Here is a 113,506-nt window from a genome sequence, read left to right as displayed (position 1 = left end):
CAGAATCTACGGAACAATGCTTTTTCTTTCTGCGTCTTGAAGTTGTAAAAATTAAAAATCTGCAGTCCAATATTGTTTTTTTAACGTTTTTTTTTTTTACCATAACGTTTCACAATTACTCCATCGATATAACACGTACAGAAACACACAATAGGAACCAATGAGCACTGCAGAGGCCTCAAATCTCAATTACAAATACAATACTCAACTAATTCAGTAATTATGACATGGATGGTTGAACGAGAAAAGTTACGACTTAAACGGTCCGCGTTATAGGTGGTCAGATTGAGCAAACGATCATTTCAATAGTCGACTAGTCAAATAAAGGTCGGCAGATAGAAAAGTTTTATTTAAAATAGGGGCACCCGACTTATTTGTTTTTGCAAATGAGTAAATCTGCTCGGAAAACAAAACCGTGCGGATATTACCGACATGTCGAAGGATTTGTGAGCGACAAGTGCTTTTGGTTTTGCCGCGTGACAATCGGGTATTTAATAGCGCAGCCATCTTTGTTTTAAAAGGAGGTATTTACGTTAGAGTCCGTATAATCCAGGTTACGACTATCAAAAAACAAATCTTCACGGTCGACCGGTCGTGATTAGTCTTTTGATCGTTGCAGACGCAGCGGAGAAGATGCGGAGAGGGTCGGACGGAGATAGTTTTACGTAAAATTTCTGAACCAGTGAGTGTACTTTTTTTTAGTAGTTTGCTTTTTAATGTTTGCATTTATTTAGACGGGCAACGGTGAAGTCGCCCTTGTGTCCTTGGGCAAGACACTTCACCATAATTTCCTAATCCAGTCAGTCGTTTGCGAAAGGAACGTCATCTGACATAAAATAAACCTGTCAAATCACAGTGTGACTTTTCATTATTATTATTATTATTTTACAATGGATTAAGGGAATATGAAAAGTTCTAAAATAAAAGATAAAGTAATACAAGGGTATAGAAAAGTGTTCAGCCAGTGCACGTAAAAAAAAAAAAAAACCTTGTCTAAATTATTGTTATTTAATTACTTATTTAGAAATTTGAAATCTTTGCAGTGCTGTTTTTGCCAGTTTAAATAAAGGCAAAAATAACATGAATATTTCCGAACACGACACACAAACAAAAATTATTTATGCATTTTGTTGCAAACATAATTCTGTTTTGTCAATACCATCTGAGTTTACAGTACCGGTGGCGAGAGATGCTCCGAAATGAAGAATTAAAATCATACTGAAAATGTCGTTTGACGCGCCTTTTTTTTTTTTTTTGCGACAAAATGGAAACAATAAGAGCCGTCTTCATGCAAAAACCCGTATCGGCGACTTCCTGTTGAAGTCGGGGAAATTGAGGAGTAGCCTTCTCTCAATCGTGAAATTTGGGTCCAAATCAACATAGCTTTTTTGTTTTCTTTTTTTCGTTAGATTAAACGTATGCACCGCAGATTGAACAGCACATTTTTTAAACTAGAAATAAAAAATTTAAAACTAGAAAATACAATAATGCAAAACAAGTTCCCGGCCTTAGAAAGATTCTTCATGTACAGAGGACCTCATTAGCCTTGTTAGCCTTAGCTGGTCTCGAGCTTGGCCATCTCCTGGACGTAGATGCCGATGCTCTCGCTGTCGAAAAGGACGAAGTAAACGGTTTTGATGGTGGAAGACATCGTAGCCACAAAGTAACTGGAGATGGCCTTCAGGATGAGCTGCGCCGCCGTCTGCTTTGGGAAACCGTTCCTGGACATAAACACGGAGGAATTCAACGTAAATAAATAAACCATCATTAAAGGCACACTGCGGAACACGCCAGAACCCCCTGCTATGATGTCTTAATTCTTCCAGATCCAACAGAGTAATGATGCCCCGTTTTCCCACCTTCACGCTGGCCTCTGTGCAAGTCATTTCATTTGAATTGCGAAACATTGTGATCATTTGTGTTGGCATTATAGTCTAATCCTAACACCCTTGTTTCCAAACCTTAACAATGTGCTAATTATGACAGGAAGGTCGTGAAACTCAAAACGTTCCAACACGGAAACAGAGCTGACCCAGAAGTGTTCTCTGGAAGTCCTTTAGGGATGTTTTTGTGATTGAAATGAGGCAGAGGTCAAGAGGCTCTTCATTACATGTGTCCTCGGACTGTTTTCATTTCAGAACTATGGACATGGGCCTCAAAACTCCTGCAATGGACACAATAAATGGATAGTTCTGGAACACACTTCTGGCTGCAGTGAAAAAGGGCCAAAGAGGAAACTACCACAGTTTTGGACTGGGACAAGGACTGGGCCAATGTAATTGTAATTGTCAATAGTTTGATTGCTCTATGTGTCTCGTTATGTTCCTCGAGAAACACTGCGGTCACATTTTTACCTTTCTAAATCCAAGCTTAAATTTAATGCTAAAAGAATCGATTTTGTTGAAAACATTCAGTGTGAAACCATTTGTTGCTGTGATTTAGATTGATTTCAAAATCAAGTAAAAAAGCTTTAGTTACTACAGTTATCTGAGGGCGATATTTGGGCTTATCGCAGTAACAACATCCAAAGGACATTATGGATATGCATCAGGAAAGTAAAATGTAAATGTCTTGAGGTTCAAGTGTGAATGGGCCGTAAAAAATAACTACAAAAGGACCGAAATATCGCCCTTGTTTGGGAGACTACACTGGACGTCACTTTTTACCATCATTACTTAATAGTACGAGTATGCAGATTTTAACCATCTCCCGGCCAACAATTCTATCGTTACCAATTTTTCGCACATCGTCCACTTCTAGGTTCAAACGGACTGGAACATTCGCCGAAATACCATCGTTTTAAAGATGACAGTACCGCAACCTCGTCGATATAGTCTTTTATAGACAATAAACCGAGCATCGTCCTCGACCCCGACGACGCGAGCCCCGTTTCCCCCGCACGGCGGTTTCAAAGTGCTCACCGCCCGCTGCCGATGGAGGGGAACGCCACGGACTTGAGCTTCTTCTCGTCGGCCAACGCCAAACAGTTCCGGACGGTCTTGTCCAGGAGCTCCTCACACTTGTCCGAGCCCCACCCAGGACTGTGGCAGTGGATCACGTACTTGGCGGGGAGACCGAAGCCGGAGGTCAGCAGCGCTACAGGCGGAGGACGGAGAGAGGGACGAGGCGGAGAGAGGAAGAAGAAGAAGAAGAAGAAGAAGAAGAAGAAGAAGAAGAAGAAGAAGAAGAAGAAGAAGAAGAAGAAGAAGAAGAGGTGAGCGATTTCAGTGGTGCCAACACAAGATGAACAGGGGTCCTTTGTCATGTAAAGTCCTTCACTTTAGTATTTATTTATTTTAGACCGACTTTGAGAAAACCTCGACAGAGAATTAGACAGGAAGTACTGACGCAAACACCCAGCTAGCCACATGCTCAGAAATATATTATTATCAAGCTGAGCAAAATAATATGTTTGTTTGCCGTAACCCGACCGACCCAGTATGAAACTAGCCGATTGGGGGAAAAAAATCTGGATTTTGAAAAAACGTCAAAATCTTTTATTTTTCAATTATTTCGCTGTCTTTCCCTAACCGCCTTGTCGAATATTCTTACCACGCTGGAAAACCTATCTTACATCCCAAAGGATTGATCATTTTCGGTACTACACGTGCTAATGTAACCAAACAGAACGCGCAGATCAGGAACTATTTTGCCTTTTACCAGTTGGTTTGCACCTGTCGGTGCCACTGAACTGACCATAGTTCATATCACTCTCTATCTCGGTGTGACTTTATTTAAATTTGACTTCGTCATCACAACGAACATGGCGGGAACAACCCGGCTCGCCTTCGCTACCAAAATAAAGGATAACAGCATGCAAAAGGTCGATTGAAATATCTTAAAATCGTGAGATTTAGTCTCCCGATCGGGTTGATAGAGACGTTTTCCATCATGGACTGTTGAAGCCTGACCCCTGGACTGTTGAAGCCTGACCCCTGGACTGTTGAAGCCTGACCCCTGGACTGTTGAAGCCTGACCCCTGGAGGTCACTCCGAGTAAAAAAATGGCAACATTTTGATTTTTTTTTTGCCTTCAAAGTAAAAAAAATAAGAATTTGCCTACCGTCCAACCCACTTGAAAAATGTTGGCTCGGGTTACAGCAAACAGACAATTTATTTGGGGCAGCCTCATCATTATTAGTATTTTAGTTCTAGTTGACAAATTGGCATTGATTATAAAAGAAAAAACATAACACACAGCACTCAAAAGTATGTGAAGATTTTGGACTCTTTGACATTGACAATCACTAATGAAAAACACTCCGCAACAATCTATGTCACTATGAAATGTCCTTTTGAGTTTTAACCCATAATAAGTCGCCATTTGTTCTGTCAGAAGTAGAATCGACTTGAGCAAAGATCTAACGGACAGACATTCATTTGAAGAAAATCCCTCCAGTTTTACAAACTTGGACTGAAAGATTACAGCGACGTGGGCTCAAACATTACTTTCCCAAATCTCCAAAATGTCCAGAGAGAAACCGTGGATCAAATATCTGCTTTTGTTGGAGTTCAAACGTGGGATTTACCCTGCATCAAACTAGAGTCCGCAGCTTGAGAAATTCAGCCAGAGAGTTCGTAAAGCTGTGAAGTTTGAGCTCCGACAGAGAAGTGAGAGAAAAGACTTAAAGACGCATCTATTTCCAGATGTTTTACGGGGAAAAGCAGATGTTGGAACAGAAGAGGTGCAAAGTGGTCATTAAGAGCCCTACACGTTATGCTCTGGTACCGTTTAAAGTTCCGGAATAGAACAACCATTTTGAAGACATATTGTGCACTATTTGAATTGTCTTGAGCCTTTGAACTTGCTCTTGAGTATCTTTGCTTTGCACTTAACTTTAAACCACTTAGCACTCCATCTACTGGCAGCAGAGGGAATTACACCGGTGAAATATACAAAACCTAGCTTTCTCCCGTGTAATACCGTATTTTCAGCAATATAGAGCGCACTGGATTATAAAGCGCACTGTCAATGAATGGTCTATTTTTTTATATATGAGGCGCATTAAAAGAAACAAAACGTGTAGCACACAAAATCGCTTCGAGGTCAGTCAGCGCGACCAGAATTAATCCATATACAAGGATTATAAGACTTGAGTGTTGGACGCTTACTAAACAGGATTCGTCTATTTAAATTTAACTCTGGTCCGAATCGAGCTTAAGGCTGGAGATATGTGCTAAAATAAAAAAACAAGACTGTGGCGAACAAAGTAGCATAAAAAGCCCCATAAAACATAACCCTTTAGAAACCATGGAAGCAGCACTTACCCCCGGCCACCTCCAGGGGGCCGTTCTTCTTCTTGAGCTCCAGCACTGCTTCAGCGAACTCTTTGCCTCCCTTTTTCTCCAAAGCGGTTCCTACAAAATAAATTCACTTATAAATATCTTGAAATTAATTTGAAACATTCACAGCAAAACGACGCCAAGCAAAAAGACAGAAAAGACAAAAGAAAGACGTGCAGTAAATCAGGCCCAACACTGAATTTATCAAATCAACACCCAAGCGTTGTTGGTCCCTGGTCCTGTCCCCTGGTCCCGTCCTTGGTCCAGTCCCTAGTCCAGTCCTTGGTCCAGTCGATGGTCCTGTCCCTAGTCCCGTCCATGGTCCTGTCCCTGGTCCAGTTCCCGGTTTAGTCCCTGGTCCCGTCCCTGTTTTTTTATTCAGATTTTCATTCTGGTCTAGTCCTAGTTTTGATATTGCTTGGATCTGGTTTATGTCCAAATTTAGTGCTAGTTTAGTCTCATTTCAGACCTGGCTTAGTCAAAGGACAGTTTCTGAAATACTGAGGTCTATTAAACCCATATTAGTCCAGGATTAGACCATTTTTAGTCCAAGTTTAGCTCCAACATGAGCAGCAATGGACTTAAACAGTTACTTTTAATTTACAAAAAACACAATTTCTTTATGAACGGATGAAATTTGAGGCCTTGGAGTCACGTTAACCAAATCCTCTGTGATCTGCAGCTGCAACGAGGACACGGCTGAGAACATGTCCCTGGTGGGTTTAGTGCCCGGTGGGTTTAGTCCCTTGTTGGTTTAGTTTCTGGTTGGTTTAGTCCTCGGTTGGTTTAGTCCCTTGTAGGTTTAGTTTCTGATTGGTTTAGTCCTTGGTTGGTTTAGTCCCTTGTAGGTTTAGTTTCTGGTTGGTTTAGTCCTCGGTTGGTTTAGTTTCTGGTTGGTTTAGTTTCTGGTTGGTTTAGTCCCTTGTTGGTTTAGTCCTCGGTTGGTTTAGTCCCTGGTATTTGATAAACTCTGGTTTAGTCCCATTTTAGTCATGCAAGTTTAGACCTGGTTTAGTCAAGTTTAAACATTGCAACAAATCAAACTTACCCACATCCAAACAGATTATAGATTAGTTATCAGAAATGCCAAATGTAATGGATTTATAAATATGATCAGATTTATGCCCAGATTGTTCGTCTCGACCCAAATCTGAACAAAGGAGCGGTGGATAAACGGCTCGTGCCAATGTTTGTGTTTGTGCCTAAGTGTAAAGGACAGTGCTGTTTGTTACGGTGAAATGTCACTATCGCCACCATGAAGAGGCGGGGCTTATCACTATGAGGAGGCGGGGCTTATGGCTATGAACAGGTGGGGCCTGTTGCTATGAAGAGGCGGGACCTATCGCTATGAAGAGGCGGGGCTTATCACTATGACGAGGCGGGACCTATCGCTATGAAGAGGCGGGACCTATCGCTATGAAAAGGCGGGGCTTATCACTATGAAGAGGCGGGACCTATCGCTATGAAGAGGCGGGATCTATCGCTATGAAGAGGCGGGACTTATTGCTATGAAAAGGCGGGACCTATCGCTATGAAGAGGCGGGGCTTATCACTATGAAAAGGCGGGACCTATTGCTATGAAGAGGCGGGGCTTATGGCTATGAAGAGGTGGGGCTTATGGCTATGAAGAGGCGGGGCTTATTGCTATGAAGAGGCGGGACCTATCGCTATGAAGAGGCAGGGGTCATCGCTATGAAGAGGCAGGGGTCATCGCTATGAAGAGGCGGGGCTTATGGCTATGAAGAGGCGGGACTCGTCGCTATGAAGAGGTGGGGCTTATCGCTATGAAGAGGCGGGCTTATGGCTATGAAAAATAGGGGCTCGTCGATATGAAGAGGTGAGACCTATCGCTATGAAGAGGCGGGGCTCATCACTATGAAGAGGCGGGACCCATTGCTATGAAGAGGCGGGGCCTATCGCTATGAAGAGGCGGGGCCTATCGCTATGAAGAGGCGGGGCTTATCACTATGAAGAGGTTCATCAGTTCTGCTGTTTTGAACAGAAAGTCAGTTGGCCTGTTTTTATTATTAAGCCGTTTTGGATCAATATTGTGTTTTACAATGTAAAATGTAAAATGATGATCTTAAGTAACTTAACTTAACTAACTTAAGTTAGTTTTAGTTCCACGTTTAGATGTTTGGACGTGATGACTAAATGCATGTGGTTCAAAGCCAAGTGGAGCGAACGATCTGGGACATGGTTGTAGTGTATTCTCTAGTCTCGCTGCGTCTCCTGGTCGTTTACCTACTTCTCCTCCCGAGTACAGGGAGGAGTTTGTGGGGTGCACCACCGCGTCACTGTCCACACAGGAAATGTCCGCTTTCACAACTTGTAACTATGACGACAACAACACGGAGGACACATGAAGGACAACGTGAAGTACAGATCTGGCATTGGAAACGTTCAGGAGGAGGATGAGCACAAAACAAGAGGACGTAAACTGGCTTGAATCACAGACGTGATCATTAGTTCAGACTTTACACATGATTGTGTTTTTTGGGGGAAATGTTTTAAAGGTTATTCAGGACTGATTCCAATGTTCAACTCACTTCATGCTTAAATGATAAGTGAGGATTCAGGTCACAGTATAATCTGCAAAAAACTAACAATTGTGATTTTGTCATGATTAAGATTGTTATCATTGTGACACTCGTTCATTCACCTTCTATTGTTACAAATACATTTACTATCAAATAAATGTTGAAATGTGGTGACTGAAGGCTTCTAGATTGAGAATATTCACAAATAAGTGTATTATTGACAAAAGTCAGCAATTGTTTATTCTTTTTTTGACATTTTGATTTAATAGTGTCTCTGTCTTTGTTATAAAGACATCTTTCCGGATGCGTTTTAGAGTCTGTAGAGTCTAGATAATAATTATGATTGTGTGAAATTGTGACTGGAGCATAAAACAAATCAGAAAAGGGCAGAAATATCAGTTTATACTTTTGTTTGGGCGATTTTGTTTTTAGTTTTACTTGATATTATAATGTTTCATATCCCGGAACAATTGGGATATTATCATTTTTCCACACATTTCCACCTCCACCACAGAAAGCGTCTTTAAGTGTTATTACTTGCAATTTGTCACTCGACTGACATTTATTTAGCTTGAAATCAGTCGGAAAAACCCTAAAACAAGTTCAAATGAATAACCTACGTATATACAAAAATACTATGAGTCAGTCAAACCGATCAGAACAAGCCACATCTTTGACACTCAAGTCAGTTTAACTCGTTTGTTTTTGCAGAGAAGTGACAAAAAGGGTTTAGCAGGACTTTGGCACAATTACACAGGTAATAAAACCAAACCAACAAGTTAATGAAATAAAAAGAATAAAGTGAAGATATTTGGCTTTGATTTGGAGAATTTTGCTTGAATTTTCTGTGAAATTGTGCCGTGCTGATTAAAAACCCTTTTCTTTCTTTGGTACAAATGAAACGACAAAGATAAAGTTCAACATCCAGAGCAACAGTCTTTCAGTGGAGTTTTGCCAGATGTGGTTGGTTGTATTTATGCCAGTGTGACGTAAAAACAGCTAATTTATTTGTGACGTGCGATTGTACCTAAAACCAGACGCTTGAATATTACTGCAATAATATCAAAACTAGACTCATTTGAACGAATATCGATACTGAAACGACACAAACGGGACAGAATGTGACGCTTCCTCTTCAGAGTCGATTCTGTTTAGTTTTAGTTTTATCAGAACGAATAAAAGACCTCAGAGTAACAGAAAATAGTATTATATTAATATAATGTAATATATTCATACATCAATATTGACTAATAAAATAACTGATATTGCCAGAAATTAAGTAAATCACAACAAAATAATTAATCATCCGACAGAAATGTACTAAAATATACCAGAAACTTAAAAAGAGGTTGCACTGGACTGAACTCGAACCTGAAGGGCTTGTCCAGAATCCTCGAGTGTCTAAAAGATCTGAATTAAAAAGATTTGGCTGAACGCGTGAAGGCCATTTTAAAGGAGTTTGACTGTTCTTTGATACAACCTAAAAATAAAAATAAAGACGTCTTAGTTTCTTCATTTAGCAAGTGTTTTTTCAAGTTTCCCCTACAAAATTATCTAGGGTTTCTAAGGCTTTGTTCACACTTAGACACAGCCTCAAAACTGGGACTCAACCCGGACCGAACCGAGACTAAACTGGGCAAAAACCAGGGCTAAAAACGAGGCACGTCAAGTTTAACGGGCTAATCGCTAATCATGAATATTTCTGTCACAATTACGATCAAGAGAAGAAGAATCGTGAGAGTTTTAGAAGAGAAAATCAAGTCATTTACAGTCTATCTACACAGTCTTTAACACGTAAAAACCTAAATGTAAAGTGCCTTTTATCAGGCCATTTATGTCGCATTTACTTTCCTTCATCATTCAGAAAGTTTGATTTCATGAAGCTGGTCACAAACTAGAGGACGCAAAAATTAATACGTAATTTGCCTCTTCACAGCGTCGATTATTGTAAATAATTATATGTGATGTTTCTTCTCACGCTAACACATTTCTTTGTATTATGACATCGTGAACACTCGCTGTGGCCACGTTTGAGCTCAAATCTACAACTTAAACAGAAGTAAAACATGTTTAAATGAGCCTCACTTTGGGTCGCCGGCTCCTACGACTAAAACGGCATCTCCAGGTTCAGCTGTGATCGCTATGACGTTTAAGATTTATTTTTTGTTGGTGCCGTGACACTCGAGGACTCGTCTCAAACCCTTCGGTTCGCGTGTGTCGATTCTCACCCAGATCGTCCTTGAGTTCGAGCTCGGCGTTGGTGGGGTTAATCACGCCCTCCACGTCAAAGCCAGCCAGGTTACTGACCTCACTGTGGATGAGGTTCAGCTGCAGCGCAAAGTGGCACCAGCAGGGGGAGTGCCAGCAGGGAGGAGCAGCAGGGGGAGTGCCAGCAGAGGGAGCACCAGCAGGGGGAGTGCCAGCAGGGGGGGAGCAGCAGGGGGAGTGCCAGCAGAGGGAGCACCAGCAGGGGGAGTGCCAGCAGGGGGGGAGCAACAGCAGCGGGGAGCACCAGCAGGGGGAGCAGCAGCAGCACAAGCAGAGGGGGCGTCAGCAGGGGGGAGCACCAGCAGGGGGGGTGCAACAGCAGGGGGAGTACCAACAGGGGGAGTACCAGCAGGGGGAGCACCAGCAGGGGGAGTGCCAGCAGGGGGGGAGCAGCAGGGGGAGTGCCAGCAGGGGGGAGCAGCAGAGGGAGTGCCAGCAGGGGAAGCACCAGCAGGGGGAGCAGCAGGGGGAGCACCAGCAGGGGGGTAGCAACAGCAGTGGGGAGCACCAGCAGGGGGAGCAGCAGCAGCACAAGCAGAGGGGGCGTCAGCAGGGGGGAGCACCAGCAGGGGGGGTGCAACAGCAGGGGGAGTACCAACAGGGGGAGTACCAGCAGGGGGAGCACCAGCAGGGAGAGCACCAGCAGGGGGAGCAGCAGGGGGAGCAGCACCAGCAGGGGGAGCACCAGCAGGGGGAGCACCAGCAGCACCAGCAGGGGGAGCAGCACCAGCAGGGGGAGCAGCACCAGCAGCACCAGCAGGAGGAGCACCAGCAGCACCAGCAGGGGGAGCAGCACCAGCAGGGTGAGCAGCATTAGCAGCACCAGCAGGGGGAGCACCAGCAGGAGGAGCACCAGCAGGGGGCGGACCAGCAGGGGGAGGAGACATGTGCCGGGGAAAGCAAACAGAAGAAAGAGGAGAAGCAAGCGCCAAATTAAAACACAATCACACCAAAGCCCGAAGGACACCAGGACTTAAGAACTGATTTATGAACAAGAACATTTGACTAATTTATGAACAAGAAAAAACTTACTATATTTATAGAAGTCACTTTTAAATCATGCAAAAGTCCAGGTATCGTTTTGGCTTAGTCAAACTAAGAAGGAGCCCATTAGTAAAGCTTTGATCAGGCTGAGCAAAATGATATGTCTGTTTGCCGTAACCCGACCGACCCGGTATAAAACTAGCCGACTGAAAAAAAAATATCAGCATTTTGTCAAAATGACGCCAAATTATTTTATTTTTCTAATATTTTGCAGACTCGCTGACAGTTCTTTCCAAAAGCGCTGTGTTGAATAATTTTATAGCGCTGGTAAACTTATCTTTTATCCTAAGGGACAAATAACGCATTGCGCGACGCATATGCGTCTTCATTATTGATCCGACATATGCTTCTGTATTAAACAGACCATGCAGGAGGGAATCTATATTGTCTTTTATTTGTTGGTTTGCCTCTGTCAGCGCCACTGGTGTTGCCACCCCTCATATCGTTCTGCATCATGTTAAAATTGACGTGCGCTTTGCATTCTGGGACATAAACACGCCCAGCAGCATCATCACAACAAACATGGCGGCGCCCGTGTCCCCCTCATGATTCCCCCCGCTCGCCTTCGCTACCAAAATAAAGGATAACGGCGTAGAAAAGGTCGATTTAAATATCTTAAAATCGTGAGATTTAGTCTCCCGATCGGGTTCATAGAGACGTTTTCCGTCATTGACTGTTGAAGCCTGACCCCTGGACTGTTGAAGCCTGACCCCTGGACTGTTGAAGCCTGACCCCTGGACTGTTGAAGCCTGACCCCTGGATTGTTGAAGCCTGACCCCTGGACTGTTGAAGCCTGACCCCTGGACTGTTGAAGCCTGCCCCCTGGACTGTTGAAGCCTGCCCCCTGGAGGTCACTCCGAGTCAAAAAATGGCAAAATTTTTATCTTTTTTTTTTTTCCTACCGACTGACCCACTTGAAAAATGTTGGGTCGGGTTACAGCAAACAGACAATTTATTTGGGGCAGCCTTATTGACAATTAAACACTTTCATTACATTCTCATTAGATCACAGATAAATCAAAAGTACCAGAATGTGAAGTGTTCATTTCAGGAAACAGAAAAAGAGCTCAGAGCTCATGGAACAGAAACGATGAATAAACTGCAGCGTTTAGATGAATGGCCTGGTCCTGATACAAACTAACCATCACATTCATTTTAATGAGGGAGCAAAATTTAAAAAATAATAATTTTGTCGTTTGTAGACAGCACAGACTCGTGGTTGTTTGTCGTTTATACGTTTTTTTACATTTGTCAACGAGTAAAAACTATCACTAACAAACTCCCAGCTCCATTTTCAGACGTTCACAGATTAAAATAGCTGTATCATAGTCAAATCAGCCTTTTACCTCAGTACAGATGTATTCTAGATGCATATATCTAGATGAAAATAAGACATCAGAGTGCATAATTATAGTATAATACATAATAATATATATATAATACATTATACATAATTAGAGTATTTTATTCTCAGAGAAGCTGGAAGTGCGCCGTTAGCTTGCTAATGTTTGTTAGCATGCTAATGTTTGTTAAATGCGCGATACACGTTTAGGTAAATGCGCAATACGTGTTCAGGTAAATGCGTGATACTTTAGGTGAAAGCGAGCGTAAAGCAAAAGTAAAAATGCAGAAATGCTTAGTCGTCCCGTTTTATTGAATTTGTGCTTTTGCTCGAGGTTTTGAAGCAGAATCATCGCGTTTGAATTGAATGGAGTAATAATTTAAATCACGGTTATACATTTGATTAACAAAATTCAGGATGAGCAAAGTTTTCATTAACTCACTGTCAAAAACTGTAATTTCTACAGTGAATACTTCAAAACTAACTTAAATAACTAAAATATGGCTGAGCTACTTTTACCTGTATTGGAGAAATGTTCAACTTTACTCATTACTTTTACTTGTACGAGCAGTGAAAAGCAGTACTTGGACCACCTCTGTTATAATGAAACCAATTGAGTGAGAAGACTTTCAATGTGATCCTTGTCACTTCTTGCATCAGTCTTGAGTCATTCATTGCGTCTTCCAAATGAATCCTTTTTCTGACATTTTTTCTTTATTTTTTTCTCAAATCAAGAGTTTTCAGACATTTTGTCGTCTTTTTTCCCCTCAAATCGAGCGTTAATCTCGTATCTTTCTGAAGGATACATTTAAAAGTAGGATAAAAGTAAAGGGATGTAACAATACTTCACACGCCGCTGTATTTAGGGATGGGCGATATATTGGTTCCGGGATGGGTAAAGGCCGATTTTGAACGACAAAAACGGTTGATAATTGGCACCGATATTTATTTATTTAGTACGGACTAGTGAGTAAAAATTGGAATTGCAAAATGTATTTATGTATGTGTGTATGCATGTATTTATTATTTATTTAAGTGAGAAGTTAACTTGTGAACTTTACTTCAACTTAAAATTGTTTTGTGGTCCTTGCTGTGAATTTTGAAATCTAAAATATTGGTTTTCGACAACAACAGCAAGGTAAATATCGGATATCGGTATCGGCCCAGCCCCATCTGTATTTACACCGGCGTAGATTAGATTTACAGCTGCGCACCATGTAACTTTTCTGCTCGTCTCCATGGAGGTGTTATCGCTTTGCCTGGAATGTTCCGCAGTGTGCCATGAAATGTATCGCCGAAATAATGTTTGTAGAGAAGGAGCGACATATCGTTCTGCTTTTATTTATATTTTTACAAAAGTTCATGGTTCATTGGTGATCTAAAGTCAAATCTTAAAGTTTTGCTCCAGTACAGATATGTTGTAAAAGCACTATTTGGGTGAAAATGAGTCCACAGCCACTTTCTCTCATTATCCTCAGAGAAGCAGGAAGTGCGCAGTTAGCATGCTAATGTTTGCTAGCTTTACCGTCAGAGCAAGCCATTCCGGATGCCGGGAATGCCTAAGGAAAATGAGCGATGCATGTGGAGCTGCTGTACAGAGTTTAAAATGAGCGTTTTTTCACATTTTTAGTACAGTAAAAATCAGAGTCAGCGCCTTTAACTTAGGATTGATCTGTGGCTGTTGATTTTAAAATCCAAATATCCGTATTAATAAATAACGGTTATTGGCCAGAGCAAGAGGACCAATAAAAACACACTCAATACACAATTGATGCCAGAAAAGTTACATAGTGCTCCTGTAATTATACTGTAATGTGATTATCATAACCAAAATCATACTTCATACTATATAACGTTACATCCCTACAAACGATAAAAGCCCTGTTCACATTCTCTTTCCTCATTTCCGGTGCAAATCCCGCCCACTGAGGAGGCCATTTATCTATTGGCTGTCCCCCCTCTGTGGACGACTGACTGCCAAGGAGTCGAGGAAAGAGAATTGGGTCGCAGCCGCGGTTGGGGCATGGTCTGACCTTTTGACCCAGGAAGAGGCTCTTGGTGGACAGGACGGTGAAGCTGTCCCCGATGGCACCCTCCGTGGTGCTGTCCGCTGAGGCCGCCTTGCTCACTTCTCCCGTCTGTTTCTGCAAAGAAAAAATCGAGAAAGTTTGTCATTCGAAAAGAGGCGAGCTTCGAATGGATGGGTTCAGCAGAGTTCAGATTTTGAAGCGGAGAATATTAAAGCTCAGCAAAGACGAAAACATTTATTCAAAAGTCTCCCTCGTCTACGTTCAAGGACTTTCTATTAGGAAAGTGACATTTCTCTCTCGCATTTACTACAGGTAGTTTATAGCTCAATAATCCTTAGTTTATTTTGTGTGAGTGAGCTTGCCTCATCTGTAACCTGTTTCCATGGGGATTGATAATGCCATATTGTGGGGCATTCCAAGCAAGGGAATAACCTCTCTCTTTGTTCAAAGCACCTTGGGCCGCCCGAGCTTCTTGCCGCTCAGTTTCCTGCTCGCTGGCTTCTTCTTGGGCTTCTTCTCTGGAGCGGGCGACACCGGAGCCTCCAGTTTGCCCTTGGCTCCTCTCTTTTTGGCCAGAAGCTCCGGGTGGATGTTGGGCAGGACTCCTCCAGCGGCGATCGTCACGCCTTTGAGGAGCTGCAAACAGAACACGATGCACACTTTCAGTTTCCAAACATGAAATGCCAAAGCAAAAGATATTCAAGAGCGAGTTTAAAGGCAAATGACGTTACGAATAACGCATCATCTGTGTCGTTTAACACTTGGATGAGTCAGACCTGGTTGAGTTCCTCGTCGTTGGCGATGGCCAGGAGGATGTGGCGAGGTGTGACGCGGCCTTTCTTATTGTCCCGGGCTGCGTTTCCCGCCAGCTCCAGGATCTCAGCTGAAACAAAGTCAATAATAACATCATAAAAACTGTTGCTACAGGACCCTGTTCTCCAAAACCGTCCACATGAATCCTGAGCAGTGGTTTCTCTCACCGGTGAGGTACTCCAGCACCGCGGCCAGGTACACGGGCGCTCCCACCCCGATGCGGTACTTGGGGAGGCCTCTCTTGATGTAGCGCAGCATTCTCCCCACAGGGAATATGACGCCCGCTTTGGTGGAGCGCGACGTTTTGGTCGTCTTCTTCTTTCCGCCTCGACTCGACATGGCGCCGGTCTGCTACCAACTCAGGACCTGCAGGGGCACACAAAACTGACATTAAAGACTGTTGTTACTATTGTAGACGGTTTGTTACTATTGTAGACTGTTTGAGACTGTTTGTTACTACTGTAGACTGTTGTTACTATTGTAGACTGTTGTTACTATTGTAGACTGTTGTTAATATTGTAGACTGTTGTTACTATTGTAGACTGTTGTTACTACTGTAGACTATTGTTACTATTGTAGACTGATTGTTGCTATTGTAGACTGTTGTTACTACTGTAGACTATTGTTACTATTGTAGACTGTTGTTACTATTGTAGACTGTTTGTTACTACTGTAGACTGTTGTTACTATTGTAGACTGTTTGTTACTATTGTAGACTGTTGTTACTATGGTAGACTGTTGTAAATATTATGTACTGTTTGTTACTATTATAGACTGTTTGTTACTATTGTAGACTGTTTGTTACTATTGTAGACTGTTTGTTACTATTGTAGACTGTTGTTACTATTGTAGACTGTTTGTTACTATTGTAGACTGTTATTAATATTGTAGACTGTTTGTTATTATTGTAGACTGTTGTTACTATGGTAGACTGTTGTTAATATTATGTACTGTTTGTTACTATTATAGACTGTTTGTTACTATTGTAGACTGTTGTTACTATTGTAGACTGTTGTTACTATTGTAGACTGGTTGTTACTACTGTAGACTGTTGTTACTATTGTAGACTGTTACTATTGTAGACTGTTTGTTACTATTGTAGACTGTTGTTACTATGGTAGACTGTTGTAAATATTATGTACTGTTTGTTACTATTATAGACTGTTTGTTACTATTGTAGACTGTTTGTTACTATTGTAGACTGTTGTTACTATTGTAGACTGTTTGTTACTATTGTAGACTGTTGTTAATATTGTAGACTGTTGTTACTATTGTAGACTGTTGTTACTACTGTAGACTGATTGTTGCTATTGGAGACTGATTGTTGCTATTGTAGACTGTTGTTACTATGGTAGACTGTTGTTACTACTGTAGACTGTTGTTACTATTGTAGACTGTTGTTACTATTGTAGACTGTTGCTGCTATTGTAGACTGTTTGTTACTACTGTAGACTGTTGTTACTATTGTAGACTGTTGTTACTATTGTAGACTGTTGTTACTATGGTAGACTGTTGTTACTACTGTAGACTGTTTGTTACTATTATAGACTGTTTGTTACTATTGTAGACTGTTTATTACTATTGTAGACTGTTGTTACTATTGTAGACTGTTGTTACTATTGTAGACTGTTGTTACTATTGTACACTGTTGTTACTACTGTAGACTGTTTACTATTGTAGACTGTTGTTACTACTGTAGACTATTGTTACTATTGTAGGCTGATTGTTGCTATTGTAGACTGTTGTTACTATTGCAGACTGTTGTTACTACTGTAGACTGTGTGTTACTACTGTAGACTGTTGTTACTACTGTAGACTGTTGTTACTATTGTAGACTGTTGTTACTATTGTAGACTGTTGTTACTATTGTAGACTGTTGTTACTACTGTAGACTATTGTTACTATTGTAGACTGATTGTTGCTATTGTAGACTGTTGTTACTACTGTAGATTATTGTTACTATTGTAGACTGTTGTTGCTATTGTAGACTGTTTGTTACTACTGTGGACTGTTGTTACTATTGTAGACTGTTGTTACTATTGTAGACTGTTTGTTACTACTGTAGACTGTTGTTACTATTATAGAGTGTTGTTACTATTGTAGACTGTTTGTTACTATTGTAGACTGTTGTTACTATTGTAGACTGTTGTTACTATTGTAGACTGTTGTTAATATTCTAGACTGTTGTTACTATTTTAGACTGTTGTTACTATTGTAGACTGTTTGTTACTATTGTAGACTGTTGTTACTATTGTAGACTGTTGTTACTACTGTAGACTGTTTGTTACTATTGTAGACTGTTGTTACTACTGTGGACTATTGTTACTATTGTAGACTATTTGTTGCTATTCTAGACTGTTGTTACTACTGTAGACTATTGTTACTATTGTAGACTGTTGTTGCTATTGTAGACTGTTTGTTACTACTGTAGACTGTTGTTACTATTGTAGACTGTTGTTACTATTGTAGACTATTTGCTACTATTGTAGACTGTTACTATTGTAGACTGTTTGTTACTATTGTAGACTGTTGTTACTATGGTAGACTGTTGTTAATATTATATACTGTTTGTTACTATTATAGACTGTTTGTTACTATTGTAGACTGTTTGTTACTATTATAGACTGTTGTTACTATTGTAGACTGTTTGTTACTATTGTAGACTGCTGTTACTATTGTAGACTGTTGTTGCTATTGTAGACTGTTTGTTACTACTGTAGACTGTTGTTACTATTGTAGACTGTTGTCACTATTGTAGACTGGTTTTACTATTGTAGACTGTTTGTTACTATTGTAGACTGTTTGTTACTATTGTAGACTGTTTGTTACTACTGTAGACTGTTTGTTACTACTGTAGACTGTTGTTACGATTGTAGACTGTTTGTTACTATTTTAGACTGTTTGTTACTACTGTAGACTGTTGTTACTATTGTAGACTGTTGTCACTATTGTAGACTGTTGTTACTATTGTAGACTGTTTGTTACTATTGTAGACTGTTTGTTACTATTGTAGACTGTTTGTTACTACTGTAGACTGTTTGTTACTACTGTAGACTGTTGTTACGATTGTAGACTGTTTGTTACTATTTTAGACTGTTTGTTACTATTGTAGACTGTTGTTACTATTGTAGACTGTTGTTACTACTGTAGACTGTTTGTTACTATTGTAGACTGCTGTTACTATTGTAGACTGTTTGTTACTATTGTAGACTGTTTGTTACTATTGTAGACTGTTGTTACTACTGTAGACTGTTGTTACTATTGTAGACTGTTTGTTACTATTGTAGACTGTCATTACTATTGTAGACTGTTTGTTACTATTGTAGACTGTTTGTTACTATTGTAGACTGTCATTATTACTGTAGACTGTTGTTACTATTGTAGACTGTTTGTTACTATCACAGACTGTTGTTACTATTGTAGACTGTCGTTACTATTGTAGACTGTTGTTACTACTGCAGACTGTTTGTTACTATTGGATACATTTGTTACTAGTACTTGATTTGAGTACTCTGATTTGAGTACTCTGATTTGAGTACTCCGATTTGAGTACTCTAATTTGCACACCAGGAGAAAGGGTCAAACGTCTCCAACATGTTTGCTGTGTTTTCCTGTCAATCAAACACAGACAGCCGAGCTCTAATATTGACATAAGCTAACGTTTGCGCAATATATTGATTCATAAAATAGACTATAATAAACGACTTTATGCCACTGACACAAAGAAAAAAGCCAAAGAATTTAAAATGTACATTATCTTTGATCTATCTATGATTTGTTGTAAAATCAACTTATTTGACTCTGTAAGCTCAGTTCTTATTGTACTGCATAAAAATAACAAAACATTCCTCAAAAGTGTAAAGCAAATGTACACGAGAGATACTGAAGCCCCTAAAATACTGTTTGAGTCGTTGTTTATAGTGAATAACTCAAGTGTTTGTTGAAAAAGTTATATATTATAAAGTGGTGGAACCATAGCGTAAAATGACGGTACTTCAGTAAAATGTTGTGTGTCTGTTTAAGTGTTACAGAATAAGTAAGAAGTATCCACTGTCAAATTGACTAGAGAATCTGCACTTTGTAGTAGAATGTAATTTTCAAATGGATGAAATTCACAAATTCACTGGAAAAATGAGGAAGTAGATCAAAACTGCTGCTGTTGACCAAAAAATCTGTTAGAATGTTGAGAAATGCTGTTTATGCCGATGAAATCACACTGATTTTGAGAACTTTTTTTACATTTTTAAATTGCACTGAAATGAAACACTTAAAATGAAAACTCTTTACATATTTGGTGGCTTTATTTGCTTATTGTCAAATTGTTTTATTTTTGGTTTAAAACATCACAACATGAAAGCCAAATGATTTTAATAGGTCTATAATAAAAGTCATGCAATTTAAACAATATGTAAATTATACAAATTACACACTTAAAAAAACAATCACTCAAACTGTGTTGATATTGACCATTTGCTGAATAAAAAAATTGTTTTCAGATTTCCTTTAGTCGAGCTGATGTAAAATTAATTTATAAATTTAGCCTCATGACACGCTACAATGGGCGCCAAAAAACGCACACGTTTCAAAATAACATCGCGTGAAAAGCGTGAGAACCACCGCAAAAAGAGAAATGATTACAATTGAACAACAATCCAATTAGCGGCGCGTTGCTGGGAATCAATTAGCGCCACAATGGATCTGGCCCTTCCACCTTCTCCATAGCAACAGCACATTTTACGGTATCCACAGTTGACCTTATCGTGCGCGAGGATTACGCACAGTTATGCCGTTTCGCCGCTAAACGTTAACGCGCATATTTGGGGTCAAAAACAGGCGCCGGCATCAGGCGCGTGTCTCCTGCGCGCTCAGGTGCGTGTGGCTTTTTAAAAAAAAATATTTAAAAATCGGTTTAAATTCTTGCAGCTGTGACAGTGACAACCATTTGTGCGCGTCCGCGGCGCGGCCACCGCGCGGCAACGCGTCGACAGCGGCGTGAAAACACAATGTTTCCCAATTGCGTTCGTCAGTCGACGCGGAGACGTTTCTGGCGTTGAGGTCAGCGGGTTTTTCCCGTGGAAATAACCCGTGCAAGGCGGAGAGGCTGCTCCCGCTCCTCCCTCTGTGCCGCTCGCTTTCCGCCTGACGCTCTCCGTGATCGGCCTTCGCGTTCACGGCGGTGGAAAAAAAGGAAAAACCCACGAAATGGCAACGCGCGGAAAACAAGCCGCACACGTAACCGACCGAACCTCTCCACGTTCGGTCCAGACACGGCGGGATTACTCACCAAACGGGGAGGAAATGCGTCTCGTCGCGTCTCCGGTAACAGCCTGGGCAGTGTCCTCCTCCTGCTCGACTCCCACAATCCACAGCGAGCCCGAGCCAGTGCTGCCGCCCGCGGAGTGAGCGCGGCGGAGAGCGGAAAACCTGCGCGCGGCTGCTCAATATCTCAATCCGCGGCGGAAGGAGAGCCGATCCTTAATAACCCTATATATAACCCTCTATACCTTATAACCCTATACCTTATAACCATATACCTTATAACCCTATACCTTATAACTCTATACATTATAACCATATACCTTATAACCATATACCTTATAACCCTATACATTATAATTCAATACATTATAACTCTATACCTTATAACCCTATACTGTATAACCCTATACCTTATAACCCTATACCTTATAACCCTATACATTATAACTCTATACATTATAACCCTATACCTTATAACCCTATACATTATGACTCTATACCTTATAACCCTATACCTTATAACTCTATACATTATGACTCTATACATTATAACCCTATACCTTATAACCCTATACATTATGACTCTATACCTTATAACCATATACATTATAACCCTATACCTTATAACCCTATATATTATGACTCTATACCTTATAACCCTATACCTTATAACTCTATACATTATAACTCTATACATTATAACCATATACCTTATAACCCTATACCTTATAATTCTATACATTATAACTCTATACCTTATAACCCTATACATTATAACCCTATACCTTATAACTCTATACATTATAACTCTATACATTATAACTATATACATTATAACCCTATACCTTATAACTCTATACATTATGACTCTATACCTTATAACCCTATACATTATAACTCTATACATTATAACTCTATACATTATAACCCTATACCTTATAACCCTATACCTTATAACCCTATACCTTATAACCCTATACATTATAACTCTATACATTATGACTCTATACCTTATAACCCTATACCTTATAACCCTATACATTATAACTCTATACATTATAACTCTATACATTATAACCCTATACCTTATAACCCTATACATTATGACTCTATACCTTATAACCCTATACCTTATAACTCTATACATTATGACTCTATACCTTATAACCCTATACCTTATAACCCTATACATTATGACTCTATACCTTATAACCATATACATTATAACCCTATACCTTATAACCCTATACATTATGACTCTATACCTTATAACCCTATACCTTATAACTCTATACATTATAACTCTATACATTATAACCATATACCTTATAACCCTATACCTTATAATTCTATACATTATAACTCTATACCTTATAACCCTATACATTATAACCCTATACCTTATAACTCTATACATTATAACTCTATACATTATAACTATATACATTATAACCCTATACCTTATAACTCTATACATTATGACTCTATACCTTATAACCCTATACCTTATAACCCTATACATTATAACTCTATACATTATAACTCTATACATTATAACCCTATACCTTATAACCCTATACCTTATAACCCTATACCTTATAACCCTATACATTATGACTCTATACATTATAACCCTATACATTATAACTCTATACATTATAACCCTATACATTATAACTCTATACATTATAACCCTATACCTTATAACCCTATACATTATGACTCTATACCTTATAAGCCTATACCTTATAACTCTATACATTATAACTCTATACATTATAACCCTATACCTTATAATTCTATACATTATAACCCTATACCTTATAATTCTATACATTATAACTCTATACCTTATAACCCTATACCGTATAACCCTACACCTTATAACCATATACCTTATAATTCTATACCTTATAACCCTTTACATTATGACTCTATACTGTATAACCCTTGCCGAGGCCACAGACGCGTGATACTTACTGGGCAAACGCTCCGCGGAGGAACATCGAGTAGAAACATGGGATTTATGGCTCAGTTTGAGTTCAGTGGTGGAATGTTGATGAAACAGAAGAGCAACGATGTGTGCGAGAAACTGCGCCACCTGGTTTGTGCTGCGCACGTCACCGGAAGAGCGAGTACATGTGTTTTTAGTGGATAATAAAGCCTAATAATACTTTGTTTCTTTTTAAAATTTGATAAACAAGCAAATAGAACAAAACACAAATAGAACAAAACACAAATAGAACAAAACACAAATAGAACAAAACACAAATAGAACAAAACACAAATAGAACAAACACAAATAGAACAAAACACAAATAGAACAAAACACAAAACGACCAGAGAGTACAAATCAAAAGAAAAACACAAGTAGACCGCAGCTAAACATAAATACAAAGAAAATAACGGCACATTTGAATTAAAATAAAAGTGCTATTTGGTCCAAAGTTGTTAAACTTGGTCCTTTTCCAAATTTATGTCTGAATGTCATTTTTTTCCCATTTGCCTGATGTCTGTCCTCACTCGTTGGTGATGTTTGTGTCATCCATTTGTTCGTTATGAGCTTTTCTCCAGCCTCCAGAAGTACATTTCAAAGGTATCCACTGATTGTGTCCATGGCAGGAGCTTTGAGGCCCAGATACATAGTTCTGAAGTTGAGAAAGCCTAATAATTCATGTAAAAATAGATGCATTTGTTTCATTAAAGTCTGTTTTTGTTGATTTGATTAGCTTTTTTTGTAAATTGTCCAATCGACCCAAACAATAAATACATTAAAGGTGGAATGGACGATTTTGGCATAAATCTGAGTCTTATTTCCTTGTGGCGTGGACTGTCGATTAGTCCTGCAACGTATCAATCATAAAACGCAGCTACCGCTCACCTGCAGCCGTGTGCGGCTCGTCCCCACGTTTCCGCGTGTCTAAGCGCATTGATCTATCACAATGTAGTTCCCTCAGTGTACGGGACAAAATGAAGACGGAGAAAGACTGTTCGAGCTGAAGAAGACGGAAATCTACAGGAGACAAGCTATGCGATGTGATCCGTCGCGCTAATAAACAAACGCACGTGTGTGTTGTAAAAAAAAAATCTTCCATAACGCCTTTAAAACAAGCGCAGAAATGTATGACATTTTAACTTTACAAAGGAATTCTTAATCTTTCACCAGAGTTTGGCGCTGCAGACTCCAGTTCGGATTTTAAGAGTTGTTAAAACATGTAAATTGTCAAAAGTTGTTCCATTGTGTCATTAAGTTTTGGTAAAAAGAAATAAAATGACCAAAAAAAAGACCAAACTGTTGAATATTTCACCTCAAAAAAATAATACATTAAAAAAAGGTTATTCTCCTACTTTATTTAGTGAGACGTTTTGGAAGTTCATAAATAAGGATTGATTTGGAAAATAATTTAAATATGATTGATAATTAAAAGGTGTATTCAATCCAAGCCATGCCACATTTTCCATATACTTATTTTATTAATAAATGTTTAATTTTACGCATGCTTACTTTTACATATTTGGCTCGAGCCATTCCATGGAATGGAATGCGACGAGTCTTTGTTCTTGCCAGGTTTCTGATTATTTTTATTCTTATCATTCTTATTCTTCTTTCATGGTCATTTTGCCACAACTCTGGCATTTTTGACCCCCTGAACATTGATGAATGTCACACATGGGGTCATAGGTCAGGTCACACATGAGTCATAGGTCACACATGAGTCATAGGTCACACATGGGGACATAGGTCACACACGGGGACATCACACATGGGGTCATAGGTCACACATGGGGTCATAGGTCACACATGGGTCATAGGTCACACATGGGGACATAGGTCACACACGGGGACATCACACATGGGGACATAGGTCACACATGGGGTCATAGGTCACACATGGGGATATAGGTCACACATGAGGACATCACACATGGGGACATAGGTCACACATGGGGACATAGGTCACACATGGGGACATCACACATGGGGTCATAGGTCACACATGGGGACATAGGTCATACATGGGGACATAGGTCACACATGGGGTCATAGGTCACACATGGGGACATAGGTCACACATGGGGACATAGGTCACACATGGGGACATAGGTCACACATGGGGACATCAAACATGGGGACATAGGTCACACATGGGGACATAGGTCACACATGGGGACATAGACACGATCAGCTCGGCCCGAACTCCAATAAAATGCGATAAAATTGTTAGAACGCCCGTCGCAACAGTGCCGACTAGTTCAAAAAAGAAAAAACATGAAACGCTTCATCTTTGGCCTAGGCAGATGAGACTTGGGACAGTGATAGAGCTACCTTTGACCTCTGACCTTTGTAAAACGAGTAAAACACACCTGGCAGCATCGCTCTATGATAAACAGGAAGTCAGCCATGTCGAATCATCATGTCGCCACGATTGACTTTTTTCTCAAAATCGTACTAGGTTTTTTGTCCGATCGAGCTCAAAACAACACTTTTTGCATCTAAAGACATTGAAATAAAAAAATTATACATAAAAAAAATTATATTCTTTACGGTCTCCGCGTAACACGCCCTCAAAAAAGGCTTAAATTTCCTGTTTTTACAAGGACAAGTCACGCCTATTGGAAATGATCTACGGAGCTCATATTTCACTCACTAATGCGTTTTTATGATCTTGATTGGAACTAATTAATACCATGTAACAAATTTACTCTATAGCGTCCCCTACCCATTGTGTGAAAAACTCAACATTGTCTGATTTGATTGAAACTCATGGGTTATATTTTCCTCTTCCTCTTTTATTTTGATGGGACATTTCCTCTCTTAGCATTACCATTAGCATTAGCATTAGAATTATCTTTCTTTAGACTTTATTCCTTAGACTTTATTCTTTTGACTTTATTCTTTCTGCCACAACTCGGGTATTTTTGACCCCCTGAACATCGATGAAAAGTCACGGGTCACCGAGGCTCTCTCTCTTTCTCCCTGCTCAGGTCTGCGTTCAGCAAGATCTTGCAATTTGTCAGAACAAACTAATATTTGAAACGCAGACTACGCAATCAGCAACGGTGAATTACTGAGCGTCGTTTGGTATGCCACAAAACACAGCAGAAAACATGGACGGGCGGGAAGGCGGTCGTGCGGGGAAGGCGGTCGTGCGGGAAGGCGGTCGTGCGGGAAGGCGGTCGTGCGGGAAGGCGGTCGTGCGGGAAGGCGGTCGCGCGGGAGGCAAGAGCCATCATTGCCGCTGCCGTGGCTTTAATTTGCTATTATTATCCTTAATTTCTGTTTGTTTTACTGCACTTTAATGCAACTTTTATTCATAACAATGGCCATAAACCTCAATTCATTTTTTTTTCTCTGATAATTCTTCCTGATAACTGTATCTTACATTTTAATCTTTAGGGAAATATGGCTTGCTGCCCTTTTCTAAAACTGTTGTTAAAATAAAAAGGAACAAATGCTAAACTCAGAGGGACATGCCCAGTCTTGTGCCAGCTCCAAATCAATACAGTTTGCACAAGGAAACATTATGTAAACATTACGGCTCTGGCCATGAAACTGCAGTAATAATCTACATGTTTTAGCTTTAAATCATTTTTTTCTCTCTCTTTTTTTTACATTAGACTGACATTTTCAACACAAAATACTTTCTTTATTAAACGTTCTGGTCTGATAAAGCTCAAGGTTAAATATCGTTCTGTAAAAGGGATTTTTTTTTGCTCAAATGAGTATCTAGTTTTGATACTAGTTTGAGTATCGATTCGTTTCTGACTTTCTATACTTTTTGACATGACGACGCACCATTTTACAAGTATTAAAACGTCTCATACACGACAAATCTGACCACTTTATGATTTCTAGAGTTATCAGATTATTGAAACGTTGCATAAACAAAGGTCCCATGTGGTTTCTTTTTGTCTGTTCACACCCGCGCAACGGCTTTGACCAGGAAAAAAAGAAAAGAAAAATGAACGTGCAAGAGACAAAAAATAAAATAGAAAATGTGAACGATGGAAAGAGTTAATACAGCATTTTCTCTAAATATCTATGAGTTTTTTGTTGTCATTCTTTGTTGTTTGGTGATTAAATTCTCAGATGTGATTATTGATCTGATCATTAGTGTTCTGATTTGCACAGTAAATTCTTTGATGGACAAAATAACAAACTGTGTAGTGCCTGTGAATGGAACTGCAGCTCATATTTACTGTGCACAAACACTCAGCAGACAGGTGCAGTGACGCCTCCTGTCCAGCAGAAGTCAGGCCAGAGCCAAAGAGACTGTGCATGAAGACAATAATACATCCACGATGAAGACAGTTGATCGTCTGTTGTCATCATCGTTCTGAAATAAATGACAGTTTTTGTAACTGAAATTTCCCCATGTGGGACAATAAAGGATTATCTTACGTAAAGGACGACAGACTCCGGGGGAACTGTGACCTTAACGAGGAGTGTCAAACCTCTGAGGAAATCTACCTTCAGAGCTTCAGGAATGATGTTTATTTCCACATGATTGGGATTCTGGTCAAGTTCAACCCCATTCTAGAAAGTCCAACGAGCTCCTCACTTTGAGTTGCCAGATCCCGCGGCAAAATAAAATAAAATAGATAAAATAAATACATACAATACATAGAATAGCTAAAATAGCTAAAATAGCTAAAATAAATAAAATAAGTACAATAAGTACAATAAGTACAATAAGTACAATAGATAAAATAAATACAATAAATACAATTTAATACAATTTATAAAATGAAATTTAAAAGCTTGATGTGTTACAGATCTTACTTACTTATATGGCATTGCTTCTGTAAATAAATATGTTTTCTGTGCACAGGCCTTCTCCAGATGTGAGCCAGAACCTTTAAAAAAAGTAGAGAAGTAGTAAAAGTAGTATTAAACGTAAAGTAAGTAAACAGAACATACTTGACTACAGAGCAACAATTTGTGTAAAATCCAATTAAAATATGATATATAATTTGACTTAATGTTTCTGGACAGAAAACACTTTAACTAAAGCACAGATTATTTTAGTTCCAAAGAAAAAGACTCAAAAACAACTCCATCTGAAGGTCGAGTGTGGAGCAGGTAAGCTGAGGGCCAAACCTAATTTTGTCCTGCATTTAAAATGAATGCAAAAATATATGTCATTCATCGACGTGTTTTCTGGGGAATTGACTTGATTTGGTCTTTTTGGTGAAGAAGTTTAACACTTTTGTCACGATAGTCTCACAAAACTAGTTGTTGTTGTTGTTGTTGTTTTATGGCGGTTGACATCCGAGTGTTGCATTACCGCCAGACTTTATTCCTTAGACTTTGTCGTAGTCCTAAAAGTTCTTCTTCCAGTGCCTTGACTAGTTCCTGTGAAGAGCGTTAAGTCACGAGTTCAAGTCCAAGTCCCAAGTCCATTTTATGAAGTCAGTCAGAATTCACAAACTATAACTTGAAAAGCAACAAAAACAACGGATAATAATGGTGAAATACTGTATGAACTATGATAAAAATGAGGAATGCGTAATGTCAAAAGTAAGAAAAAGTCACAAAAACAGCGAGTCAAGTCTCTGGTCAAAACGTCTACTTCAGTAATATTATTGTGATTTTTTTTCTTTTTATCAGTCTTCTTGGAGCTTTTGCTGACACCACAAAGCATTTTTTTCTTTCCAAAATTTAGTTCCACCGGATCACGAGGCAACTCTTTGGTTATTAACTGTGAACGTCATGAGCTGCGAGATAAGAGCGGCTGCAGGTTATCAGGATGATATAAAGAGGCATTATGGACACGAAACATGTAGAAAAACATGCCATTTTTACAGCCTGTTACGTGGTCAGCTTGTTTGCACGTGGCGTAGTCGCAGCTCTGAGCAATTTATTCTCCAACCCTAAACTAGGAATTGAAGTAAAAAGTTGCGATTAAAATTATTACTCAAGTGGATCTACTGAATACTCAGAGACAGTTTGAGCAAAAGACGTGTTTAAAATCTGTTGGCAGAGTCATAACGGAAATAAATTTTATACGAAGAAGGTTTAGGAAGAGCAAATGTTGGAATTTTTTTTGTTTTTTGTTCTTTTGTCACTTGTAGATTGAAAGTAGGAATCTTCAATCTAGAAAATACTCAAATAGTTGTAAAATTCCAACTTCTTAACCTGTAAGTGTAAACTAGAGGTGGGAAATATGTCAAAAAGTATACAATAATGTGTTGTTTTGAAGATATGCAACCTCTTGTTATTGAGCATATTGTTCATCCATATATATTGTTCTTCGTCAAACATGCATTATTTATCATTAATCCTGCTCAGCTTGTTCTGGTCAGCCGGGGACAGGAACCAATGCAAATGCTCTATTTTTTATGCAATGTTGTGTATTGATGTCTAAGCTAGAGGGAGTCTCTCTTAAGACACTCAACTCTACTTTGGCTTTCATGACACACATAGCATGGCAATTAATCTAATGCTTATATTTGGCAAATTCTACATCCATAAAAGTACATTTTTATCGTCAGTATCCCTTTTTCCTCTGTTCTCATTAAACAAATTTAATCATATTTGATCACCATTTCCAAAAGTTTAAACCAAAAAGCCATTTCTACTGTGTCTTTAAATGTTTATTGTCTGTTATAAATGTTTTGTAATAAAGAATTTTCACAATAAAAAAATAAAAAATACCCTCAACTCTACTTCCTGTCATTTGCAGCTTTCAATTTTGCAAAACAAATCGCGGCTCGACTGATAAACGTTCCCCACGCGCCAGAATAAGTCATAATTATAATAACACGAGGCCCGGACACGTTGTGCTTTTTGAAACGCGCGGAGAGTTTCACCCTTCACCTGGAAAACAGCGGGACAAGGAAAAAACAACACAAAAAACTAACAGCGGGCAGCGGGCTCCGTACTTCCGGGTCAGCTGACGGCGCCGCGGCCAATCAGGAGTCCGCCCCGGGTGTAAATAAACGGTGGCTTTAAATCCGCAAGCGCAGTGTTTCTACAACAACGACGAGAAAGATGACGGCGGACACGCAAGCGCGGGGTGAGCCACGCGCGCTTTATCACACTTTGGAACATGTTTGAGAAGATGAGGCGTAATGGCGAAGCGGCGCCGGGTTTGAGTAGTTCATTCGTACTTTTTGGCGTCTGGCTCGTGCGTAAAAAGAGCACAACACGTCGTTTTGTCTGCGCGGCTTCCGAAAATGACCCACGTTTTGTTCAAATGCGGTTATTGCGCAACCTGTGCACGCACGTCACAGTAATACGCAAATGTAGACGAATAGTTACGTTTTTTATTATTTTTGTTTAATGTGAAATTGTAAAAAAACCACCCAAAAAAACGAACCAAATCTGTCAGGGGATTAACTATAATGATATACTGTGAGGTTATTTTGCTGCAAACTGTGATTTCGCATAACACATTATTATTATTATTATTATTATTATTATTATTACTATTATTATTTATTTTATTAATATATTCTAAAACTAAGTGTTTTTTATTTTATTTTTGATTAGACATACGCTCAAAAATAGTATTTTTATTCATTGTTTTGTATTGTTTTGCTCGGTATTCGTGCACAAACGCATGCATTAAAACACCTTCTGCTGGTGCTGCTGCTGTTGTTGTTGTTGTTGTTGTGTTGTTTTTCCGGTTTTGCCGTGTTGCATAAGAACCGCTCCGTCAGTCACGCTCCGTTGTGTGGTTTGGCCTAATTAGTTGTGTTTAACGTGAGTTTTTTTTGTGCACCTTTTTGTCGTGGTTTGTTGTGGAGCCGGAAGTTGTGCACTGACTCTTAATGTGAGCTGTAAAGAATAAACACTAATCCAGTCTGCTCTTGTCAGCGCGTCATCGAGCCTTACAAAAATAACAAAAGTGTTCACTATTGCCGTCAAATAACTGCACCTTCTTTATTTTTAACTGTCCTTTTGTCAGTCCTGAACTGTGACTGCGGTGTCATGATGATGATGATGATGATGAAGATGTTTGTTATTTTGCGTTTTATTAAACACTTGAATACCAGCCGCCATAAAAGACCATAGAATAAGGAGAAGAAGAGGAAGAATGCTACAAAGTCTGGCATTTAACTTGCATTTATTAAATGACAGATGTTTATTTGAAACATCTTTAATCCATGCTGATCCATGAAGACATTTCTGTTATAAAGATACGCATGTTACGTAACATATTAGTTTCCCCGTCGCAGCAGGTCACAGTTCAAACATTTCAAAAGGTCAAACCAAAAACACATAAATGCTGACATTAAATCCATGTGGGAAAGCTCTGAGTGCAGCTTTGGAGAAGGCTCAAGAAAAGCTTCAGAACAAGTCCTGGTCCAGTCTTGGTCTGGTTTGGCCCTGGTTCAAGTCCTGGTTTGGGCCCTGGTTTGGACCTGGTTTGGACCTAGTTTGGACCTGGTTTAGCCCTGGTTTAGCCCTGGTTTGGGCCCTGGTTTGGACCTGGTTTAGCCCTGGTTTAGCCCTGGTTTGGACCTGGTTTAGCCCTGGTTTGGGCCCTGGTTTGGACCTGGTTTGGACCTAGTTTGGACCTGGTTTAGCCCTGGTTTAGCCCTGGTTTAGCCCTGGTTTGGGCCCTGGTTTGGACCTGGTTTAGCCCTGGTTTAGCCCTGGTTTGGCCCTGGTTTAGCCCTGGTTTGGACCTGGTTTAGCTGTGATTTAGCTGTGATTTCTGCCACACTTAACTCTTCTTTAATTATTTTTTTGACACTGATCAAAATGCGGTTTCAAACTAATTATACAAAAAAACAATTGTATTTTTTCCATCCACATGTTTATATTTGTGCAATTTTTAAATTACATTTTTTTTTAAAACCTTTTTTTGAATTTTGTTTTTCAGAAATGAGGGAAACGGTCGGGATTCGGGTGAGTCTCAGTTTCAATCAACATCTTTTCTACAGTCTATTCTGCCCTTAAAGATATTTCATTATTTAATTGTGTGTATAAATGTTTGTATTTAAATTTAAAAGGCAGTACATCGCCGCTTTAAACTAGCACTTATAAACTAACACAAACACAGGGTTTTGATGGATTTTGCAGATGGTTTGTTGATTCTAAAGAGTTCTATCCAATATATTGAAACATTTAAACCGGTTTCCAGAGTTATATATGTGCGTATGAAAACATTACACCATAAAAAACATGTCGCAAAATGTTTTCTCTTCAAAAATAGGGCTGCGCAACGTGGGAAAAGTGTCCAACTGCATTTATTCGGTCAAGTTTGCATTTTTATAGGCGCATACGGGTGAATCGAGGACAAAGACTGTAACATGAACACGTCAGCACAGATCTAAACTACTGTTTTTACGCGGAGTAAAAGGGGATATTTTGCTTATATTCTGAGGAAATTAGGGCACTTCAAAAATCTAACGGATTCCGATTGGATTAATTTTGCAGCTCCGTTAAATAAACCACGGAAGAATTATGAAACGTGAGATCCTGGTTTATATTTCATTTTCATGCATCGTTCATTTGACGTTTGGTGCATTTCTGTGGCGTGTTTGGACTCTCTTCGAGCCTCTCCCAAACACAGCAGAAGCCGTTTTATTGTTCTTTATAAACCTGTTCTTCAGATCATTATGACGGCGACGGCTCAAAGTTAACGACCTCTTGAACCTCTTTAAGGTTCAAGAGGTTCAAGAGGTTCAAGAGGTTCAAGAGGTTCAAGAGGACCTATATAGAGAATCTATAACTTGAAACATCCCAAATAGTTGCAATTTTGTCGTGTGTGTGTGTGTGCTTCTAAACAAAGACTTAACATATAAACTGTATTATGTCTATAGCTTTTTTTACATTGAGAGTCGATAAAGCCGTCGTTGTTGTTTATAAAAGGTCTTCTCGCGTGTCTGTAAAGTCCAGATTGACGCTCCCGATCGTCACAGTACGACCGCTTTTTACAGTCGACGGTCACGATTGGTCGATCAGTCATGGCAGAGTTCATGTTTTGTGGAGGAAACGATGGTACGACGAAAAAATGAATAAAAATGGCCTTTGTTGCGCCCGTTCATACTTTTGTCTTCATCACGTCTCTAGCACTTTTCGTGTTGTTGTTTAACTTCTTCTTCTTCCCGCAGCAGCAGGACGGCCCCGGAGGACTCTGGGACTCGGTGAAGAAAGCTGCGTTTGTTATCGGCTCCGGGATCCTGTTACTTGCCGCGTTTGGAAATTCTCTCACATGGTACGGGGAAAAAAACAAGACTTTGCAGTTACTTTTTAAGGGACTAGAACGGGGGTCAAACCTGGACTAGAACGGGGTCGGACCGGGACTAGCTCACAGGATTGGTCGACCGTAACCTCCTTTAGTCTGCCGTGTTTTGCTTGACCCTTTCTGCACAAGTCGCTCACAACTTAAGCCAAACTTGTTTTTCTGCGACGCCAACAACATTTCACAAAGAACATGGCCCGTGAGTCAGTCGGGCGCACATTTACAGTTTACTGTTACTCTTGAGTGATTACTTGTGAGTAATTACTTGGACATAACAGTTCTTACTTGAACCTTTTTGGCTGCTCGATCCACTTCTGCTTTTGGATCTTTAGTTCAGGCCTTTTCAACTTGAATCCTTTGTGTTTGGCCTTTTTTTGTTGTTGTTGTATTTTCTGTTTAATTTGTATGTTGTTATTGTCATTGTGTGTATCACTAAAAAGCAAAACGATTAAAAAAACTTGAGTCCTGCGTCAGGTCAGGTCCGGGTCCACGACAGGTCCACGTCAGGTCCACGACAGGTCCACGACAGGCCCACGACAGGTCCACGACAGGCCCACGTCAGGTCCGCGTCAGGTCCGCGACAGGTCCGCGACAGGCCCACGTCAGGTCCGCGTCAGGTCCATGTCAGGTCCGCGACAGGTCCACGTCAGGTCCACGTCAGGTTCATGTCAGGTCCACGACAGGTCCGCGTCAGGTCCATGTCAGGTCCATGTCAGGTCCGCATCAGGTCCGCGTCAGGTCCAGGTCAGGTCCACGACAGGTCCACGACAGGTCCACGACAGGCCCACGACAGGCCCACGACAGGCCCACGTCAGGTCCGCGACAGGTCCACGACAGGCCCACGTCAGGTCCACGACAGGTCCGCGTCAGGTCCATGTCAGGTCCGCGACAGGTCCACGTCAGGTTCACGTCAGGTCCAGGTCCACGTCAGGTCCGCATCAGGTCCGCGTCAGGTCCAGGTCCACGTCAGGTCCGCGTCAGGTCCGCGTCAGGTCCGCGTCAGGTCCACGACAGGTCCACGACAGGCCCACGACAGGCCCACGTCAGGTCCGCGTCAGGTCCGCGACAGGTCCACGTCAGGTTCACGTCAGGTCCGCGTCAGGTCCATGTCAGGTCCGCGACAGGTCCACGTCAGGTTCACGTCAGGTCCGCATCAGGTCCGCGTCAGGTCCAGGTCAGGTCAGGTCCAGGTCAAGTCTACGTCAGGTCCTGGTCAGGTCCACGTCAGGTCCACGTCAGGTCCACGTCAGGTCCACGCAGGGGCGATTCTAGGAAGTGTGGGGGCCCTAGGCAGAAATTCTTAGGGGGCCCTACCGTACCTACCTTACTGTGCCGGACTGAAAATGTTGTTTACATTTTGACAGAGCGCTGCGTGTAGCGGTAGACTACTGTTCCCAGAATGCTTTGCATACATGTTGTTGAGACTTCCGGTTCCGGAGTACCGTAAATCTAGACTTGCGGTGGCCCCCTAGTGGCCTGGGGCCCCAGGCAATTACCTGGTATGCCTAATGGGATGCAGCGCCTCTGGGTCCGGGTCAGGTCCGGGTCAGGTCCACGTCAGGTCCTGTTTAGGTCCCCGGTCCTCCGGGCTGGTCCTGGTTCTAGTCGCTCTGGTTCTTTAGTCTATGTTCTCTCCTTTACACGATGTTCCCAGTTGGCGCTCACATCCTCCATAACTCTGGATTGAATGTTTTGTCCAGGCACCTTCAGAGGTTCTGGGGCGCGTCCGGAGACTTTTGGCAGAAACACTGGAGCTCTCTCTGCAGCACGTATGAGGGACACGACCAGGCGCTGTTCTACTTAGGTAAGGACTGACGCTTAACGCTTTAGTGAATCAAGAAATGTGTGAAAATGATTGTATTTTGTAACCGGATTATGCTGGTAGTGAGGTAACAAAGATAACATTGCATAAAAATAACAATGTAGAAAAAGCTTCAGTTGTATCATCTGGACACTGAGGTTTTGACTCTCATCCAAGAGTCATTCTCAATCTGTGGATCTAATCTGAGAACTCAGAGTAAAGATATATATACTGATAGCGTCTTTGGGTCACTGAAAAGCGCTATATAAATAAAAGTTATTATTATTATTATTATTATTATAATAGCCGGCCCTGTTTATCGATTAGGGGAAGATTAAAACAGTCAAACTAACTGTAATGTGTCATAGTGAATGAAGCTAAATGCTACTCTATGTTTAAATGAGGAAGCACATAGTTAACGGAGAAAAAAAAGTCAATTCTCCCTCTGAGCGTCAAAAACAGTCTGAGATATTCAGCTCTGTTTTTAAGTCTAGAAACCATCGCCGGACGCGTTCTGAGAATTTCTGCCGCCAAATCACGACTATTATAGGCCAATAACAATACAAATAACGCAGAACATTTGTCCTTTTTTAGCATGTTGGCAGTATTGATTTGCTTTTTAACCTGGTTCCACTGTCGTCTCCTGTCAGGGACCATGCTGGTGCCCACAGTGGTGTTCTGGTCGACCAACGCTCTGTTGATGTTCGTGGACCTCACGGCCAAACCCTCGTTCATCACAAAGTACCGGATCCAGCAAGACAAGAACAACCCGGTAACTGCTCCCCGAATGCCACACCATTTATCCTTTTGTAGAGTCCAAAATAACAACCGCAGTCGCTTCGCAGAATTGTTGATTTAACAAACGGACAGTTCCAAAGTCAAGTTAATCGGGTTTAATCACAATCAACGCAATAATGATGAGCTGACGTGGATTAATCACACTTTTAGATTACATAGATTGAAATATCACATTTATAAAGTGTGCAATGAGATTACTCAAGCGTTTGAAGTTTGAAGGTGGAAAAGTGCTAATATACCGTAAAAGTCTGACTATAAGCCGCTACTTTACTTTATACAACTATGCGGCTAATTCATAGATTTTTTACGGGTGCTCTAACTGGCTCCATGGGGCGCTCTAACGGGCTCTAGGGGGCGCTCTAACGGGCTCTAGGGGGCGCTCTAACGGGCTCTAGGGGGCGCTCTAACGGGCTCCAGGGGGCGCTCTAACGGGCTCCAGGGGGCGCTCTAACGGGACGCTCTCCCTCTCGCTCACTCGCTACGTACAAGCGCATGAGCAGAGCCAGACGTGGAGGACGAGGGAAAATGGGCTCCTGTGTTCTCTGTATGTTACGCTTCAAAATGCCGCGTTATTTTTATTTTTTATTACAGTCCCACTCGTATTCACAGAGAAATTAGTCTAACGAGGAACTGACCTCATACTAAATGCAAAGTTGCGTGGTGTGCCCTCTTTCTGTGTAAATGTCTATGTAAATATGTAAGTGGCCTGAGGCTGCTTCAGGAGCGCTCTGGAGTCTGACTTTTGCGCTAAATTGTGACCATTTTACCATCTCATTTCAAACGTGTGATTAATCTGATTCTTTAAATTGATTGACCGTTTTATTAAGACCTTCTTGAGTCACAGATAAACTTCATTAACCTTCTGTGTCTCTCACCTTTCCTCTGTCTCTCTCTCACGGACTTTATCAAAAACTGTGATAAGGTTTTGACTCGACGCGGCAAGTTCACCTTTTTATGAGTTTCTCCTGAATTTCCCTCAAGTCCACGTGATGTTACAACTTATTCTCCACAAAGAGCCATTGAAATAAATCTGATGTTTCAACATTTTCCTTTTTGAAATGACAAATTGTTGTGTCATTGTTTTTGACAGAAACGTTTGCTTCTTTAATCATTATTTCTGTGCTAAAGGGAAATAATGCAGTTTCAAAAGTACTTCAAATCTGAATGTTAGTGTTATATTTGACCCTCTTTTGATTATTATTATGTCATTATGTTGCTGCTTGTTTCAAGCCAGGACAGTGCCATTATTGCTCTAATTTTAACCGTTATTGTAATTAAATTATCGTGATTTTACACAAATTATTGGCTCTATTTCTGAAGGACATTTTATTCAAATAATGGAGTCAATGGAACCCAGTGAAAACTGCTCGAATCAAGACGTTTGGTTTTGATCTAATCCCGGTTTAGTTTTGATCTAGTCCTGGTTTAGTTTTGATCTAGTCCTGGTTTAGTCTTGATCTAGTCCTGGTTTAGTCTTGATCTAGTCCTGGTTTAGTTTTGATCTAGTCCTGGTTTAGTTTTGATCTAGTCCCGGCTTAGTTTTGATCTAGTCCCGGCTTAGTCTTGATCTAGTCCCGGCTTAGTCTTGATCTAGTCCCGGCTTAGTCTTGATCTAGTCCCGGCTTAGTCTTGATCTAGTCCCGGCTTAGTCTTGATCTAGTCCCAGTTTAGTTTTGATCTAGTCCCAGTTTAGTTTTGTTCTAGTCCCGGTTTAGTTTTGATCCAGTCCTGATTTAGTCCCGGTTTAGTTCTGGTCTAAAATAACACAATAAATGGTCTAAAAACTAAACTAGACAAAGTCCTGGTCTAGTCCTTATTCAGGCCACGTTCACATTCAAACTTGGACTAAAACGGGACCAAAACAAGTCTGAATCAGAATAAAACTTGAAAAAAATTGTGAGCGCAGCCTTAGTCCCAGTGTTTATGTTTTGTGTGAAAGTGTGATTTATTCTTTTGTTTTTACGTCCAGTGTTATTTCTGAGCCGTCCATGTGTCCCCACGTCCCCGCGTCCTAAGTCCAGTTTGCTCCTGATAGTGTCTCGCTCTTGGACATTGATCAGATCGACTTTGGCCCCGTGCTGATTAGAGACTCTCAATTATCGACCCAAGATAAAAAACAGACACACAGGAAACCGCCGCTGCAATCACCTTCATTGACGAGAGAACGTAATAATTGTTTGTAGAATTGAAATGAAAAGTTGCAGCGTGAACTTCTGAACAAAAATGAAAAATGTATCAGCACTTTTGACTTTGATGTGGGTCATTTATAAAAAAAATATCTTTCTTTCTCAACACATTTTGGTGTTTTTAGAGCTCAAATGATCTACGTTTCAACTTTGAAGCTGGCAGACAGCTATCGTTTTAAGCCTCTTTTGAACCCCTTTTGAATTCTTTGCACCTCACTGAGTTATTTTAAATGTTTACAACTTTTATAGTTACTTACAATACAATATTTCAATAAGATGTAAAAGCTAAAACACTAATACAAATTGTTTAAAGTTGGTTTAATGGGTTCTGTGCACAGATTCTTATTATTAATTATTGATCATTTGAAGTGAAGACCACCTGACTCTTTTTATTTATAGATTACTTCAGATTGTTATTGGCTCGAGCCGTTCCATGGAATGGAATGTGACGAGTCTTTGTTCTTGCCAGGTTTCTTCTTCTTCTTTCATGGTCATTTTGCCACAACTCGGGCATTTTTGACCCCCTGAACATTGATGAATGTCACGCATGGGGTCATAGGTCACGCATGGGGTCATAGGTCACGCATGGGGTCATAGGTCACGCATGGGGTCATAGGTCACGCATGGGGTCATAGGTCACGCATGGGGTCATAGGTCACACATGGGGACATAGGTCACGCATGGGGTCATAGGTCACACATGGGGACATAGGTCACGCATGGGGACATAGGTCACGCATGGGGACATAGGTCACGCATGGGGTCATAGGTCACGCATGGGGACATAGGTCACGCATGGGGTCATAGGTCACGCATGGGGACATAGGTCACGCATGGGGACATAGGTCACACGCGATCGGCTCGGCCCGAACTCCAATAAAATGGAGGTTGTGAGAACGCCCGTCCCAACAGCGCCAACTAGAGCAAAAAAGAAAAAACATGAAACGCTTCATCTTTGGCCTAGGCACATGAGACTTGGGACAATGATAGAGCTACCTTTGACCTCTGACCTTTTGAGGAGTAAAACACCTGGCAGCGTGTTGAATCAAAGTGGCACCGTCACGTTTGATTTTTTTTTTCTTCTCAAAATCGTACTTGTCCTAGGTTTTTTTTGTCCGATTTTGAGCTCAAAACACCTTTTGCATCTAAAGACATTGAAATTTAATAAATATCCAAAAGAATGTTGATATTCTTTACGGTCTCCGCGTAACACGCCCTCAAAAAAGGCTTAAATTTCAGTGTTTACAAGGACAAGTCACGCCTAATGGAAATGATCTACGGAGCTCATATTTCACTCACTAATGCGTTTTTATGATCTTGAGTGGAACTAATTAATACCATGTAACAAATTTACTCTATAGCGTCCCCTACCCATTGTGTGAAAAACTCAACATTGTCTGATTTGATTGAAACTCATGGATTATATTCTCCTCGAGACGCCATGAAAAAAGTGCATTACAGATATTGTGTATTTCACTATTGGCCAGCAGAGGTGCAATGAATGCCTTCACTTCCTCTTCCGCTTTTATTTTGATGGGACGTTTCCTCTCCTGCCGTGGTCTTAGCATTAGCGTTAGCATCAGCGTTAGCGGTGGGTCTCTGTTGCTAGGTGACGGGGGTACAGGGAGGAGGAGGTTTAAAGATTAAAGTCTTTATTCTTTAAGACTTTATCCGTTAAAAGACTTAATTCTTTAAAGAATAAAGTATTTTTAAAGAACAAAGTCTTTTAAAAGAATAAAGTCTAAGAATGCAGTATCGGGGCGAGAGCCATCATCGCTGCTACCGCGGCTTTAATTTAAGGCCGTGGCTGCAGAGCCGCGGCGCGGTCAAATGGCCCAGCAGTTTCAGGAGCCATGTTACTGTCATATAGCCTCATGGCCAAACCCTAACCCTTAGTCCTGAACACTCGCAATACTGACCTAACCATGTGCAATTCTGTCATGTGCAATTACTGTGAAATTCATGTGCAATCTATGTGCTGTCGTGACACATATTCATGTGCAATTACTGTCGTGATCACATGCAATGGTATTTATTTATTTGTCTATGGGAGTTTTTATTTATTTATAGGAGATCTTCTACTGAAAGTGTTTTTCAGACTTCCTATAAGTGATCTGTTCTTCTGTATCTACCTCTGTATCTACCTGCGTTGCACCAATGAAATTTCCCCATGTGGGACAATAAAGGAATATCTTATCTTATCTTAACCCTGACCATAACCCTGACCTAACCTTAACCTTAACCCGGCGCGGTCTAAAACAACGCGGTCAAATAGTGCAGCCGTTTCAGGAGCCGCGACACAAAATACCATGGCAGTTTTGGCCGCGCGCCGCGGCTCTGTAGACACTCCCTTACTTTAAATTAGTTTTGTTTTCATTATGTCTCAGTTAGCATTAGCATTAGCACTGACTTTAACATGTCGTCAGTGACATTCACTGTGTGATCTTGATTTATTCATTTTAGAGTGACTTGGCAAAAAACCCTTTTAGAGATAAATTTAGACAGGACGCTATGCTTTGCTACGCTACGCTAACACGGAGTTCAAGTCATCCAAATCCGACTTGTAAATTAAACAGCCTCACATCACAGCCTTCTTGGACATGTGGCCATTTCAGACATCCGACAGTTCAAATAAAAATGGTTCTTGTGCTATTTTTACCTTTTTTTATTTAGTTCCTCTTACTGTCTCTGCGTCTGTGAACCTGTTGCTGCCGGTGAGCCCCTGCAGTTTGAAATGTTCTGTGATGCTAACGGCGCTAACGTCAACAAAGGCAAAACTTCACTCTTAGACAATGTAATAACACTACGAGTTCGTTAACTAATCCGCTTTGTGGCTTATTTGAGCGCGTTCCTAGTTTGTGTTTCTTGTTTTGAGTCGTTACTGTACATAAAACGTCTCCCCAAGGTGCGAGCCACGACCTCTGAGGACAAATGAAGCGCGGCGTAACTCTGAGCTAGCCAGGTGCTAATGCAAACCAATGTCGTTTGAAAAACGTTTGACCTTTTTTTTCAAAGATTAAAGTCCAATTTTCCCGTCCTCATCTCTCTTTGCTGTGGTGCTTTTGCCCAGGTGGACCCGGCCAAGCTGCGTCAGGCGGTGAAGACCGTCATGTTCAACCACGTGTTCATCTCGGGGCCCATGGTGGTGGTGTCGTACCACCTGCTGTCCTACAGGGGGCAGCCGTGTGGCCCCGAGCTGCCCACGTTCCACTGGGCCCTGCTGGAGCTCACCGCCTTCGCCGTCATCGAGGAGCTGTTCTTCTACTACTCGCACAGGTACAATTAAAGGGCCTTAACAACCAGGAAGTTGGACTAAACAACAACAAAACAACACAAGCCCTTTGAGTGACATTTATATTAAAGCATTATAAATCAGAACTCTCCAGTGATAGTTATATTGTTTTGAGACGATTCCTCTGATCTAGTCAACTATTGTACTTGCAGGAAAAATACTTTAAACATGCATTTAGTTACAGAATACTGAATACTTTCATTAAAATGTACGATAAGGGCTGCAATTTCTATTTCAAGTTTGAAGCCAAAGTTTCATTATAAAATACCAGGAAAGTGATCACACTTGTACAAAGTGTACTAAACAGGACTAAACCCAGATCCAAACATGGACAAAGTGTACTAAACCAGGACTAAACCCAGATCCAAACATGGACAAAGTGTACTAAACCAGGACTAAACGGGCGGCAGTAGCTCAGTGGTAGAGTGCTCGTCTTCTGATCCAAAGGTCGGCGGTTCGACTCCCCGCTCAGTCAGAGCGGTCAGATCCACTGGCCCGCAGGTTGGCGGTGCGATCGCAGCTGCCTCATGTGAATACTGCCGTTGTGTCCTTGGGCAAGACACTTAACCCAACTTGCCCCCCAGTGTCTGCGTATATCTGGGGTGTGACGGTAGAAAAGCGCTATATAAATGTGACCATTTACCATTTAAACCCAGATCCAAACATGGACAAAGTGTACTGACTAAACCCAGACTGGGACAACATAAGTACAAGTGTGGACGTAACTGTTGTACCGACTGTTGTACCGACTGTTGTACCGACTGCTGTACCGACTGCTGTACCGACTGTTGCTTGTGTCCTTAGACTGTTCCATCATCCGAGTCTGTACAAGACGTACCACAAAAAGCATCACGAGTGGACGGCTCCGATCGGCATCGTCTGCATCTACGCTCACCCCCTCGAACACATGGTCAGTACGGGACCAGAAGGCTAATCCAGTAGTAAATAAGTTAACTATTTTGGGGAAACTACTTTCTGTGATCTGAGTAACAGAATGTGAAATGTATTTTCAAACTGTGATGTCATCAATACGTGACATGCCATTGAAAATGCCCGCGCTCGGCCCGCCCCGCTGTACTGCAGCCAGACCATCCAAAGAGTTTGGCCTGTAAAATTACAGATTACCTAAAAATAAAATGGAAGAAATGTCATTTAGACGTCACGGTGATCAACGTGTACTTTAATCTGCTGTCGCAGCAAAGCATCATGGGAAAGGCCCAGAGCGAGCTCACCCAGTGGAGTCTTATGTGACATATAGTGGTGTTGAGTGCGTCTGGATGTGTGGCGTGGACTCTAATCGCCGGCGCTCTGTGTCAGATCTCCAACATGTTTCCTGTGGCGATCGGCCCCGTGCTCCTGGGCTCTCACGTCAGCACCACATGTCTGTGGTACTGCCTCGCCCTGATCAGCACCACCGTGTCACACTGCGGCTACCACCTGCCCTTCCTGCCTTCGCCCGAGTTCCACGACTTCCACCACCTCAGGTACGTGTCGCCGTGGCAACAACAACAAATAGAATGAAAAGTACAGTGGTGGAGTTGGAGTTATCTGGGGACTTTTGTAGAACACAAACTTGACAATGACCAACACAAACACTCATTCGTAATGTTTTGAATATACATAATAAAGGGAACACGTGACCACGGCAAGAAAAAGAAATAATAACACTAAATGACATCAAATTAAGCATAAATGTCCAACGTTTTTCAACTTTGTCCACGTTCAAATTGAGTCATTTTCCCCCCATTTTTTGTAATGTTTATTATAACATCGTCCAGTTTTTGATTGTTGGTTCAGTTTGTGTGACGCAGCTCCAAGAAGGTTCCAGAGGTATCCATTTATTGAACAGGAGTTTTGAGGCCCAAATCCATAGTTCTTGAAGCACATTTCTCCAACTGTTAAGATAAGATAAGATATTCCTTTATTGTCCCACATGGGGAAATTTCATTGGTGCAACGCAGGTAGATACAGAGGTAATTGGAGAATAACAAACTGATTCTTCGTCCGTCAGAATAAAATGACTCTTTCCCATTATTTTTTTTATATATTTGGTAGAATTAGATTATTAACGCATTTATATAATTGAGATATTATTGCCCTGCCTCAATTAATATTTTAGTCAGAGGTTTTATAATTGTGATTACTTAGTTGAATTTCTTATCCTTATCTGTAAAAACCTATAAAAGTCTTGTTTCAACTCAAAGGATTCTTTCAACTCATCAAAACTTTCCATTTTTTCTTTCACAATCTGGTTAAAAAGGGTTGAATCTTTTGCTGCTCGGTGCCGTTTTGGAATGTGCAAAAAATGAGGAAATGTTGACACTTATGATTTTATTTTGTAGAATAAAGTGTCTCTTTTTATGGAAACCTTTCAGTGTAAAACAAAGACCGTTTGTTTTAGAGTTAAACTGGGCTCGTCAAAGCAGTTGTCTGTATTTCCACTGCACACGCTCTGGAAACAATAACGATGTTTGGATTTGAAACTACCATTGTAGATTTAGTGATATTGTGATGACTCTGGTCACAATGTAATAAGCAAGTCTAATCTGCATTTTCATGGTTTAAATGTCCGGGTCAGTGTTATATTGACGGTGTTGATCGAGCTCTTCTTTTGCTCGTCCGGCGCAGGTTTAACCAGTGCTTTGGCGTGCTCGGGATCCTGGACCGTCTCCACGGCACCGACTCAAAGTTCAGACAGACCAAACAGTACGAGCGACATTCGCTGCTGACCAGCCTCACGCCGCTCACCGAGAGCATCCCCGACTCGCCCAAGAAGAGCCACTGAAGCCCCGCCCAACGCAGAAGAGGCGGAGCCAAAGTCCTGTGTTCATATTGGAAAAATGCACAATCCCTGATCGTTTATCAGTGACGAGGTTTATCCAACCACATCTGCAATAACATAACGAGGTCATCAATGCTTAAAGTAGTATTTATCTCACTTTCAGTGATTGTCTGGTCTATTGGCAATTTTATTTTAAGACATTCTTTACGTTTTACTTAAAATATAAAAAAAAGACAAGCATTTTGTAACTTAAACAGTTTGTGTACAATAACAAAGCAAACTTGTTCTTTTGGCAAATCTTATTTTAAGAAACTCAAAACACAGTGAAATCAAGATAAATGCTACTTAATTCTATTACTTTTTAACATCTCTTACTCTTAACAGTCGTGTTTTTATGGGATAGTTTTACAACTTGTACATTTAAACGCATTTTTAAAAATCCCTAAACTTAACTAAGCAATTTTAAACGATTTTGGGAAATAGTAGTTAAATAATAAAATTATTATAATAGGAGTTAAGTGCCATTTAAAATTAGTCAAAGGTTTACAATTTACTCTTTTTCAGGCTGTGTTTTTGATTATCTCCTTCCTCCTTGAACAAATCCTCTCAACTACTTCTAATATGTAGAAAAGTATCACACAGGAATGTTTGATCTCTTACTGAACTTGAACCTTCAGCCATTTCAAACCTAAAAATACTTTTCAGTTCAGTCCAATGATGTTGCACCACAAAACCGTTAAAAAAAATTAACTTGAAATAAATTTTAAGCTAATGTCTACAAACAACAAGTAAAGAACCATTAAACATTTTAGCACTTTTAAAAACTGTTCAATCTGGTAAGGTTTTATTTTTTTACATTCTATTAAGTTTCATTCTTAAAGCCAGACATTCAGGTGAATAACTGAGCGCAGCTAGCTAAGCTAACGTTTATTAAACTTTAAAATCTTAAACAACCAATTGCATTTTAAATCAAATGTTTGTTTTTATGTGGTTATTTTAGTTTGTTTTTGATGTTTTACTTTTCCACCCTTTTGCTTCAACAGTAGCGTTAGCATTAGCATTGAGACATCTCTTTTTAGTGAAGTATTTTGTAAAGTCTTTCACAACTCACTGTTCATCTTGGAGTATTTATTCATCTTAGACCTCCCATAGAGCTAGAAATAGACAGGAAATACTGATGCTAACACTGAGCTAGCGACATGCTGTTGTGCAAAGACCACTGGTGATAAATGAGCACAAGTTTTCAAGGACTGATTCTTACATTTGTCAGTAATTTACAGCATGATGTAGTTTTCTTTTAATTCACCTGCTGTCTCGCCTCAAGTGCACTTAATACATTTTATCTTACTACTATAATTAGTGGTAGTGTCTAATCAACACTGACCAGTTGTGACACTTAATTTTTTTAAGCTGTGATTTACCAGTAAAGACAAAAGAATGTACAACATAACTTAACACAACCGGGTTCTTAAACCTTTAACCTCATTCCATCAGCTTCAGTGAAGAACTGAGACAAACGGAATCGATTATGAAATCAATATTCCTGTTTCTTACAGTGGAAACTGAACTTTGCACTTCTGATTATTCAAAGCACTTGAAACAGAAAGCCTCTTTTGACAATTGTATTTTGATAATGATTTAATTGTTCTAAGTAAATGTAGTGTTTGAGATTATATGTTTGGATCTTTAAGTAAAATGAGTATTTAAAGCTTCTTGTTGCTTGTGTGATTTTGTCATCTCAATATCGACATCTGGTGGTGAAACTACAAACTTTTGCACAAAAACACATTCTGCAGCACATTTTAGTCATGAGTCATTCACTAATATTAGGACTGTAAAGGACTTTGTAAATACATTGTGTAATGTATTGTGTCCCTCCTGCAGTCCATACCGGTTCTTCCAGTTCTCACATGTTCAATAAAACACTCGCCTCGGACCTGGCTCAGCTAAACTTATACACAATACAAGTATATTACATTATGAACCAAATAAAGGTTGAAATATGGCGACTGGAGGATTCTACAGATTCTGAAATTAAAGGTGGAATGGACGAATTTTTTATATTTCCTCGTGGCGTGGATAAATCATTTGTCCTGCCACGTATCAATCATAAAACTCACCTGCAGCCGCGTCAGGCTCGTCCCCACGTTTCCGCGTGCCTAAGCGCATGGATCTATCATAATATAGTTCCCTCAGTGTACGGGGCAAAATGAAGATGGAGAAAGACAGTTCGAGCTGACGCAGAAGTGGACAGAAATCTACGGGAGACGAGCGATGCGCTCTGTTGCGCTAATAAACAAACGCATGTGTGTGTTGTATCAGTCCACACGGGGGACCTGCAACCAGAACCAGCAGTAGAACATGAATACAATAAGTAGCTCTAAGGACATCAGAGGGGATTCCACTTCCCGCTCCTTTTCAACTTTCGTCATTCTCCAACATTTCCTCAGACACTCGAGCGATGGCAAAACTATGTTTACCGTGACGACCATGTGACCAAAGAAACGGTCACTTTAAGATGGTCACGTGCCTCGACGGCGACACAAAAACGGTCTATGAACAGAAAACAAAACAAGAACCTCCCACACCGGCCAAATGAATAGTCCAGACACAAGCAGATGAGGTTTTTTTGTCCGTTTTGTGTTTTTTTTCTTTATTAAAGGAAAAGGCATAATTACTACAAATTACAAAGAACACTAATAGCGAATCACAGCCTAAAAAGCAGATATTATGAATCTTAAATGTTATGATACATCTCATTCAAGTATTTTACATTTTTCCATTATATATATTTTTTTTTTTGTTCCTTTTTAAAACACAGCTTTTTCCCGCGCGGCGAGATGCTCGGCTCGTTGCGCGGGAAAAAGCTGTGTTTTAAAAAGCTGTGTTTCATCCACATGTTTTAATGGTTTACAGACACTTTTGATATTTTATGGCTTCGTGAAATTGTCGTCCTGGAAGTCTTTTTCCGGGTCCGGAGACCGTTTTCTTTTCTTCCTTTTGCGACGTCGAGCACCATTTGAAATTCTACGGGGGTCACATGTTTGTTTTCAATTGTCAAAATGAATCAAAAAAAACAACTTTAGCAAACGAGCTAGCCGCTAACGTGTCAATAACCCCCAATAACTAACAATTTGTATACAACTCATTTTTTTGTCGGTTTTTAGTCAAATTCAGCTTTGCATTTCCACATAAACACGTAAGTACAGTTTATTCATCCATGTCAACAAATATTATTTAGCCCGAATTTGGCTTTTAAATTTGCGTAGCCTTCAGTTTTTAAGCCTTTTCTAGTGATTTATAGAGACTTATAAATGCCATTCTGGAGAGATTTCATGTGACGCATTTAGACTTCATGAAAAAATAAACTAATGTTGGAAAAAAGCCTCCAAATCCATTTACTTGTAACGAGCAACATTTAGACCCGTTTTCAACATCATCCGGAAACTCATTTGATTCAATAGCTCCAAAACTTGTCAACACTTTAAATTCAGGGGGAAAAAAACGCACAACGCTTTTTAATTGTACGTCAAATCTTTTACGAATTTAATTTTGGGAGGAAGAAAAAGAGCTGGGAACGGACCGATCGAGCGCGTTCAGACTTCGGCCGTTAAAAAGGTGCAATGCGTAACTTTCCCGGTGTTGGGTTTTTATTGACGAGGCGAAATCGGCGCGACGACGACGACACCGTCTTCTCGAATCCATGGCAACGTTTAATTTACCGACTTCAACTTTCCCTTTTGCCGACGCCGAAAACATTTGAACGGAAAGCAAGAAGAAACACCGCAAATACTTGAAAATTAAAAAGCATTAAAATATAACCACGAGACCATTTTCCTCTTTAAAAAAAAAAGTAAAGTCCACGTGTCTAAGGCAATTATATATAATCTGATTTATTAACAATAAAACAAGTCGTCCTCGTCGGGGATTAGGATTCACATTCGAGGAAGCTCGTCGCTCGCCGCCGCAAACGCATCGTCCTCGCTTCAAGTTACTCCAGATGAATGGTCGCCGCGGTGACGACGGAGGGGGGGCATTCGTTTCACTTCTGTAACGTTACCGGGAAAGGAAGCACTTGTCGGGAAAACTCGTCCCGACCTCGACGTTCGCTTCGTTTTGGCGCGTGGCGCAGGTGGTTGTTGTTGACGATGCATTTTTGAAGGTGAGGGCGTGTAACAGGCTGTTTTTGGAAGACTGTGTAACGGCAACAAAACGAAGGAAGGACGAAGTTTGATGCGTGAATTTGGCAGACTGGTTTGGGATTTGGTGACGGGCGATATCGGATGCTGTACGATCAAACCAAGAGGGAAGCGGCACATTTTGAAGCAGTGAAACCATTAAAATAAGGCAACTTTCAATAATAGTGTCCATGGTGAGGTCTGTACTCCACTCGTTTGGTTCATAGTTTTTTTTTTCGCCCCCAAAATGTCCAGCTCTTTAAGTATTTGCAGCCATGTTTTGGGGGTAAAAGATCTGCAGATGAAATCGCGTCAGCCGCTAAAAGGTTTCAACCCACTTTGGTCCGATGTGGAGGAGCGTCACGGCCACCAGAGGGCACCAGCGAGGCCTGCAGTTCGTTACTCAGTTGAAGTTCCAACCCCCAAAAAGTTCCTCCAATCAAAAATAAGATTCACTTTGACATCGACGAGACATTAGAGGGGCCCAGAAGTGGAACAAAAAATTAAATATTTAAGAGGAAAATCCAAGAGCTCACATGTTCTTACGCCGACACGTGATTGGTTAGAAACCAAAAAAATAAAAATTAGATGTTTGCCTCATCAAGACAAGGGAAAAAAAGAAAGAAATGAAAGTAAAAGAAATCGGCGCCGTTGCGATGAATCAGTTTTCCACGGGGTTCTGAGTAACTCCTCGCTGCTCCTTGTGGTGAACCAGCGAACTGCAGATGTTTTTCAAAGATATTTTTTGCGTCCGTTTGAACCCGGGGAGCTACTTGGGTTCAGCGGCATCCTCCTTGGCTGCGGTGGGGGAAGACGCGGCGGGGCTCAGGTTGGCGCTGGCGCGGCTCTGGGGTCGGCTGCCGGAGGTCTGAGACGGGTGTCGGCGCCGGGCGTCGCCGCTCGAGGAGTGTCGTCTGCGGCCGCCGTCCTCCATCGGGGGCTGAGGGAGAAGAGGGGGAGGTTATGGCGCGGGACGACATCGCAGCGCTCTCCATACCGTAATATTGACATTTTACCATACGTGCGACTATCGACTTATTGCACATGATATTCTGCACTATTTTACTGCAAACATAATATGAAATACACTCATTTTAAATCATCAGAACAGAGAAAATGACAAATGTGCTGCACAAAAAGTTTCCTTTCCCTAAATAAGTGACAAAATTGCAGCGGCGTCACCAAATAATTGAATCACATACGACAGAATACTCTAACTGCATCAGAGGTGGGTAGAGTATACTCAAGAGTACTTTAAAATAATATTACTCAGGTGAAAGTACAAAGCAATGGTACGAGAAGAGTAAATGTAGTGACTAAATGTAACATCTGATTTATAAATGAAAGTTTAACACAAACAGGACAAAATAGTATTATATATAGCAACGTGTACTCAACCATGTAATAACATATTAGTACATAGTAATGTGCAGTACTGTCAAATAAAGTGTATAAAGCATAGCTGATGACTGGAGAGTCCCCACCTGCTCGTCTCCATGGAGACGTTACATAATTGCATGGAAAGTTCCACAATATGGTCAAATCTGGACTATAAGCTGCTGCTTCTGTCTCAACTCTGCGGCCAATACAATGATGAGGCTAATTTGTTGATTTTGACGAGCCAGCGGCCTCTATGGGCCTCTAGGGGCCTGTAGGGGCCTCTAGGACCAAGCAGAGAAAAGTTGCACAAAGCCCGTTCTAAAACAAAGGGTTTCCGTCTTTTTGCTTGTCACTCACGTCGATCCTGAAGTCCTCCAGGCGCTTGAACTTGCTCAGACACTGCTGCAGCTTCGAGTCGATCTCCAGACTTTTGGCTTGTTTCGAGTATTTCAAAAAGGCCCAGAACTTCTCCAGTCCGTAAAGCTGACCTGAAAAACACAAACTATACGGTTACAGCAAAACCAACCGCCGCAGGATATTTCCTCCTTAGGCCGCAGTTATTTTATTACTTGGTTTACGGATTTTTAAATGAAATATATTGAACAGGCGGGCGAAATATAAATATAATTTCAAAAAAAAAATTCTTCCTTGTTTTCCCAAAAGGCACCGCGGGAGGAGAGGGGGGGACGCGACGCGCAGGAGCGTGTAACAGTAGATTTAGTGTGTTTTGCATCGGTAGATCGTGTTTCTTTCAGCATCAGACACAAGAATGTCCTTTCCACCCAGACGTTTAGTTCCAATCGCCTTCCGTTGCTGAGCCACGTCCTTGCACACGACCAGCAGCGAGCCATCTCTAAGGACACTCGCACTCTTGATCACTCCCACAGCTACAGTTAGGCTCTTTGACAATGCCACTGAATTCCACTCCTTAAAGGATGCACTATCCTGTGCAAGCTTTATGATCACCTTACAGTCTCTGCTCTCACTCCGGATATCAATAGCATCAGCCTCATCCTGCTGCTCATTCCCAGAACCCTCGGACGAGCTAAGGGACTTTTTACGTTTCCGGGCACGTGCAGCCAGAAAAGGCTGCTCCTCCACGCCGTCCAGAACATCTTCGACCAGCGATCCACTCTCCTCCGCCATCTCCCGTCTCTCTAGACCGGAGACCTCAGACTCTGTCGTAGTATGTAATCCTTCTATTGCTTTGGTGTTACAAAGCCCATGAGGTCATGATATGACTTTGTGACTAGAATAGTTGTTGTGTCAGAGACCAACCGGCTTTATTCCAGGGAGACTCTTCTTCATCTTCCTCTCCTTCTTTGACGTTCGGTGCTTTGGAAGTACAAAGCCCATGAGGTCACGGGACGTCTTTGTCGTTTTATCCTTTAGAAGTCCTTCTTCCATACAGGCCTAAGTCTGAGCTCAAAGAACAACCTTGCTCAACACCCGGTCTGGAGAGACGGGAGATGGCGGAGGAGAGTGGATCGGTGGTCGAAGACGTTCTGGACGGCGTGGAGGAGCAGCCTTTTCTGCCTGCACGTGCCCGGAAACGTAAAAAGTCCCTTAGCTCGTCCGAGGGTTCTGGGAATGAGCAGCAGGATGAGGCTGAAGCTATTGATGTCCGGGGTGAGAGCAGAGACTGTAAGGTGATCATAAAGCTTGCACAGGATAGTGCATCCTTTAAGGAGTGGAATTCAGTGGCATTGTCAAAGAGCCTAACTGTAGCTGTGGGAGTGATCAAGAGTGCGAGTGTCCTTAGAGATGGCTCGCTGCTGGTCGTGTGCAAGGACGCGGCTCAGCAACGGAAGGCGATTGGAACTAAACGTCTGGGTGGAAAGGACATTCTTGTGTCTAATGCTGAAAGAAACACGGTCAGAGGAGTTATCGTAGGTGTCCCTACGGCGACGTCTGTGGATGAAGTTAAGGAGAATTTGACGGGAGTTACGGTGGAGGACGCTAGGCGTTTGAAGGTGACCCGGTCTGGGGTAAGATGTGACAGCTTGTCGGTAATGGTAACACTTGAAGGGAGGTGCCTGCCTAGTAAGGTGTTCATTGGGTACATGTGCTATAGCGTCAGGCCATATGTTCCGCCGCCCCTGCGTTGCTTTAAGTGCCAGCGCTTTGGGCATATTGCAGCGGTCTGTAGAGGGAGGCAAAGATGTGGTAAATGTGCAGGAGATCACGAGTATGGGAAGTGTGACGTGGGAGCAAAACTGAAGTGCTGTAACTGTGGGGAAGAACATAGCTCTGCCTACGGCGGATGCAGATTTAGCAAAAGAGCTGCTGAGGTGCAGAAAATAAAGGTCTCTCAAGGTATATCCTATGCAGATGCAGTCAAGAAAGTTTCAAGTAACGAGTTTAGAGTAAATACAGAGAGAGGAGCCAGCGCTGCTCCCTGCCAGGGCGAAATGAGAGAGGCCAGCGTGGCTCCCAAGAAGTGTGAAGGTTTCAAGAGTGGAGGTCCCAAGTGTGCAGGTTCCAGAATTAATGAGAATACCCTGGTTGTGGATAGAGAGGATTTTGTACTCTTTATGGTGGATGTTGTAAACTGTGCTGCTCAGACTCAAAGCAGAACTGAAAGGATCAGGATCATTGCTAAAGCTGCAGGGAGATTCCTTGGAACAAAGGAGCTTGATTGGGCAGATATAGAAAACAGGCTAAAGGCGCTAAATTGGGAGTCGGAGTGATGGGGGTCTGCTTGTGGGGAGTCAGAGTGATCAGAGTGACGAGATGGGGGTGGGGGTGGTCTCCTGTCCTCGTCCAGTCTCGTAGACGCACGGCTACCAAGCGGCGACATCAGTGGACATATTAAAGCCTGTAGAATGAAGCCTAAAGAATAAAGCTGTACGGTGGAAGCACCGAACGTCAAAGAAGGAGAGGAAGATGAAGAAGAGTCTCCCTGGAATAAAGCCGGTCACAAAGACATATCATGACCTCATGGGCTTTGTAACACCAAAGCAATGGAAGGAGTACTTTTACGGACTACGACAGAGTCTGAGGACTACGACAAAGTCTGAGGAATAAAGTCTGGCGGTAATGCAACACTTGGATGCCAACCGCCATAAAACAACAACAACAACAACAACATCACTTTGGCGTTTCTAGGCCCATGAAGTCAAAGCGCGTTAGAACATCCTCTTGCTCCTCATCCTCGGCTCAGTCTCCAACACCCCCCACCTCTATAAACGTTTACCCAGCCCTGTGCTACATAAGTAAGCAACCACAGCCTGACACAAACCCTGTGACTGGATCGCCAGAACGTTCCGCAGATTGAACTCCCGCCCATTATTCCGAAACCACAAGGCCAACCCGGCCCTTTCTCTATCATAAGCTGTTGTTGTTGTTGTTGTTTTATGGCGGTTGGCATCCAATTGTTGCATTACCGCCAGACTTTATTCCTCAGACTTTTCGTAGTCCTCAGACTCTGTCGCAGTCCGCAAAAGTACTCCTTCCATTGCTTTGGTGCCACAAAGCCCACGAGGTCATGATATGTCTTTGTGACTAGAATAGTTGTTTTGTCAGAGACCAACCGGCTTTATTCCAGGGAGACTCTTCTTCATCCTCCTCTCCCTCTTTGACGTTCGGTGCTTTGGAAGTACAAAGCCCATGAGGTCATGGGACGTCTTTGTAGCTGTTGTTGTTGTTGTTGTTTTATGGCGGTTGGCATCCGAGTGTTGCATTACCGCCAGACTTTATTCCTCAGACTTTTCGTAGTCTTTGTAGCCTTTGCTCTCCACTGACATGTCCATTGTAATGTGAGCCTCTGTCAGGGTGTGAAATTTGACTTACGCAAATGCATTCCACGCCCAGCAACGTCATCACAACAAACATGGCGGCGCCCGTGTCCCCCGCATGTTCCCCCCGCTCGCCTTCGCTACCAAAATAAAGGATAGCGGCGTACAAAAGGTCGATTGAAATGTCTTAAAATTGTGAGATTTAGTCTCATGATTGTGTTGATAGAGAAATTTCCGTCATTGACTGTTGAAGCCTGACCCCTGGTGGTCACTCCGACTAAAAAATTGGCAAAATTTAGATCTTTTTTTTTTTTTTTGCCTTCAAAGTAAAAAAATAAGAATTTGCCTACCGTCCGAGCCACTTAAAAAATGTTGACTCGGGTTACAGCAAACAGACAATTTATTTGGGGCAGCCTAAGTATATTATAATTATAAGTCACACCTTTTTTCATAGTTTTGGCCCGGGTGTGACTTATGTGAGATATTATTTGTTATTTTCATACTGGCAACCACAAGAGGGCGCTCTAAGCGACGCAGAAGAAGAATCTGCACTTCCTCTACCTCTGGAGTTTGTGGAGTTGTTTAGAAGTGACACAGAGGAAGAAGAATTCAATGGATTTAGTGATTTGGGGTAATACTGATGTTTTGGTAAACTTGTTAGCATGTTCTTTATGCTATAGTTATCTGAATAACTCTTAATATGTTACGTTAACATACCAGACACTTACCACAGTTCTGTCTGTGCGTCATGTAGCTGAAGGTGTTAGCGTTAGCATACGTACACCTATTCACCATGATCTCTCATCTGTTACTATTTGAAACTGCATTTCAAGATGAAATGTCTGTTCTTGGTCTTGGATTTTATAAAATAAATTACCCCAAAAAGGCTAATTAAAATGTTTTTTCTTCTCTATTATGCATGTGTTGCGACATATAATCTGGAAAATACGATACATTAGATTCATACATTATTCAAATTTTAAAGTTCGGAAGTCAATGTGTCAGTGGCATAAAGCATAAAGTTTACAGAGACACTTTCTGCAGTGATGCGTCGCACATCGTTATGGCGACAGGCCCGATTTAAACAAGGCTCATGCTGAACACGTTTCTCACCGGTTTCGTAATCTTTCATCGTCTCTTCCTGGAAGTCCTTGAAGATGTCGGGTCTGAATTTCTTCTCCAGACCGTAACTGTAGTACCTGAAGAGGCATTCCAGTCCATACCTGAAACGGGACAAAAAGAACGTGTTAGTCGGTTCTGTTGGTAAAAGGTTAAAAACGGGTCGAGTTTCAGCTTCTGGCGCCGGTTTGAGCAAAGGCTTTGAGAGAAGACTGAAATATGAACTTGATAAACAGGCAGATGAACTCAAACGGTCGATCGGTGGAAACAAAAAGGACAGAAGAGGCTCTTGACCCGCTCGACCTCCACATTTACAAAAGACAGTGGTTGGTTTTGTCTTTGAAAGAGAGAGAAGAGTCTAGCGGCTAATTTAGAGCTTTGTGGACACGGAACAGAGAAATGTGCTCTAACTACAGCTCGACTCCGGTTTAGACTTCACGCTTTGCATTAAAGACGAGCAAAAACGAACATTTTGATCAGAACGAGAGGAAACGTAATTATAGTTTTACACCTGTCGAGCAGGTATTTGTGGAGAAAAGTTAAAAAAATCGGTAGAAAATGACAGGAAGTGACATCACACCAGGGACACTCTTTCCAGTCAAAGTATATGCGGAATTTACACAAAGAAACAACTTTTTTACTTACATTAATTCAACAAAATAAAGACGCTCGTATATATTTTAATTTGATGAGTTTTGGCCCAGTGTTTGCTGGGTAATTTCCTACCGTGATGTCATAAATTACAAACAGGAAGTGAAATTATATCCCTAAAAAATGTGCTATTCTGTGATGACATATTTATAATTCTAAATATATTCATCTTAAAGGCGTAATGGACGATTTTTCGCCGCGGAAACGTGCTGCTCTCGGGGGACGAGCCGAACGCGGCTGCAGGTGAGCGGTAGGTGCGTTTTATGATTGATACGTGGCAGGACTAATCGGCAGTCCACGCCACGAGGAAATAAGACTCAGATGTATGCCAAAAAAAAAAAATCGTCCATTCAACCTTTAACTGCATTTTAGTTCAACGAGCCGTCCGACCTGTAGGGGGCGCTTTAACAGCATGCAATCAGCCAACATCCACTCAACTGATGAACATTTGTTTCAAGGAAAATTAACGATTGAAAACCCGGTGAGTACGAGGGAAACAAACATTGCTCAGCACTTTTATGCACGTTTAGAAATGAGTTTGGACTGAATATATAGTGTGTCATTGGCAAAGACACATTTATATCTATTCTGTGTTTTAAATATATTTTAACATTTGTCAGAATTACTACGTCTGCCGTGACAAAAGATCAATAAAGTGCCATCTCACCTTATGAAATGAAACAAAACCGGCTGAAAAGAGCGTCCTTTACCTCTCGACAGGAGCTTTTACCTGTATCCCTCCCGACAGGAGCTTTTACCTGTATCCCTCCCGACAGGAGCTTTTACCTGTATCCCTCCCGACAGGAGCTTTTACCTGTATCCCTCCCGACAGGAGCTTTTACCTGTATCCCTCCCGACAGGAGCTTTTACCTGTATCCCTCCCGACAGGAGCTTTTACCTGTATCCCTCCCGACAGGAGCTTTTACCTTTATCCCTCCCGACAGGAGCTTTTACCTGTATCCCTCCCGACAGGAGCTTTTACCTTTATCCCTCCCGACAGGAGCTTTTACCTGTATCCCTCCCGACAGGAGCTTTTACCTGTATCCCTCCCAACAGGAGCTTTTACCTTTATCCCTCCCGACAGGAGCTTTTACCTGTATCCCTCCCGACAGGAGCTTTTACCTGTATCCCTCCCGACAGGAGCTTTTACCTTTATCCCTCCCGACAGGAGCTTTTACCTGTATCCCTCTTTGCCGTCCTCCACCACCAGCTGTCGGAACTCCTCGTACATCTTTCGGTTGAAGTGATCTCTCAAGAAAAACGACCAGAAACGGAAAAGCGTGTTCATCTCCTGCGACTGGCCGATCCCCAGCCTCTTCCTCTCTGTGATCAAACAAAACACATCATCATCATCATCATCATCATCATCATCATCATCATCATCATCATCATCATCATCATCATCATCATCATCATCATCATCATCATCATCATCATCATCATCAAATATTGTCTGGAGCATTTGACAAAGGATTTAAATTGTCCCTGGTTTGGTTATAATTTTGCCCTGGTCCCGTCCCCTGGTCCCGTCCCCTGGTCCCGTCCCCTGGTCCCGTCCCCTGGTCCCGTCCCCTGGTCCCGTCCCCTGGTCCCGTCCCCTGGTCCCGTCCCCTGGTCCCGTCCCCTGGTCCCGTCTCTGGCGCGATAGATGGCCTGCAGTACCGTTGAGGCAGCGTCGGCGATACTTGTGGTAGACGTGTTGCGTGAAGCCGTTCTCCTTGAGCAGTTCGTGCGACGGGTGCTGGAACTTGGGCAGGGACTGGGGCGTGGCTCCGATGGTGCCCTGGACCGGCGTGGCCTCGGACGGACTGGCGTTGGAGCTGACGGAGGCCGTTCTGGAGCGGTGCTCTCGGGAGTCCATGACCCAGCCCACGTGGCACTCCAGAGGCGGGTTGGAGCTGTGCCTGGTCTTCCTCTTCCTCGGCGTCTGAGAGAAGACCAGAGGAGAACGATGAGAATGCACAACATCACCATGACATCACCATGGCATTATCCAAACAGCCGGTCTACTTCACATCTTCACCTCATTAAACATCTCCAAGTCCCTGTGATGTGAGACATGTATTTTCAGGACATTTTAAGTGTTCGTCGTTGCCCCCTGTCGTCTCTGAGCGGAAAAGCAGCCTTGCAACATTTGCCAACATCGCCCTGACGACAACTCTCCTGAGAAACCCTGACTCTTTTATATAGTAAATGTTTTTGCATAAGATTATATCGTTTTATCATACTGTCTTAAAGGTCTGTTCTCTGACGTCTGATGTCGCAAGGCTGGTTTTCCCCTGAAAGACAGCAGGGGGCGACGACGAACACTTCAAACACCCGTAAATGACATATTAAACCATCAAAGGGACTTACAAAGAAGGTCAAAATATTACCTAGTTATGCTTTAATAGTATATGACTCAAATAGTCTCATCAGGAACTTAAATATTTCATATCATTCATCCATGTGGCAAGTTTGTGGTGCCAATCCATGACAAACGATGATAATAAAGTGTAAAGTTTGTACATTTTCTGCCTGGAAACTTGCGATCCGCACCCGAAACCAAACCGTACCTTGGCGTCCACGGGCCGGCTCTCCTTCACGACGGGGTAGAAGCGCGGCGTCATGGTGGGGTCTTTCCGGTGCGGCGTGCGGGGCGTGCGCGGCGTCCTGTTGCTGCGGTGACCGGGCGACTCGGGGACGGTGGTGGGTAGAGAGCGGGCGATCGAGGAGGGGTCAGGGGCGCCGAAGAGTTTGTTGGCCAGAGCGTCTGTGGGGACTGCAAAGAGAGAGCGAGGGTCGCCACGGAAGATTAGTGTCGTCACGGAAATAAAAAACTCGTCCCCAGAGCATATTACTATGGAAACGTATCACAATAAGCTATAATATGGCAATTTGACTGGCAAACAAACCCTAAACCTTTTGCCCGGTTAACTGGCACGTTTCATTTGCCTACTTTGATACTCCGATACCGATACCAGTGCAATACAGGGATTTGGCAGTACATTATTATATTGAAGCAAAGGCCATTAGTAAATGAGTTAAGTAACAAAACAACAAAATGAAGCATATGTGGTCTTACTCTGCTGCGGCTTCGGGGGTCCGGGGGGCACTTCCTGGTTGGGGTCGACGGGAGGTTCAGGGGTCAAACAGTCGAACTCCTCGCGGCTGATCAGGTGCACCTTCTTGAAGTTCTCCACCTCTTGCTGCAAAAGAGACACAAACATGAAGAAACAAATATATAAAAATAGAAAAAAGTTGAAATAAAATAAATAAAATAAATAAATTAAATTAAAAAAATAAAATATTTATTTCATAACATTTAAGCAGTCCCAGTGTTTGGCCTTCAGATTTTACAAACTGCTGCTGACGTGATTTTACCAGGAAAATGGAGGAAATATCGACGTGAAAATTTTTGGAATCACTGCTCAAGACTCGCATAATAAAATATTTGGCCTTTAAAGAGCCGCCAGATCCAAAACACGTAATTCCACGACTAAATTACAGCTAAATAAAGGTTTAAAAATGACTAAAGTGTAATGTAAGTAATTTTGTCCAAGAAAAACCCCAAATGATAACATGAATGTGGAGGAAACTCACTCTGTGTTTAAAGTTAGTTGGAAAAAATGTGATTTGACTGTAGCGCCTCGCCTTTTTTTCCTCTCTCAACATTGGCTTTCATGTGGAAACAAAACATTGTCCTATCTGCTCCCAAATATGTTTTATTATCTAATTTATTAAGTCAAAATTTGTTTGGGCAAATTTGATTTTTATAGGCCAGTTTTCAGTCAGATCTAGTTTAAGTAAAAGCCAAGTAATAAATCCCAAAAATATCCTCAGTCCATTTTTTTGTAACTATTAAGTCAGTAAAATTAACCATGATATTTAAACCTGGCTCTGTCCATTTTTCAGATTTAAACGCCCCAAATATGTGCAATTTTGGCTGTTTTTACACAAAAGCCTCATCTATTTTGGAAGGGTTTTCTTACATTAAGTGATTAAACTACACAAGTTTAAAAATGACAGCTTTAAATTCACTTTTTTTTTCCTATTCAGCAGCAGCGTCTCACCTTAAGAAAACACTAGAACTGCAGAGAGAAGCGCGTACACGTCCCACACTTTGAGAAACACTGTATCAGACCAAACAAAACACGATGAAAATGACTAAATAAAGAACCTGAGAATTAGCACGAAAAAACACAGCCAATTTTACAAGTTCGGTCAAAAATATTCTGGGGTAAAAAAAAAAAAAAGAAGCTTTAAACATGTACGATCAAACAAAGTGAAAATATCATCAACTCACTGCTGACAAACCTTCTCTTGAGAAGTCTCGAGAATGAAATACAGCAACAAAACATAGCGGCCAGAAAAGCCCGTTTAAATCTCATCTTTTCGAAAACAAACCCCAAGTTTTCCAGCTCCCAAAGTCCAGCGGCCTCGAAAACTAAACCAACCAGACGACGTCAAAACAGTCCGACCGTGTCCAAATGTCAGCTACAAACCGTGTGCGTGTCCATCTTGGGGAGGTAACGAGCCGCTTGCATAAAGACGGGTTTGTTTGTTTTTAACGGGCCGTTTCGACGATTGCCCGTGAGCGCGTGAAGAGTCCACAAAAAGAGCAGGACAATGACACAATGAAGCGGAAAACAACAAACGCCAAACAAAAGGAACTTCTCTGACCTCCGCACGAGCGTTCTGTGCCGTTCACGAGTTACGCTGGGCTTTGACAGAAGAAAACTGCCACTTGGCTCCAGAAAACGTGCTGAAAATGTTCCGCAAGCGACGGCTTTCAGGCGATCAGAGGCGGTCGATGACGTTAAACGACTAAATAAACTATTTTTTCATCGTCGTAATGGTTATCTGGACTGAAACACACGCAAAAAGATCTTTTAAACAAAGACGGCAGCGTTATTAAATCAAAAAGGGAAAATAAATCAACTTTACTTGTAAATATTCTCCATCTAGAAGCCTTAAGTCGCCATAGTCCAACCTTTATTTGGCTGATATTGTATTATAGTTTAGGGCTGTCACTGACAATTATTTTGGTATTGAACTAGTGAAACGATTATTCTATTTATGATATTGTACATATTGTGACTTTAAATACATCAACCAAATAAAAGGTTGAAATGTGTCAACTGAAGACTTCTAGATAGAGAATATTCACAAATAAATTGTATCATTCACGATTTTATTTATGAAAAAGCTCTTTCTAGAGTCTGTATAGTCCAGATTACTATCAAAATACGACGTCGGCCATGTTCTTTTATGGGTTCAACTTTCGGCTAATTTTCTCTGAAATGACAAAAACATCTCCCAGATCAGACTGAAGCGTCCCTGAACCATTTGGAGCTCAAACAAACGTCTGGACTCTTTGTGATCCCGTGTCACGAGAACACATTTTAAAGCACGACGAATCGCTAAAGACTGATAATACCGAAACGTCTCTATACCACCTCTATATACAGCTTCAGCACAACAAAACCCACAAGTCCGTTTAGACTCACTGAAGTTACTTATTTAGGCTCAAATCTTGTACTAAAAGGAAAACCATGAAAATTTATACACACAATAGATATTCTCTCCAAAAATATAGTTCCAGCTTCCATGTCTTGAACGATAATTTAAATGAAGTATTAAGACAGTTCTACTCATTTACTGGGCTGAAACGGTGGCGTTGTGAAAGTACCTTGATGGTGGCGTACTCGGGCTCGTACGTGTCGTCCCACAGGTCTTGCTCGTAGTAGAACAGCCCGTCGTTAATGACCTTGACCAGCTCGTTGGTGAGCTTGGCGCGCGAGGTGTGGCTGCCGGTGCGGTCGCCGCCCGGGTGCTTGCGGAGGTACGGCGGCGTCTGCGTCACAATCAGGATCTTGTTCACGTCCTGGTCGTCGATCTCGCCGTCCGTCTCCTCGTCGGACCAGTCGGTGAAGGTGTTCCGGCGGCCGTCCATCTGGGCCATCTCCTCGTCGAACATGAAGTCCAGCTCTTCCGGCTCGTCCGGCTCCGCGCCCGCCTGAGAAGAAGAACCGCGGAAGGGTGAGGGTCAGGACGCTCGTATCTGACCCGAAGTGAACGGACACGACCATAAGATGAACAGAAATTTCACAATTACAAATGTTCACTCCGAAAACAATGAGTCAACAGTGTATTTTGTCTGTAAATGAGCAGGTTAAACTCCCAAATCTTGAACTAACTCACTCCAAACCTTCTCCTTTCCGCTGTGATTGATGCGCATCTTTTTTTTTAACGTCAGATGAAATAATTAGTCGACGATTGAACTGTTTTCGTTTTAAGTTTAAGCGGCCTTACGAGACTCTTAAATTGACAGTTTCTATAAAGACGAGCCGCTTTGGGAAGGACGGGGTCGACGCTCAGGACCCGAGCGCTCCGCGGCAGTTTGGAGGAAAACATCTGTTCTGAGCTCAGTTATGATGATTAAAGTCTTTATTCTGTAAATGTTCATGAAAGCGATTTTATCTGTTCTATAAAAAGACAAAAATAAGGGCTGCAAAAGGTTGAATTGCAGCTAATCGATCATTTTAGAGTAATTAACTAATTAATGTCCATATGAATGTTTTTCTAGGTATGATTTAGTTTTATTCCAGGGAAGAAATTTAAAAATATGTTTAAAATGACAATTTACAGTTTTAAACGATCACTCAGCAAAATCAAAAGGTGTTATATGGTATTAATGTGTGTTAAATCATAACTGTTGTGTCATTTGTGTGGATTTTGGCTCTTGTTTACAGTCTGGTTGCTAGGTAACAGCAGTGGAATTACCTCATGTTTGCTGCTCATGTCAAACCAGGAAGTGCAATTATAAACTTTACAAACTGGGGACAAACGGGACAAAATGTTTAGTAAAATTTGAAATATAATTGTGTTCACTGCTTTTTAGTGAAACATGCAGTTTAACCTGACTAAGTAATCAAATGATCGTTAACTGGTCCAAACAGACTCTAAACCTGCCATGAGCCGAGAGAAGGTTTTATGACTTAGACAAAGCGGGAATCTCACAGAAATGACTCAAGGAAATGTGTAAAATGTAGCGTTTTTCATAAAAACACCCATTTGTCTGTAAATATTCTCCTGAACTAACTCTGGTTAAACAGAGTACAAATGTAGTGTTCCCGGCCTTTCCAATCCAAACACACCATTATCAGATGTCACTTCATTAATCCCAGAGGAAATTCGTTAGTCGCTACCCTTTTTTGTCATATGGTCAAGTTTTTGTTTGTTTTTTTGTGCAAATTTCCCAGAGTTTGATTCACAAATGAACCGTTTTATCATCGTTTCACGTTTTGCCGAGATCAGAGCGAGATCAGATCGTCCTCACCGTTTATCAGAGAAGAGACATGAAGAACTCATCACTTCTGCAGCAAATGCGACGGACTAAACTAAAATGAAATTGCTGCGAAACTTACAATTAAGTGAACAATAAAACAATTTGATTTGTCAAAACTCTGTGGCAGAATTATGGGGAAATTACAACATTTGTTTGTGTGTCTCATTTTCGAACGTGCAGCTTTTGTTTCGCTCAATTTAGCTTTTTACAGTAAAGTGGAAAGCTAAACCAGCTTGTTTGCTAATGGCAGGGGGAGCTAAAGGACACTTCCACTGCTGTGCAACAATTTCCTCAAACATTTTATTTATAGCGAGATGCTGCCGAAAAAAATCTTGAATTTAAAAGATAGAAATTTTAACGCCTCCTCTAGTTTACTTGTAAGTTTTTCAACATGTCATGTTTTCATACAAAATAAGCCTTAGTTGGGACATTTAAATCTGAAAAATGGTTTGGTATCTGACACAAAAAAATTAACTTTGGATTCCTTATTTAGTTTTTGACTGAAAATTGGCCAAACAATTTAAATTTAGCAAATTGTTTTAAGACTTTAAACTTGAATAAATCGCCCTTCAAAATAGAAAGCAACAAATCCTTCTGGAGAATCAGTCAAAATCTTGTCAAGTCCCAGTTAATAAAGTTTGGTGCTTCTTTAAGGTGTGACCTTTATGTCTCTGTGGGAGAAGAATGTGATTTAAGAACTCAAACTTTGATGTTACAATGTCCCAGAGAAGAGGATTATATGAAATAGTAAAAACGACGCAGGAACGGATAGGACATTGTGTCGTTTCCACACGAACGCTGATAATGTTGAGCGAAAACGAGAAGATGATCATTTCAACTGTGCGTGTGTCTGTGATAAATGTGAACGTAACTGCTCCGTTCCCATTGTTCATCTGGTTTTCTACAACTGTTTAGGGCTGAACGAGTTTAAAAAAATATCCGTTCAAAGTTGACATTTTAACATTCGAGAGGAAACTGAATTATGACCTGCTAAACTGACAAAAGAATCATCCACAACAATAAAGAGGTCTGAACTATATAGGCTGTTTTACATCAGACTGCCATTTGTTTACTTGATTTTCTTCTTTTACATGTCGGGTACTAACTAGATATTGACATTGACTTTTACATTTGTTTTCAGACCGTAACTGCTCTTTCACATTTGACTTTTGTTTTGAGCTTTCACATGAGAAAACGTGTAATGTTCAAGACCCGTTTATCCTCTATGGCGGGACCTGAACCACAGGCCTTTCAGTCGGAAGGCGCCGCGCCTTACCTTGGCGGGTGGTGCCGTGGGGGTGGGCGACGATTCCATAGGGGGCAGCGGAGAGCGTGCTTCCTCTTTGTCCTTCTGCTGAAACGAATGGGTCTGAATCAGGGAGAAACGAGACAAACCAGGAAGGATACATCAAATTAACATATAAAAACGGAAAATGTGAAAAGGACGTTTAATCAATGAACGAGACCAAACAAATGAGAGAAAGTGAGGGGAAGAGAAAGGTAGTGGCGTGTCCGAAAAGTGTAATCCAAACTGATTCTAGTAAAGAAAATGGGTATTAAATAGACTGCACCGTTTGTGATTAAACCTATTCAAAACAACCTGAACAAGAGACGGAAATGTCAAGTGTAATCTCCCAAAACAAGAGAATAAAGTGATATTTCCGACACTCTTGTGGTTAATTTTATGGTTGTGCAATACTTGAACCATAAACAATACATTTCCAGACGCCTTTAATGTAGTAAAAGAAATGTGCTGCGATCAGAGGTGTTTAAGTCGTCCTCATGGTTTTAATCAGAGAAGAGACATGAAGAACTCATCACTTCTACAGCATCCAGGCTCAAACTGAACTAAAGTCAGGCTCAAACTGAACTAAAGTCAGGCTCAAACTGAACTAAAGTCAGGCTCAATTTAAACTTTATCCAGGTGCACTTTAAGTGAGTAATCAAATAATCATTAATTGGGTTGTACAGATGCCATGAGCTGAAAAAAAGACGTTTTGACTGAAATTGAGCCTCATGTATGTCATCCTCTCATTCCTCATTTCACCCCATCCTCTCCCATCTAATAAAGCCTACAAGCCACACACACAAAAAAAAAAAAAAAGTAAAAGAAAATGACCATCCGACCTCCTCTACTGTTTAAGTGTGAAAGACAGTCGTAGCAGTGACACTAGTGACAGAACTAACCTTGGGTCTTGCTGGAGACGGCCGAGGCCTCTTCTTGACCTCGATCCAGGATTCAGAGTCCAGGTCTGGGAGACTCGCAGACAGACCCTTGGGCATGGTCTTCAGGTTGGAAAGTTCCTGGTCCGGTTTAGTCTTCAGCACTGGCGTCGAGGCTCGCGGAGAATCTGAAACGAAGCACCAACCACAGTCACGAGGAGTCACACTATAGGATCTGTGCAGAGCTACAGCTTTTAAATGTTCATGCCTCGACAGTAGAATTAGCGTCAACATTCAGACACAAACGAGTCACTTTAATACGCCAACTTTTGTCCCCTTTCCGGTGGAGCAGCAAGTGGATAACAAGGGAAACGTCTTGCAGCAAAAATATAACATTGAGTAGGTTGATTTGTGTAAAATGTTGATGCGACCAACAACTCAGCACTGCCGCTTTGTGTCTGTGTAGAACTTATTTTTCACTGACATCGACAGTGGATTTATGAGTGAAAGTACAGTGGATGAGGCACTGAGGGCAACGTCTGGAATAATGTGGATCAACTCAGGCGTTCGGTGAAGTATTCTGTGTGTTGTTCAAATATGGTCAATAATATGAGGCGCTGCATGTCAGTCTGTGGAAAAATAAAACCCTTTTGCTGCGATCAGAGGTGTTTAGTCGTCCTCATTGTTTTAATCAGAGAAGAGACATGAAGAGCTCATCACTTCTACAGCAGGTCATTGTCAAGGCTCAAACTCAAACCAGAAGATTCGATCGTCTGACATGAGGCCTAACCATTTTCAAACTGTGAAAGTAGGATGTGGGTGTTTGAATATAAAAGGCACACAAATATTACAAAGTGTTCTAAAAAAAAACGGAATTATACTTCATCACCATAAAACTATTATTATAAAGGCTGATTGTTTTCCTGTTTGATGTCGTGTTTTGCTCGTCGTGGCGTCACCTGAGAGGTCGTCGCCCGGGGTGCGTGGGATGAACTCGGGGCAGTCAATGAGTTGAGAGAAGTCGGTGGCGTGAGCGTTGTTCGGCAGATTCAGACCTGGCAGCGGCCATTTCTCAGGGTCCTCTTTCCTCCGAATCTTCATGTCGATGATCTCCACCTCCTGGCTGTCCTTCAAAGCCTGCCACGGAAACAGTGTTGAGTTATTAAACAGTTAAATCATTTAATCTTAAAGTATTCTGAGGTTTCGGATGGTGGATGATCCGCCTGTGGTTTGGAGCAAAGTTCAGATTTTGAAGGAAGGAATTTAAAAAAAATTAAGTTCCTATTCACCGACTAAAGCCAAAGTCTCATTCATTACTTATTATTTTCAGTACCTTTGGCGATAGAGCTCCCCCTGGAGCTCTATGGTGAAACTACACCGTAAGAGAATGGACGCAAAAGCTTTTTTTCACTTTCTGTATCGAAATAAGACAGTATAACAAAAAGCATTTAACAAGAGTTTCTCAGGAGAGTCGTATTTAGGTCTATGTCGGCCAATGTTACAAGGCTGGTTTTCCGCCCAGAGACAGCAGGGGGCAACGACGCACACTTCAAACGGCCCGAAAATACATATTAAACCATCACAGGGACTTCCAAAAGGTTAAAAAGTGACTTAGTTCTGCTTTAAAGACATTTTAAAGTAATAGGGATGTCACAATATCAAACTTTAGGAGTTGTGGAAGAAAAATCAAGGCATTTGCCTAGATATTTTTGCCAAAGAAGAACAAAGTAGTAGAAAAGAACAAACACTGAAGTCTGTTAATGTTGGACAAACATGAACGATCCCGGAGATTTTCCTCTAAAGATTAGAGAGCGTGTATGCTTATAAATTGGTTCAAATATTAATTATGCAGTGGGAGAATAAATATACACAACCAAGTAATGAACAGGTGGCAACTTCTGAACAAAGTAATAAAACAATATAAACTGCACTCAACACACGAGCGACGGACATCAGTGTTTGTCCCGGAGATTTATCTTAATAAACTGAGCACACACTGGTGGCAGCCTTTATCCGACATTATTTGATTCTTATTTAATAACGTAATCTTGAAGTTAAATGATATTTAGTGTAAATGGTTGCTTTTTTTTTGCCGAGATCAGAGTTGTAAAGTCGTCTTCAGTTTGATTCAGAGAAGAGACATGAAAACCTCATCACTTCTACAGCGCAATAAAATTAAAAAAAACAAACTCCAACACTAATGGATTCTGTGTCCATTTCATTTAAGTAACAGTTTTAATTGTATGGTTTTGAACAGAATTTGAATATTAAAGGCGTTTTGGACGAATTTTCAGCAATTTGAGAACTCAGGCGGAAGTGCGCATGAGCACTCCACCGTGCGGACTGATACAACACACACGTGCGTTTGTTTATTAGCGCGACGGATCCCATCGCATCTCTCGTCTCCCGTAGATTTCCGTCTCTTTGTCAGCTCGAACTGTCTTTCTCCGTCCTAATTTTGTCCCGTACACCGAGGGAACTATATTATGATAGATCAATGCGCTTAGACACGCGGAAACGTGCTGCTCTCCTGGGGACGAGCCGCACGCGGCTGCAGGTGAGAAGTAGTTTTATGATTGATACGTGACAGGACTAATCGGCAGTCCACGCCGCGAGGAAATAAGACTCAGATTTGGGCCAAAAAACTACGCCTTTAAAATACAACAGTGTTCAACGAGAATAGATTATTGCTGAACTTGCATTAAAACCCATACGTTGCCTCAACTTTACACCTTTGAGGGAAAAGCACACGCGTGTTCTCGCAAATGTTCCCTGACCTCCAGAATGAGCCTGACGTCGGTGGTCAGCGCCTGAACCCGGTGGAAGCTGGCGATGAGGCTGATGGGCAGAAAACCCTCCTCGTCCATCTTCCGCCGCAGAAAGAAGTCCCTCTCAAGGTTATCCAGGCTGAAGTAGTACTCGCTGCAAAAACAAAGAGTAAAAACGTTCAAAACATCTCAAGACGAGTGTTTAATTCAGATATGGTTGTTTTAGAAAGTTTTACTGTAATCATCCTGGTTTAGATCAGAGCTTTAAATTCTTCAACGTTTCAATCAGAGAAGAGACATGTAGAGCTCATCACTTCAACAGCAAATTGTCCAACTTAAGAAATATTTGAATTACGGACTACAAGTCGCACCTTTTTTCATAGTTTTGGCCGGGGTGCAATTTATTCTTATATACTTATACTTGGGAGCAACTTATGTGATATTATTTGTTATTTTCATACTTGCAACAGCATTTCATACTCCAGTGCGACTTCTATACGTTTTTTTCTTCTCTATTATACATTTTTTGGCTGGTGCGACTTATACTCCGGTGCAATTTATAGTCCGGAAAATACGGTACTTTTCTGACTGTGCAATTGCAGGTGGTTTTGGGTTTTAACAAACTACAACAACATCTAACTGATATGTTTTTGTAAGTGTAAATTAAACCAACATTTGATTTGAAAATGGTCTCATCGACCCGACACCACGTGCTAGACACAAACTCTTGAGATTTATGTCCAGACGAAGGATTTGAGCGCTTCTCAAACGGCCCAAAGCAGCGACTCACATCTGCCTCTTGATGTAGTCCTTGAGCAGGTCCTGGTCCGCCGAGTACAGGTCGCTGCTGCTCATGTTGTCGTAGTAATAGGTGACGGCGTTCCCAAACTTCTGCGCGTACGGCCCGTCTTTCACGTCGTAGGACTTGTAGCCGTAGTGGTACTCGTAGTGACCTGAAAACGAGGCAAACCACGTGCTTGAGAGTGTGTACTTTGCTTTGCGCTGTGCAGAGGTTCAGACTATCATTCTCAGGGGTTGTGCGGTTTGAGAAAAATTATGCAAAAATGTTTGTACAGATCTGAACTACAGGTTAGCAGTGTTTAAGCAGAATAAGACAAGAAGAAATGTTGGCGTTTGTGGCACTACAAAAAGTGCAGCCTTTGAGATTTGCAAATTGTGTCAACCGAAATTGCAATTTTGATGAATTGTGCACGATATTGTAAATGATAATACGGCAGTTAAGTACCTCAGCGTTGATATTATTGTGATAATAGCTTTTATTTGTAGTGCACTTTACATTTGAACTCAAAGTGCTACAGAATAAAAACATATGGAAAGATGCTGGTCCCTAGAAGCATTTGTAGAAAGTACGTCTGGGAGACTGAGACCACAGACTGAGCCTCAAAAGCCTCTGGCAGTGTCGAGGCTTTTTTTTAGACAGAATAAGGAAGAAAAAAATCTGACTTTTTCAACCTTTACTCTCAGATGGAGACCCTTGTTGGCAATGTCAATTATTACATCAGCCAATATTGTGTTATCTGTACGTTTGTGATGGCGAAACCCTTATTTGCAGATTTGGAGCGTTGTGAGTTCTAGGGTCTAAACCAGGGGTACCCACACATTTTCAGCTCATTTTCAACTACTTTTATATTCGACAAAGCCCGAAGATCTACCAATAGATCTAAATAATTGTATAATTTAGTATTATTTTTATAGTTAGTATTAAGGTTTTTATTTTTGTTTAACCATAATTCAGCAATAGAAACACAATGTAGGGTTTCATTATTCGCCTAATATTGTTTATCATATACAAATGTGCAATATAAAAAGGAGAGAGAAAATCTGCTATTTAACTAGACCATTTAATACAGCTGAGTATTTTGAAAATAAAATATACTGACCACAACTACGCTAAATGATAGAAGGTTGAGCTTAACCAGAACTTCATCTCTCCTCCTTCCTCTGCATTACACGGCGCGCTTCGGAGCTTTCCGGCGCGCTTCGGAACTTTCCGTAGCTTTCCGGCGCTTTTCAGCACTTTCCGGCACGTTTCGACGCGATGGATCTCACAGCCTCTGTATTGGGCGTCCCTGGTCTAAGTCACTGAGCAATTTGGTTGTTCAACAAATGTCAACTCTTCTTCTGGATATTTTTTGGGATATCACGTCGCAGGACCTGAAAGCTGAAGTCTGGCCTCACCTCTGCCGGCCCCCCTGCCTCGACCCCGGCCCCGGCCCCTGCCCCGGCCCCGGAAGCCGCCTCTGAACGGGGCCCCTTCGCTCTTCACGCTCGACACCTCGTCGTGGTCGTCTCTCCACTCGCGCTCGTACTTCTGCGAGTGCCAGTCTGACAGGGGAACAAGCACAAGGTCAGGAGAAACACAAACACCAACACACGCCATGTTCAAACATGCACCGTGCCACTTTTCAGTTACTGTACGAAAACACTGGTATTACTGTACCAAAACACCAAGATTTCAATAATTTAGGTAAAATAATTTCCTCTGCAAACAACTAAATATCTAGCTTTATTCTGCTACAAACATGTTCTGAAATGCATGGGATTCTTTGACTAGTTTAAAATGTGAACTTTGAACAGAACGCTTCAGTTAAGGCCTTAGTTATTTTATTACTTGGTTTACGGATCCGCTGCACTTAGATTATTGATTTCTACAATATAAATAAAATATATTATAAAAAATGTTTTACAAAGTACCACCGAAAACGCAAAATAGCATTAAATTAAATGTAAAAAGCGGTATTAAGTAAAAAGATAAGAGCGCGTGAAGCAATTTCTCGATTTCTAAATGACCTCCGCAGTCATTTATTTTGGAAAGCATTGTTGTCGGAGCGGCGCCGTCCCTGTAATAAAATAACTGCGGCCTAAAGTGCCTCTGACAGGTTTTTTACGATTTTGTAATTTTGACTTAATTTGGTGTATTTATACCTGTTGTACATACAAATTATAGTTTTATACCAATCGAGCAGGTATTTGTGGAGAAAAGTTAGAAAAATATGTAGAAAGTGACAGGAAGTGACATGACACCAGGGACACTCATTCCAGTCAAAGTTTATGCAGAATTTACATAAAGAAACAACTTTTTTGACTCTCTAAACATTAATTCAACAAAATAAAGTCGCTCTCATATATTTTATTTGTCAGATAAAAACAATTGCGATATTAGATGAGTTTTGGCCCAGTGTTTGCTGGGCAATTTCCTCGTGTGAGTCGTCCGACATGTAGGTGGCACTTTAAAGCATAAATCGCAAAAATCTAATCGCTGCACATCCAAAAACGCTGCACATCAGCATTATTTCCAACTCGTTAATCCTGTGACCTCGGACCTGTGACTGAACGAAGATAGTTTTAAGTCACACTGTGGAACATTCCAAGCAAACAAAGTCAAAATGATCAATTAAACTAAAAACCTTGACATCCCTCCTACAGAGAGCTGCAGATCACAATGGAGGATTTCAGTTTTGATCTATCTTTACGGCTCAACAAATAATGAATTGCCCAGAGTCTCAGAGGTCGATGCAAATGAGGATTTTCAGAAAATAAAGATAGATTAAAAGCTCTTCAAAGTAGTCATTCTACGAAAGCAGATTGAGCTTTCAGTTCGCGACAAATACCTTTAGTAGTACAAACGTCTGTAGAGTTTGTCCCTTTTCTAAACTGAACTTAATTTCCTCTCGGGGTAAATGTGTGGCGAGTGTCTCTTTAAAAGCAGAAGTGTGCGCTCGCTCTGACACGCCCACTTCCTGCTGCTGCTGTTTAATCATAAATTATTAAACGTGCGCAGTTAATGACATTTTGATCAGACGGCGACCGTTTCAAATTGTTCCCGTCACCGAAAGCGCGCGGTGTCGAGCAGAGTTCAGACTTTGGAGGAAGAAGAATCAGATGTTTGTGTTTTTGAATGGCCGTCCGTATTGGAGGCGGGCCACGTACGGAAATTTAAACACTATTCTGAAAGTTGTTTTGAACATGTGTCAAATCTAATCGAGTTTATCGTTCAGTGTCAAAAATGCTGCAAAAAGAGGGGATTTAAAATGAAAAAAGTCCTGTTTATCAAATAAAAAAATGTGTGTAAAGTGATATTTCTGCACTTTTTTGTATTGATCTTATTGATGTTTCACTTTAATTTTGTCTCATATCTAAACCTCAACTAATACATTTAAAGACATGTTTTAACACATATTTCGTCTTACGGCTCGGAACGTTTTAAAAAGTAGATTTCTGTTCAATATTGTACTTCTGTCCTCTCGTAAAATGTTAAAGCTCCGGAGCTGATGGACTAAAACAACGACACCACATGTTTGTAGAGTCCAAATGACAACATGTGCTTTCAGAGGCTGGACATTCGATTAGCTCAATAACATCAGCGCTTGCAGTTTGATCATTGCTGCGAAACCTGAACCGCGACATTTACAGAAGCATGTGAAGCACATTTCTGCTTCTTCACGCAGTTCTTCGTCGAAACTCTTCTCGTAGCTTCGACGCACGGGCTAAAAAACAGTCCAAATCGTTCATGCGCGATATCACAGCTTAGCCTTGCGATGATTGTTTATTATTATTATTATTATTATTCACAAATACTGAGACTGTGACCGAACGACGGCGAAATCTTTAATTTTCTGTCATTCCCGTGGTCTGACATGTCACCGTTCCCCAAGTTTGTGAGCGCATTTCACAAAATCAAACTTTCCGAACGACAGAATAACGTTAAATGTGACAAAAACAGGCAGATAAAAACAGTTATTACACTTAGGTCTATTTTTCGGACGATAAATTGAACAAAAAATGCTTAATTTTGCTGGTAAATGATCATTTTAAGGTTCTCGCGAATATATTGTGACCTGAATAATGGCGTAAAAAGCTCACCTCGCAGGTCGTTGCGGGCAGTAGGGGGCACTCTCGGGCTCTCGTTGGGGCGGCTGTTGTTCCGCGACGCCGATCGTTCTCTGGGTCCTTCCGACTTCACCTCGATCATCAGAGGAACCCACTTCTGCTTGTTTCCTGTCCGCGACGGAACAACAACAAGAGGTCAGGTCCGTGTGTGCAAACAGTGGTTTATGGGTCTCCGCAATTACTGGACTCATTTTAATTACATTTATAATTTATTTATAGTCTTTTTTTGCATGCGTACCCTTTCAAAACCAAAAATTGAATAACTAAATAAAATGCCAATAAAACTATCAATAGAAATAACAAAATCCTGGCATTGTGGATAACAAGTAAACAGTCTGTATTTTGTTCCACATCTGAATATTAGGGAGTCGTTTAAACCGAAATGTATTCTGCACCATCAGGTATTATTGTTGCAGTGTTTAAGAATTATATTTATCATGAATTTTGTCGTTGTGAACAAAAAATCGCGAGATCTTAAATGGGTGAATACTTGATCTGATGTTCAATAAAACGTGTGAAATAATCTCAACAACAGTCTTATAAACAAACAAAAGGAAGTGCTGTTCCTTTTCTTCTTCTAATGGACAGTGGCGAGTTACGTATACTTCTGTTGCTGTAGAAAGCATAAATATAATCTCTCCACAATCCAGCACTGAGAGAAATGTAGCCTGGATTAACTGTTTTCTACAATTAAGAGGGAAACACTTTATTTCTAAAACCATGACAATCTGGTTTGGACAAAATTAAGCCTTGCTGCAGTACCACTATCCCCCAGCAGATGGCAGCAGCTACACTGTAGTTGGAACAAAGAAGAATACTCTTTTTTTTCTCTCCCTTTTCCTCCTCTTTGAACGAACACGTGACGTGGCTTTGAGTTTGTGCTGACGGACCAGAGCGAAGGGAGGAAACAGGAAGTGTCGTACGCCGTAACAGTGACGCGACGTTTTGGAATTCTAGTGGCGCAGCGAAAATCTTTAAGAAGCATGCATACACGAGGGCAAAAAGGACGAGGTTTTTTCCTGGTCCGGCTGTGTAAAAGCACATAAACATTAAGTGTCTGTGCATGCCTGTGAATGTTGCACTTTCTCTGTTCTTTTATAGCCTGAATATTATTGCATTCTAATTGTTTCCTGTATAAATAAACAACATTAATTGCCTGGGGTTGGGCCGGGCTACATTGAGCAGTGCAATGCGTTATAATTTCAGTAGAATTTTGATTTGACTTTTTCACTTGAACCAGAGTCATGAGCGTTTTAGCGATTTTCTGATTGCAAAAAAAAAAAAAAAAAAAACGTAAATAGCAGAAAAAACTAATTTTTGATGTACATTCTCTTCAATATGACCCACGCCTGGAGGAATAGATGTTGTTTTGAAGCCAGGCCAAATGTTAAAATAAGCTATGAGATTTTTAAATATTAAGAAGGGTTTTGTAGTCAAGTGTATGAGGTGATATTTCTTCACTTTTTTACAGCCATTTCACATTTGTCGGTTAATTAAACCTCAACCCACACGTTTTAAGACACGTTTTAACACATTTTTGGTGGATTGACTTGAATATCGTCCATTATCGGGATACACACAATAAAAATAGAGATGCTAATTTTTGAAGAGGCCTAAAAGGTGTGATTTGGTAAAATATTTGTCAGAATTTGTACTCGTCAGGTGATTAATTGAGTCAGTCGACAATTTGTGAGTGAAATTTGTGAGTCTTTTAAATACACCGTTTTCTGTGTGGACAGTTGTTTTTGCATGAACCCCCGTGCAGTTTGGGTCGGATACACACAGAGACGCTTTTGTCAAGCCGTCTTTTATTTAAAGTCGAGCCCTCGTACCTTTCTTCTTGGGCCCGTTGCGCTGGCCGTCCTCGTCCTGGTTCTTTTCTTCCCCAGAGTCGTCGGATTTGGCCTTGAGGTTCTCTTTGCTCTCCTCGATGCTCTCGCGCTTCTCCTTCAGCTCCTTCTTCCCCGTCGAGCGCTTCGGAGGCTGCGAGCACACAAGTGGCGAGACAAGAAGCATTATGAAACGCATTTTCAAAAAACACGACTTGTGACAACCGCTTCAAAACGGTTCTTAGAAGTTGAAAGAGCCCAGACAAAATGCATTAGACCGGTTTGTTTTCCACCAATTTTTTAAGTTTTTGCTGAAAATAATCAGTTTTTTTAAGTCCTGATGTTTAAAGTGCGTATGATGGCTATGATTTTCTATTTTCTACTTTATTTGGTATAAATATTAATGTTTACAGCAATTAAAAGTTATTAAAAGTTGAATGGTTCCTTTTCCTTTATATCTAAAGGAAATAACAGCAACACTCGTCCCATCCAAAGTGTGTGCACCATTCACACAAAATAAACTACTTTTTTGAACCTCTAAACGTTAAATATGGCGACTGAAGACTTCTACGTCCAGAATATTTACGAACAACATGCGTCATTGATGAAAATCAGACACCATTTGTATGTTTTAGACATTTTTATTTAATAACGCTGCCGTCTTTCATTACAAAAAGCTCTTTTCGCGTGCGTTTTGAAGTCCGTTTGGTCCAAATTACAATAATCAAACCTCGCGACTATGTTTATTTTTGTTTATAGTCGACTTGTCACAATGAATCCCTGCATTCAATTAAAACAAAAGTAAACTTCGGTGCCCGGCGAGTCACTTTTCTCCAGATTGCTGTAGCCGTAACTATGACGACAGCAAAGTGGTTTTGTTTTGTTTTGAGCAGAATACTAAAGTGTGGGGTTTAAGGGCTGGTCGCTGCTTTTGGGACGGCCCCGCGTTATCTCCTCGCACAGACCTGACACTTCCCCGTCGCAAACACAACTCGGGCCAGAACCCAGAACTCTGAGCGCAAAACAAACCTTGCAAACGCACAAAAGCAGCGCTGCGATTCCATTTATGGGTAAATAGTAGGATCACGCCGGTCGACTAGTCAAATAATGACTGAACGTGACTTTTAAAATAAATGTTTCACCAAATAGAGGGTGAAATGTGGTGACAGAAGGCTTCTAGATAGATTTTTATTAATAAAGTGTGTTATTGAACTAAATCTGAGTTTAGTACATTTTTGACATTTTAAGCTAAAAAAGTCTGCGTCTTTGTTATAAAAATGAAAGAAAGAAAAAAACGCATTTTTTTTTGCGTTTTAGAGTTTAACGGTCCAGATAATGATTACGATGAGCAAAATGTGACTGAGAATATAATTTTATTACACCTTATAGGCAATTAGTCCCAATTTGCAGATTTAAAACGCTGCAGCCACGCTGCAATTACAACTTTGTATCTGTTGTAAATAAAAATGATAGATACACGATGGGAGTAAAACTATTTGTACAGAAAAGTTGAAAAATCTGTGGGAAAAACAACAGGAAGTAACATCTCACCTGGGATGCTCATTAAAGCCAACATTTATGCATTATTTACACACAAAAAAACTACCGCAGTTTTCGGGCATTAAGCTGCAACTTTTCCCCCACGATTTGAACCCTGCGCTCATTAACGGCCACCAGGAGGCGCTCTAGCAGGAAGCGCAAGCGTTTGACACTGTAGAAGACGACAACAGTGGTCACTGCCCTGGGGACACGTCCTGTTCTCTGTATTTTAAGCTTCAAAACGCTCCGTGTTTATTACAATCAGACTCATATTCACGGAGAAATGAGTCTAATGAGGAAATTAATCTAGACTGGGTGAAACGCAAAGACACACGGCGTGGACATGTGATGTACGGGTCTGCAGTTTAGAACCTGCTGCATTGAAATGTGACCTTCTTGGCCCGACCTGACTCATGGGTCAAAAGACAGCCCTGCATCACTGCCATGGACCATATTTCTGTGTAAATATCTATCGTTACATCGTAACATTGACTTGTTAAGCACGAGCTCAGGAGCAGATGAACCAGATGTGAAGACACAGACAGCCCAGTCGAGGCAAATGAAGAAATATAAATCCCTTGAACGTTACTGCGATGACGTGAATGCAAAATGAGTTATGGAGGGTTTTGAAATGTTGAGATGAAAGAGAATCTGCTGTTTACTCTGGATAGTGCTGCCACGATGCTAACATTTAAAACTTGATACTAGCTAATGCGCTCGAGCCTTGCCTCCAATGTAACTTTTGACACAATATAGACCAATATATTAAACCGATATTTGCCCTTTTTAGCCTTTTGGCTATCGCCGAAACAATATCAACAATTTTAGTGTAGTATTTAACTTTTTTCCTAATTATGAAAACTTAATTTTCTCTTATTCAAACTGTGTAAAATATCATAATTCCTCTGTTCTAAGCAGTTTTTGAATCAAACTTTCTGAATGATAACGTTAAAAACCTAATAACACACTTAAACGGCCAGATAAACACCTTTTACATTCAGGTTTACTTTTTAAGAGTATAGATTGAACTGAAATTCAATCTATAAAATGGCCATGATTATATCGTTTTAGCCCGCACGACTACAACACGACTTGAATGATCTGTATCATCCATCTTTATGTTAAAATCCCCCATGTTTGTGTTGATATGATCCATGTTCCATCGTAAGCCCCCTCAGAGTAATTCATTAGTGACATTAGTCTCTCACAGTTTTTTGCCTCAGGTTTGGACTTACAGCAGCTCTCCACGAGTCTCTGACCTGCCTGACAGAGGACGGGCTCGACACTGCCTCCATCTGAACAAAGGGGGGAACAGCAGTTTAGACACAGCACAAATGAGATGGACACACACACACACAAACACCGGACATGACGCACACAACGGCGTGGGGAAATGTGACGACGACAATGACGGGGGATTAGAATTCTGTTTTAATAGTTGGATTTGGTTCACGAGTATTAAAGCGCCCCCTGCAGGTCGGACGACTCGTTGAGCTAAAAAGCAGTTCAATATAGTTTGAATTTAGCCAAAAATCATTAAATTGTTATCACAGAATAGCACATTTTTTAAGGTTTAATATTTCACTTCCTATTTGTAAATCGATTACATCACACTAGAAAATTGCCCAGCAAACACTGGGCCAAAACTCAAATTTCACTTTCTTTTTATTTGACGGATAAAAATATATGAGAGCAACTTTATTTTGTTGAATTCATGTTAACAGCTGGGTAAAATGGTTTCTTTGTGTAAATTCTGCTTTGACTGGAATGAGTGTCCCTGCTGTGATGTCACTTCCTGTCGTTTTCTTCAGACTTTTCAATGTTTTCTCCACAAATACCTGCTTGATAGGTGTAAAACTATAATTTATATGTACACCAAATAAAGTTATAATTAGAAAGTCGTAAAAAACTGTCATAGGCCCTTTAACTTTTGAGAGAACTGCTACACTAACAGGAATCAGTGGTCGACTGCATTAATAATTAGTCGCATTTTGATCATCGTAATCATTATCTGGACTATTCGGAGTCAAAAACGTATACGAAAAGAGCTTTTATAAAACAAAGACAGTGTAAGTGTACTTTATCTAGAAGCCTTCAGTCTAGGTGCATCAATTAGACGACTAAAAGGGAACGTGGAATCAGCAAAACTGCTCAAAACTATCTTTCTGATTTGACCATATAGTAAATCGCATATTTGTGAGTAAAAAGGCAAAATAGATAAACAATTCAAACGGATGACTCACTCCATAATGAGGTCTATATAAGTCCTTTACAATCCGAAAAAGGGATGGTTCCTAAAGTGGGTATCGCGGGGTGATTTCAAGCTTTAACTTTAAAATTACACTGTATTAAATGTATTTTGAATTGAAAACAGAATGTTTAAGTGAAACTGGGACAGAAAACACAATAAACAACAAATAAGGCGAATTGTATATATTTCACCAAATTTAATTTACTTTAAGGGTCCCGAATCGGTTGCAGTTTTATTTTGGGGGCGCCGGCCTGAAAAGTTTGGAAACTCCTGGTCTAGGACAACATTGACCGATTAATCGACTTCACAACTAAAGGCTCGGACCCCGACATCAGCATATTGCAACATTTATTTGGTTAAAAAAATGTAAGAAGTCTCCATGTACAACAGAAATAATGACTAGTCGACTTCTAAAATAACCATTAGTTTAAGTTCAAGAATCCCACGCACTTCAGAGCGCGTTTGTCGAGGTCTAAACTACAGCGTTGGCCGGGGTTTGAGAATGAAGTCGACTCCGTGAAGGTGGGATTTGTGTGGGTGCGCTTGTCCTATTATTCAGTAACATCTATTCATTCTGTCTACTATTTCAGCCTGGCCCACATTACTCCCTCATCGTTGGCTATTTTTAGTTTGAAATGTTGCATAATACGACTCCTCTATTAATAAAGGCAGCGCTGACACGTGAAGTCTAAATATTTAAGCTTTAAAATTACTCATTGACATTTCTAAGCTTGGATGTAAAAACGTGAAGGTTAATGTCTTGTAAATACTAATAACTATTTGTCCACCAGTTACTACATTTCATTCACGGCGATATCCACGTTTGTTGAATTGTTTAAAGGACACATATTATGCGTTAGTCGTCTAATTGTTGTCCTTTAAACACGTCAGTACCTGTGAATCTAGTGAACTTCAAACAACAAATAAAATCTACAAAAAGCACACGAGACTTCATATCTGTCAGGCATTTCCCATGTAAGGAATTGAATTAGAGGTCCATCTACTGGCAGCAGAGGCAATTACAACCTGACATGCTAATGCAGCCCCGCCGTTGTAACGTTCAAGTCCAGAGATGATTTATGAACTCAAAAACAACGCATTGGATCTCTCACCTATGATGTCACAAAACTGGAAACTTTGTATCTGTGTTTTCTGAGGCTCAGACATGTGAATGAACCTAAATACAACACAGTGCTTTTGATGAGGGATCCGTGTTATATCGTGTTTAAATGCTCAGAAAAATCAAAACACAAAAAAAAAAGAACCAAACTAAAATAAACTGGGACTAGAGTTGGGCCACATATCGAAACGTATACATAACGGGTTTAAAGAGATTGAAAATAAGATTCCAATAGTATAAAATATCCCTTTTGTGGGTGATTTCCTCATTGAAAACAGGTTTATCTAAACTTTGACTTTCAGCGCTACCATCCTCGCTCATTGCTACGTGACAGTCCGTGGCTCTTCTGTATAAATAGCTCCAGGATCCAGGGGAGCGTTTATCTAAGGGGATCCCTAAAAGGACATCCCTGGCCCCTGCTCCTGTTGCCCCCCTGAACCTGGAGCCTGCGGACTATTCCCGTCCTCATGACACTTCAGCCTGTCGAGGTAAGCGGAGTCAAGGCAGCCGGTTCACCTTTAAAATTAATGCCATGTTCAAGATCAATCAAAACATTTACGACGACGGAACAATATTAAAAATGACATTAACGAGAGCAAGAAACATCTGGTGTAATCTGTAAAAGTAATATTTCTGGTATTTAAGGGCCGTCTCCAATGATCAGTTTGGTAGTAAACTAGTCAAATGATTGCTCCGTGTCTCACTCTTGACTCAATCTGGGAAACATTGAAAAAAAAAAATAATATATACACACTTAAGTGATAGGTGGAAGCGTAACATCAGCGGAAGCAGCAGAAACATCTAAAATCGTGTTAAACGCAGTGTTCAGAAAAGCATGCCACGTCGGCGGCGCCATGTTTCTTTGGGTTCGGTTGTTTTGACTTATGCCCTCAACCACAATGCTGCTCAGCAATTGGTTCCAGTCCCGCCTGAGGGTCCCAAATGCTGATGCTAATGCTAAACCACGGGTGCGGACTGCAAACGAGTTAACCAGAGCCAAATAAGATGGATTCAAGAGTTGGTGAACTTCAAGGTTATCAAACGATTATTTCCTTTGTACATTGAGACTTATTAAATACGTTTCAACCAAATAAAGCTAAAAAAAAAAGAAATACAATGCTTCTAGATTTACAGATAAAGTGCATTATTGAAGGAACTTTCTTTGATATTTGGTTTAATGCCACTCTGTTATAAAAAGTCTGCTTTTAATAGCATTTGATTACGACGATAAAATTATTGTTAGGATTATTCTTTTGTAATAGACATCGAACAGTCGGTAAAGAGACTAAGGAAAATTGTATATTATGTTTTTTTGTACTTGCTTCAAACAAACAAAATAACAGCAGCCCTGGAGTCGCCATAATGAAGAGTACTTGGCAAACTGACGGGAGACGAGGAGTTTAGAGACACATGAGTGGCGGTGGGCGTGGCCTGGAGAGAGACGGACAGGTGACAAAGGAGCGTGATTAAAGATTAGTCCTTGTATTGTTTACATGAGCAAGGGGGGGGGTGTGGGGGGGTAATGCCTTAAGCCATCTACACGTTGCAAATGTGTTTAGGGTTTGAATGGGTTTCCCGTTTCACCATTTGTGCCCCTGCAAACTTAAAGAGCAGGTAACGAGCAAGGCCTAAAATGCACGAGGGACAACGGTCACAATTCTGAAGCGTGATGTTCAAAATATCACGATAAACAGGGATATTTTAACTACTTTATGCCACTGATACAATAACTCGAAAGCAAGAGAATACCAGTAAACCCGGCAAACGTATAATATTGTTTAATGATGATAATGAAACTTACTTACAACCCAATTAAGTCATAGAATTTACTAATTTGGCACTTTACACCTCAAATCTTACTGGGCAGCAAGAAAATAGAAAAAAATACCCCACTTGTGCAAAGAAAACGTTTACAATAAATACTGAATGGGGGCTTGGTCTGAGCGGAAACTCACCAAAACACAAAATTTTTACAATTTTAAGACGTTTCCGACATATTATGCGTATTTTAGGCACAATCAATTCAAGCAGATGGCAGCAGAGTCTCAATGAAGGTTGTTGACATGGCGTTACACCAGAAAAGTTAAAATACAGCCGGCGACGCAAGCATCGCCTCGTAGCATTTAGCCCAAAGCTACCATTAGCATTACTGGATATTTAAACAGATTTGGACCTTTTGAACCATGTTATTTGTCCCATTTTTGGTCTATATGTGGGAACAATCTATATCCTGAAGTCGGCATTTGCTCTTGTAGCTGTTGAACAGTTTGTGACAGAGGAGCTCTTCCACATTGAAATTAATTGCCCCTTTATTTTTGCCGTTAAGTCGCATTTCAGTGTGATAATTACATAAAGCAAAGTTCTCTGGGGTGGCGATGTTGAACGTTGCCGCGGCACAGACATGCACAGGGGACATTTAATGAAGTGGCGATAGTTTGCGTGATTCAGAAGTGATTAAGGACTTTTTAAAAACACGATCAACCAAATAAATGTTGAAATGTGGTGACTGAAGGCTTCTGGACAAAGAATATTTATGGACAAAGTATTCCTGAGAATTACGGTGGGCTTTTGACGTTTCGATTTAATCTGTTATATAGTTTTGTACGTATTTTTGAGTCCACGTAGTTCGCAGCCACAATTTAATCTATGGAATATCACGCAAAAAATGTTGGAAACTCAAAGTGTGTGAATGTTTTGCTGCATGACCGACATGTTGCCCGCTGGTTTGTGGGATATAAAACCTCCCGCGCGATTCGAGAAGTAAAGACGCACTCCTTTGCCTCCTTGCCTTTTCGCTAAAGAGGGCCACATTTTTCAAACCAACGCATTCCAGTTGTTAGAAGTCGATAGGAAAACGTGTTTACCTGAGTGTCTTTTGTGGCGATCTCTCCGGGGGTTGGCCAGTTGGTCGCGTCGCCGAAATCCCCGACCTGCTAGACAAATTATGGGGGGGGGGGGGGGGGGGGGGGGGGGGGGGAGAGAACATTTTGTATGGATACTAGAAAATAACAGGACAACATTTGACCTTTCCTGATCAGTTTTAGTTTCAATCCATTTATCGCAACTAATCGATTTTTGGAATGACTGTCAACTAATTGGATTAATCGTTATCTGGTTTATTCACACGTTCTCCGCTCATGGCACGTTTCGGAACCCGAGTTTAATGACTTAAACTGAGCCGCGATTGCACGAAAAGGGCGTGGTAAACATGCAAGTTTAGTGGGGCTGTAATCCTTCAGACGTTTAGTCGATTAATCGATCGATCAATGTCGACGAACATTTTGATTCGCTGACCAGTTATTTAAAAAGAATGTATACGTTACAAGATGTAGAGTTAGTGGAAGGTTTTGGACTGAATCATGGGTTTAAGCTAAATTATACTTACAGCTAACATATAAATGCACCGTTTACTGGTACTTTGCTGTATAAATATTTGCTTTTGCACAAACTCTGTCAATAGGACGCGCCGTTTGTCAACCAAGAGTTTCTTTAGGCGAGTACGGCCCTCAAATGTCGTGTACTCTGTGTTTATAAACGTGCTCCGCCGGGATCCTCAAACTGCTTCACTTCAGCTTCATTCAGTAAAACATCCGTACATCACGTGGCATTTGCGTTCCGAACAACTAATCGAAAGAATAATCGTTAGACTGATCTATTAGCAAAATGATCACAAGCTGCAGCCCTATTTTTTGAATGAGCTTTATTAGAATTAATATTAGACAAATCACGAGTTGAAAATTACACTATTGACTAAAATAAAGAGCATCTTTTAGCCTCAATGTGGTCTCAAAAACAGTTTAAAAAGTGGAATAATGTATGTTTGGATTCCCGTGCATACATCTTAAGTTATACAATGTGAAAAATGAAGGCAAAGAGACAAAAATAGTCAATTGTCAAGCCTGATTAATACATAAAATAAAACCTTGGTGGTTTCAGGATCCACACAGTTAATGTTGTATGTTTACAAAATGCGTGGGCAAAATACGCTTTGAATAACTGAATTAGTCTTTACCTTTCCTCCTCGTCTGGTTTTAGGTGGGTTTCCGGCTTTCACCACTTTGGCCGGACCAGTCGATTCTGTCAAAATGGAAAAGAACGCATTTAACAAATTGAACTTTACCACGAAAACATTGCTCAAGCCTCACGAACAAACAAAGACAAAACAGGGATTAAACGAGGCCTAAATGTTTATCACCTATTTACCAATTTACCCCTTATGCGGGTCGGATCCGCCCACGGCCACGCCCCTAAACAATGCAATATAATATCAACTTAAGCCTCTGCAATCAAATGGAACTCATCGAAGCAGCCGGAGAAGCCCTTTTCCAATCAAACGACTGCCGCTCAAGTAAAACGCTAATATGTGCCCAGATGTCCAAATTGAACTGCACTGTCAATTTCTCACTTTTTTGTCAAAGCATTTACAAAACAAATGCTGGCTCCTGGAGAAAGTGAGTATTTGCCATTTGTTGACCAAAAACAAAGCAGTATTTTCATAAAACAGCAACAGAAGTAATAAATTACCATATTATGTCAAAATCTTTCTGATCTTTGGAAATGTCTCTTTTTTTTGATTAGTCGCAATTATGTTGATGTTGGAGACCTGAGATTTCTCTTCGTCCCTGGTCTGTCAAGACTTTGATCACGAAAAAGCAAAGTCCGTCATAGTTAATGTCTAGCGCTAGATGATTTGGGTGGCAAAATCTACCTTTTTTTCTTATGTTTTGCTCATTTTAATCTGCTAAACATCCAGGAGCATTAACAGTTGAGAGAAGACTGAAGAATGAACAGCTAAACTAACAATTTGGACAATTCAAACTGCAGCGCCAATTTTGACACACTAGATTTGTGGCTCAACCTCTTAACCTGATAATCATAATCCTCTTAAAATATTTCTACAAGAAATACTTTTTCAAATTCCACGGGCATAAGTGTTTTTCAGATAGTGCCACAAACCCTAAATCAACCTTTGAGCATTGCTTACGCCGCCACAGAAAAAAAACACAGAACATTTCACATTTACCAACGTTCACCTGCTGGTTTGACATTCTAATGCATTCTGACATGTTTGTATTGTAATTGGAGCGGCACGACTTTGGGAAAACGATCCAATAGCACATTTTTCTTCAAAGTACAGATTTAGTGCTAGAAACTGACATTTCAGAACAAGTTTGCACAGATCTAGACGTCAGCGGGAGCAGGTTTGAGGAGAATAAAACGGGATAGGTTGTAGTTTGTGGAGGCCTGCCATATGGGAACACTGTGATTCAAAGTGCAATAACAATAAGAGTATGATTAATATCACAGCCCCATTTCTAATTCAGAAGACTTCAATCCATGTTTTTGAGGACAGGGGTTCTGATCTGAAAGTTTTCACGTTGGGACCAAAATAAGAAGTGGATCAGGGCTGGGAATCACAAGGTCCTTCACAATTTCATACGAGCCCAGTTTAACGCAAGCAACAGTATTTCTTTGTTGAACTGCTGCCTGTACAAGCCGTTTATGAAATGCACTTTACACAATTATAATGGAGAATGCTTGAGCTGAGAAGGTTAAAGTACACTTTGTTCTCTGCATTTGACACATCCTACTCTAGCTGGAGGGATTTTACCTTCTGTGCATGTTTCCACGACCTTCTTGCCGTGATGCACGCGCTAGCCACTCTGCCACCGGGCTGCTAAGAATGAGCTAAACGTGGCAACTACGATGGATCGTTTCTAGCTTTAGCTATAGATCTGCAGGATTGTAGCTAGAGTTGCAAAGGGGTGAACAATTTTGGGAAAATTCCCCGAAACAAAATTGGTCAAAATACTTCAAGTATTCAAGTATATATACTCAAACATCATATTTTTGCAGATTTGCTGAATGTCAGCCACTGACTATTTGAACTTGCTTTTCTTTTTAATAACAAAACCCCATACTCAGTTATATACACATACACATATACATATATTATGTATACATAGTAAATATATAATATATATTGTGTACCATTTACTCTCAACTACACAGAAATATACAAAATTGTATTCAAGAGTTTTGGGTACTGAAGTGGGGACTAAAAAGGACTAAAGCAAGTTTAAACCAGGTCATAACCAAGAACTAAAACATTCCCAGAATGTAAAGTATTGAGATATTAGTTTTTGTTGATGTGGCCCAGGCCTCAGGCCCTTTCACGTTGGCCCATATTCCTCTTATCAGAGTTTACAAAGGTGTAAACCCACCCACAGTTGCACGGTTCACTGGGGGTTTGGGCTTTTACTTTGTTTCAACACTTAATAAAAAGGGGAGGATTTGGGTCGTGATCAAATTCTTATCGCCTCAGAAAAGTGTTGAATGCTCTCTCCCCCCCAGACTCTGCTGCCGCTGCTGACGGAGCATGACGGGGCAAGTTTCAACACTCAGGAGCCAATAGATTTAAATTAAAAGCAGCAGAGCAGGTCGAAGCAGTTTGGCATAAAACACAAGGACAGAAAAGCCAAACATTAAAAAGGAATCAATGTTAAAAAAAAAGAAAGTACGGCAAGTGAATAAAACATGTTTAAGCAGCCTAAATATCAGTTACAGCACCTTTTAATAGCAATACATAGCGACTAATAGAACTACTCATTAGCTAGTAATGATTTCTTTGAAACTAGAAGCGAAAAGCTGGATCAAAAACATGACAAAAACTAAAAAGGTAATCCATGTAACCTGTGCACAGCTGAACCTGGGTTGCTGGGTTACAATGTTTCTGTAGTATAGTGCACTGACAAGACAACAAGCAAGCAGGAGATCACGCAACTGCAAAAATGTATACAGGAAACTATTGGTACACCGTTTAAATCTGCCTTTTTACAGAGAAATACGCAAACAATTAATAACCAACTGTCAAGATAACTTTGTGAATATCCTTTAAAAAAACAAAAGTAAAATAATAATTATTAGTCGAATAATAAACATTTATAGTACAGATACATTCTAAAAGAGCTGACCAAACTGCGCTGTACGCATCTAATCATTATTCTCAGTGAAGCAGCAAGTGCACTGTTAGCATGCTAATGTCCGTTAGCTTTACCATGACAGCAAACTATAAACTATAAACTCCTCGGGGTGAATATTTTGAATGCTCAGAATGCATTAAGTGAGAAATGCATGTAGACCACTGCAAACGGTTTAAAAGAAACAAGTTTGGCCTTTAAGTTGGACAAAAATGCGGGTCAGACGGAACAGCCGTGGTCTAATAATCAGATTTAGTGGTTTGAATCCCGTAACAACTCGGTCAAGACGCATTGGCTAAACCAGATGACAAGGGAAAACGTTCTACTAAATGAAAGGTCAAATAACGAAGCCCCCGCGAGCGTCACATGACCTCAGGGATCACACACTTCCACGCATCGTTACTCAATTATTCAAACAAAAGGTGTTCTAGTGCGCTTGAGCCAAACCGGGGAGACGCTGAAACAATTACGCCGAAGGTTTAAAGTCTGTCGCAATCGAACCGAAACTGCAGAGAGCGAAACGTCCAGAGGCTCGCCGGGGTCTTATTCTGTATAAAAGATGCCAACGCTCGTTTACATGCAGATAATTCAAACTCCATTCCACTTTGCCCCAGTCTTGTCCTAGTCTACAGCAGCTAAAAGAACCAAATGAGTGCGAGCTGTTGGAAGGGCTATTTTTTACATTTAACGGCGATGCCTGTAGGATTTCGAGTAACGATATGAAATTTAAATATTGCGATAACATTTGTTGTGCAGGGCTTCTTTTACGCTTTGGAGGAAAGATACTTGAGTGAATCCGCTTTGCACCGGCTCCACGACACGGGAGGGGGACTACGGACTCCTCACATTAAATCTAACAAGTCACCTAAACGTTTTCACCGTGAACACACATAGGCACTAACCGAGTCGAACTTTGTGAGGACAGTCTTTTTTAGTTATTGAAATGAAAGAAAAACAATAGTCGTGCTCTGTGCAGTGAGAGGAGTCTGTGTCCGAGCTGCTGCTGACCGCTCTGTGCAGCTTGTGTTTTCTTTTCGTTACCAGCCCAACGCAGAGCGGGCTGTCGGACTCCTACGCCAACTTGAATTCACTAGTTTTACCAATTACAGTCATGGAGTTCACTCACATTGTATGCCATGTTAAAGGAGGAACCACAGTGCTGCGGGGCCCACGCCGTCGCCTGTATGTTGCCCCCACATTAAACTAAAACGGTTTGACCAAAAATAACCCAAGAACACAGCGACGACTCATCCAAGCGGTCACAAAAGACCCCACAACATCCAAATAGGCCTCACTTACCTAAAAAAGGTGGTTCATGGTCAAAAACCCTCCAAAGTTAATGAATTACAACATTTCTGCAAAGAGGATTTGGCTAAACTTCCTCCACAACTGTAATGGACACAATGGAAGTTATTGGGATTAGGGGGCAATTACACCAACAGAATAAACGTGGGGAGGCGACAGACTCGAGCGTCAGAACAATCCAGGATTAACTCAAAAATGCAGGAAAGGATTGAGTAAAAACTAATGAGGAAAGTATTTAAAATGATTCTGCATAACATCCCCTTTCATGCGTTTGTTTCATACATGGGCGTGGCTTTACTTTAGGCCAATTAGTCCAAGCACAATGTAAGAACCTTCAAAGAATCCTACCTATTTACACTTTACAGCCCACTTCCTTCCTGTCCGGGCCCATTCACAGCAAAGGATGTATTGATACTACTTTATTTCGTACAGGCTAAATGAAAGGTCAATGACTTGCCCTTTGGTGCCTATTCCACTTGTGATCTGTGGTCTATGTTCTGTAAGCGGTGAAATTATGTACCAGATAAGACATTACAGGGCGAACGCGGAATGCCGAGGAGTCACACGTCAGTCACGTGGTCAAATAAGTGCAGGAACAGAATCCCCCGCTCATAAGATCCGTCCTGTGCGTGTGACGTGTTCAGCTACTACAGTGAATTCTCTTGTTCTAAAGGTTTGAGACAATAGACCAGGGATGTCGTGATTACTTTCTCCAGTGCCAATCGTAATTATTCGGGTTACAATATAAACTAAAGAACTAAACAAAAAAGACAGTTGTGAGAGTCGCTGGCAGCAACAATGAGAAGTTTCAGTTCAGTCTACTCCCAAAAATACAGTGAAACATTTATACCCGTCTGGTGTTGTCACAGTCAAACAGCGTGAACAATCGTACTAATTTCATATCAGTCTGGAAAAGGTTATAAAGCTTTGGGACTTCGGCGAACCACAGTGAGAGAGAAGTTATCCACAAATGACAAAAACATGGAACAGTTGTGAACTTTCCCAGGTTGACCAAAAATAACCCAAGAACACAGCGACGACTGATCCAAGAAGTCACAAAAGACCCCACAACATCCAAAGAGGCCTCACTTACCTAAAAAGAAAGTGGTTCATGCTCAAAAACCCTCCAAAGTTAATGAATTACAACAAAGAGGACTTAGCAAAACTTCCTCCACAGCTGTAATGGACACAATGTTTAGGGAGCACCATACAGGAGGTTTAGATCTCGTTTTCCCTCAGTAATAAAACCTTCATTTAAAAACTGCATTTAGCATTCAAGCCTCGAAATAATGGGCCGGACACATTTCCATCGCTTAAGTTTCGTTTTGACAGACATGCCACTTCGCAGTCTTCTCGCTTCTCATTGGCCGAGCGGTGTCCGTGATCTAATGTCGATGAAAGCGGGCATCTGATTGGCCGCTGCGTTCGGTTGTACTCGGAAATGCCCGGTCTAATTTTGCGCCACAAGTGATAGAGGTTGGCGGGAGTCAATCTCCTCAGTTCGCAATTCAGTGTTTTTAAAGTTGTTTGCAACAAAAGCTGTAATTTTGCACATTAGGGACAATGTCAACGTGGAAGTATCCAAGGGCCCCAAGGGCCCCGCCCCCTTTGGAGGTGTTAGCATCGGGGCAATGTATATATATGTTAGTAGTTTATTTTGTAGGCTGTGATTTTATATATTCCACAAGATTTCCTTGTGTCAAATGCTGAAAACAGTATTTATTTTGTATCCAAGAAACATTATTATATTAAATTAAACAGTATTAAAGATCATGATCTCTGGTTTATAGGAATTCAGTATTTGTGCTCTTCATGTCAAATAACAGATAAAAGTACTTTAAATTGTTTTACATGCTAATAACGAGGCCCCCTGGTCCCAAACTTTGAAAATCTATTTCTCAGCCTGTAAATGATAAAGAGACATGTTAATAAAAGTTAATTTTTCATTTATTATGTTATTCTGTTTTCCTTTCCTTGTGACCGATTCAGAATTAGCCATGACAGGTACCAAATGATCGGTACCTGTCATGTTGACAGGGACGTAAAAATAATTATTTCAAGGCTTGGCGTTTCCTTTTGTTTTCTCTGACTAATATTTAAATTAGTTAGATGATCTGAAACATTGCGACATGAAAGAAATCAGGAAGGGAGCAAACACATTTTCACGCCACTGTATATACAGTAGGGGTGCACGGTGGCAAAGGTGGTTAGCGCTCTTTCCTCCCAAGAAGGAGATAATGGGTTCGATAACCCGTGTTACCGTGGTTCTCCGGCTTCCTCCCACTGTAAAAAATGGTAACTCTAAATTGGCCCTAGTGAATGAATGTGAGAGTGAACTGTCTGTAATGTCTATGTCTCTGTGTCTCTGTGTGATGAGTTGGCCACTGTCCAGGGTGTACCCCGCCTAAGGCCCGAAGTCACTGGGATAGGCTCCAGCATGACTACATTCTGGCTACATGACATGACAGTGTTAACGTTTGACCGGAGCGACTTGTGATATTATTAACACATTATATAATTTTGTCCATTATTTTCACACTGACAACCACAAGAGGGCGCTCTAGGCTCTAAGCGACGCAAAAGAAGAATCTGCACTTCCACTAGCTCCGGAGTTTGTGGAGTTGTTTAGAAGTGACACAGAGGAAGAAGAATTCAATGGATTTGGTGATTTAACATACCAGACACTTACCACAGTTCTGTCTGTGCGTCATGTAGCTGAAGGTGTTAGCGTTAGCATACGTACACCTATTCACCATGTTCTCTAATCTGTTATTATTTTAAAATTGCATTTCAAGATTAAATGTCTGTTCTTGGTCTTGGATTTTAGCACACAAAAATGCGACTTATACTCCAGTGCGACTTATATATGTTTTTTCCTTCTATAGTATGCATTTGGCTGGTGCGATTTATAATCCAGAACATACAGTACACAGTTTTGCTCTAATTTTGCACATCTTCATAATTCAATCCACTGCACATTATCGTCTGGGAAAACATCTATAACGATCCAGCCCAGTGTACGACACGCACTTTATGTCGAGACAAACGCTTAATTGAGCTAAAAGGAGTCATTAAAAAAACACTGTTATCTTCTGTTGTCCATAGAGCGAAACTCTCAACTCAAAAATCCCATCAGGCCCCGGCTCCTGGCGGAATTTCTCAAGCGCAGTTCACAGGCAAACTCCCATGAGCCCAAAACTGCACAGAGGAGAACGTCACCCGAAATAAACCAGATGCCACGTCACTTGTGCCTTTCACGGACCTTTTATTTGTATATGAGACGCCACAAGAGCTGAGAATCCCAACGTTCGATGCGGCGGTGTCACAACACGGCGATCGTTGGTAGAATGATTACACAAACCACTATATGGATACGGCAATTGGTATTTTTGTTTTATTGCATTCGAGGGGAAAACGTGGCTTTTCCTCAACAGTTTTATAACGATGACTGGGCCAGAACGATTCGCTTTTTGTCACGGTACGATAAAAAAATCAACGGCGCAAGACGATATGTGATGCAATTTCAGTACATTGCGATTAGATATAAAACAAATATCACAATACTTTACTCTTAAATAAAAAAAGAACATATAAAACTGTACTTTGTGTCAGGTTTCTATATTGTAAGGAACCGTTATACTTTTTTCCCGGGGTTCAAACGGAATAGCGGTTCATTGGTCTGAACGTGCAAAGGCCGAGGCTGCACCACGAACTTTCTTCCCATTTTTCAATCCATCAGCAACAAAACTGGTATTAATGAAAGGGATCACGACACTGGCTTTGTCTGCATCAAACACGACATCAAAGTGAACTTACAAAACATTTGATTGTGCGCTTCACTTAACGCACTAGAGTCCATTAAAGTATTGCGACGCGCGGTTTCCGATACGATGCACGCGCCACAACGAAGCCGCAATACAATCAATTGGCCCCTGACTTTGACTTTTTAAGATACGTCCAAGTCAGGCTGCGAAATAGACGGGGGCCCAGGGCCCGCAAGCAGTTGAATCTCCGGCGGGCCCGCGGTTTGAAATAGGAGGGGGCCCGCCGTGCCCCTCCTTGAAAAAAATCAAGATTCAACTAGTAATTTGGCCATATTCGGGGCATTTTCATTGCTTAAGTTTCGTTTTGACAGACATGCTTCTCATTGGCCGAGCGGTCTCCGTGATGTAATATAGATGAATGTGGACATCTGATTGGCCGCTGCATTCGTGTTGCGTTCACATGTCCTCGGAAATGCCCGGTCTAATTTTCGGGGCAATGTAAGATAAGATAAAATAAGATAATCCTTTAATATCCACACAAGGGGAAATTTCGTTGTTACAACGCAGTAGAACAGGAGGAAAGGACAGATTATAGGAAGTTTCAAAAACACTTAATAGAACTCTTTATGAACAAAAACAAAAAACTCTTATTAACAAAAAACTCCTCTCGTATCTTAATAGGGAATGGAGGGGGGGGAAATAAAATAGATAAATAAAAATAAAAAGATAAAGATGAAAATAAGATAATGATAACAGAATAAAATCAAAATAAAAGTAAAAATAGCTAGCACAAGACTAGGTAATACTATTAGCAGGTAAGTAAACCGAATAAAAACAAAATAGAACACTCTTATTTACTGGTACAATGTATATATGTTAGTAGTTTATTTTGTAGGACGTGATTTCATATATTCCACAAGATCTCCTTGTGTCAAATGCTGTAAACAGTATTTATTTTGAATCTAAGAAATATTATATTGAATTAAACAGTTTTAAAGATCATGATCTCTGGTTTATATGATTCAGTATTTGTGCTCTTCATATCAAATAACAGATAAAAGTACTTTAAATTGTTTTGCATGCTAATAACCAGGTTTAAAACAACACATTTATCTTGTTCTTATGACGCCGCGCGCGCTTGTGGGCCCCTGAAATTGCTTGGGGGCCCCTAACTTTGAAAATCTATTTCTCAGCCTGCAAGTACTTTGCATATTGTTAGTCGAGGAAGTATTCATTTAGTCAACGACATTTTAAAAACCTCAAAATGCCGTCAAAAAAGATCTGATTAACTGTTGTCGTTTGAACAAGTGTATAAAGTGATAACCTTAACCTGACCCTTTCAAGGACACATTAATAAGTAAAGCAAACACCGCACACAAAATATAAAAGATTACAACGTATGCGCCATTTTGAGGACCAAAGACCATGGACTAGATAGGATAGGACTGCTATGACAACACACCGAATTCTACACCACTCTTAAGTCGTTGATGGAATTGACAAAACTGGTTGCAATGTCAATAATCCAAGTCTAATACGTGGAATGAAACTGGTCACGCAAAGATGAATATTATGAAGACTGTTTTACCGATTTAGATATTCACGCTCGTATTTAAATGTCTCGACTCAGGTTCAGACTGAAATCAGATCTTTAAAAGGAAATCCTCATTCTCTGAAGATGTCAGGGCACGTGTCAAGGCCGAGCGCGTCGTCGGGGAAACCTCAAGAAGCCAAATATGGAGAAGACAAGAGAAGCGGCTCACATCCTCTCAGACCAACTCACACTTTAACCCCCGTGCAACCCTCTAAAATTAAAACACACTTTATTGTTTTACCATTTAAGTTTTAAAGATAAAAGAAACAAGCATAAGAATATTTAATGGCGTGTTCACGTTGTGGAGGGACGGCTGTGGCTCATCCAGACCTGAAGATGGCACGAGAGCCATAAAGAGCATCAAGTTACTTCCACTGTAGCTCAAAAATGTCACTCTGATCATAAATACATATGCAGGGCGGGGAAAGAACAGGAGCACTCAAGATTATTCTGATATTTATCTATACCAATTACATTTTGACTGCTTGAAAAGTAAAGGTAGCAACTATTAAGACGACAAATCATCTTTAATTTCCACCTCTATAAAACTTCTTGTAATAGTTTAGTAGTTCAGATTGTTCCAGTCTTCTCTCAAAGGAATACATTTATTTATAAAGCACAGTTCATGCACAAACAGCCCAAAGTGCTTCACTAAAGACAAATATACAATAGAATAAAGGACAGTGGCTCATCATGTGCAAGACAATAACACACACAAAAATACAAGAAATCATTGTAAAAGCAATTGGTTCAATGACGAAAAATAAAAGGAAAATACACAAAGAAAAACGATAGATTACGCAATTATTAAATAACCAATAGCTGCAGACTTAGAATATCTTTAGTCAACAACAGCCTGACATGTTTGAAAAGAAGAGAAAATAACTGAAACATCTTCAAACACTTTCAATTTTGTCCCATGGGAATTTAATATTAGATTTTGTGAATGTTGTTTTGAAAATATGCAACATTTGAATATCGAGTATATCGTTTATAGTAAAATAAATGCTACAAAAAGAACTGATTAAAAATAAAAATGAAATAAAGGGTCAAACAAGGGTATACAGCAGGGGTGGGCAAACTACGGCCACATCCGGCCAAGCTTGTCCAAGTAATATTAAAAAAAATTATATATATAATTATTATTATTTTTTATTTTTTGTCCTCAGGCATCTGTCTGCACGTGTATCCTTAATACCTATGACGTGAAAAAAATGTATAGATTCAATAGCCTATATTTGACAGAAAAGTGATATTTTATTTGATATTTCATTTTTGGGATTTTTTTTTTCCACACCAATGATGGCAGGCCGGCCCACCGCTACATGCCTGGATTCGAATATGGCCCTCGGAAGAAAATAATTGCCCAGCCCGAATTTAGACGCGGAGCGCTACTGACAAAGTACAATTCCATTTTTTTTGTAGCGCATGAAATCACAACAGAATTTTCCACGACAGGCGACAGTGAAAAACAGATTCAACAATGTTCATAGGGACTTGGCAATGTCCCAGCGTCCCGTGTCCTTAGACCCTCCTTCTCGGCCAGGAAAAACTACCAAAGCTCTTTGGGAAAAAGTATAAACCTGGAGGAGTTCCACAGTGAAGGATCTGACTTCCTCAGACTGACAGACGGACGCGAGAGAGACAGTGGAGCTGGAGCCACTCAGAAAGAGAACCAGTTCTTCAGGAGGAGAACCAGTTCTTCAGGAGGAGAACCAGTTCTTCAGGAGGAGAACCAGTTCTTCCAGGCAGATGAAGAACCGTTCATATAAAGTAGAGACAGTCTCTCCAGAGAGTTACAAAGTTTGCTTCTTTATAGCAACTTTGAGCTTCTTTTTGGAGGGATGCTTGCATATTTTGACATTGACAAGTTGCAGGTTTTATAGGGCTTGCTTCTTAACTGCAGTTTTAAATAATGAGTTGTGATTTTCAGCCTTATTTTGTGTCTGTTTCACGACAGTAGTCATAGTAACTACATGTTCTATTCACTCGGGCAGTACACCTTTAAGTTAAGTCCATTAATCGGTCGATGGAGTCTTAGTTTACTAATCCTTTTAGATAAGTATTTTTATGGGACAACAGAAAGGACGAGATACGGCGGAAGTTAGCGGAAGATTTTTTTTGGTATTTATATGTAAAAAGACAGTATCGTATAAACGTACTGATGTGGCCATTTGAGTGCAGGACAGACCTTCAGTCCGCCTTAAGTCGATTGCGGCCCCGCTAATACTAAACTAATTACCAACTGAATCAACCTGAAACAGACAAAAAGCACTACAAGCACGTCAGAAGAAGAAGGGAGATGCATAGAAAAGTATATAATAGTGTTCTCGCAGGGCTGAGGTTGAAGGATGGCGGTGGGACAAATCGTGCGGGCGCTCGCGAAAAGTACTTACGGTACATTTTTTCCCCCTGCGCTCGCTCGCATGGTCGAGAGCCAGAGGCGGCGCGAGCTAAAAGTACTACGGCGCCATGGTGCTTTTCGCTAGCACGTTTATCTTAATACCTGGCGGCATCTTTTGGGCATGGCGGTGACCAGCCTCAGCGAGAACACTGGTATAATATTAATAGTTTTGTTTTGGAGAAACACAAAATTAGAATATATTGTTTATTAGAGCTGTAAGATTAATCAAAATTGCAATTTCAATGGTCACGAAGTCAGAAAGGCTGAAATTATTACAACCTATTTTAAAAGATTGTAAAAAGAGCTGGTTAAATGGATTACACAGTTTTAGAGTCCATTCATCCATTTCCAGTCACAACGTTTTTAGGTTCAATAACTTTATCTTTAATGCAATATTGGGCAACGCTGAGGTATTCCATGTTATCTATAAACAGTTCGGCCTCGGTGCAGCTACACATTTTACTCTGGCTCTCTCTAGATTCAAACGGAGATGACCCGCTCCTGGTGGACTGGTCCAGGCTGGAGTCCAGTCCTGAATCAAGGCCAGGCTAAAAACTGTTGAAATGAATGGACCCAAAAGCACAAACCCGCGGCAACCAGTCCAAAGGGTCCCTCTGCTCCCACAGCGACTGAACAAGAGGCAAAAGAGTCCCAACTTTCAACAAGGCCGTGTTTGAGGATTGCAGCATTGAACAAAGGAGGTGACCACGACAAGCTTCTAAAACAAAGAAGCCTATTGGATAGAAACACTCCAAACCCTTAAATCTACGGGACTCAAAGATGAACTTTAAAAATATGTGTAAAGTGACCATGTGTCAATATGTGTGTGTATGATGCAATGTATATATGCATTATACTGTCATACCTTATGCTTCAATTTATATATTTTGTGATTTTTTTAAAATATTTTAATATATGGTGAGGTCACATTTAGCAACCACCGTACTTTTCAGGCTATAGAGCGCTCCTAATTGAAAGCACGAAATTACGAAGAAAATAGATATTGTACATATGCCGGCTGCACCTTTGTTGTAACATGAGATATTTACACAGAAATATGGTCCATGTTAGTGATGCAGGGTTCAGGTCTTAAAATACTGAGAACACGTCCGTCCCACACACACACACACACACATCAAAATGATATATATAATATACATTATATATACATATATAAATAAAAATAAATATATATATATATATATATATATTATATAACATATATAGTTTGATTTCCTTGAGCACGTCACATTAAGCAGCGCTAATGTGTGAAGAAAACAAAGAAAATGTAGGATTTTATTGTCATAACGTGAATGTTGCACTAATCACTGATCAATCATTTTATACCATAATAATATCGTATTGGGAGACATGGCATGATAGCCATGGCATCTTGTACATGGAACCCACATGCTAAAGCTAATGCCGTTTACGATGAACAACCCCCACAGACTCGAGCTTCAGTCGGCTAAAAAAAAACAAAACTAAAATATCATGCAGCAACAGTCTGCGATACTGGGGAACTTTACAGAAAAGATAAGTTGAGGCACACTCCCAGTTTGCAAACAGTGCAGAGGAGGTGTAGGATTCACAAGATCCTATTGAAATTGATATCTTGAAGGCATGCAGTGAAAAATGGATTGTGCTGTCACAATAATCAACTGTCAACTTGTTTTCAAAGCCAAGACAAACAATGTTTTATACGCGCTATGCCGACTTAAAACTAGAACAAAACGCTACTTTCATACAATAAGACCAGTAATTACCATGTGATCTTACACTAGAGCTGAAATCATCCTTCTAAAACTAATCAGAAAGTCCAACTTTATACTTACATTCTTTACTTTGATACTAGATTTAGTATAGATTAGTACAGAACAGATATAGATCTATATATATTAGTATATTGTCAATAAAATACAGCAAACTATAAAACAGGCGTTAGGTTGACCAAAAAGTAGCTTTTACAAAACTGAAGTACCATACTTTTCTGTCTATACAGCGCACCAGGATAAAAGCTGCTCAAACATTTACAAAGAAACAAGAAATTGTACATATACGGACCGCACCTGTCTCTAAGCTGCAGGTGCTCACGTTTTAACATCTTTTGAAGCAGGGGTCTCGCGGCGCACTTATGGTCCACTGTGCTGCGGGCTAATTAAACTAATAGGAGTTTAAATTGTAATAAAACAGCATTTTGAAGCTTAACAAACAGAAAACACTGACTCTGTGTGAGCTGATTTACCTGTGCATGTACATCTGGCTCCTGAGCTTGTACTTATGGAGGGAGTGTTACGTTGCATGTGATATTTACACAATATATGGTCCATGGCAGTGATGCAGGGGTCAGATCAGGCCAAGAACGTCTCATTTCAATGTGCCAGGCTCTAAACTTGGTTTGTCTTGTTAATGTGTTTAATTGCCTTTTATCATGGCCAGATGATTACAGATGAAAAGAAGCCAATTCTGGCCTTTTCACTTTTGTATTTTCAATTACTCATATTACTCTGAGGAAACTTCTAAAGTAAGAGTAGTTACAAGGATAAAAGGCAAACACTTTTTAGCCATACTTGAGTAATGTCTTGGGTCATTAAGTTTAGCAGTTGTATGCAGTTGTGATTAAAATGTAGGCCTATTTGTCGAGGGGAAGGGAAACTCTGCCCTGGCATTGTAGACCAACAAACTCATATGAAGGCCATAAGATTATCCTGCCAAACATTTACATAAGGTGGCAGTTGAAAGCTGAACGACCTAAATTATTAAAAAGGAACATATTGTGAAAACTTGACTTTAATGACCTTTTCACCATAGAAGAAATGTTGTAATGGTCCCACCCTCACCATCATCCATTATTAAGCTGTTTTGGATCAATAATGCAATTTACAACAAAAGCATATTATGCCTCGTTTAAATGCCTGCTTTAAAACACCAATCTCACGCTGCTACACGTCTCTTCTCATCACGACCGTTCAAACTAAACATTCCGTGACGACGTCTTAATTATTGCGTGTAAATGAGCCACAATTGACGACATAACCAGTGTTGTACTTTCACGGCGCGCGTCCCAGTGCGTTTTGGACGCCTAAGCAGACGTTAGCCTGTTAGCATGCTAGCTACAGCCGCCCATGCCGCTTTTCTCTTCGCGGAGAACACGTGGAGTGAACACGTGACGCTCATAACAAACTTTTAGCTGGATTTAGACCCCAAACTATATATTGGGGGTCGCATTTAATCGCCACGGAAGAAGGCGACGGGCGGCAAAAGCGCAAGTGCCGTCTACAAAAGTCGTAAACCCGTTCAAGGGTATGCTAAAGACGCTAAGCTAACGGGGGCCTGGTTATGCTAGGCCGGACAGAGTGCTATTGTTGGCCGAGCACAGCTAACATAAAGCACGGGCTCGTGGCGGTTTTACGGTCATTGCACGTCATTTGGGGAATTTAAACTGCAATATATGTGCTGTAGGTTAGTGTCACGGCCCTAATACAATGTAAACACGGAACTTAAGCTAAATATTTAACATGCCTTGGAATCCATAGGCTCTGACTCATGAAACAGGAACATCTTGAATAAACAGTATTCAGCTCCTGTGCGTTTGTTTTTTTTAAGGTGTAATTTGGGGAGACACAAATATAAAGCCACAATTGTCAGACAAACGCTTGAACATATGTAAAACTGATCCGAAGGAAACCACGTCTGGATGGGACTCGTGTACGTGATGTCACAACCGCAGCAGACTTTGCGAGACTTGCAACACCGGATTTGTGTTTTTAAATGACAAAAAGGTGCTTATCAGCTGTAATGTCACTCAAAATACACACAAAAGACGACCTAAACCTGTATATCGAGGCTACAATTACAATCTAACCCCAATGTTGACGCTTGATTTGAGCAAACGAGTGCGCAGAGGTGAATCTATCCAGTGGTTCTCCGTATGTCAACACCCCAGCATAGCAACGGACAAAAAAACAACTTAATCAATCACGTTTGCCGTGGTTGTAGGCTTTAAACTGCCCAGAACACACTCAGCAAAGCTAATTACGAAGACGAAGTGGGGCGAGTCTGTCCTGTGTGCACTTCAGAACGTTTAAAAGTTAAAATACTCTGCTGGACACGCCAAAGACGTTCCCAAAATGTGACTCCCAAGAATAGCGTCCCAGCGGCAGAAGCTCCTGTCCCATTATAAATATAAATATATATAACAGAGCACTTTGTGCAGCAACTTTGACTCCCTGACATCTGCTCGGAGCGTCTTGTTGCATACACGCCCAAACCCGGCGCAAACGTGAACAAATCGAGCGTGTGCGGGGCTGAAAATAAAGAGGGTACAAACCGTGCGGCGCCTGTCCGTTCACGCTGACCACCGTGACCGCCGTGACCGCGTTCATTTTCTTAGTCCACGGGTTGACTTTGGGCGGAGGGGCTTCGGTAAACTCCTTTTTGCCCTTTCCGCCCTCCTCGCTCGCCTTGTTGTCGTTGTCGCCTTCCTTGGGCTCGGAGGCGGCTGGGTGCTGCTCCGGCTCGTGGGTGCCTCCCTGTCCGGCGCACGGGCTGCCACGCTCGGCCTCGTCCGCGTGTCCGCCCCGCTCCGGCTGCTCCAGCTCGCCGCGGGTCATCGCGCCGCGGTCCTCGGGTTTGGAGAGCGGATTGCCCGGCAGGAGAGTCTCCACCTGAGTGGCCATTTCCCACCGCCGCCGTCTCTGTCCCCTCCCGGTTGGATTACCAGCGCTGGCCCGACTCGGCGGGGCTCACTTTCGGGGGGAAATGTGTAGTTTTGCCGCGACTGTCCGGCCGCTGTTCAGGCCAAAGCGCGTCCGTCCGCAGCGCACAGAGGCCGGCCGCAGCCACACGCACCGAAATTAGGAGAAACGTGTCCGAGGGCCTCAGGATTACAGCCTTATCTCCAGTACTAGCAGCAATATGGATGATCCTCACCACGCGACACGTGTGCACGCGCACGCACGGCAGGGGGAGGAGCCACGTACAGGCGGGAGCGCGCCTCGAGGGTCAGGCCGTGTCAGCCGCGTTCAGGGCTGCAGGAAAATAGACATGTCAGTAGAAGGCAGTAGCCAGTCTAAAAATATATCTTTATATTTAGTAGGGGGAAGCAACATATAAAATAAATATTGCATTTTATGACTCAAAAAAGACATGTCCTGATCCATCCTAGACTATTTTACTTTATTTTATTTTATTTTATTTTATTTTATTTTATTTTATTTTATTTTATTTTATTTTATTTTGTTTTGTTTTGTTTTGTTCTATTTTATTTTATTTTTTATCTTTATCTTTTTATTTTATTTTATTATTATTTTTCCTCCATTCCCTATTAAGATATGAGAGGAGTTTTGTTAATAAAAGTTTTTTGTTTTTGTTTATAAGAGTTCTTCTATCAAGAGTGTTTTTTTGAAACTTCCTATAAGTTATCTGTCCTTTCCTCCTGTATCTACTGCGTTGTAACAACGAAATTTCCCCATGTGTGGACAATAAAGGATTATCTTATCTTCTATTATTGTAAATACAGTTCACTTTTTGTTAAGGTAAGGTATTATCCCATAGGCAGGGAAATGTGTCCTCTGCATTTGACTCAACCTTCAGCCTGTCAGGAACAGTGCTCTATACTGCTTCTTACAAATTAAATTGTGTCAGATTGAGTCAATATTTTGATGACTTAAGACTTGATTTGATAAATACACCAAGGCTTGGGCCTCAACTTGGACTTGCGGCCCTCAGATGACTTCATGTTTGTCTTCAAGCAGTTTTAGGTTTTATTTTCACAGCTTATATTCACAATCTGAAACGTGTCTATCTCCACTTCTATATTTGTGACCTGATTCTCATGGACAAAAACAAAAACTTCCATAAACCTCCTAAAACTTGGTGTTGTCCAGGGACAACAGATGATGAGACTAGCCACATGATTCAATATGTTCATTAATATGTGCTGTCCCTCATAAAGCCTCTCCTATAGAAGAGCAGTCTTGATGCCGCAGTACTGAGTAATTACCGGCCCATCTCTAATCTGCCATTTTGGGCCAAAGTCCTTGAAAAGGTTGTTTACAACAGCTCACAGATTTTCTCTTAATAAACAACTCATTTGATGTTTTTCAGTCGGGTTTTAGACCTCATCACAGCACTAAGACTGGTGTTGTCAAGGTGACAAATGACATCCGCCTGAACACTGACACAGGCAAAGCCTCTTAATCTTAGTCTTAATTCTGTTAGATCTGAGTGGACCTTCTTACAGAGACTAGAGGACTGGGTGGGCATCAATGGCACTGCCCTAAACTGGTTAAAGTCCTATCTGGAAGACAGGAAGTAATTTGTTGAAATTGGTAGCTGAGTCTCAGACCACATGACCTTGACCTGTGGAGTGCCCCAAGGGTCAGTCCTGGGTCCCCTTCTGTTCAACCTCTACATGCTGCCGTTGGGTCAGTTGATACGCAGTGAAAATGTGTCCTATCACAATTATGCAGACGACACTCAGATCTATGTTTCACTGTCGGCAGGTGACTATGGACCAGTAGATTCACTCTGTCACTGCATCCAACAGATCAGTGTGTGGATGCAAAACAACTTTCTCCAGCTGAACTCAGACAAGACTGAAATGATCATTTTTGGCCCACAGAAACAACGAGAAAGTGTTAGTGGTCACATCCTGAGTCTCGCTCTGAAACCTACAAACCAAGTTAGAAATCTGGGGGTAATAATGGACTCAGACTTGAACTTTAACAGCCACGTCAAATCAATAACATCAGCAGCTTTTTACCATCTAAAAAACATTGCCAAAATCAAAAATATAGTGTCAAAACCAGATTTGGAGAGACTTGTCCATGCATTGTCTCCAGTGGATTAGACTACTGTAACGGCTCACTGGCCTCTCCAAACGAGCTGTAAAACAGCTGCAGTTCATCCAGAACGCTGCTGCTCGTCCTGACTAGAACCAGGAAGTACCATCACATTAGTCCTGTTCTCAGGTCTCTGCATTGGCTCCTGTGGCTCAGAGAATAGACTTTAAAACAGCTCTGCTTGTGTACAAGTCTCTCCATGGCCTAGCACCAAAGTACATCTCGGGCATGTTAGTGCCATATGAACCATCTCGGACTCTGAGGACTTCAGGGACCGGCCTCCTGCTGGTGCCAGAGTCAGGACTAAACATGGACCGGCCTCCTGCTGGTGCCAGAGTCAGGACTAAACATGGGGAATCTGCGTTTCAGTTTTATGCTGCTAAAATCTGGAACAGTCTTCCTGAAGATGTGAGACAGGTTCAACTCTGACAATGTTCAAATCTAAAATAAAAACAGTTTTGTTTAACTGTGCATATGACTGAAAGCATTTATAACTGAAAGGATTTTTCTTTGCACTCTTCTCTTTTATGACTTAAATTGTTTTTAATTAGTTAAGTTTATTGTATTTCTGTTTCTGTAATTTGTTTGTGATTTTAAAGGCGCAATGGACGATTTTTCGGCGATTTGAGAACGCAGGCGGAAGTGCGCATGCGCACTCTCCCGTACGGACCGATACAACACACACGTGCGTTTGTTTATTAGCGCAACGGAGCGCATCGCATCTCTCGTCTCCCGTAGATTTCTGTCCGCTTCTGCGTCAGCTCGATCTGTCTTTCTCCGTCTTCATTTTGTCCCGTACACTGAGGGAACTATATTATGATAGATCCATGCGCTTAGGCACGCGGAAACGTGGGGACGAACTGCACGCGGCTGCAGGTGAGCGATAGGTGCGTTTTATGATTGATACGTGGCAGGACAAATGATTTATCCACGCCACGAGGAAATATGATAAAAAATTGCTGAAAAAAATCGTCGATACCACCTTTAATGCATTTTTCCTGCTGTGTGAAGCACTTTGAATTGTCTTGTGTATGAAATGTGCTCTACAAATAAACTTGCTTTGCCTTGATATAAATAAATAAATAAATATAAAAGTTCAGCACATTTCCAAGTCCAGTTGTCTTATAGATCACAAACTTAACATTGAAAGTAACTTTTTTTTTGTAATTACATACGCGTTTATAAATAAGGCCTTTAATAAATAACTTTTTATGGCCAATATCAAAAAACATGTAAATTGCTAAGATACAAGCTGTAGTAATTTTGTATAAAGACTTGAAAGGACATGAAACAAAACATAGAACTTAGATTTGTGGGTCTCAGACTTGGGTCGTGACTTGGACTTGACTCAAAGACTCTGGACTTACTTGAAAATTGTAAAACGAGGACCTGGTCCCACAGCTGCAAGTTCAAGGTCTAATTCAAGAATTGTTACCCTTTCCAGCAAGAGGAATTCTCGCTACTTTTCTGAGTTCACAAACTCTTGAGAATCTATCTTGTTAGGCTGGTCTAACAGGCCAATCACATGGCAGCAGGAAGGGTTAAGGCGGGTTTTATTTCTTTCTATTTATGTTTTTAAACATACAGCAACAAAAACGCACATAAAAATGGAACTATGTGAAGAAAAATATGTAATAATAATAAAAAAAAATTAAGAATGAAACAAGAAGAAGAAAGACATTTTTCAAAAAACGGGCTGGACAGGATCATAGTGAAAAGAGTCCCATTTTGTCCATTGTTTTCACAGACGACAGCACGAGAAACAACCAATGATGGCAATGCTGGGGACATATGTGTTGCAGCTTTAATTTATTCTGTTTTAGCTGAAAGACAGACTATTTCATGTTTGAGACAAGAGCGCTTTGTGCATTTGTGCATTTCTGCCCACTGCATTTGGAAAGCGTTCGATTCATCTGCTTCCTACGTCATTATGATTCATTGCTGTGATTGGTTAAGCACAAATGATCAAAGGCGGGCCCAGAAATTATGCTTCGTCCAATCAGCTATTATTATGAAAAGAAAGTTTGCAAACATGCAACTTAGGCTTGGAGAGGAATCTTGTAATACAATTATAACTAGAATTTACTTATCTATTTAGCAACTGTCAAGCCTGCATGGAATTCAAGGTCTTAAATGTATAGCCACCTATTTTAGATCTCGTCGATTTAGGATGCGTCTCTTCCGTTTGCCCCTGAACGCAGCACGTCTCCGCTGACGTCACGCGCTCCTCCCTCGTCCGCAAATCAGCGCAAAGTCGCAAAATATCCCTAATGGCGCTGCAACTTGTGGATTCCAACACTTACGACCGCCTCGCCCCCCATCATCACCGGACCTGCACGTGGAATCCATCGTTTCAACCTAATATTTCATTTTATTTTTTTTCCTTTTTCTTCTTATTTTTTTTAAATTTTTTTTACGATGTGATAAAATCGTCATCCATGCGTCATGCGTGTACCCCGGGGTGTACCCCTCCTCCTCGGTCACAGACGGGGGCTCTGAGTTCATGTGTGCGCGAGTTCAGACGTGACAGACCCGGGGACAGACCCGGGTTTGGACCGTCTTTTTTAAGCCCGTGTGTGTCGTGGGATTACGCAATAGACTCAAAGGTCAAGCCCTTCTTCAGAGCAGTCAATGGAGGGAGACGTGTTTCAGGAAATGGGACACATTTTTAAGCAGAAAAAATAAAATTATAATAATAATAACATTTTGTACATTTTCTAGTGATTTTATGTACCGTATATATTTAATATATATATATATTCTCGGGTTTGAACTTAAAACTTTCAAAAACTTATGAAAAACATATGAAAAGTACTTTTTCAGGGCCGTTAAAACAAACCTGCTCTTCGATGCGGTGGAGAAAAAGTAAAAAGTAGCGTATCCACTGTAAAAATGACATTATTGATGACAAGTAACATTTGTGGCTAACTAATACTGTCTTTTCTACTGTTGAGTGCAAACACACAAATCATTTCTACTTTTCTAAACAAAAAAAAGACAATATTTGATACATTTGACAGTATATTTTTGGGAATTTGGGTCCAATAACACATTATTACGTGCTTTCAAATTGCAATGGGGGTCAGGAGTCAGGTGCATGGTTATTTTGGGGTTCTCAGGCTGAAAAGTTTTGGAACTCCTGATTTAGGATTACTAAGTATGTAATTTGACCCGTTTAACTGCACAGCCTTCTTCAGATCTTGGTCAGGAGGATCAGGTAATGACAACATGCACATGGTCTAATAATACAATAATAAAGCCCTGGATGTTTTAAGATTACAGTTTAAAGTTTTAAAATACTCTTCATTTGACCCATCCACCTGAAGAGCCATCTCTAGATGGATCTTGAATTTGCATATCCCAGATGAATACATGTTGTAATCATTATTTTACTTTTTGCAAAAGAGAAAAGCTATTTTGCCACCTGCAAAAACTTGCCATTGATTTTAAAATTGTCTTAAGACAGCTAACGTTTATTAGCATAGCCACACAATATGTAAACTAGCATTAGCATTAGCTGTTAACAACCTGAAACTAACAGCTTAGCCTCAGTCTGGAGTGACCTCTGTAATCCCACTGGCCCCTCCTGACCACAGTCACACATTTATGGACAAACAGGGTCTTTTGGGACTTGTTGTTGGTAGATCCCACAGTGAACATGCAGCTTTCATCCTCAAGATGGCAGTAGCGACGACTGTGTGATGTCACTTCGGAGACATGAATAGGAGAAATAATGACTTTAGTCTGCCAACTAGATCAACCTCCACACTCAGTGTGACTCTGGTAAATGACAATCACACAGTTTACGACTTTTTTCTTTGGACTTTGACGAGAAGTTTGACAGTCTGCACTGCTGAGTGGAAGATCTAAACTTGGACCTAAATTGGATTAAATCAAATTGAAAGTATGAAGCTCATTATGGGCCATTACCCATGTCCGCTGTGTGACATTTGACTGTAGCCACATTATTGCCACAATAACAAGACAAAAGCCACACACAGCAGTTTTAGACATAGTGTGTGTCCTAAAAAAGCCCAATATGACAGACTGATGAGGCTCGTCTCCTTCTCCAGCTCTGCTGCTCTGCGCTCCGGAGTCATGCAAATAAAGTGAATTAATGTGGCAAAATCACGTGTGTTGTTCTCGTAAATGTTGTACTTTCTTTTTGCACGTTTAAACTCAAAACATTTGCTATCCTATTTTTTTCTTTCATCTATTGTGGCCCTTATACGCCTCCGTACATTTCAATTGTATTAGCCGGAATGCAAATGTTTATTTATGGCTAATATACTATTATATGTAATGGGCCTATCCACAAGAAGCTTATGACAATTATGAGAAAAAGAAGAAGTTTCTTATGTCATATTTGTGGACCCAATAATAAATAATGATACAATTCTCTGTTTGAATGTGTCTTTCAAAAACAGTGAATCTTCTCGACTGACCTCCATTGGAAATGAACAAATTCCAAATGTTTGAATGTTTTTCTTTATTAACCACAATTTAACCAGGTTAAAATAAGATATATGTTTTTATCAGTCAGTAAGGTGGCAAAGCTGTTTTGTTTTGGGCGGTTGATATGTTAAGCTTAGTCAATAGTCAATCCAGTCCTGAGTTAACACATTTACCAGAGGAACTTTTTGAGGCTTTTATCAAAGGAACAGAACAGAACAAAAAAATACAACTCTTTTTGGGTTTCTTTTCCCAATGTGAGGTGGAGGCTGAACCTTGCCGTCTGATTGGTCGTGTTTATGTGTGAGTAAAAAAAGAAAAAGTGCTGAGAGCAGCAAAGCTTATCAGAGCCTCAGCTGCAGAAGTCTCATTGTAGGATCTCTCTCTAACGCTTTCTCTCTATCTCTATGCCTGGCTCTCTCTTCCTCTCGCTTCCTCTCTCTCTCTCTCTCTCTCTCTCTCTCTCTCTCTCTCTCTCTCTCTCTCTCTCGACTTTACATTTCACTAAAACGCAGTGAACACGATTACATTTCAGATTTGACTAAACACTTGTCCTCAGTTTGACAATTTTTGCAAAGTTGATCAATATACTTCCTGGTTGGACATTTTGCTCTCCTCTCTCTCTTTCTCTCTTTTTTTCTCTTTTTTATGGTATAGCGTAAAGCACACACCTTGAAGATGTACAACTGCAGTAGGTGGCGATAAATGCACCTTCTCAGTTGGCTGCCAACCGCCATTAAAAGTAACAACAACAACAACAACAACATAGAGGTAATTCCACCAACTGTTAACTAGCAACCAGTCTGTAAACATTATGATTCGACACACAATAATACCATATAACACCTTTATTTTGCTGAACGATGGTTTAAACCAGTGCTTCTAGATTATTTTCTGATAAGCCCTCCCCCCCTTCCCTACTCTTTAATACAGCGTATTAATTAAAAAATAAAATGGCCACCAATGGATTAAATAATACAAAAGTATGCTTATTGGCCCCTCATTGTAGCTCTTTTAAGCATTATATCATTTATTAGTGAGATCAGCTCGGGGGAGGGGCTTGAAACTTTGAGAAAGTCACTTACCTTTGGCTCACGCCAACAACAAACAGATTTGTGAAGAACAAAAAAACATTTACAGGTAAGATTATGCTCTGGAACTACCTGTCTCCTCTTCTCTCTTTCCCTCCCTCTCCCTCTCCTCCTTTGAGCTTGTGCGTTCCATGGCTGCTTTGCGCTTCAGCGCCGTCAGCGGTGGGGCCCCTTGCTTTGCCTAAAATGAAGCATTTTTTAAAAACTACTCACACTGACTGACCTCCGTGTGTTATACACGCATCTCCCCCAGGCATCGCACTGCGCCCCACTATTTGAGAAGGACTGGTTTAAACTGTGTGTCAGTTAAGTGTAAACTGTCGCATATTGATGACATCACAGAGCTCTACTTTCTGTCATCTTAAACATATATTTTACAAAATGTCTAAAATTTATTTTATATTTAAATAGCCAGAAAAAAATCTCTTTCAGTTGTAGCCTTAGTTCACCGGCAATTTAAGTTTGTTACTAAAGTTTCCTAGCGTTTACTTTTGATAATGACGCGCACAGTTTCGTACGTGTTAGAATCACTGAACACACGTGAGTTTACCTCGACCTCGTTTCTCTGCACTGATCTGTTTGCTCAGGTTGTTAGCAGTGGAAAGTTGTGTTTTCGTAAACGATCAGCACCTATTTATCTTAAATTTAAAAGTGTGTAAAGAGTAAAAGATGTGTTGCCGAAGTAAGAACCAGTGGAGTAAGATTCAACGCTTGTTTAACTTCTCACAACAAACCAGTTTAGCTTCAAAAAGAGGAAGGAGACATTATTCTACTAACTTTTGACCTTACAGTGGCGTTTCCTCATCATTTACCGTAAGTCAAAGCAGTATTTTGATTCCTGAAGATTCCCATTTTCACCTACCCCCTATTCCAGCCCACATCCCTCAGTTATCGCAGTTATTTGAAAAATGAAGACTCCGAGTGGCACGAAACAAAAATAACAACATGTAACATTGCTGATCACATGTTTTTCTCCTTCTTCCACTCCCTTCGGGGTAAACACTCCCGCTGGTGCTGGTTTAGATGCTCCTTCTCACGACCCTGACCTGAAGATCCAGATCCTCCTCATCTGCCTGGAGGAACTCTCTCTAGACTAGATGAACCTCCCTCTCTCTTCGTGATGGTTCTGGTCTGAATTGAATGAAATGACAAAATGAGAAGGCGGGGCTTATCAATTCTGTCGTTTCGAAGAGGAATTCAACAGATTCAGTATTTAACTGTTTTAGATAAATATTGCAGCCAATTGACAAAATGACAAAAAAACCTAACTTTTTATTTTTAACGTTTTATTTTTAAAAACATCATTCGTCTTATTGTTTTTATTGTTTTTTTCCTTTGGTCAGAAAATGAAACAATGGATCAAAACTAGTCCAGTCTAAAAGTCTAAGTGTCTAAATGAGACCTCTCTCGTACTGTGCGGGTGTGTCTGCTGCAGTCAGTGACTAACAGGGAGAGAATTCACGCCGCCCCAAAACAAACACAGCTCATTTAGAGATATTCCTGAAGGTAATTGACAATCACGTGGCCGCGCGCATAAATCAAACATGAACAATGCCACGGGTGAGCTTTACTTTGGTTGTTACATTTCTACAGCTCTTTGTATTGCCAACACAGCAGGATTAAGCCGCCTGTTTATCAGTCTGCGGTTCATTTAATCATGACGCCGTTCACCGAGCTGCGTCTGTCCATCCTCGCTCTGACCACTACAAGATGTAGCATTCATATGGAACCATGAACTAGAAACGAATAAATAAATAAACAAATAAATAAATTGTAATAATAATGAAAGTAAAGTAATAATAATAATAATAAATATAGCCGCAAGCGGCAATGATCGGCCCTCGCCACACCGCCGCCACGCCGCAAGAGGAGGGGGCGCTAACGCGCCCCAATTGTCCTTTCATTACGCCTACTGCTGAATCTGTGACGCTGTCACATCTTCTCCCCTTTGTTTTACCATCAAAAAGCTATTTTATTTTGAATTCTTGGCAAAATGTGCGGCTTTGCCGCACAGACACCGTAACTCTTTGAATGAAAATGTGGATAACTTTTGATGGTCCTGAAGATGAGTCTCACCAAATTTCAGGTTAATATGTCTAACGCCCTGGGAGGAGTTTGTGAAAGTCTAAAGTGTAAACATGTTCTGGCGATTTCCCCATTGGAATAACATGAAAGGTTTCGGTCATCGTTACGGCAACGCCATAACAATTATGACATGGGTCTCATTGACTTTTTTGATGCGGTTGCCAAAATTGAGTTGTGTGTCAAATTTCATATAATTTCGCAAAACTAAACATTTAACCTCCATATAAAATCTGTAGGGGGCGCTGTGGCGCCAAATGAATTTATTTCACTTCAAGTAGGTTTAGGGCAAAGAGTTTAACAACTGATTCTAATTTGACGCAATTCGGACTTTATCTGCGCAAACGGCAGAAATTTTAAATAAGGGAGATTTCTGAAATTCTAGCTACAGTTTGCGGCTTTGCCGCACAGAGACCGTGACAGGTATCAATGTAATTTGGATAACTTTTGATGTCCCACTCCTCAGTAAAATTTTCACCAAATTTCAGCTTTTTAGAGCCAACGCCCTGGGAGGAGTTCGTAAAAGTACGACGTTTGGAAAAACTCCGAAGTCATGTTTAGCCATTTTTGAACCAATATGGCCGACATTTGGTTGGGTGGACGGCGTTGCCGTAATAATATTTTTTACTTCTCTTGTCACCATCTACCTCGGCGCCAAATTTCATGATTCTACGATCAGATTTTTTTTGGGTAATTTCCCATCTCTCAATGCATTTTTGGTACATTTGGGGGCGCTGACGCGCCAGTTTTTTTTGTTTTAGAAAAGGGAAATAGCCAGAATGTAGAGAGGCACGATTTTTAGAGGTGTGAACATTTTTGTGACTTTTCGTCAATGTTCACTGGGTGAAAAATAGGGGGGTTGGTCCCGAGAAGAAGAAAGAATAATATTCCGATGCGAAAACAATGTTTCCCATTTTTCAAATATCATAAACTATACATTTTCGGAAAGCGCTCACGCTTTCCTACCTCATGGGTCAATTTTGAGTGGGCTCCGCCCACTTTGTGTTTTTGGCCCTCTATACAGTAATAATGTTCAATTTTTGCATTACATGTTTATATGAACGGAACATGCAAGAGATGGGGAACGTATTCGTGAGCTACTTAGCGCAAATGAGTGCTTTATATGGGGATGACGACCGCTTCGCGGTCGTCATCTCAATGTAAAGTGCTCGTTTAGTGCGCACTTTTGCACGGGCTTCGCCCATTTACAACGGTAATGTTCCATTTTCCTACTACTAATTAGTATGCACGGGGCGTGCATGAGTGGAGGAGTGCGTTAGTGAGTGTTTGGAAGTGGGCGAGCGCTTCGCGCTCGATTTCGTGCGCACTACGTGCGCACTTTCGCAGCCGTGCTTCGCACGGCCTTACGAGATTAATAGGCCTCTCGCCAGCTTGTGGCGCTCGGGCCTAATAATAAAAGAAAATGTATAATAACAAAAGAAAATTATTCATTCATTTATTCATTTTCTACCGCTTTTTCCCTTTCGGGGTCGCGGGTGACTAGAGCCTATCCCAGTGACTTTGGGCCTTAGGCGGGGTACACCCTGGTCAGTGGCCAACACGTCGCAGGGCAAACAAAAAGAAAATGAATAATAATAAAATAATCTATCCCTGTGAGTTTAAAGGTTAAAGCCACTTGTTTTAGATCAGCAACGGCACAAAAAACAGTCCAAAACAAGAGCATGTTTTTTTTCCTTTTCATTCTGGATTATTTTGTAGCCCTAAAATTGTTTAAAACCCTATGTTCTTATTCTGAGTGGGGTTGCATCTTGTCTACGTCATGGAGAAGCCTCTGTCTGCTCGTTTCCATGGAAAGCCGTAATAGCCGTATTAGCCGTAATATTCCACAGTATGGTTTTAACTTTGTATTTCCATTACGCGTGTGACTTTACACCTCCACAAAGTTACACGCTTCGCCTTTAAGAACGCAGTTTAGTGGCCCAAGCAACCAATCAAGAAAGAGTAAAAACATGTATTTCCAAATGACAAAACGGAGAAGCAACATTCACCTTCAAATCTATGTCAACTTTAAGCGTTTGTAGCTTTACTCACAGCAAGAATAGAAACCAGCACTTTTACACAAACAGGAAAACCACTGCACTGTACAATAGAATACTCAAGACGGGAAAAAAGGGCTTTAACTACTCTGAGAAGTACATTTTGAATCTAGCGACACCAGTAAAAGTATGTGGTACGTCTGCTTGAAACACTGCAGGAAAACGCTGATGTCGACGCAATTAAGAAGGATATTATCAGCCTATAATCATGGGTCTTACATTCAATTTGACAAATACTAGTAACACAACTGACAGATATAAGCACATTCTACTGCCTTATCTGATGGTACATGTTTCTAATTTCCTAACACTGTTCCTTTTCTAGTTTAGACTTGTCCTCGTCCGTGTCTGCCTCCGGAGAAAAGCAAACGTCACTGTGAAAGTAACTGCGCCGAGTCAGTATGAGGCTTTTTCACCTTTTTGCAAACCTCAGTAAAGACGTTCGCGCAGTGTTTCATGAAGGCCGTGTTCCGCGAGACGTCAAGCTAATTAGAGTTTTAAAACCGAGCCGGATTTAGGTGAGAATCCATCTCTGCATCTCATCGTCCCACTAACATTTTGCACTGTTTTTCTTTGGTGCCTCGAGGGGTTTTGGGACCAAATCGTCACATCGTGTTGTTCAATAAGTGAACGTAAAGATCAAATTGCGGATTAGCTGTCAGATTTCCGATGTGTTGTCCTGGTTTTATGCTTGATATGTCTGTACTTACGTGAAACATCAGCACGAATAGATAAAAGTGACATTGCTTTTGTCGCACGGCAGCTTCAGAAAGTAGTGCTATATTTTCAACGCCAAAGTTCGTTGTCAGTTGAAAGGACGATTCATATGTTGGGTTTGTTGAGCCAATCCCTGACAAATAATAAGGTTCAACATTTGTGGGTCATAAGTTAAAATAATTATCATCAGATTCTGAAACGTGAACTCGGCCTTATTCGTCCCCGAGGAGAGACTCTTTAAAAAGGTCATTCTGTAGCTTTTGTGGTGGAGCGTTTGTCACACATGTTTGTTTATCGCCTGAATGCAGAGGTGTGACTTCACTTCACAAGACCAGGCCCAAGCATAAACTTCCCTTCTACTCAATGTGTGATTTTTTTTTTGAAGAAATAGTCACACAAAAATCACAAAAGTTGAAAACATTTAGCCGTATTGAGGATTTTCTTTTACAATGAATTGAAAGAAGTGGAAAAGCTAAAAGCCAACTTCATATTAAATCTGTTTCCAGGTGAATGTTCAGGACCAAACACAGGTGTAGTGGTTCAAGGCCCTTCACTGTCGCTTGCGGGCTAAACTGGCTTTAGTGTTCTGTAGCAGTTTGGTAGAATATGTGGTCCATATTATGGGTTTATGCAACTTTTACTTTGGTCCCAGAGCGCACAGTCTAAAACGCGCATTCTCTGCGGCGTCGTTGGCTTGTTCTGCCGCTCGCCGCCGCTCGCCGCCGCTCTGCTCTCGTGAGGACCGATGTATTTACGTGTAAATTGAACCATGTGAAACCAGCTCTGCTTCTGTTCCTTCCGTTTGGTCTCACTTTAAGCCGTTTTGGATCAATTTTGTGGTTTACAATGAACAAATGTGCGCGCGTTGAGGGTTATGACCGAATACATTTTTAAAAAGCACAATATTTCACCTTTAATGTGTTTAAAAGTACGAGGTAATCGGCGCTACATCTCTGTGGGGCCCTCTGTGCTCGGCCCGCGGTCCATTCTCTCTTCTGCAGCGGCCCGTCACTGCTCGGTAAAGCTGGGCCATTGTCCGGCGGTGGGCGCGTTGCTTTAGCCTCACACTGGTCAGACCAAACACAAGTGGTCCAGCGCTCCGAAACACGCCGTCAGCAGCAGGTCAGCAAATCAGGCGCGCCCGGAGGAAGTGCAGCGTAAGCAAAGAGCAGGGCATTGTGGGCGCTTTGAATACACGGCACAAGTGAGAGAGAAAGAGGCCACAAACATACAGCACTTTCAGAATAATATTACTCACAGTTACAGGTGGGAGAGGTGTAGAAAAATGCCTGGCTAGCTCCGTGTTAGCGTCAGTGTTAGCGTGTTAGCGTCAGCGTTAGTGTCAGTGTTAGCGTCAGTGTTAGCGTGTTAGTGTCAGTGTTAGCGTCAGTGTTAGCGTGTTAGTGTTAGCGTCAATGTTAGCGTCAGTGTTAGCGTGTTAGTGTTAGCGTCAATGTTAGCGTCAGTGTTAGGTGTTAGTGTCATAGTGTCAGTGTTAGCGTCAGTGTTAGTGTCAGTGTTAGCGTCAGTGTTAGTGTCAGTGTTAGTGTCAGTGTTAGTGTCAGTGTTAGCGTCAGTGTTGTTGTCAGTGTTAGTGTTAGCG

The 113,506-nt window shown here is 41.0% G+C and overlaps 3 protein-coding genes across 5 annotated transcripts in view; 1 reads left to right on the top strand and 2 right to left on the bottom strand.

The window, feature by feature from the left end:
* Positions 1–20,756, bottom strand: part of macroh2a1 (macroH2A.1 histone) — a 21,100-nt gene extending 344 nt beyond the window's left edge. Inside the window, exons 1-9 of one of the 2 annotated variants that reach the window (XM_072446023.1) lie at positions 20,600–20,756; positions 15,487–15,677; positions 15,283–15,389; positions 14,960–15,142; positions 14,510–14,620; positions 10,051–10,150; positions 5,268–5,357; positions 2,922–3,096; positions 1–1,721 (exon numbers count right to left, since the gene is read on the bottom strand). The exon at positions 1–1,721 is cut by the window's left edge and continues 344 nt beyond it. In XM_072446023.1, coding sequence (XP_072302124.1) covers positions 1,556–1,721; positions 2,922–3,096; positions 5,268–5,357; positions 10,051–10,150; positions 14,510–14,620; positions 14,960–15,142; positions 15,283–15,389; positions 15,487–15,658 — 1,104 coding nt within the window. In that variant the 5' untranslated portion in view covers positions 15,659–15,677; positions 20,600–20,756 and the 3' untranslated portion in view covers positions 1–1,555. Of the gene's footprint in view, positions 1,722–2,921; positions 3,097–5,267; positions 5,358–7,526; positions 7,618–10,050; positions 10,151–14,509; positions 14,621–14,959; positions 15,143–15,282; positions 15,390–15,486; positions 15,678–20,599 lie in introns of both variants that reach the window. The other variant, XM_072446024.1, reaches the window with a different exon arrangement.
* An 8,817-nt stretch (positions 20,757–29,573) lies between these two features.
* faxdc2 (fatty acid hydroxylase domain containing 2) lies at positions 29,574–43,668 on the top strand. The gene is made up of 9 exons (XM_072445653.1): positions 29,574–29,598; positions 31,414–31,439; positions 32,648–32,751; positions 34,479–34,582; positions 35,230–35,351; positions 40,633–40,838; positions 41,659–41,764; positions 42,172–42,338; positions 43,483–43,668. The coding sequence occupies exons 1-9, from the start codon at positions 29,574–29,576 to the stop codon at positions 43,637–43,639; spliced, it is 1,017 nt and encodes a 338-aa protein (XP_072301754.1). The 3' UTR covers positions 43,640–43,668.
* A 2,589-nt stretch (positions 43,669–46,257) lies between these two features.
* Positions 46,258–99,598, bottom strand: larp1 (La ribonucleoprotein 1, translational regulator). Of its 2 annotated transcripts, XM_072446021.1 has the most exons (20): positions 98,990–99,598; positions 82,625–82,689; positions 81,477–81,542; positions 76,477–76,536; positions 73,706–73,856; positions 71,847–71,981; positions 69,162–69,308; positions 67,753–67,915; positions 66,972–67,116; positions 65,154–65,331; positions 64,219–64,382; positions 63,308–63,400; positions 60,373–60,699; positions 57,766–57,889; positions 57,257–57,462; positions 56,364–56,628; positions 55,880–56,024; positions 54,045–54,154; positions 49,552–49,682; positions 46,258–48,754 (listed from the first exon to the last, which is right to left on the bottom strand). In XM_072446021.1, the coding sequence occupies exons 1-20, from the start codon at positions 99,336–99,338 to the stop codon at positions 48,584–48,586; spliced, it is 3,195 nt and encodes a 1,064-aa protein (XP_072302122.1). In that variant the 5' UTR covers positions 99,339–99,598; the 3' UTR covers positions 46,258–48,583. The 2 variants fall into 2 exon arrangements, with proteins under 2 accessions (XP_072302122.1, XP_072302123.1); XM_072446022.1 differs by lacking the exon at positions 76,477–76,536.
* Positions 99,599–113,506: the final 13,908 nt, after the last annotated feature.

The sequence above is a fragment of the Eucyclogobius newberryi genome, unplaced genomic scaffold (assembly GCF_026437365.1).
Source record: "Eucyclogobius newberryi isolate DKJ021-1_F unplaced genomic scaffold, fEucNew1.0.hap1 SCAF_15, whole genome shotgun sequence".
Lineage (NCBI taxonomy): Eukaryota > Metazoa > Chordata > Actinopteri > Gobiiformes > Gobiidae > Eucyclogobius > Eucyclogobius newberryi.
This window is presented reverse-complemented; position numbering and strand designations above follow the sequence as displayed.

Coding starts and splice junctions, on each gene's coding strand:
- faxdc2 (XM_072445653.1), top strand. CDS start 29,574: ATGACGGCGGACACGCAAGCGCGGG. Junction 32,752..34,478: donor TTTGGAAATTCTCTCACATG/GTACGGGGAAAA, acceptor TGTTTTGTCCAG/GCACCTTCAGAGGTTCTGGG. Junction 34,583..35,229: donor CCAGGCGCTGTTCTACTTAG/GTAAGGACTGAC, acceptor GTCTCCTGTCAG/GGACCATGCTGGTGCCCACA.
- larp1 (XM_072446021.1), bottom strand. CDS start 99,338: ATGGCCACTCAGGTGGAGACTCTCCTGCCGGGCAATCCGCTCTCCAAA. Junction 71,982..73,705: donor CAACGGGCCCAAGAAGAAAG/GTACGAGGGCTC, acceptor CGTCGCGGACAG/GAAACAAGCAGAAGTGGGTT. Junction 49,683..54,044: donor GATGAAAGATTACGAAACCG/GTGAGAAACGTG, acceptor TGTGTTTTTCAG/GTCAGCTTTACGGACTGGAG.